Consider the following 137,789-nt stretch of genomic DNA (forward strand, 5'->3'; position numbering starts at 1 on the left):
GGACCTCTGCCGAGGCAGCTTTGCTCCTTAGAAAGGGAGCGATGGAGGTAGGGGGGAAAAGAGGGGCTATTCCTGAGGTGGGAATTCACTCTAAAAAGGCAGGAGAAATGACACCTACAGCCAGTTTTCACACCACCAGTTAATTCCTCGTTCCCATCTCCTGGGTTAAGGTAAGCAGGGACACAGTAGGGATGCACACTGTTGGGTAAAGCGCATTTCCCACCATGACCCAACCCAGGTGTCACTCCATTAAGATGCCTGTGCCCATGCTGTCACTCTCAGTTTCACCAGTGTTCATGAAATTATTGCAAATCTTGTAATTGCACTTTTTTCTTAATAATCCCGACCTTCACTGTCCAGACCCTGGCTGGGGTCTTGTGTCTGGCTCTGGCCCCCAACATAAGCAGGACATGGACCTGCAGGAGTGAGTCCTGAGGAGGCACAAAGGGCTGAAGCATCTCTCCTTTGGAGGGGCGGAGAGAATTTGGCTTGTTCAGCCTGGAGAAGGGAAGGTGTTGGGGAGAACTTGGAGCCCCTTCCAGTGCCTAAAGGGTGATGAAGCACTGGCACAGGTTGCCCCAAGAAGCTGTGGATGCCCCATCCCTGGAAATGTTCAAGGCCAGGCTGGATGGGGCTCTGAGCAACCTGGTCTAGTGGAAGGTGCCCCTGCCCATGGCAGGGGGGGTTGGAACTCAATGATCTGTAAGGTCCCTTCCGACCCAAAACCATTCTGTGATTCTCTGTGAAAACCTTAGTACATGTTTCAGGTAATTTCCAGTGCTTGTGGCTTCACCTTTTAGAGTCCATAAGCATGATTAAGCATAAAAAGACTTCAAAAGGTGAGGGGAGGGAATTATTGTTGGTCCCTCACAGCCCTGTTAGTCAGTACTATGATTTCCTGGTAATGGCATCCTAATTTATGCCTTCTGAAGTTAGAAGTCATCTAATATATCATCACAGCCCACTAAGAGATATTAAGTTTGTTTTATTTGGTACTTACAAACAAAATAAAAATATTTCTGCAGTATAATAAAAAGTGCAATTCTACCTTTTCCATCAAGTCAAAATCCTCTGTAAAGAGAGCAGTATCATTCTATCACAGAGAACAGATGGTGAATAGCAGGTATGCAAAATGTTCATACTACTCTTCTTTATTTCACCTTCCACTGTAATTATATTTCATGCCAGACTCCAAATGAAGTATTGAATTCATACATCAGAATTTGGTAGAGATTAATTTTGCAAAGCTTTAAACATTAGTTCAATTTTTTGACATTTTGAGTGTAATTCATACACATTTCAAAGCATGCCAGGTACTTAGAGGTACATCAAAAAATGCAAAGGTCTTATCACAGCTTATAATCACAAATGAAACTCTCAAATAAACAATGAAATACAAGTAAAAAAGCAGTGAGGTTTGCTTGCATCTGGCTAATGCCTCCATTAATCTTCATTAGTAATTTCTAATATTAAGAGCAGGCAAGGTAGGATTTATAGCTCTTTCCAAAGAAGAGCCAGTAAAAATTAGTTGGATTGGGCCAGTGGATCAGTACCAAGAACAGAGAAAGAAAAGACAGGACAGAGTCTTTAAAAGTGGCAAATGAAGGGTTTCTGCAGATGAAGTGTACTAGAAGGAGATACAGAAAGACATAAAGATGTGCATGTCCATGAAGGTAAGAGGGAAAAAAATTAAATTTAATAGGAAGGTCAGCGAAAGAACTTGAAGAAGAATGGGATTTGATCCAAGTGAAAGGTAAGATAGAAATCAGCTTAGGAAAAATATCAGGAGCCAAAAGAGAATGTATTGCTTATGTATAACTTTTGAAGTGCTGGTATATTTGTTTGTTGGAGATTGTAGAGAAAATACAATTGTGCGAATTTTAAGACTGATAGTGGAAAAAGCTGGATAAGAAACAGTAAGTCAGAAAAAGGATATACTTACAAGCTTAACAAGCATCAAGGAAGAGAAGGAACTTTAATTAAAGTTCTTGTGTTTCACAGTTTGTTGGCATGTGGTTTTCCTTGTGCAGAGGGATATTGAGGAAGTTCAGCTGGCGAGGGAAAGGCAAGCTGTGAGCAAAGCAGAGTGGAAATGAAGAAGTTAAATCCCTGAGTTTGTAACGGGTGGTTGAAGATGTGGAAATGTGTCATGACATGGGAATGGAGGGAAACAAGAAGCGTATGGTGTTTCTGAAAGCTGGAGAACAGGTGGTTTTCAGGAAGGGAGGGTGTGCAGTCACCCTACAGCGGAAGGGAGGATGAGCTTGCTGGTGACTTTCCTGGCAATGCTGTAAGCCATTTCTGTGGACGAGGGGGAAAAGAAAGCAGATTTTACAGGGGGAGAGAGAATTGACTGAGTAGGGTCACAACACTTGAGATTGTGGTTTTCTCTAATTTTTTTTTTTTTTTTAACATGTTTAAGACATATGGAGGCGAAGAAAGGAAGCATATGGAGAGGCACTTGAAAATAGGGCTGGGGTCAAGAGAGATGGTAGGGGAAACAATAACATGTTTCAGAAGCAGAGAAGGGTGGTTGAAGATGTCTCATTGTTTCTTCATGCTCCTCCATCTGCCAATATCCATCTGTTGGGTTTTTGTTGTATGCTCAAATGTCAACTCCAGTAACTGTTTAATGTCAAATGGATAATCATGTCTGTCTCCCTTTCTCACTGATTTTTGGAGGAATATAAAAACCATATCTTCCACACAGCACTGGAAGGGTGGGAAAGATCCATCCACTTCTTCTGTGCAGCCCAGAGGCTGTTGATTAAAAGATGCTGTTCTGGGAAGCAGAAAAGGTCAGATGTGAATCCATAAACCTGAGAAGGCCCCTGAACTTGTGAAGGGGGCACACTGAAGCCCATTGAAGTGCTTAACCCCGTTCTATAAAAGGCACCAATATCATAACCAAATCCTAAAGGAAAAGCGTAACAGGAGAATGAGCACTGGAGAAGATATTCCCTAACTCCCTGCAGCCTGGTGCTTGGTGCCAAGCTCATCCAGGAGGTGAGATGCTGAAGACACCTGGTCTTGGTGTCTCTCCACATCTGCTCTCTCCTGGGTGCCCTGACTGCTTCTGAAGGCCTCCAAGCGATCTTGTGGATGGCGGTTTATGAACCCAGGTGGAGAAACAGCATCGCCACTGGCTGTCCATCTCCTGCCTTGGCTGTGGGTCACCTCTTGCACTGCAGAGGTGGATTGTGAAGGTGTGTGCTGGCTACTTGAGGGGAAGGGACACCTTTTTGTGAGAGACAGGTAGGGGAGCAGAGCATGTGGAGGATGGTGATGTGCAGCATAAGCCCAGCTTGATCCACTGGAACCACTTGTCTCTGCCACAAGTCGCAGGAGCAAGGAAGGCAAGAAAGGCCTTGGCTTTTCTCTGTGAGGAAGGCACTTGCCCACCTTCAGGGGTCACTACACTGTGGAAGGTAAGAGATGAGCCTCTGCATCACCCTCTTCTGGCAATGACCCACTGGGAATACCCACCCCACCAGTCATTTTCCCTCCTGGCAAAACACAGCGGTCACAGCAGCACAGAGCTGAGTCAGTCTTTCCCAGGTCACCAGGAATCAGTCCCTGCCTGCTGCATCCCCAATCTGCAGTGACATATCTGTAATTATGCTTTTCACTGTTATGCTCATGATATTAGTATTTTTCTTGCTCTAGCCAAGACTCCTACTCTTCGTTCATGCATGAGCCTGTCATGCTATACAATTACACTGGAGTCAGGGCCTGATCTGTACTATAATTATAACTGAGTCAGTTACACCAGGCTTGTCTCCTGACCTGCTTCCAAAATAACCTCATATTTTTTAAAGCAAATGGGATTTTAGGTGTATTCTTCAACCACGTTAATGCACTACTCTCATCTTGGATTTAAACCGGGCTCATTTCTGATAAAGCAACCCTTTTTTTAGCATAAGCAGGAAATGGTCCAAACTGGCTGTTCATTTGCATTCACTGTCAGCTTCAAGCACCCTCTCTGAATGTCAGATATTTCCCGTTTGCATTCCCTCCCCACTTTGTGTGTTTGCTACTTCCTGGCATCCTTATCATATAGTAATGAATCATGCTGGAGTGAAGATGTCGAATTGAGATACAGAGTGGGACTAGTTTGGCCAGTCCTTGGTAATCAGGCCTCTTAACAGGGAAATGCATTTAAATAGGTCAATGAATCTTGCATGTCTGTGCATCAGGAATTATCAGCAACGCAGACCTTGCAGTCAGGGGAGAAATTCTCTTTCAAGCAAAAGTTCATTGAGCAGCAAACATTTCATTTACATTTACATTTAAAATGATGGTTTGCCTTCGTGGGTTGTTGGGGGTCTTTGTCTTTCAAACTGTAATAAAAGATTCTTTATTTTTACTTCTTTTTTCTTAATATACAAAATATTTCAAATTAACTATGCAATCCTGTTAGAGCTAGAAAAATGCTTATGTAATCTCCCATCTTCCAAAATGCAGTTGTAATTCCTAGTCTTTATTTTTCCCTCGTGCCTTTTTTGGTGATGGCAATACTGTGAAATCATGCATTACAAAGGTAATGAAATTACTAATGGAGGAAAGCTTGTCCCTTGCTCCATTCTTTTAGGGTTTCTATAGGTAATATCTGCTAAGGCTCTTTCTGGAAGCCCCTCCAAAAAATGGGGGTGGTGGCAGCTACAAGGATCTATTCCTGACTTCAAGCCCAGTTCCCCAGCTGTTAGTCCAGGATGGCAGTATATGAAAGTATTTAAAACCTTATGGTCTGTTTTGGATTTTTAGGCATTTAATGATGAATGCACAAGTGTGGTGCACTTACATCAGTTAAAGTTTTTGTCAACTCCACTTCATCTTCTACATTTCATTTTGGGCAAGAGCTCCGAAATTACTGACATTTGAAGGATAAAGTCAGGCTTTTTGTTGACAATCTTTATTTTGCATTCAGTTCAATACAACTCCTGCAGAAGAGATTCAGGATAAGTCTTCAGAATGAGTTTACTGAAAGCCCAATCCTGTATTCAGATTCTAAAGGTTGAGTTTGCTGTAAAGCATGTGCCACTTAAGATACCTCTCTGACATTACTTAAATTTACCTGTCTTGCATAACATTTGTCTGAGGCTGTGTACACCTTAAAAAAAAAAAAAAAAAAAAAAAAAAAAAGTCTTTTCCAGGAATAAGTGCTTAAAAGCTGGACTAAGATAAGACTATTTTTATGAGTTCACCAGTAAAAGCAGAAGAGCTGTAATCTACCCATGAAATTAGGTATGCATATGTTCAAATGTTTATAATATACAAGTTATTAGAATTCAGCTCTATATTCCATGGTGGTATGAGCCATTCTTCACCATGCAGAATGTACAAACCAGTAGTTTTTAACTTGTGCTCCATTAGCTGCTCTTAAATGGCGTGTGAAAATGAACTCAAAAAGCAAACCTGTTGTCATTACGCTCAAATCTGTTATATGTTGTTTGCCCTTCTCTCAGAAAATGTTTGAACTAAAAACTAGAAAGGACCAAAAGCAGACAGAACAGTACTAATGCTGAACCAGAAAGGAGGCAATGGACACTGATCGTAGCAAGATTCTTGCTGTCTGCTGGCCAGTCCTACCATCCTTAATTTGCAGGATGCTCAGCTTCCAAATAAGTGAGGTACAGGTTTGCACTATCCCTCAGAGCTGATGCCCCAGGATGCAGCTGCAACTCTCTCCTCGAATCCAGCTCCAGGGAAAGCTGGCAGTGGGTACACAGGGGAGTCTGCTCCCGCTCCTGATCTGTGCTGTTGTTTTCTTGTAGTCCCCGCTCTACCTGCTCAGGCTTCTCATGTCTTTGCTGGATAATTGGATAGCACTCGCTTGTCCTTCCTGTGTATACATTTTGCATAATGGGATCCTGGTCCATAAAAGGAACTGCAGTAAAGCAAACAACATCACCACCAGAAAAGATACAATCCTTTAATGGTGAGTACGCTTGTTGAAGTCGATATATGAGGGAAACACGTGTTGGTGTCCACAGAGCTCTTGGCATAGTGTGGAGCTATATGAGGCCATGGGGGTACTCCAGGAGCTTTTTCATCTCCACAAAGGAGATTTCTTCCTGTGTAGTTTTGATCCAGTGTATTTTGAAACAACGCAGCCCCAAAACTAAGCTGGATAAATACTTTACCCTCCCTGAGTGCTGTGGTTCACACATAGGAGCTTCCTGCAGCAAGCCCTGTTGTTGCTGCTGATGTGGTTGCTCCCCCCAGCCAGTCATGTCAGGACCACAGTAATGTTTCTTAGGCTTGCCCAGGGTACCTATTTAAATTATAGATCTGGACTACCACTGGCTCCCCTCCAAATCTCTGATCTAGTAGCTGTTTTTAATGATAAATTACATATGTTTAATAGCTCAGCTATTTTGTTTGGTTCCTTCAGAACTTTGAGATGAATAGGCTCCAGTCTCAGTGATTTATTGCAATTTAATTTGTCAAGTTGTTTCAGCACTTTTTCTTATGCTCCTCTGACAGCAGTTCACCTTCACAAACCAAAGATAGGTATTTCCCTTTTCTCCTCAGAGTGAAGACCCACACAGAAACTATTTGGCAGCCTCTGAGAGTTCTTTCTCCTCTTTGACCTCTTTTTCTCTGGCTCAGCTGATTAAATTTAGGGATTTTCCTGTGAGCATCCAATGTTCAAATCCTATATCACCGCAACTGTGTCGTCCCATCCTTTTCATAAGCTGATTGATCACCAGTTTAATAGTAGGTACAATTTTTGCCTGGATTTTTCTGGAGATTCTCTGTTCTACATTTTCTTTTGATCTCACATTTACTTGTGACTTTTCTCTTTCCTCAATCATTGCCCATATCTCTTTCATCTGAAATAACCTTTCCTGGGCATGGATGGTCAGATGCCCAGAATTCCAAGTGAGGCTGCCGAGTCCCGTCTAGGATTGGTTGCATTTCTCTCTTTCATGATTGTGTTATGCAAGGGCTTTGTATTTATGCAGAAAGAAGAGCTGTAACAAAGTCTATAGGGTACTCAGCTGGTTTCCACTTGAAAGTTCCCAATTTATAAGAGATTTCTGCTACTTGTCCCTGAAGCATGTCACCTTGCAGTTAGTATAATTGAATTTAATCCAATTTATATTGCTCCATTTGTCATTTATTTCTTTCCATGTGATATCTTAATAGTCCTCTGTATTAACAGAACCTCAACATTAACATTGTGATCAGCAAATTTCATTTGTGCATTCCTACCTGTGTGCCAAGAACATTAGAGAATGATTGGTAGGTTTCAAGACCTTTCCTTGCACCATTCTCCTGCATCCTCATACTTTCTATTTTGACACTCTTTAGAAAGGTCTTTAACTATATCTACAACATGGCTACTAGCATGGGCTTTCTTTAGTTTACTGTCTGGGGAAACATGTGGAACTCCTTGTTAAAATCTAGATACTTAAATTCTGCTGTATTCTCCCTTATAGATGTATATTTTTACTCTTTTGCCCCTTTACTACCTGACAAAACCCCCCTTAAAAATTGTTACGGTAACATTAATGCATCTATTTCTTCAGTAACATCAGCAACTCCTTAGATTTATTTTTAAGAAGTCTTAAGTGATGGGTTGCTCCCTGTGCTTGATTTTTCTTCAGCGTGTGGGGTTTTTCAGAACTGTATGTGGTGTTAAGGTAGTGTCTCAGTCTTTGCTGAGTTGTGATCACTGTGAGTGAGAGCTTTGTGTTGGTGTGCAAAGAGAAAATACGTCCCTGTTGGTTCAGGCTGTAGCTGTTTTCTCCTCCATTTCCTAATTCTTCTGTTTTATTGGTCTGGCATAAGCTGACTTTGATGTGACCGTAACGGAGTTTTCTTAAGAATCCTCCAGGTTTAATTCCGTTGCATATTGATTCCTACATTTGCATGAAGAAAAAGCTAATGGTTTAATCCCCATCAAGTGTATCATAATTTTGGGGGAGACTTTCTCCAGAAGGACATCAGGGTTGCAGACCACTGTCACGGGGAAGTCTCTGAGGCCTGGCAGGAGAACTTGCACCTACATCATAAACAAGAAACACTCCCAACCCTCTGCAAGGCTGGCAGACTTTTAATTGCAACATAGAGGAGATGAATCAGTTGTGTGTCAATTGCCTTGGGAACCTTCTGGGTGACTAAACCTCTGTCAGATGAGGTGACAACAGGGAATAGGTGAGAAATGCCCTGACAGTTGGGAGACATTCCCTAAAGGAGAAGATGAACAGCTAAATGGGTCACTGAAGGAAAGGTGGTGGGCTGAAGGGGAAACAGAGAGTGAGAGATGGTCTGCAAACCTTTTCCTGAGAGTGAGAGATGACCCATGACAACTTCACTGGTGCCTTGAAGTGTGGTGCTGACTTCCTGAATAAGCTTCCTGTATAACTTGTTTGCTTTTAACTGGACACTGTGGAGATTTCTTAGTAAATGGTCTTCAAAGAATTCTCTCGGGAAGCCACCCCCATCTCTTTCCTATTAAAGATTCTATTCTTTGCAACCTGTTTGGAAATATGTCTCTAAATCTCATTGTACGTTCAAAATTGTGGATTGGTTTGTGCTTTTATTTTTTATTTTATTGAATAGAACCACAAGTTGGGTAATAGGAATTGGGAAACTTGAGGAGAAAAGCAAAGATTTGATCAGTTGTTAAAAAGCATTAATTGAAACAGTATAGAAAACTAGCAACTGGGTCAACTTTGAACACTAAGTTGTGCAAATAACTCTCTGAGGTCAAGGTATTTTGCAAAATCATTCCCCTCCCTTCATATAATGATCATGGTTACAGTGCAAATGCCTGTCTTAGGTCTAGAAAACCATCACTCTTTGAGACAAGAATCACTGCATGTCCTGCCTGTGTGATGTGGGACTGGAAGTATGTTTTAATATTCATACGCCTGAAGCCTTCAAGGGAAACTCCAGAAGGTTACAAAGGTACCTTCTGAGGAGAGGAGGTGCACACTGTGTTTTTCTCTTCCATCAGGAAGCAGGAGCCATTGCAGAATATCAAACCTGAGATCTGTGGCAAGGCAGGAGGTCCTTGTCCTTTCTTTTCCAGTTTTCTCCTGTTTCTGACACCTGAGACCTGTCAATGTCCAGACTCCTTTATTTCCTTCCCATGCTATGGCCCTGCCCTGGCCTGAGATGTGGATTTTTCCTACTGCCATCCTTGATGTTGAACTGAAACAGCACTGTGTGAGAAACTAGTGAGAAAACATTTTGTTTGTCTGCCCATAATAGGTAGATCTACCACAATATAGCAGAGATGCCATAGAATGTCACCTTTCTGGTCACTTCATAACCTCTGTCTACTCCCAGCTTGTAAACACATATGGTCAGAAACTCCAGAAATCTGAAGAACAGCCCCTGGCTCAGGAGGAGCTGAAGCAATAAAGGTGCTGTGGTGATGTGCCATGAGAATGCATCAAATACCCCTGACTCACAAGAGGCTGTAGGCAGCTAAATGAGTCCTGTTTAAAGCCCAGGATAGGGAGAAGGTGTTCTGCTCCAGGGCCTGCTGTGCAGGTAGCTTGTGATGGCTGCAGTGGCTGCTCTGGAATGGGCAGAGGGGATCACTGCTCCTCATTTTATGTCCTCAGGGCATGCAGCTGTCCAGGAAAGGCACAGGCAGAGTGTTGTGTGTGCTTTGCAGTGTGGGAGCCTTCCCTGACTCCTGCTAGGGAATGTGTCTTTATTTTGTGTATTGCAGCGTGTGTGCTCTCTCTGACCTCCCAACAGGGGATGTCTTACTTCAAACGGAGAGCTGCTGTTCCTTGCATCCAGGCAGAATTTGGGAAGGGAAAAGCTCTTTATCATGTAAGTTGTTATCCAAACACCACAGGTAAGCTCTTCTAACTGGGAAAAAGGAGACAGAATAAATGAGCCACCACCAGCACCACTGTATGGACACCCACGGCCACCTCTCACATAAACCTCTCCAAGACGAACCCTTCCTTATGACTTTGTCAGCCAGTGTTTATATTACAGCCTTGGCAAATAAATCTTGTGTCATTAAATAGGAAATAGTTTAACACTTTACCAATGCTATCATAATGAATTAATTTGATATTCATGGGAATACCACATGTGCTTTCCTAGGTGTCCTACTACCATTTCACTTTCACTAATGGGCACTTGAGTCATACTGATTTTTCCCCAAAGCCACATAATGATCTATAATATTCCTGAATAATTGCGCTTTAAGTGGAAGCTAACAGGGTTGACTACTCCCAGAAATATGTCAAAATATTTTTACTATTATAAGTAGGAATGTGAATATTAACCGGACCTGCCAGTACATTTAAATATGTGGAAAAGTTTTACAAAAGAAAGTTCTGGAATGTTTTTTGAAGGTTAAAAAGTCCTCAAATTATTTCTTTTCCTGAATAATTTTTATGGCCATCTGCAGAATAGCAGAATTGCTAAATTGTGCTAAGGATTAAAAAAAGAAAAAGAAAAGCAAGCATAAACTCATGTGATACCAAAATATAATTATTTAATAGTAGCTAAAATAACTTCACAGCCTCATTTATGCCATTGCTTGAAAATAAATGTTAGTTGCAGGTATTCTAATACCAGGCTGGTATATGCAATTTGTGGGGAAAAAAAAGCCTTAAAAAAGAGTCTCCTTTTTGAATGAATAAACTTTGCTGCCTTTCTCATGAATAGGTATTCTGGGGAGCTTTGCATCTACAGGGTAGCTCTGTTTCGAGTCTGAGTTTGCCCTGTGTTTGCCCTGCAGAGCCTGTGGGAAGGTTCTGGGCTCCCTGGGCAGTTGGGGCTGGACCCCAGAGCAGTGGGGGTCAGAGCCCCTCCCAGAGCAGTCAGCGGGGGCTTCAGCCTCACCTCAGGACCACCGTGAAGCGCCAGCTGTGCAAACATCTATTTCATCAACTCTGCTCAGGATGTCATTACAACCCCTGTCTGTTTGTGCCCTTGGCTTGGCCACACGAGAAAGTGAATACCTGGCGTACACAAGGTGTGCTCCGCAGAGAATGTCTGCTGTGTTCCACCTGCTTCTGGGTGCAGCAAAAGCCAGGGATGGAGGAGAGAGGCGGATGGAAATTATTTGCTGTGAGGCAAATCACAGCAGGCACAAGGAACCCTCAGGGGTGGGAGCTCTGCCTCATCTGTGCGGCTTTTGCATCCTGGCCACCATGGAGTCACCAGGGAGAGCACAGAGAAGCTGCTGCAGCTGTGTCCTTGAGTGACCCCCAATTGTCAGGTCAGACCTTGAATGTGAATGAGCCAAGAGCCACCCTGTCATGCTCACGTTAATGAAAAGGAGGAGGTCCAGGAATAGGACTGGGTAGGAGAAGTGGAGCAGGACATCTGTGTCCTCAGGAGGATCCTGTGGTTCCAGAAGGAGCCACTGAAATACGTAAGGCTTCTTTAATTAAAGGATTTACCTGTAGTCTCAGAATGGAAATGACGTGCTTTGTTGTGCCTAACTGGGAGGCTGCTCTCCAGAGTCACGGCACCAACTCCCGAGCGCACAGAGAAATTTCTACGTGCAAAGCTCATCACAAACCAAACTGTCGTGGCAGCCCCTTACACAGCAGTAGCTAAGAAACATCTAATTTTTATCTGATTAGGAACTGTAAAAAATGAGGGCAGGAGCCTTACTCATGCATTATTGAAATGTCTGCAGTGACGCTGGCGGGATGGCAGAGCGTGCCTGCCGATGCTGGAGCAATGGAGGCTCCATCTGGCGGGATGCAGGGAGCCCTGGAGAGTGGTGGGTGCCTCGGCTGTGGGGTCTGAGGAGGCTCTGAGTGCCCCTGAGCTCTCTGCGGATGGAGGATATGGGGCAAACAGCATCAATGTGCTGCATCCCAGGAGGTTTGGCCTGATCCAAAGGGAAATGCTGCAGGAGACGGCTATTGGTGTGTTTTCCTCTGCTTTGGGTTAGTGTTGGATTTGGGCTGGCAGCAGCTCTCCTCTGCTACAAGACTTGTCACCATATAAAATATTGCCTCCCTTTTGAATCACAGCAATTAAAAATGTGGGCATCCAATCCACTCCATTTGACAAATTCACATCTCCTTCCTCTCCTCCAGCCCTCTCCACCTCAAAATACTTTTACTCTTCAGAAGGCTAATTAACCCTTTCCTGCTTAGTTCTCTTTTTTGGAGCAATCCCCAGATTTGAGGCATCAGTAGGTATCAGTAAAAAACATCTTCAGCCAGAATTTCCCTACCAGCTCTAATTGGAAGTGAAGGCTGGTGACAAACCTTCGCAGGTGCATTTAGACAGAATCCCATAAATGATATGTGTAATGGTGCAGTGTAACATACATGGCTCTGAAAAATCAGAAATATAAGACTCTGAGTTGGAATCCATGTTGGACTTTGCCGGGGTCTTTGCCGTGTGTCCTCTTCTCCCAGACAAGGCCGTGGGGTGGGCTGGATGCACCAGGGTTCATGCTGTGCAAATTAAAGTCTGGCAAATTAAAGTGACAGAAGAGGCAATTTAAGTTAATATGCTGGGTTATGAACTCTGCTGGCAGAGGTACAGACAGGATGCCTGTTCTCCTGTGCTGACTTGTGATGGTGACTTGGAGTGGCCTTTGGGACAGGGACAGGGCAGGCAACTGGCAGTGATAACCTCTTCAGCCATCCCTGCTCTGTCTGATGGGAACTGAGAGTCCCAATCTGTTTTGCATCACTTGGTGAGATAAAGCAAAATTGTTAATAAAACAACTGCCCTTTTGCAGTATGTCTACAAAACATCCTTGAGTGATGGAGGACCTTGAAGGGAAGTTTTGTTAAACCAAACAAGTGAAATTTAGCTTGGGGCAACTAAGTAATCTGTTCTTGCATTTATAAGGTTTCAGGAGGTTTGTCAATGGTTTAGACTGCACCTAGGCTGGTAAATTCTGTTCTTCCCCATACTCCTTACACCTCTGAACTAAAGTGTCACTGAAGGCTCCATCTCTGAAATAAAGGCACAAGATAAATTTTGTCTTTCCAGACTTACTCTATGAACTACTGCTGTATTTATGCAGCTTTTTGAAGCCCTGTTTTTTGCCTCATTTACCTTTGGCACTACAGGACTGCAGTTCTATGCCTGGGCAAACTAGTTTTTGACTGTATGTTGGGGCCTTTTCATTTTTTGGAGTAGTGTTCAGTCCTTGGTGAAGCTATTTTGGTGAGGAGTTACTCCTCTTTTCCCATCTTGTGTTCTGCTGTTGTAACATAATCATAGTGATTTGGAGTAGAGGACCAATCCTGAATGGTTAGCAGCTGAACTGAGGAGCCTGGCAGCAATTCCCAGTGTATCCAGTTGCACATTCAGCTTAGGTTTGGGAACCCACTCCTTGGTTTCCGTGGAAAGGAAATCGAGTTTCAGGGGCTGCACGGGAGCTGCTGTGCCACGCAGTCTGGGCAGCTGGGGGATGGGAGTCCTGTATGGAAATCAGAATGTCCCTGTGACCTGGTGTCTTCCATCTCAAATCTGGTTTTTCATTTTAAATTCCCCAAAATGGCCTGAACTCAGTAGACCCAAGCAAAATACTACAGATCTATGTTCCCCTATTCCTGCATGCATCAGTTTAAATACAGAGTTTAAGCTGGAGGCATTAATGCTGTATAATCAGGATTCTTAAAACCAAAAGAACTCAAGACACATTGCAAATTTCAATTTTCCACCTAATCAGAGCACTTCTTTCAATTTCACAAACAAGCATATTTCAACTCTACTACTTTAAATGACCCCCCTGATATTATTCGTTTATCAGTCAACTCTGATAGGCCAAAATGCATTAAATTATATATAGAGAATATTAAGCAAATTTAAATGCAAGTCCAAGTAGAATATATGTAATTTCTATTTTAAATTAATAATAATGTTAGACATTTTCCCATTAAGCTACATTTGCAAAGTTAGCCTGAAGAAATAGTTTTAAGTATCTCACCAGAGCAATTCAGTGCTCAGTTGACAAAACAGACAAATGTAACACTTCCCATATAACAGCATCCATAAAAGAAATTACTAAATTCTTTGCTACTATGAATCAACAGCTTTATTGAATGGAAACATTCCAGTTGACACCAGTGCCTTGATGATAATATTTAAGGTAAAGAGAATCAATCCCCTAAAGCATGTCAACAATCAGAATTCACTGTTGGGGTGGAAATGAGGGGTTGTATTTGCTTGTGGTTTTTTCAAGTCAGTAACTGAGAGATACTCGATGTGAGTTTGGAAAGAGGCGCAGATGTCAGTGTGAGCTCTGAAACACAGCTTTTCTGGTCTCTGATCCAGTTCCTGGCCCTGGTCAAAAAAATCCAAGGAGCTGCTTTACGTTATGTTCTCTTTAAATCAAGGAAACACACCTCGGTTGCAAGCCTTTTTTCTGAATCATTCCTCCCTCCTTGCCTGCAGATGTCTGAGCGGCAGCTGGGAATCCCCAAAGACAGGAGCGTTCATGGGAGTCTGCTTCTTTGACATTTAGGGTAGACAAACAGCTCCAAGTATCTGGGACAAAGAGATCCAAAAGCTGGGTCTGGGCGTAACACTGAAAAATTGCTGCACAATGGGTTATTCTGCCTATTTTTGTGTGTAGCATGGGAGTGAGAACTGGATTAGGAGGCCTGGGGGGTTGAATGGATTACAAACAAAAAGCATTAAGCTAATCACAGGAGTGATGTTCCTTAAGGGCAAGGGTGAACTAATGGCTGGATTTCCTTCGTCCCTGTATTACAACCATGGAAGAGTAAAACAGCCAAACCAGTGGCTGTTTCCAAGCCAGGTCTGATACATTATGCATTTCTATAAGTTTTATAAATATAGGTGTTGCTTAACATGAATTGCTTGCACGATCTTGGATGTACTCATAGAAAGGGAATTCAAGGTCAGCAGTCCCCGAAGGCTGTCAAACTATTTACAAGTTTGCTATTTATAAGGACTAGTCTGGGAGTCCTAGAAGCAATAAGTTCTTAGGCAAGCAGTTTAATTTCTTCATGACACAGAAGAGCTGCTCTTTCTGTATCAGTGCCTAGATGCCATTACAGTTCTCTTAAACTATCTTAAAAATCACTTCTACTTTGTTATCTAGATTCTAGTGGTGTCAGGCTCACCCCTAACCGCTCCATATAACCTGAAAAACAAAGACAGCAAGAAATATCAGTACAGCCACTGTTCTGTGCAAGTTCCATAAGGGTTCAGGGATGGCAAGAGTTAATCAGAAGTGTAATGATTAATACAGAATATTAATCGATTGACCTTGGGTGTACAGCATGTTATAAAGTAGCAGGCTGGAGGATTCATTGCGTTTCTACAGAACACTCTCTGAAGAAAAAAATTTTCTTTTCTAAGGAAAGTGAAAAGTAGGGCATACTGGTTTCTGCAGACCAGAAAAAGCACACTGCTTGCTCTCGTATTAGGCTTTGGAACACTCAAGTGAGGTGGAAAATGTAGAGAAAAATTTGTGACTGAACTGCAAACATCGCAGACTCAGAAGAACTGGTGTACTGAATTCAGATAAGCCTCTCATGAAGAGAGAGACTAGTTGTTCCTTCCTCAGCAGTGTTACCCATGAATATGTACATACTGTGCCTTTTGTTCTTTTTGGGTAAGTGGATGGTACATCCTAGAAGGGCATCACTCATTCTAGGAAGTGAAAGTTTGGAAGTCATCTCTTCTGGCTGTAGTACCTGAATGAAAGCAGTGTTGAGTGCTCTTGATCTAACACCATACATTGTCTAGACTCAGAGCATTCTCCCCATATTTGCAAAACAAAAACAAAACCTTAAGCCCTGCAATCCCTCCCTCACCTTCAAAATGTGAAAACCCTTGAAGAGGCATCTGGACTTGCACATTACTTTATCTGCTCAAAGTTTCACAAAGGAATATTTTTTAAACGCTCTGTGCTTCTTTCAAGATGACAGTTTGCATCATGCTAAAGCAGCAGGGAGATGGTAAACAGAAAAGGGAATGCAATACAAATGCTGGCAAAAATCAAGGAAAGCAAGGTGGGAGCAATATCGCTCAAGCTGTCGGCTCTGTGAGCAAGCCTTGTGAACCAGCTGAGTTGTGGCAAACTCCTGCTATGAGGGAATTGCAGTAACTGAGCCTTGCACTCAAACATTTATAAGGGTGTCCTGGGATAAATAAAGGTGCAGCCTCTGTAAACTCTGCCATGAAAACAAACACCTTTGAAGCAAACCGGTTACAAGGCTCTATAAAGAATGGGCATTGCTGATGTTAATTGTAAGATTTGTGTCTTGGTTTTCTATCTGGAGAACAACAGCTTGAGTTTTCTTGGCTGGCAAGGAGTTAAATGCATGGCCCTGGCCCGAGCTGCTGCAGAAGGCAGGGCTGGTGCTACTGCAGTATCCCTGTTGGCATAGGAGTGTGCTCAGTTCAGGGTCTCCACTGGAATATACAACAAAATAGTAAAACCTCTTTGATTCCTAGGCAAAGCCTCTGCCTTCCGGGGCCAGACCTTCCTAAAACGGTGGTTATATTTTGTCAGGTAGAAGACACTCAGCTTATTTTAAGATCATACCTCATGCACTCAGACACTGCTGTGTGTCACATTGAGCTCTGTTTAGAAGCCTGGTCTGGATTACAGAGGCATTTCGGAAATCATGCGCTTATCAAAAGTTTGAATCAGACTTGCTGTCTATAACCAAACTCAATAATCAGACTCTTGAACCATGTAATAGGTTAGCAAAAGAGCAGGGGACATGCAGGGAGACAATGATTTAGCAGAATTTCACTCGGCATTCAAGCATGCTAGCATGTCTGAAAATAAGGGATACATTATTAATTAGTTAATGTTTGCAAAGTATTTTGACTCTGGAACGCGCCAAGTGTTCTTCTTCATTAATTTTCAGTAAATATATGACTAAGCAGTATATGTAATAAGGACACAAAATGTGGTAAGTAGACGAAAGACCTGAAAACACACAAAACATTTTAAAAAGAGAGATGCTATCAACTGGGGGGAAAAAAGTGTTCAGACCAGTAGAGTAAATATTGTGATGATGCAGCTACCAGTTATTTATTAACTCAGCACTAATGTAGGGGTATGCCTGACAGCAGTGACGAACAGTGGAGACAGCCAACGTCCTACAAGACCTGTGAAGCTGACCTCTATCACCTTTTCTCCTCAAGTGCTAAATTTGGCACAGCCAGTACTCAGCAGACCTTCTCTTACCTTCTGGGGCTGCCTAACGCCTGCTTTAGGAGCTGCGTGTGCTTCTGCAGCTTTAATAATGTCTGGAAAACCACTTCTCGGTGGCGGTCACAACCCCTGAGCGGCTGCGGGGAGGTGTGCTCACACCAGGGCCCGGCAGCACAAGCTGCTGCACGCTCTTCCCCTCCCTGGTCGTTCTCACATCCCCATCTGTTCCTTTCCAGTCTCTCAAATGGGAAATAAACTGAGTTAGAGTCAAACTGTCAAACTCATAATATTCAAGTGGGTTGAATGTCACACCAGCAGAATTCATGCAATCCATATTTCATTCAGCGCAATAAATATGCAGTCTTGCACAGATCTTAGAAATCAATTATCCTTTTTTCAGGAAGGTTTGAAGAAACAGTAGGGGCACTTCAGCAAAATGATTTCTTGCCTTCTTTCCCAGTGAAGTAACTTTTTAGTGTTATGATTGCAAGGTCTCGATTCCTGAAAACAAGCTCATAAGTGCGTGCCTCGGCCATCTGCTCCTGCCCTTAAGTCAAAGTCATGGTCCTCAGTTTACAACATCATACTTGGAAGTTTATGACGTTACAAATACAGGATTGACACTTTTGTTGACAGCTAGCCAATAGGATCAAATGAATTAAGCAACAAGCCATGTCCTTGAAAACTTTGGCTGTAAAGATGAAGACCAAGTGGAAGCCCTTCTCACTGGAAGGAGCTAGCACTGCCCTCACAGGTGGTTAGTGTATCAGAAATTTGTCATGAGCACTCTAAAAATAGCTAGGAATGATCTTGTAGCTTTCTGAAATACTTTTAATTATTTTTTTTAAACATATTTTCTCTTTCCATGTCAGCTGTTCTGCACATTCAGTTAGATACATGCGTGATAGTTTTGACCTCGGCTAAGGGATCGAACGATAAATCAAATTCTAAGGCCAGACACACAGCTAGTGTAAGTGGACTTTACATTTATGCAGTCAAGGGAGCTAAGCCAAATTTCTCCCAGCTATGGCCACCACGATATGCTTCTCATGCAGCAGGATTCTCCGTGGCTCCAACTTTTATCACATGTGAAATATTCCAGTTAGTGGCAAAACACCGACCAATCCCACGATGCAGAGCATAACCTGTGTCTATCAATGTGACAAGTATTTAGTAAGAGTAGTTTGAGCCCCTCCAAAAATCTACAGAAAGTCCCTCAGCTGCAAGAAATCAGCAAAATATTGCTCTTTTTTTACTGTTTAAAAGTCTAGATATGGGCCAGGGTCCCAGTGGTTTTACTCTGTCCAAGAGAAATCATGCCCCTGCAGCTGCCCCCATTGACTTTTTGAAAGTATAGAATTTTTCACTGTGTTTTAATGAACCAGCAGATAATTTTGAAAAACATAACATGCAGCAGCTCAGGGGTGTTTTACTGGTGCCAGGAATCTCCCTGGACAGCATCACCTACAGAACAGGGGGCACAGTCCAGCAGTGAAGACCAGGGCAAACCCAACATCAGCTGGGCATGGAGACCAGCCTTGGGAGCAGACCTTGGAAGGTTACAGTCCTGGAAGTTAGAGATTTCTGTGAGGGATTTTAAGCAAGGATGTTGGATCATTCATTGTTTGAAACTGTTTTGAAGCTACTGTCAACATGTTTCCCCTTACAGAGCTGTTTCTATTAACAAGAAACATTATCCTATTTTGACCTACAGGTCAAAACAAAAGAAGTGTAAGGCAGAGAACAATTTTATTTATCTTTCTAGAATGAATTACTCCACTCTGTTACTATTATTTTGAGGGACACAATTATTAGTTTTCTAGGAGAAAAAAAAAACCGTTTCCAAATATATTTAATTGCCCAAATAACTTCATAGAAAAAAAGAAATAACAGCCTTTAGCTATGATCCCCACTCTAAAAGATAGAAAGTCTGCTTTGTTTTTGGGAAGAGCTTGAGAGCTTGAATAGATTTTTTTTTTTTGGGGGGGGGGGGGGTGGGGTATAACTTAGAAATAACATTTTATTTCAATCATTCAAACATTAATTCAATCATTCAAACAAAAATTTAATGAGTCAAATGCCTGTAGCTATTTCTAGCAGAAGCAGGTTTGCTTTTATGGAAAAGTGCAAGCTGATGCTAAATAGTCATTGGTCCTATGCTATTTTGAAGTTTTATTTGATGGCTTCAATGTAAAGTCAAGCTACAGTGAAAGAGATAGGGACCAAAGGAGGGTAGGATTTTGGTTTTAATTTGGCTGCAGTAAAATGTACTTGTGATTCACTTACTGACAAAGGAAGAAAGGTCCTGTTGCAGGACCATAACAGGGATTTTTCTTGTCTGGCTGTTGTTAGTGGGCAGGTACTGTGCTGGTCTAATCAGCAGAGAGTTATTGCTGTTTTCTGTCTGTTCTGGAGTGTCAGGGATGGGTCTGTATGTGGGAGGGTATTTTTTAAACAGAAGGAGTAATATTTTGAAAAGTGAAATGGGAGCCTATCCCTCCTTGCAAAAATGTCCTAAGTTCTTTGTTCCTAGAAATTAAATTCCAATTTCACTTCTGAAATTGAGGCTCTGAGTTCCTACATGACTGGAGGACTTTTAAATATTTGACCTACCAAGTCCTGCTCCAGTCCCATGTTCCTCCAAAGCTGAATTTGCATGGCAAACTCCAGGTTTAAGCTTTTTTTAAAAAGTGGCTCAATTTGAATGATGTATTTAGCAACCAATAGGCATTGCTGCAAACCCCCCAGCATCTCAGGCAATGTCACTGTCTCCACGATCTGCATGTGTGGCAGATGTGTTGAATGCATCAGCATTTACAATGTGAGTCTCCTGTGGCCATGGGAGGTGCAGTGTGAGATGGGCTCTCCTCAGAGCCAGGGCTGACTTTGTTCTGTCTGCACGATGTCTAACTCAGAGGGGGTCCTGAGCTGTGACTGGGCTCTAAAATGCTGTGAAACAGTACAGTATTAAAATAACATCAGTTTCATGTACATGCTACAAAGAGGCATCTATTGCAAGCCTTAGAAAGAAAAAAAAGAAAGACCAGGAAGGAGGTAAGGGAAGCAGCAGAAGGCTCTTTTTTCTACATCACAAGCCACCCAGAGAATATGTCTGTGTGTTTCACTTGGTTATTTATTTTGCATTATGATATCTGACATATCAGAAAACATGAAAGGCATTTGCAAGCCTAAGACAAAAAGTAAAATGGCGCTTGAAAATGATTCTTTGTGAAGGCTTATTTTTGTTTTGTTGCACATGAGACTAGTCAAACAGACAGGTTTATTTTAACTCTCTAACAAAATTTAGCAACTGGAGACAAACAATTGTCTGCTATTATCATTCCCGCCGCCAAAATTCATTAGGTTCAGGAACATCAACTAAATCGTGTGCTAGAAGGGAGCCCACAGCCACCTACACTATTGCTGGAGACACGACCCCTGGAGCCAGTGTGGTGTCCACATACATCCAGGAGACTCCCACCCTATGCTATTAAGAAGTAAAATATCTCAAACCATGGCCTTCCTGCAATTCATTGTGAGCAGGCTCTTTTTGCAGCTGCACTTTTCTGTCTGCAAAAGCCCTTGCTGTCTGTCATGAACTTTGTATCCAGCTTAGCTTTTTAAGGTCTGTACTTCATCAAAAAGTAAATGCATTCTCCAACATGCTGGTATTTGGTTGCCAGCCTGAGAGAGGCAGGAGGCTGATGGGGCTGGGTACATAGAGTTAAAAGGTGCCCTTTTAACATGAGTTACACTGATTTTTATTTCTTCTGAGATCTCAGCTGTGGAGAAAGGAAGCTAGCTGGAAAAGTCAGCCTGGCCTCAGCAAATTTAGAAATGTAGGCCCAGATCCTTGGGATGTATCTGACTCATGAAATGAATTTGAGTAAAAGAAAATTGTTTAACAACTTTTCTGCTTTTTGTTCTCCAAAGTAGTCAGGGCCTAGTTTGGCTAATGACAACTGTAAAAATCAGATAGCTCTGAGTGGTATTGATTCATTATGTGGCTGGGGGTTTTTTTCAGTTATTCTGTTACAGCAGTTTTCCATCATCTTGGCATCAGAGAGATGTGAAGCAACAGCAGCATAATTTGGAACCCAGTATTTTAAAAACCATGGAGAGTAGGGGTATATTCATGTTTGTTGTATCTGCAACCTCTGGGAAGCTGGTGGAGTTGCTGAGCTGGAATCTATTGGAGTGAACTATTTGGAAATCCATGGAACTTTTTAAAATCCATGTAAAGTGAATATATGAAAGTAATCACTTAAAAGGAGTTCTGTTTGGGGAGTGGCTGAAGAAGATAAAGGAGAAAGGTAATCTGGCATTAGAGTTTGGTGCTTCTGGAGAAGAGATTAAGAGCTGGGTGATGTCAGCTCCTGTAAGCCCAGAGAGGAATCAAGAAGGTGTGTCCAAAGGGTGATTCAGACTCCTTACAAATGGAGCCAAGTTGGGGATGGCACCATCTGCCCACAGAGATGTTCTGGAAATGCCCAGCTTGCCAGTAAGAGTGACAATAATGCCTGCTGGAACAAGCAATGAGCTGACATCACACGTCATGGTGGTGATGCTGGGGGACTGTGGGACAATATCCAACTGGAGACACTCCTCAAGCTGTCCCTGACACCCATCCCTGTGCAAGATAACCTCCTGCTTGTATCGAAGCAGCTGCATGGATGTCAACTGTGTGGAAACACAGAAAGGGAGGCAGCAACTGGGGCAAAAAGAGAGGTGGAACATGCTAAAGCCATCCATATGGGTGCTGGGTTAGCCTCTGAAACTGGGAACCTAAAGTGTAATAAAAATGAAGAAATCAAAGGTCAACTTGTACATCAGGAGATGTTGGCCAAAAATTTGTTTCCCCTAACAAAGCTAAATATACTATCCCCAATAACAATATCATGGCAGGGGTGGATTGTTTCCTTCAAGAAGCCTTCAGTTTTAATTAATTTTATATATACATGCACACATGTAAATATTTGTGTTTGAGTTGCACATGGACCAAAGAGACATTAAAATAATCAATCAATCAACAAAAAATTAAAAAGGGCTTTCAGAGTCTCACCAATAGTCGTAGAGAACCAGAAAATATACAGGACACCAGGCTTTATGAACAGCCCCTAGGAGTACATCTACACTGTGTGACTGATGCTTTATACTTAGGGCCAAGAATAGTTTAAAAAAAAACCAAAACAGTGCAAAAATTACACAGGTATTTCCATCACTCTGTAGATTACAACAAATATTCTGTGTTTGCCGAGGCTGTGGAACAGCTATTAGCAGATGCTGACTGTATGATGATGACCACTGTAAGTGGATGCTTATTTAAGGGACGTTTTCAGGAAACAGCCTGCTCTTAGGAGCAGTCTATAAGTGAAAATGCACTTTGCAAGATTTTTACATCTTGCTGGCTTGCCTTTTGCCATTTTACAGCAAAGGAAATGTTAATGTGTAATAGAATTAGCATTTAGGAGAGGCCTAGAATACTGTTCTTTATAAAATAGCCTGGTATTATTATTCAAGACAGGTCTTCTCGTCGGCAATTTAAGCCCCCCAAAATTACCCATCATTACACAGACAGTCCATTTAACATTCTGAAGCTAATCATACAACAACCTACCCTTTCAGAGGAGATACAAAACCTTGCTTGGGTTTTAAGTTCTGATTACAAGATGAGGTTCCAATTGAGAATTTCAGCTATAAACCAAATGACCTTCAATGACCGTAGACTGGAAAACCTGGTGACTAATCTAAATAGATTTCCAGGCAGGAGGAAAAAAACACCACCCAGCTCTTGTTTCTAGTCCTCTGCATTATTAGGAGAATGACAAAGACAAGCAGAATGTGAAAAAAGTCATGACTCCAGTGACATTCATCTCTTTGTCCCAGAGAGGTCAGGAGTAATCTGCAAAACTTTAACTAGAGTTCAAATTCAGTTTTGCTGTCCTTAGAGGCTGGTAAAATTAAATATTCTGTTCTTGTGCTCTGAAAACAGCCACAGTAATTGGTGATGTTTCCCAGCATTGGCTATGAAGATGTATTGGCATGAGCTGAAATTCAGAGAGAGACAGTATTTTACATGGTATATATGGCAGATATAACCAAATCCTGATTTCAGCTTGTAATGCTAGAAATCACAATCACATTCCTGAAAATGAGATCATACCAGGATATGAGAGCATGCCAGAACATGTAGGACATGACTTTACAGTTTGTCAAGCTTGTCATCCAAGGCAAAACACCTATTGTCAATATCTGGAAAAAATCCCATGAAACAGAAAGGCATCAGGCAAGTCGAAGTCTGGAGGAGAAAGCCATGCAAAAATAGAAAATACGGTGAGTAATCTAGAATAGAGCTCATAGGGACTTTCTGACCTTGACCTGGAATGCTTTGTCCCTTTCCTCCTTTTGCATGTCACAAGAAGACTCGTTTATTTATTGAATATCCATCCTGATTAGATCTATAGGAATCACCATGTTGGATCAGACCGCAGGAGTCGATGATTTCCAGCAACCTACCTTTAGTAAGCAGAAGTTTAGAGAAAGTATAAAGGAACTAAGGAAGGAATAAACATATATTCTTGGGGAAAAATCTCCTCCTTGCCCTTGATCAGGAATTGCCTTATGCCTTACCATTTAGGAAGATATAACTTCTCCAGTAGGACTTTTAGAAACCCTGGGTTAATACCTTGGGAGTTTCCTGTTGCCTACATGAATATTTTGTCAGATTTTGAATCCTGGTGAACATCTGACACAAATTATGGCCTCAGGAAACAATGCAATAGACTAATTTTGAGTGCAGTGAATACACCCATATTATTTTGTTTATCATTTGTGTAGTTACCCACCTGTTCTGATTCAAAGGTTTCTATGCAGCACCTTGTGTTTTGGATTCTTCTCTTCAGTCAATCTTCACAATAAGGATCCAAGTGCCTGGCAGTTCTTCATTTCCCATTTGTGAACCTCCTTACTGTGGGCTTTTGGGGGATGGGAAGCCAGCACATGTAAGTATAAAAGTCTGTAATTGATTTTTTATATACCAGCATGTACTGGTGTCAACAGGTTTCTTGAATCCTGTAGGAAACATTAAAAATGAAAAGCAAGTTTCAAAATTAAGTAAAGGATCCATTAAATGCTCTCTCCTCCTCCAGAAACTTAAAAAATAATGCACTTACCTTGAACTCTAAAAGGCTCCTTCCTTCTTATGCATTCAGATATTGAGTTGCATTTCCTGCGTCTTGAAACGTAATGAGAGTGGACACCCTGTGCTGCACAGTAAAATTGCAGCTGTCAGTGTGAGACACCTGCAATATCCAGTTTTAGAGATGTTAAAATAGTGACCAGCATTTCTGAAAAATGTAGAATTTGGGAAGAGTGAGAGATTCTGTTCCAGGATTCTAAATCAATATCTGCATACTCTGCTTTGAGCCCTGCTGATTTCAGTGAGTGCACATGAAGTAAAATGTCATTTATCATAAATAAAGGTGACAAAGCCAATCTTCTGGGCATGCTCTACTACTGTTAGTATCTGCACATTCTGAAGACACATTTGGTAACCAGGACTTCCCCAGCAAAAATGTTTTGTGTGTTGGACAATAGGAAAAGTGTTTCAGCTTTTCCTTGCGTGTATCTCTCTTGAGGGAAACAGGGTGAGAACATCTGAAATACAGCAGGGTAAAAGTGTGAAGAGACATCAAGGGACAGGGACAAAATATCTCCCTTTAGCCTTCCAGCTGTCACTCTACCTCTGCTCTCTGTAGGTGATGAAGGCAATATTGGATCAAAGTATATATACATTATATATACATATGTATATACACACACAATCTAGATATAAAAAAAATATATATTATATTTATATTGACCCTATTGGTTCAGAGGTAGCCACTGTGATATAAATACCTGTTCGACACATTTCCCAAAAATTATTTTAGGAAAGTGATTGGGTATTAACTAATACATCCAGTAATATAAAGATAATAAGTTCTGCACAGTGTCATTACAGTTATAAATATCAATATAGTATAAACTGTAAAAAAAAAAAAAATACTGTTTCATTAACATTTCTTACAGTGCCACATGTAAATAAATCTCAAGATCTGTAATAAAGAAAATAACAATAACAGTAAGGAAATGAATAAAATTAGTTATTACTTAAAATGGCATTTCCTTTAAAATGCCAGAGTGAAATTGTTAAGATCTTACTAAGGAGAGACAGACAGGAATGTTCCTAGGAATGACATCACAAACTTTATCTGTCCTCTTTAGCTTCCTCAATTTAGGAAGAAATTTAATATTGTTTTGCATCTACTACTGCATGCAGTCTTTGCCCAATGCATTATCCTATGCTGAAAGTAGGTTTTTGATGAAGTTCAGATATTCACAGAGAAATAAAAGATGCTCATATCCTAATGGTGGCTTTAATTCTCAGGAAGCTAACCATGCTCTTCTTATAGTTGAGAGCTATCAATGCTAAATAATTTTGTAATCATTGAAAATCGCACTCCAGTACTGTCTAGAAAAACAATGTAGTCTCACCAGATTTAAATATTTAGCAAAAAATCAGGATTTAATTACATTACATGATTAAATGATTATGAAACCACTTTAGGACAGGAACTTCAGTTCTGGATAATGGCTAGATCCTAGAGTTTTAGCCTTCTTTTATCTCCAGGCACCACAGAAACAAGAAACCATTACAACAGGACAAAAGATCACCATTACAGTGTTATTAGAAGGGGCAGGAACATCAGGAACATGCTGGTGTTCTGTTTTTAAAAACAAATGACCCATTAATTCACAAAAACAACCCCATTACTGCAGTAACAAACTTAGTTTACGCAAATGTCCCTATCAACATTATTCAAGCCCAAACTTGATTTAATTTGGAAAAGGAATGAAAAAAGCTTAGGGTAATGGCAACCTCTTAGACCATGCAGACCTTAATAATACATTTAACAAAGTGTGCTGAGAGAGTGACACGAACATCAGAAGAGAAACCAAGAGAATGAACTGCAGAATAAAGGAGAATTTCTATCTGAAATCGTACCAGAGAAGGCAGAAGGAGCAACACAGGCAGAAGGAGCACGTGCCTAACTATGAGTGAGGGAGAATAATCGCATTGATGACTGTTTCCCTACATAGTTTCCGTTTGTTTCTTTATTCTATTTTTACTGAATCTGATTTCTATTCAGGTTCAATTAATAATAATGAGCCTAAAATTAATTTGCATTATCATTTACAATGGATGCTTTGATCATGTATGTAGTTGGAACTATAATGCATACATTACCATATTATGCAAATTGCATTTTCAGCATCAGCTACATCTGTAGATCATTCCTTCACGCCACAGTTCTGTGCCTTGTTTCTTTGTGTGCAGCCCTGTAGAGGGAGAATCTCAGGAGGTACGACCAGGGGAAATACTGCTACAGGTGTGCCCTTCTATTATGTTCTCTCTCTAAACACCCAGCATTGGCATCAAACAGGGGAGAACTTTAACACCGATGGCTTGTTTGTGTCCTTTATGAAATTACTCTCCTGCATTGAGCCCACACAGGCAACCAAGCACGTACAAAAAGCCCAAGTACTACCTTTTTTTTGATCTTAACACAAGTGTCTCTCAAGCAGAACTTGTAACTGCTTGCAGCATAAATCTGATGAGAATCTGACTTGAAAAAGAAAGCTGAGCCAGTACCACAACGTACATAAAGATCTGATTTTTAGGTCAAACTTAGGCATTCATGACACTAAACATGCTGGGAGAAATGTTGCACATCAATGGTTAATGGAGCCACTCAACTCTCTCTCGGCTGACTACTTTTTGCCACTGGCCAAATTTTGTATTGCAGTGAGCAGGCCCAAAAGTATTAGTAGTTTACATTTTCATATTGCCTTTCATCTTCTGAAATACTCCCTTGCTTTACAAGTTGATACAGAAACCATATAATGATTGTTTAATCTATTACAGTGCTGAAACTTTGTGGTGAAACACAGGAAGGATTTAGCAGCTTAGAAAAAGAGAGCTGTTTCAGAGAGGAAATGAAGACTATAGTATCCACTTGAAACAAAGATGGGAGAACATAATTTTTAAGCTTGGCATCTGGCCAGGCTACCAGAGTTAACACACTTTACAGATATAATTACTGCAGTGGGCTCTTTAATGAACAAGGTGGTCAGAGCTTTGCTTTAACATGTCACCCAAAAATGCACTTGGGTCACACCTTGCATCTTCTCATCATGCTGACTCATGGGCTGACAAGCAGATGAGATCCTCTTCATTCATTTCTCTCTATGAGTTAGAGCCCTAGGTAACTCTCAAAAATGAATCAAACAGCCAAACACTGTCAAAAGAAAATTTTATGCTGCTTTCAATTTCATGAAAATTTTGCATGAAAACCTGTCCCTCCAGCCAAGCTGAGGATCATATAAGTTTAGATTCTTCCTCCCACAGATAAATTACTTCGGAGTTGCCCTACAGGCTTGATCCTGCCTTCCAAAGAGATGATGGTGAAATTCCTCCTGTGAGGTCACTAGGCCCCCAGAAGATGATTCACTTGGCCATTTTACTGTGCTTAGTCTGTTTGACAGGAGATAAGAGCAGTGCCCGAGGAAAGGGAAGGGGATGAGTGGGACTGCCCTTTTTTCTTGCCAGCATGTTTTTTGCTTGCATCATCCTGTCTTTTGAAACTTCTTAGCTAAGCACTGGGTCTATTTGCACTGCTACTTTCCTTCCCAGGATACACTGGGATGTGATGCATACAGTATCTTCCAGGTGAAGGAATTTAGCTTGGTGTTATCTGGTGAATGACAAACGTTTAGTATTGTCAGAATGACATATTCCTGGGAGTCCTCAGCAAAGTGTTAATCTGATTAAACTCCTAAAAATTGATAGACATTAAACAGAAGAGCATATTAATACTGTCAACAAAATTCAGGTCTTAGTCACTCAAACGCAAATGTCAGATAGTTGTTGCTCAGTATGCAATTAAAAATGATCTGATCACCCTCCAAGCAGAGAACTGACAAAAACATGGGGTGAGGAAACATTTTTGGTTTGTCCTCTGCATACAGGAAGATGCAGATAAGAGGGGAGAATCATTTTAATTCTGCATAGATAAAAAGATCACTCTTGGCAGAGCAGATTAATGTACCTGTCTATACAAGCATAGAGGAAGAATGAAGAAGGGAAATAGATTAGTACTGTGCTGCACATGGGACAATCAAATATGATCTTTGGATTGGCAACTGGACTAATAATAATCACTGTAATAAACCAGGGCCTTTATACCTGTGATGTGCAGTATTAGCTAAAAGAGATCTGCTTCTTAGCAATAATGAGCTGGAGTCTTCATCACTCATCACCTTGTGTAATTATTGTTATGAGTTCAAAATAAATCCATTGTGCTATCAATCAGATTTTTTTTTCCTTTCGTGTTGTGCTTTTCTTGCATGGGCATAATGACTACTCAGAGTGTAGACAATGAAGAACCAGCCTAAATATATTTCTTTTCTATATAAGAATAAGGAAAATGTAAGAGATCTAATGGACAAGTGCAATGGCTTGGGCAAGATCTGTTATTTAAAGTTTAGGTACTTCAGTGTTGCCAGAGCCAACCCTGTGGTTAAAGAACTCCAAAGAAGATAGAGAAATTGATAAAAAAAGCAGCCTGGCTTAATACCAAATAATACTTTTTCTTCTCCTCTCATAATGATTTATTAGCAGTTGTGTTAGTAAAAGCATGCACAGCAGTATTGAATAATATTAAGACAAGTAAACTGCAACCAACTTAGTAAATTAAAACTCAAAACATCGGATCAAGAAGCATCTTAAATCAGATGGTTTTTTTATTGGCCGATTTGGTTTTAGTTGAATTTTTTTCTAAAGTACTTCATAGCTGAAGTGAGGATAATCAAGGTAAATTATGAAAATAACGTAGCTATATGGTAAAGGTCAACAGAAAGCCTTGTTAAGGTCTGTTTTTATGAAGACATCCTGTCTGTATTGTCAAAATGGATTAACATTATAACAAAACAGAGCCTGTCAATTGGAAGAAAAAGAAGTATTAGCACAAAGATACTTGTCACAATTAAAATTAGGTTTTGGTTTGGACTATGAAAGCAAGAAAATATCACCACCTCATTAGCTCATCTCTCCATTTATACTTTTCTAGCACAGGTCACAAGAAGGTGCAGAGATGTTCACTTTTTGTTGTTGTTAGCTTGTGGACAGGAACTTTAGCCTTGAGCACAGCAACTGCTAGATTTGTAACTATTTCTGCAAGGGGAATTTTCCTGTCTAATTCTTACCACATGAACTACACTAAGCTTTAGAGTTAATGTGGCTTTCATGCACTGGCACTGAACTGGGAGTGGAGGATGAAGGAGTTGCCCACATGTTTCTGTAACCATCTATTTTCTGGGGTTACTGACTATGTAAATAAAAGTTGCTCTGTGAACGTGAACAGTCTTGGACTCATTTGTTTGTCTTCCAGCCCAAAACTACAAAGGGACCTTCCTCTCAGGGAAGTAAAAACAAAGATTTAGTTATTTTCCCACAATATTGTGTATGCTGAGCACGCCAATATATGAAAAATGTATTAGTTAGAGCTGAATATTTTGAGGGAGCTTCACTGTTATTGTGTCAGTGGCAGTAAAGCCAAGGCAGAGACCTCAGTCTTAAGAATCCTTCTAAATGTTCTTGCATGGTCAAGTCCCACTGGCAATTATGCCAAGAGTTACCAATGATGTTCCAAAGAAACTTGATCCAGGAATAAAAAAACCCACTTGCATTTCAAAACACTCACAGGCCTTGAATTGAACAAAACAAAAGCTGGGAAAGAATGCTCATTTACCCTATGGCCATGCTGTGAAGGACTTTGGTGTCTTCATGTCTGTGAGGGCTTTTACCTTCAGTGATGATTTGAAACCCTGGAAAGACATACCTGTGACTGAAGTGATCTGAGACATAAATCTGACAGGACAAAATATGGCATGCAGTATAACCCTCAATACCCTCTACATAAATTAGAATCTGTCTGAGCCCATTGAGTTTAAAGCACTTCCCACACATTTTCAGCTCTTGCTACTTATAAACCACAGCAAATACCAAGTATGGAAGTTTTCTGTACTCACCAGCTGCTTCGCCCTGAGTGGCCACCTGAAATTGTAACAGCATCGAAAGCATCCTAAATGCATCACCACACTCTGCCCGAAGGCTAACCAAAAAGTCAGCTTTTCATCCTGCCTCAATCTGGGAAGAGGACAGTGCAAACTGTAAAGAGGGTCCCCAAATTAGTGAGAGGTCTGATCAGCATGTCAAGCAGGGTTTAACGTTACTGAGAACAGTTTCTACAAAAACACAGCCTCACTTTTCTGGCCATTTAACCAAAAAAACTGCACAAACACGTAGGTGCCTGATCTGCAAGAGCTAGCACCTTCTGTAATTTTCCAGTGACATAAAACCAGTTAGTAGCAGCTGAAATACATTAGCAGCTTCAGTAATTAGTAGGCATAGCCATATCTTGTCAGTTCTACGGGCCATATCCTCAGCTGGCGTAAATCAATGACACTCCGGGCGCTGGAACTGTATTACTTTACTCACCTTGAAATAGTTATGCATACTAATTACTGCCTTACCCATTACTGCTCTTGTCAATTCAGACACCTGATTTACACCAGGTGAGTTTGTTCCATATATTTAAAAGTTTCTGCACATTCCTTCAAGAATCTGTAGTGTCAAATAAACTTTCCAAATAAGCCAGGCACATGCTTTCCATTATCTATCAAATCAATGTTCAATGAAGTGACACCCTTGCACATAAATCATGACTGCAATTATTAAATCAAGCTGAGTTTGTATTGTGTTTCTTCCACTGTTGGGTAGAATTAACCACGGGAGAACAGGAGAATGGGCATGTCAGGATTGCTGGGATGGAAGAAGGAGTTAAAAGCCCCACCCAAGCTCTCACAACCTAACCTTTGGAGCGTGCAGCTGATAATGTGAAACAGAACATAATGCCCCGGAGGAGATACATCTGGAGGTCAGCTCAGTCAGATACTGTGGAGCTGTTCCAACAAAGCAATCAAATATCTAGCAAAACCTATAAAAAACAAAATCACATCTTTGGTATATAGGCATCCAACCTGAGCTGGACGAGGGTAGAGAAGCCTGATTTCATTTTCATACCCCTGTCAGGCAACCTTAGAGCTGAGTTTTCTCTCCACAAACACAAAGTGAGGTTTTTAACTGCAGCTTATTAAGGCTCAGTTTGTCTAACCTAAGCATAATAAATTTATGTGTCAAGATCGAAACTGATTGTTCATCAGAGAAAAATGAGACAAGATAATCCACTTTGCTGCAAACGTAATGCTTTAGGAATGTTACAAACTACTGCAAATGTTTAACTCTGTGCCTCATGGGTGGTTATATAACAAAACACCCATTCAGGGGCTGATTCTTATCTCTCGCTTGCATAAGGCCGTGTCTAGACAAGGATTTGAAGGTGTGTTGTTTGAAAGTGTTCACAGAGTGGTCTAGTTGGCAGATCAGGAAGCCTCCCCCTTCCTCCCCCCCACTTCCTGATCTTTCATGCATGTAGAATGGGTGAAGTGTGGGTCCCTCTCCCTCAATTTTTGGCTCAATTAATTTAGCAGCCGAGGGTGGCGATCTGTCCACCCTGGAGTCAGAATGTGATTTCAGAGGGTTGTGGGAGCCAAGGGTCATCTCTCTGCCCACATCTAAACTAGAGCTTTCAAAAGGTCTAAGGATTTGCATGTCTTCAGCAGTACTTCCATATATCCACCTGCATGTCACACAGATGACATACATAGGTATCCCACATAAGTTTGGATGGTACTTTGCCTTTGTGAAGCAGTACTAGAGAGAAAGGATGATTTTCCAGTGATGGTCAACCCTTTGACAGCCTCCCCTTTACAGGAAAATGCTTCCAGTGCTGATTTCATTTTCCATTGTACCTACCCAGGTATAATATTTTTGTTTCTTTATTACCCCATTTCCAATGAACTTGACTCAGCCCTCCACTCCTATTCCACATATACCTCATGTTGTTGGGAGAAGTATTCAGTGGAAAAGCAAGAAAATTTACACAAAGGTCTCTATAACGTGAACTAGGCTGCTAAGAATGCATCTCACTCAATTTCTTTTAAAACATTACATTTAATATACAGTCTGTGGTTCCTCCATCTCTGATTTGCCCCCTTTTATATCAGCAGCAGCAGCAGCATTTGACAATGGTGAGAATCCTTACAGAGACATGCCCACCACGTGCCCATCTGTGGCTTGCTCCGTGCAATGTTATTATTCTCACAAGCAAGTTCTAAGAGCAGCAACATTTTTAACACTCACTTTTTGCAGATTTTCCCTTCTCTTTTTGTTCTTTTTTTTTTTTCTTTCTACCTAAGTATTTCAAATTTACTTTTGTAGATTATTTTATTTTTACTTTAAGTTTCAAGTGTACCTAAGAGGATTCATGAAAAATAGCTATTTTATTTATGGCTAATACTCTACTCTAGTTTTAAAATTTATAAAGACACATTTCCAGTAGATGAAGGTAAAAAACTGTGGCTGTGTAAATGTAGAGTTTTTCTTTTTAGAATCACAGTTAATTAATTATGTTTTCACATTTATAAAACAAGAAGTAGGGGGGAAAAAAGAACTGGGTAAAGTTTAAACCACATTCAGAGGGAAATCAGGTAAGAGATCAAACTGCTGATGAGAAATATGAGAAAACCTGCCCTCCTGAAATACATGGGAAGGTAATTATTTTCCAAGTGCCAGGAATTTACCCCTTGTTTCTTATAAATGAAATGCATACAGATATGTAGATACACATGTGTGTATGTTTGGTTTTCTTCTGTAATAAAGTAAGAATGGCCAGGCCAATTGTGACAATTCTCTTTGTAATGGAGTTTTCTATATGCACACAATTTAAATCTGGTTTGATAACCAATGGTTTACAGTATAAATAGGAAGACTGAGACTGTGAGGAAACTTTTAAGAAATGTGGTCTGCAGCCATGTCTGGAACATACCAACTCTCGGTAGAAATATATTTTTAATAAAGAGAAGTGCTTTAGAGGTTTCTCTCCTGATCTAGGCCTAAGTTCAGCAAGCTAAGTTCAATCACACAGCTGACTTCTAGCCTTCCAGTACACAATAGGGTTTTAATGTTTAAAGTTAGGTGCGTGTTTCAGAATGGTACTGAAAAGGAGTCAGAGTGAAAACATCTTTCATTTAAGATGAAAATTCCTGCTTTAAATTTTCTTCCTTGAACTCTGGCTCCAATTTGTGAATGCAGTGATGATGTTCAGGTTTCTGTGTGGAGCCCAGCAGGAACGTCAGCAGTTCTGCTTCACTGCCGAGTATCAATAGTGCTCAGAGATCAGAGCTCAGAGCCAGCACTTAGGAGGGGCAACCTTGTCAGTCAGTACTTGACTGCTTTGCTCTGTTCTTGACCAGCCCATGCAATTCACATCGCCCTCAAGGTAAGATGAGTGGGTGGATCATGGAAGTGTACAAACAGCCTTCAGGATGATAATTCAACTCCTCTCCTTTTACCTTGAAGCAGTATATTTCCGCACACAATCAAGGTGCATAAGACAATATTCAATTTAAAGAGGTGCTCAGACTAGGACGGGTTGTATTTAAAAGGCAGAGAGCAGTATGCTTTTATAAATAATGCAACGGCTTGTGGTTGTAAGACAAGCCCTGGATTTACAGACAAATGATGTAGAATTCCTGGCCTGTCCGCAGGCTGCTGTGAGTGAAAGCTCATGAACTGACTGAGCAGATGAAGAGATAGGTACCTCTGCTGAGCCTGTACTCTCCCTGAGTACAAGAGCTGCTTCTGGTCTTGCCAGAGTGGTGGAAGATTGGGAATGGGCTGCAGCAGAGTCTCTTTTGCACTTGGGTTAACGGATGGAAAGAGTTGGGCTCTTGTGTGGCAGAAATGGGGCAGGAACCCTGCCTCCCCGGTGAGGAATCTGTCTTCAGGGCACGATACAGCCCTTCCTCTGAATTGGAATTTCAAACTTTCTGACCTTCAGCACAAGGAAAAGTCAGCAGATGACCAATATATACTAGGAGACCTCTACATTAAAGATTTCTCAACTCCCTCTCTCTAACTTATGGAAATACTTAAAGGAAAAATATCACCACTTGTCACAACTTTTGTGTTCCCCTTTCAGTTGCAGTAGCTGACAAACATTTAGAAGTTGCTCACTAAAAGTGAGTAACTGCTTCAATGTAGTGTAACACTCTACAAAAAGATCACCTCAAATCTGATTCTGCCTGTCACAGTCACCAGTTATGCTGCTCATCTCATACTGGCCATGTGTCTTCAACATCCATGTCCCTGAGCTGTCTATTAACACATCAACAGGTAGGACAGAAGGAAAATATGAAGAAAAAAAGTCCTGCAGCAAATAACAACTGCTAAAATATTTATGAGAGGTTTAATGTGTGCTTTTTAAAAATAATAATATTAAATAACTCATGTGTAATTAAATGTGATATGGAAATCATGCTGTTTGCTAGAGCTATTGACTTCACTGTTCTCATTCTCCCAAACTTAATAAAAAATTAATCATTAATTTTCAAGCCAGTAACTTTTTCACCAATTCAAACGCTGGTTGTTTAGGTCTGAGTCAGTGAGATATTAACACCACAATGACAATAGATTTATATTGTCATAAAGTCATTAAACTCAAAATGTGACTCCTTTTTAATAAAATTGCCTGTATTTTTGAGCTCCATCACAGCCAAAGCTCAATGCTCAAAAGCTTTTTACCAGTCTCACAGTCAATATAAATTGTCTGTTCTCATTACACTTACTTGTCTTGGCAAACTGTGGGCCCAAACCCTCAGCAGGCACAACCAGAGCCCTCAGAGCTGATCAGCTTGGATCTGTGGTAGATGTAGCCCCTTCCTATGGATTTCCTGCTTGAATAAACTGTTGTGTGTTGAGAATACTAGGCATAATCCAAGTTACTCTGGGGACTAGAACTCACACGAGGTTTATCTAGTATTAACAGTTATTTGACCTTTCTTGGCAGAGCGAGAAGAAAATGCTCTTTTACATACTCTTATGCAAACCTCTTAAATATTAAATGAGCTGTGCACAGAACTTTTCTTGTGTGCGGGACCAATAATGCTTTGGACCTCACTTGAAATCTGGGTCACTTTGACCTTGTGTAAATGAAATCTTGCATTTCACCAATTTTTCACATGCTTGTTCCGTCTTGAGCAAAAGCTCAGAATCAAATAAGCACCAGCTTCAATATAGAGGATGATTAACTTAAGGAGTTCTTGGCTTCTTCTTCAAGAAGGTTAACATGACCTTGGATGGCAGGAGAATGTTATGGATTTGTATTGTTGAATCTTATGAGGGCTGTTGTTATAAGAAGTTCACATACAAACTTTATTTTTAAGTCCTAACAAAGAGACATTTCTCTCCCACTGCTTTCTTGAGATTATTAGTCCATCTACAGACTGAAAAGAATCAGTCAGTTGGCTCTTTTCTACCCTGCTGATATTCAGCCAAATTCATGCACGTATTTCCCATGTGCTTCAGCAAGAGTTTTGTCAATGGCAGTGCTATAAATTCTACCTCCACCTTCTCTCTAATTGGCACCAACATCAAATGCTAAAGGATGTCCTTGGAAAATCAAGAAACCAGGAAGTGAAAATACACAGCTAAATCCAGTTATCCACTGTACATATAGCTGTCTATTAATTTCTTTGAGCCTATTCCAGATCAGGCTCTGTTCTTTCCTTTAATTTAAAGTCATCAGTAGAAATCATGTTAACATGAATGGGGCAAAATTGGGCATACAAGTGAAAGTGAAGTCAAAGCTTATCTGACAAATTCCCATTTAGGACTTACAGCTTGACACAGTGGTCACTGAAGCATTTCTAAAGGTCATTGTCTGATATCTTTTCGTAATTGTTAGTGAAATGAAGGCATCTTTATTCTGCTCTGCTTACTAGCAATGCTTATATAAAACGTGGATTATTCACAGCTCCTTTCCTTCTGAAAATGGGCATTTTTATTTTTTTCTTTTAGGGAGAAGTAAGGCACGCCCAGTGTGAATCAAACTGAAAACAATTGGTTGAGCTTTACATGCCAGCCAAACAGTGCCACCTGTACTTTCCAGTTGTAAGTTGTATAGAAGGTCTATTTTGAGCAGCAGCGCCATCAGTTTAGGGAGAAAAAAAATCCCAGAAGTTAAATCCTATTGATAATGGAAGAATAGAAATGATTCCAAATCATGGTAATGCCCTTAATTCTGTGTCAATAGCCATTCTAGTCATAGGTGCATCCTCGTAGCTCTTCCTTGAGGAAAAACATTCTGCTGTTGTGGCACTGGGAAAAGATACTTCTTGATATAGCTGCATGTAAGTGCAATGTCCTTTCAGTTGAAAAGTGGAAAAACAGATTTTTTTCAATCCACACCTATTTAACTTCTGATAAGAGCCTTCTTCACATTTTTTTCTAACCTTATTTGTGCGCTGCTGAATTCCTCATTAGAGGGAAAATGAAAATACACTTTATTAAGCTGACTTTAAGAAAACAACCTTCTTGACCTGGAAATTTCAGAATGTTTAACACACTTAATAGTCTGCCAAAATTGTCATGGATGTTGTTGAATGTATTTATGTAATAATAGTATTGATGAGCACTGGCTATAGCTGAAACCCCCACTATGCACTAAAAATCTATCTAAAGTGGTCAAAGTCCTCTGTTAGAATCTGTTATGGAGTGTAAAAACTTCTCCTAAGAAGGCAAGTACTTATCCTAAGGAGAAAAACAAGAGGTGCAAAAGAGAAAAATTAAATAAAGTATTAGAAGGAAAAGAAGACAATGAATCCATCTGGTCTATGGGAAAGCTGAGAAGATAAATAAAAACTCTGCCGTTTGTTTACTCGGACTAAGTCTCAAGCCAGTGAGTAGATTCAGTGAAGTCAACAACACACCTCACACCCTCACAGTAATTCATTTACATAAGTCCACTGCAGGACTGATTAATCTTGCATGTTTGAGGACGTATTCTAGAGCTCTCAAGACAAATCATCTGAAACTAAAACAGATGGGTTGATAAATCAGAGGTAGAGATCTAGGTGCAATTTTGTGTGTCTCATGATAATTTGCATGTAATCAAACTGACTTTTCAAGTTACAGTTATTCAAATATTCATACAAATATTCCATGTAAAAAATGCATTTACAGTTTCTGTGTGGGGATTACCTGATAAGAAGGTATTTGATTAAAATGGGCCTGCTGACAGGGAGGAGTCTACCAGAGTCACTGTCTGAAAGTTGATTGTTTATTTCCACTTACAGATGTGATTTATCAGGCCAGTTCTCAGGAGAAAAGTAACAGTTTTCAGAAGCAGATTCATCGTTTTCAACAATTAAAAAAAAAATTCTTAAGAGAATAAACGTGTTGGATCTGAAAGCATGTTAGCGTGACTGCAAGTTTGAACAGCTTTAGGAAATTTTGCCCATGTTAGCACTCTCATCTCAATACTGCAAGCCTAGTTCCTTCTTGGCCAAAAATGAAAGGACTTTGGACACTTTGATTTGAAACCTGCAATAGTGTGTGTTAGACAAAGTAGGTCATGATTTCTACATGCAACTGGAAGGGCTAACTTTTCTGTAACCAATATTCATTTCATTTGCCTGCAAACAGTATAAAGATTAAAAACCATTTATGAGCATTCCTTCATTGAAACAATTGCTATCAGCTTTCAGATTTGAAAACACAGGAGCTTTGTTGATTTTTTTTTCTTTTTTAAGAAAGTGTGTGTTCTGGTAGGATTCTGGACCAATAAAGATCCTCTGGATCTTTTAGGAGGGTAATTCACATAGTTAAGCCAGTTAGCAGCTGTTTGGCTTTTGTGATTTTTTTTCACAGCCAGTAGCTGAGGCAGCAAAACTGTCTCCATCTTTTTTTGTCTTCTACCAAATTGATGGAGTAAGGCACTGTACATGCATGTGCTCACAGGTGGCTGCCTGGAGATGCTTCTGTTGGCTTTCTTGGAGTGAAGTATGAGTGGATGTGGGATTGGGGCCTAAAGGACTCTGGGAGCTCTGATTTGAATGAAAAGTAATATGTCTTATACAGCTCTTTTCTCAGAAGTACCTCATTTTTTTTTCTAGCTCTAACATGTTGCCTCCAGCTGCTTTAACAGCCTCACTTTTGGTTATTAGAAAGGCTGTAATCCAGAATTACACAGCTGAGCACAGAACTTTTTTCCAGAAGTAGGAAGGGGTTTGTTTAAGAGGAACAGAAGAAGAAGCAAAGAGATGGGGCATTAACGAAAGGCACAATGGGCCACTGATATGGCCCTGCAGAAACAAAGGGCTCTCTGCAAGAATTCCCTCCTTTGGCATGTGATAGACCTTCTGACCTGGGATCACAATGGCTCACAGACAGAAACGAGAGGAAGCAAGAAATCTCATAATTTCTTTTCCCCGTGGAATAAACAACATTTTATTCTACCTTTAACCCTGGCGGGAGACACCGCCACTTAGCAAGCAAATCTATATTAAGTGCACTTGCTGGAATTATTTACAGCATCATTTGTTCCAGAAAATGACACTAATAATATATTGCTGAATTCAGAAAATGGAATTTGACATGAATATAGCCTTCTGAGTAGTAAAAAGCATCTTTCCTTAATCATCATCCCTTATTAAGGAATTCCCTGTTTTCCTGTCCCCAAAGAGAAGGAAAATACCATTGTTCTCCTACAATAGCCTTTTTTGACTCAAAGACAAGCTACTTTTGGCACTCTGGCTTTAACAATACATGACTCTACAAAAAGCAAGAACAATTCTCCTGCACCTTCATAATATATTTCTGAGAAAAGCAAAAGCTCCACTCCATGTTTCAGAGATCACTTTGTCTGCTGACAGAAGGGTTCATATGCACAGCTTTCACCAATGGAGAACACTGTGCAGGAGTTTACCTCTCATATCAAATAATATTACGTGTTAACCAGTGAAAATGGAGACTGTCACATCAAAAATTGAGCAAAAATGTGGGGGTCTTTTTCAGAGTATCCCCAGAATTAATGTCTTTTCATTGCTTCTTCTTCCAGTTTCCAGATCTGCCTGTATAACTTAACTTTCATGTAGTCTGTCAGGAGTTTATTCAGGAAATAGAGATGTCCTGCTGGCCAAATCTGTTTTTGTAATGGTAACCCTGCAGGTTGTAAGCTACTAGCACAGTTTTTATGCCAAGAAGTTCCTGCATTAAATGGGGGAGGTTAAAAGTCAGTCCTGCCTTGCAGCTGCTTTTAGTGAGCTTTGGCAAAGGTTCACCAGTCTGTCCATAAATGTACGGTGTCATTGCTATATGGGAACATTAATCAATGTTATCTGCCGCAGACCTGTCTTGCATTGTGATTTTGACAGGAACTGCAGACGGGATCACATGTTCCCATTATTTCTCATATTTTTAGTAAAGCAGCTGTAAACATTACTTTAGGCTTATTTCAAGAGTTAATTTCAACAGGGAGCATTCTTTCAGCAGAGCTTAAGAAAATGACCCTGGTTTTACTTCCTCTCCAGAAACTCCTTTTATGAATAGTACAAGGTGATACCAATTATCTCTCTCTGTTTTAGAAGGTTTAGATTTTTTTGTTATTTAAATAATGTCCAGCTGCAGTAAGGGTTTCTTAAAATATACAGTTACAAGGAGATAAAATATACAACAGAGTATGCTTTTTGTGTATGATAGTTTTATAGAAGACTGTGCTTTCCCACTGCAAAATGGAGGCAACACAAGATAAACATTAGATTTTTTTACAAAGAAAGAAAGCCACTGGTGATTTTCAGGTCTACACTTTTAACATATGACAAATATTCTTTCTATCTACTGTCTCAGTTAATGTTGGGATCTACTTCAGGAAAACTCCATTTATCCTCATGGATATATAGGAACCCAGGGATCTTGATATAGATAGCTTGAGCAGCACCTCACTGATACCTAAAGCAGCCAAGTGAAGTCACTGACCCAGCTGTCACTTTTTTGAGAGTGAGAGGAAGAGGAAAGGTTTCATCAGAAGCTGTATTCACCTCATATTTCTAAGAAAGCTATAGTAGAATGCCATGTTCAGCAGGTGGCAGTGATATAGCATGAGTATAAATGGACAGAGTTTTCAGAAGATGGGGAGCCGAAGTCCTGTGTCCATTGGAGGACATATGGTTGTTGAGCTGCAAGAATGATAAAGGACATAGTCATATGTAGATGGACAAATTACACAATCTGCTTATGTCTTTAAAGCAGAGACATAATTTTTGCCATGATCTGAACACCCAGGTTCCAGAAAAAGCCATTTTTCTCCTTTTGTGGTCTAAGTTGATCAAATATAATATTGTTTTGCATCTTAGTGTGTATCATAGCACTTGTGTGCTTGACATACTTATGTAGAATTTATGTATTTCTTTCCAAGCATTAAAAAAACCCCAACACTTTCAATTCTTCTATTCTATTCTATTCTCCTTATTCTTGTTTTTGTTATTGTTATTGATTTAATCTTGTAATCTTATAAACCAGTACTTCAGTAATGTTGGTCATGTACAAACTGATAGTCCCTGACATGAGTGACTTACATTTTAATTGGATGGTTCCTGTCTTGTGAAAAAAATTATATTTATGCTCCAACATCACCATCTTTCTTTTAGTTCACCAGTAACATCCTACTAAGACATGCCAAAATGATTTTCAAATAGTGCTGAATCAGCCATTCCTCTTCCATAGCCATTCTTGCAGCTGAACCCAACCTGCACAATGCCAGCAGCCTGCCTTTCTTCCCCCAGGATTTGAAAGAAGGTCACACAGGTTAGGGCAAGCCCTGCTGCCCCTTTACACAAGGTGGAAACAACCAAATCCACATTCAACAGCAAAGTGGGAGCAGAGAAATCCAAACAAGGTGGAGTTAAGTGATGGGAGACCTGACTGCAGCTGGTGCTCACTCAAACTTCTGCTTGAAGAGGGAAAAATTCTGTGTTAGGTTCAGCTTGTACCTTTATCCAATGAAAGCAGTATTTAGCCTGTATGGATGCAGAAAGGAGAGGTTCTTGTGTTCTGGAAACCTTTCATAAAGAAACTTACGCCCTTGAAAATAAAAGGGAGCTTGAGTCTGTGTCCTTCAATATCAACCTCTTTCCATTGCAAATGACAGTGAGCCCTCCTTGTTTTGTGTTCTGTAACAGAACTCAATTACATGTAAGGAAAATAGATCTGTTTTCAAAATTAAATGTATTACCTGTAATAAGAAGCTTTCTGTTCTTTGACTAGAGAAAGATAATAGATTCTTCTAATGTCCTGTACTTTGTTGAGGCCACAGTCTAGCAGTGCTGTCTGGTTGGGGCAGAACAAAAGGTTAAGCCTTCTTCAGCATCTCTCTGTTCTTGTGTAGAGACCAGAAACTGGTGCTTCTTTCAGATGAAAATGTTGCAAATGAGGTTTTGCCAGAGAACAGATCTTGACTTAAACCTCATCTCTAGAACGGAGGACCTGCTGCTCTGTTTTGCCTCCTCATAACCTGTTTTACAATCTTCTTATAACAAGAATTTGATTTTGAAAGGTTTTCCTGGCTACATTGTCATATTCTTTGTTCCTAATTCATTGTACTATTTATTCCTAATTCGCTTCATCAGTCTTGCCATGAATCAGGAATTACCATTGCATCAATCTGTGTGGTCCTAATGATACAGACAGGACTATGATTCAGTATTTGTCCCTGTGATATGTATAATGCTGTATTAAGCATCTCAGAGAAATATATTAATCTTAAATGCTTGAAACAATGGTTCAGCCAGCTTGTCTGTCAATGCCACTTTGCCGCATTTTTAAATTAAAAAAAAATAGCTGGTCTTAGCAGTGTTTTTGTTAGCCATACAATCATGATGCTAATTTGAAACTTTTATTGCCTTAACAAACCTGAAATTTGCTGACCAAAAAAGGGTGTGGTTTTACCTGTAGAGCTGACCTGGTCAAGAAAAGAAATTAATGGAAAGATGGACCTGGTGCAAACATTTATCATGTCCTCAGATGACGCCTTGACTCTCCTATACCAAAAGTTTCCTAACCTTCATATATACCAGTATTTAGCAAATTAAATATTTAATCTTTCAATTGTGGCAGAACATGGGGCATAGCAAGTACAACTCATTCCACTCATACTTGCTGAAAGTTATCTGCTGCAAAGGATTAGCTGCTGTATTCAACAATAACGAAGCTCTTGTTTTCAAATAAAGAGGTTAATTGGCTTTGTACAAAATATGCTTATACAGCGCGTATGACTAATATTGGTTTTGTGAAGGCTCATTGCAAAGGAATCTAAAATTGTCTTTTATTACCATTTTTTACAATAATCTGTCCTTGGCCAAAAATTATACTTAGACAGCCCATGTTAGCTTGTCATTACAACTGCTTAACTAGTCACTGGCAACCTCAGTGGTTCTGTTGTTACACTCCAATTGTGTTTCCAGGTGTAGGCCTTTGAGTTGCTTCTTCCTTTTCTGTTTGGTTTTTTTTTGTCATTAGTGTCATGGCAGCATTGATGATCTTCCACTTGCTTAGATTGTGAGCACAACAGGCTATGAACAGGGTTCTAAAAAATTCTCATTGATATTAAAATCTTTTGCATCAGTTTAAGAAAGATGTGTGTGTCTCATTGTATACTCATGTAAAATCTAAATAAAGACACACACTATACATCTGCTTGCCAACTGAGAAACACGCACTTGCAACTTCTATTTAATATTTCATGGGTACACATACATGCCTTTTGGCAAAGATTTTAACAGTTTTGGCACTGAGATGGTGGTGTCTGCTGATATGTGTTGTTGTTTTACCATAGCTCTCTGCAGGCACATAAAAGCTTGGCTTGGCACAGAATTGGCTGGAACTATTCTATATTTGTCTGAAAATCTTCCTAGAATTTGTCCATGGCAATAAAATTAACTATGTTTACAAAAATACATGTCGCTTATGCAAATTTTATCAGTGATCATGGATCTTTGTGATTCTAAGTACTCAATTCCCACTGTTGGTAACTCAAGAGTTTTGAGAAATTCTACTCTAGAGAAATTTTTTTAGATTCTCTAGCTCCTCTATTTTTGTCCCTAATTTTCATCTTAATTGTGATGGGTTTTAGGTTTCCCTAATTAATGTACTATTATGTCTCATCCAACTACTTTGCTAGATTATGTCTTGGATTAATTCGTATCAAGTAGCTTAGTGATACTTTTTTATTTTATTGTTTTTAGCTCATTTCAAATAATGTTAGGTTGCTGATCGTAAATAATGTATATTTTCTCAAGTTTGTCTCCAGTGCAGTATGATGAATAGTAATGAAGTGTTAATTTTATTTTCTCTATACATAACTGTATTACTGGAAAAATCTCAAAAAAAAAAAAAATAAAACCTCATTTAAAGAGTTGAAGAATGAGCAACATCAGAGTTCTCCAAGCATTAGATTTGTCACTGGTGAAAACTATCCCTTTCTTTCACAGTCTATGAAACTTTCAGGGCAACCTCTACCCATGTCATATAAAAGCCACAGGCGTCGTGAAATTTTATTATCAGCAAAAAATGGGCCAAATCCTCAGGATATTGAGATTTGTCGCAGCTCCATCTATGCTAATGAAGCTTTACAGCTCACAGCAGCCACAGGTCTGGCCCATTGCTTTCAGGATGATGATATTTCACAGTTATTAGATTTTATAGAATTAGCTATTCTAATTTTAGCTTCTTGTGTACCTAGATTCATCCCTGCAACAAATAAAAAGAGGAAGGAAAGAAGAGATTAAAAATGTTTAAGTAGTGAGTGCTGCAGGGTAGGCAATAATGTTGAATAGTCACTATTCCTGCTGGTTCCACCCCAGGTTAGTAGGGAAGTGTGGATAAGTGCTGGAAACATCTGTATGACCAGCTTGCTCTCTGACTTTCTGTGTGGTTGTGGCTAAAGGGCAACTCAGACTGTACAAACTGAGAGGGCAGCCAAAACCATTTTCTTCAGCCAGTCACAGTGTGGATATGGTTTAAGGATGTGTGTGTGGATATGGTTTAAGCACTCTAGTTCTTCCTTCTGACAAAACTCTAGTCAGGTAGGTGTCTCTTCTCTGTTTACCTAAGTCAGGATCTGTGTTGGCTGATTGAAGTCCAAGATTTCTCTTTCATGTAAGGCCAGAATTATTTTTATAGCATGAATTTCCTTTTAAAACCATCTTAGAAAAAAGTGAGAACTAGATCCAAGTTTTTCCTCTAAGTGTATCCTGTCGACAAGACCCTGGAGTTCAATGGTATAAGGATTGAGAGAGGTCAGTAAAAAATAGCAAGCAACTTAACCAGCTTAGTTGATCCTTTAAAAAAATTCTTTGCACTTAGAAAGAAGCACATTATTTCTAAATAAATTAGAACCAGAACACAAAGGGATATTTACTGCCACATGAAAGGAGAAAATGAACTGAAAGGGCAATACGCTGTACTAAGACTATTTGAATATATGCATTTTTAATGACAGTTCTAAACCGGCAACTGTTCAATTAAATACAATCTGTCATGGTGGAGAGACAAGGAGGCAATGATGCTAAAGAAAGACATTTTATGACGAATGGTAACTTATCACTGACTTAAAACGTGTGTGTGTGGTGTTTAAATAACATTAGACAATTACAGAAATTTAAAAATTATGAGCTTGTAAGTGGATTTTCTTTCTATTATTCATTCCTTTTTAGGCTGTTTCTGCAGTGCAGAACACACATTTTCCTTTATTTGCCCTTTCAATTCTTGGAGAATATTTGTCTTTGTGGAAGTTAAGCAATAAAGTTATATTTGCTTACAGTTCACCAATAATTACAGCTGAGAGAAACTCCTATCCTATTCAGATATTCAGGGCTTAACGGTTTTTTACCTGTTCTGCTCTGCATGTTTGTGCAGCATTATACAGTATAGTGCTCTACATTTTCTTCATACCTTGGGGTCAGTTAGTATTCACTGTATAAAGAGTGTTTTTCACATGAAGAAGTCATAGGCGTTCCATAAAGGCATTGCAATCTAAAAAGCACCAAGTATAGTTTAAAGAAGAAAAGATAGCAAGGAGTGTAGGGGTAGAAATAAAAGACCATGATGTTCCTAAGAGCTAAGGGAATCACGTATCTCAAGGAGGATTATATTATAGGTGCCAGAAGTTAAAAATAATTGGCATTCAATAGAAAATGGAAGCAGGGAATAGAAACCTTTTTTGGGGGCTTATTCTTATAAGTACACAACAGTAAAACCCCATTATACCTACTTACCATTTTTGTGCAATTTGGAATGTGTCTACCATTAGCAAAACCAGCCAGCTTAATCACATTAGACCAAAGCTTTTGGGGGACATTTAAGTCTTCATATCTCTCAAGTGTCCTGATTTAATTGGGACATCCTGAACTTTCATAGTAAATCAGAATTCCAGCTGTCCTTGAACCAGCAGGCAAATTCTCACTTTACCTTATTCTCCCCCTATGCTGGCACTTTCCAGAGCGTAAACAGAGGTCTGGTAAGACATGGACATAGAAATGTCAGATGTCACTCTATTTAAATACAAAGACGTTTTAAGGTTGGTTACTTTGGGCAGAACTGCTTGTGCATATAAATTGACAGTTCCAGTGGATTAAAAGCAAGAAAAATACTGTTTGGATTAATATATATGCAATTCAATTACACTTTCACTTTAAAACCACTCTAGGAGCTTCTGTTTTCCATGCTTTGTGCTTGGAAACAATGCTGATTCAACATGCCAAGTCCATTTACTTCTTGTCTAATTTCAATGATTATTTATATGAAACTTACTGAGAATTTTTGATTGACTTTTTTTCATTAGAAAGTGCCTAGTCATAGAAAGTTGTGCCAAGAAGTATCTGTTTCAATGACAGCTTATTCAGGAAACATTTCTCAGTTTATGGCGGGGAAGAACATTTGGTCAAGAGTAGAAATAGAGCTTAGAGTAACCAAAAGCACACCAGAATTCGAAACCTTACCACTCCAAGCATTCCATGCTAAGGTTTCTTATATTTGAAAGAGGACCTTCATTTTACTGGCAGTTTTGAGGCGTTCCTGTAATTTTTCTATGGAATATCATTGGAATATGGTCTTAAAATACACACACACATATAAAAAAATATTTTTAGGAAGAGGAATCCATTTTACATGCAGCTTCTGAAGATTTTTAGCTGTGGGATTGACTTTTGTGTTCAGTGGAAGCCCCTGTGGTTGAGTACTATCACTTTTTAACCATGTGCCTCTTGGCAAAAAGCACTTGCAAACCTGGAGCATGGAAATTCGACTTCAGTACAACACAAGCAGTAGAGGATGTGAAGTACAAAGTGGAGGAGCAACAAATAGTAATACATAAATATAGATATTTAGTGTGGAAACCTATCCAAGGGGGTTCATCCACTGTTAATACAATGAAGATTCTTCCTCCGTGAATGTTTCTTGTGACTGATCATATTTCTCTTAAGTTACACTACATATGGTTGTTTTTCAACTGCACCAAGGATCACAGCAGCTTTACTTCTTGCTCTGTGTAAGGAGGAAGAGCTAGAGAAGCTCTGAGATAGGTGAATCATGTCCCAGAGGATTGGGAAGTGCCCACCCAGCTGGGTTTCACTGCAGTATTCGTGCAGCCGCTTAGAGCCTGGCGTTGTTTCCAGGCTGCAGAGCTGTCACCCAGGAGCAGTTGCTTCTTTCCCTCCAACTGCTGCACTATAAACATGCACATGTCCAGGAGAGCTGGAGTTGCTGCCTACAGGGGGTTGTGCCTCTTGGCAGCCACCTGCAGAGCAGGATGAGGTGCCAGCATGGTCACTAACCCTGCAGGAGGGAGCCTGCCCTACCCTGTCACAACTTCCAGCCGTAAGGTCCAGTGCACTCCAAAGATGGGACAGGTGAAATGGGGCAGGGAGGAAAGGGGCCACGTATTTGTGGTCAAACCCATTAGTGCAGTAGTTTTAGATGTACTACAGAATCCTTGAAAGCAGATCTTGGACAGCCCAAACTGAGTATTTACTGCATTTTTAGGGGTGATTCTGCTGCTGAGAATGCTGATCTGATACTGAAAGCAGTGGTCGGGACTATAAATTCCCACCCTTTACATGCTGGTCTTGTTTGTAAGGTTCTAGAACTCAGTTTAAAATAGACAGTTTCTGCCTCTCAGGAAATAAATGTTCAGTGGATAAATTATTAAAGCGTCTCAGTTTAAGTGAGAATTTAAGAGGCCTTCTCTAGGCAATGAAGATTCTCCTCTTGATCTGTCTGTAGCTCCATCTGTGGAATTGCATTCTCCTGTTTTCTCAAGTGTACTCTTCTTCTGCCACTTTTACTCTATGGTTAAATGCTTGGCTATTTAACTTTCCTCATAAAACACTTTAAATTTTTTAGTTCAAGATGTAAGGTTATATAATTGTTTGTGATTTTCTTTTATCTTCAGTGTTCAGCCAGGCAAGTGTAATATTTGTTGTAGATTATATTGCATTTTCTTTTGCTTATCATTCTTTTTATATTAAATATTCAATGTAATGATGCATTTTAGTAATTAGCTTAAAGGTACCACAGGCTCTAACTATATTACATCCATTATTGATGTCTCATTGCATGATCTAAAAGCAGAAATGTGCATCTTTCCTGATGCCCTTCACTGCTTTTTGTATTGCTCCAAAGTTTGAGCCGAAACCAGTCATCCTTTTGTTAACTGAAATAATAGTATTTATTTGTCTTGTCTATTAGGATCTAGATAAGTTGATTCTTTCTGCCTTTTGCCCTTTTAGCTTTCCCACTTTATTTTTCAGAGTTTTTAAGATAAGAAATACAAGTAATCCTAGTAGAAAAAGTGGTAATTTATATATTTGATCATGTTCTCCTTAGCTTTAGGAAAGCATTGAATATAAGGTTGCATTTTCACTGGGAAGTAAAAAAACCCCACAGAACCACCACAAGATAAAAAGCTTAGTTTTTCATTGGAATCACATTTTCTTAGATTTTGGTAGCTGGCCATGGTATTTCTGAACTGTTCAAGATAACATGGCACATCCTTGACCATATCGGTAATGCTGTATTGGTCCACCTGGGGACATAAGATTGTGCCACCTGTCTCTCAACTGTACAAACTATGGTCTATATTCACTGAAAGTGAAAAGAACAGAAGTTGAGGATGTCTAATTTGTGTATAAACATTAAACTTACTGTTGAATTAAGATTTTTGATTCAATGAGGATCATTATAGGAAGCGACATCATCACCCATTGAATCTTACCAGGAAAGCAGAACTAGGTCCTGATGATCCTACAGATCAGTGACTCTCCTTTCAACCCAGTGGATATTAAGAGGCACTTGTCTGTCTTTAAAGAATATGCCTTTGGTAAATTTGCTGGCTAGATTCCTGGGGAAGTATTAAAGAAAAAGTTTGTGTGATTGTGGCAGTTCTTCATTCTCTGAGCATGATGGTACCAGCTCCATGTGTGCAGTGAATCCTGCCTTTCCTCAGAGAGGAATACTCACTTTCAGCAGCTTAAAGAGCTTCACTTGATCTTAGTAAATGAAATGTCTTGCAGGATGCAATAGCATGAGTCCTCTTAAGGGCAGGACAGGGTAGGGAGTATGAAGGGTGTCAGCAAGAAATCTGTGATGTTGATAGAGGGGTTCTTCTTCTTTGTTGGGCTTGAACTGTACCTCCAAACCATAGCTGGAATGGATTAATCCTGACCTTTCTTAAAAGCTTGATTGATTTTCTTTATATCAGGAATATGTGTATAGCAAGGAATGGTTATTACTACAATCTAGTTCCAAAATTGTGGTTTGGGATCAATTAGTAGGTCATGAAGAGTTTCTGGAAGGATATGGCTCAGCACAGCTTCCTAGTAAAGCATACTGTCTGTATTCCAAAGGTGCGAGTGCCCTCCTGCTCCCTGGCAATAAAATACCCACTTCACATGGCCTATGTCAAATAGCTGTTTATTACAGTGGCACTTTCCTCTACTAAACCTGATACAATCAATCTTTTGGGTTTTAAAAGCCTTCATTTTTTAGTTAACATTAGTGCCAATCTACCTGGAAGAAATGTGGAATTTTTCTTGCCATTTAATCTTATGCAATGTTCGCAGTGTAAAAACCAAACAGCGAGTATTCTGCAAGTTGTTAGAGCACAGGACTTGTCCCTGACCAATACAGTAAGATCAGACTTTGAAAATGAATGGGAAGGGATATTACATTCTAAATTTTCTTTTTCCTTTGAAAGAAAAAATAAACCCAAACCAAAAGTCTGTGTGGTTGTTTTTTCCCCTCCAAACCAAGATTATTTGCACAACTGTGCTGAAAGATATAATTCAGGCAAGTCACATTATTCACAAGCCAGAAATGACACTTTTCCTGAGCACTGTAGGAAGAGCAGGCTTTCATCTGCAGCCTGCTATTTATTTCTATAATCCACACAAGAAACAGCTATCACCCAGCTCTGTGAAAAGTGCCTTAGCATTGCATACAAGACACACTGAAAAAGAAGCAATTGCTGCTGCCTTCCCAGGGAATATGACACCCTTTACAGGACACAATCATATGATATGATAATGATGCAGATTATCTGAGACAGTCAGTTTAATGTATTCTATTCATCTCTTTGAGGTGTCAGTCTTGAAATCTAATGGTGACAGTCAAGTTTAGGCATGTTCTACAGCAAGACCTTATTCAGAGTCATCCTACCTGAAAAATACAAGATGGAAAGATGCATTATGGACTTGGCACAGCTTCTCACCATCTCTGTCCTTTCCCCAGCTTGGTTTCACCCTTTTGCTGCAAAGTCCTGAGCAAGAAGGAATGCCCTTTGGCCAGACAGTAAAATAGCAATGAGGAAGCACAGCCCTTGTGAAAGGATTTTAAGAATTTGAAATTTGCTGTCAAATCTTGTTTTGAATCTATCTGCTTTAATACGTCATGCTTTGAGAAGCAGAATGGTGATCCAAATGTGACCATGCACATGGGTGCAGGTTGCTATTACTGCCATTAGTGGTATGAGTAAGGATACTCTACTGGTTTGCTTTTCTCTCCTTGATATCCTTTGAGCCATACCTGCTGGCAGTGTAATTTCATACAACATCATCAGTGCAAATATATCTAAATTGAGTGGCACTGAGAATCATGTTTTATTTCAGTAGCTTCTAGAGACAAAGAAAGGGATTATCTTGATCTTTTGAGCAAGAATTTGTTAGAAACTTGTGACGAAAATCCTTTTAGTAAATGTTGTTTGTCTCTAGGATACAATGATTGCACATCTCACAGTGCTTCTTTGTCTCACAATGTTTCTGTGTTAAATTAACCTGGATTAGCTGAAGTTTTAATTGCTTCTGATACGTTACCATTGCTATCATTCAACCTTATTTTTCCTGCCTTGCTTGTGTGGTTTGTTAGCCCAAGATAAAAAAGTGCAGTGATTTGAAGGGCCATGCTGAGCATTCTGTATCACATCTGGAAAGCCATGCCACTGAACATCCCTGACCTTTAAAAAAAAAAAAATCTGAAAACAAACCAACAAACAAACAAGCCCATCACATCTATACCAGACTTGGGTCTTGCTTACTTTCTGCATTCTTCAAAGAGAAGTGTAGTGATTGGGTAAACTGGATGCAAAACAAACAAACTATATTTTTGCTTTGGTCTCACCTTAATTGCCTCTGCCTGTGTGAAACATGACACAGGTTTGAGTCATTCAGAACTGTCACTTCTATAATTAAAAAGAACTGTTACCAAAAGAGTAGATTCACTGCTGGGATTGAATTGCAGAGCGTGTTTAATTATCATCCCTTCTTTCTAGTTATTATAATATTAATTCAGTTTCTCAAAATATCGTTTTCATTTACAGCCATTGATGGAATAAAATGTGACACAATTTGTTTTCTTTTCTGCTAAGTAGATGATGTACTCTAACAAGAGCAGGTCGACATGACCTTAGCTGTAGTTATACCACATGATAACTACAATAGGGCCTTATCAGAATCTCCTACTCTTTTATGTGCTTGAAAATTCCAAAAAAGAAATGAATGTGTTTGAGTAGACCCTCTCCCCTGAGAACAAAACAATAAAAATACGAATGTAGTTATGAATTGTTGGATAATATCTGTCTGAGATTCTTCCTAGGTGAAGTTACAAGTAGAAGAAAAAGAAATTTAGTAAAAGGAACATGAGAAATAAATGCAAGAAGCTGTTTGAGTAATCATATAACTTTCAAACTACGTAGACAATAGTATTTGTTTATGTTTTTGCCATTCAACATTTTTATTTTCTGTGTGTTTTGTTTGTTTTGTTTTGTTTTCCTTCTTTCTTTCTTTATCTTTTTTTTTTTTTAATGGTAATGTGCTTTATACAGCCTTTTGAACTGTGACCAATTTTCTGTTCTTTTGAACTTTATAATATAGAACAGTCATAGGCAATCCTAGCTTATAACTAACTTAACTAAACTCTCATCTGGTATAAATCAGTAGGATTGTGCTACCATTAAACCAAATTTTTGTACCATCCAAAGAGTCTGAGAAGAGAGGTGGATAGACCTAATTTGGCAATGGTCTCCTGGCACCAGGCACACAGGTAAAATTACTATCTTTACATCCAGACTACTTTTTATTCCCTTTGATGCAATGGAAAGCTCCACCTTATGGAGATGTCAACTCCCAGGAACAACACCAGCTCTGAGTGCAGCATTTGAGGAATTATTCACTGTTAGTTAAGCACTGACAATCTTTTCTGTGCAGTTGATAAAGGTATAGTAAAATAGTCTGTGTCCCAAAGATTTTCCACTCAGATGGGTGGATAATTCAAATGTCCTTGAACACCTGGGGACTGATCTCAGCCAGGGATCTCAGCTGACTCCCGGTCCCACTCCAGTGACTGATGTTGATGACTGATGTTGATATTAGCCATCCCACTGAAAAAGAGAAATAAACACTCGGTGCACCTCCATTCCTTCCTTCCTTCCTTCCTTCCTCCCTTCCTTCCTTCCTTCCTTCCTTCCTTCCACCCCCTCTCCCTCCCTCCCTCCCTCCCCCCCTTTTTTTCTGGGCTGATAGCTGGAAGCTGAGAAGGATAACACCAAGCAACCGTAGGAAATGCTGGAGAGCAATGGATTCTAATTTTCTTTTGAGTTCACAATTTCTTATTGATCTTGTCTTTGACTCTACACATTTCCTAATACAGAGTTTAAGAATATTTGTTTTATGATCTCAAGTTTGGTCTTGAAAAACTTTAAGTATGGTGCTCATGACATAGAAAAGGAGGAGCTAAAAAAATAGTGTTATTCTGGGAATTAGTGAGGATTTCCCTCTTTCTTTTACTACCTGAAGAATATACTCACAAAAGTGCCCTTTTCCAACTGATTACCTGAAACATAGGCTTTCAGATTTATGGAGGTACAATGGAACATGAGAAAGAATGAGAGAGAATTATTTAAATAGAAAGTATCAGTGAGGACCAAAGCCTACAGGGATTGTCCAGTGAAGCCTCACAGTTCTGGGAACCCCATGTCCAGAAAGATCAGTTCTACCCTGTTTTTTTGGCACTGACACCACCTAGCACAGAATCTGCCTGTCTATATTATAATTCTCTCATGGTCTTCAGAACAGGATGGCTGCATTTTGTTCAGTGAGATACGGCAGTCAGTAATACACTGAGGATCCACCCTCAGGATCTGCTTGGGAATTCTCTGGGACAGTGCAAGGTGGCCCAGAACAAAATCAAGCCACATACAAACTAACTTTATAAGCAATTGAATATTAGTGTCCAGACAATACTTAAATTACTAATGTAGATACAGTCAAAGAGAATCAGTGAATCAAATTACACGTAGGAGAGGGTTTTGCCTGTGTTTTTAAAAAAAAATCGAGCACTTTAAATCCACAACACAGTACTGGTATAACTTCTCAATAGAATAAAAAGCAAGCTGGTCATGCTTTGTGATGTTCATGCACAGAAATCTTTTCTTGCTGTAGCAATATAAAGGAAGAAAAAAGAATCCCAGTAAAAATGGCTGTATTTCAGCAAGTGCATATGCTTTACACATAAATCTATCAAGAAAAGCTGTCATTTCCTAATGTAAAATCTCGTTATTTTTTCATTATGCACCACTGAGTCCTCATTCATTGTGGAGCAAGTAAAGATCAGCCTTAAGCCCAGGACAGGAAGCTATTTGATATCTGAGACATCTTACAGATGGTGTTGAAGACTCAGATGCTTCCTTCTTATCTGTTAGAATTGAGAAATGCTGTGCATTGCTGGTTATTGTTGAGTTGAGCTGATGTTAGTGATTTACACTGTTCCTGACACCATGCAAGTTATTAAACCACTGAAATAACAACAAAAATAAAGGAAAAGAAGCAATGCCTTAATGTTTAAATAATTTTTTGCATTGAATCAACATTTCAGTTAGGAAGGGCCAAAAAAGAATAAGAGGGAAAAAATAACTCTTGTAAAGTCCAGGAAAGTTTGAATTAGAGATTCTCTTTGGGAATAAAATCTGGTGTGAATGTTTAAAAGCAAAGAGCTGTGTCCTTTTAAACATTCAGTTTTGCTTTTGGTCTTAATGAACTGATGTAATCAGACATACCACTGTAGCCACTGAGTTCATCCAGGAAACAATTCTTGCTTCCTTCCTGTGTGTCTGACTCTGCCTGTTCTCATGCTGCCATTGAGCTGTCTTTTCTTCATCCACCCTACTTAATTGAAGATTGTTGATATTTTAAATAAACATTTTATATAATTGTTAGTTTATATTAAGCCCAGACAAGGTCCAGAGACAACACCCCCTGCCACACCCCAGGCCATGCACCCATAAGGCTTGGGGAAAAGTACAGGAGGACTGTTTGGAGATGCTGATGAATGTTATGGACTGGAAATTCAGTCATAAGAACTAATGACTGTCTCACTGACAGTAAAATTCTGAAATTTAAGAGCATTATTTCAAGTTTATTACAGAAGATCCAAACAATAAATTATTACCCCCAGTTTTTAGAATGAGCATCTCTCTTCCTGATAAATGAATAGCCCTTTGAGGTTTATGCACCTTTTCATACTCATCATTATAGCAGGGGTCATAAAAAGGGATTGTGATGGCAGTGTGCTTTAGATGTTAAATATTTATAAAAAAATGCATTGTATAATTTCGTGTGCACTCACCTTTTAGGGGAAAAAAATGGCATCCTTATATACAGCTTCACTGCCTGTGTAAACTATGGATCACCTACTTTTCCAGTTCATGTGAGCCTGGTTTTCTTCACGTGAAATAAAAAAATGCTATCCTACAACTACTGAGGATCAGGCCTGGTCCATTTGATCCATGAAGTAATGAATTTCTTATTGTTCAGGGGCTGTATTTGTTTCTGTGTTTGCATCACACTCTTTGGAACCCTTCATGTTTACCTCTGGCCTCTCTTTTGTCTTCCCTTTAGTCCCAGCCCTTTCAATTCTGCTTCCTGTACTAATACAAGCCTTTGTGTCATTGAAAATTAACAATACCAAAGTGGTGCCCTGCCAGAGCAGAGCAGATCAATGACCCAGGAGCAGCATGTTCCAGCTCAATGGTGCACAAGTCATTTTAACTTCCACTCTCCAGTGCTCAGCTTCCAAAGGAGCAACCCTGTTGCCCGGTATATTAACTTCTGGAAACTCCTTGTTAGTCACTCTATATGCAGTTCCTACTCTGTATTTTCTGCTAAGACCTGAGTGCAGCTTTTCATCAGGCTAGACCACTTTTCTTCTGCCTTTCTTTCCATCTCGTCATGTGCTGTGAGACAGATCAGCAGTACTGCTGTGGTGTTCTGCACAGCCGTGCTGGGATACAGCACTGACAGTCATGTTTGCCTTATGGAAACCAAGATAACTCTTGGAAAATAAGAATTCTAACAGTGTGTCACAGCACAGCCCTTAACTAACAGGACCAATCTTACATTTAAAGAGAAAAAAAAATAAGAGCCATATATTCAATGTTCTCCAAAATATGAAGAAAAATAGTGTAATCAGTGATAATAGTATTGCCAAACTTCTTCTTTGTTGGCCTTTTTAGAAAGAATACGGTATTCTAATCTAATATTAGAAGGATGAAATATCTAAAGGCAGTAATTAAAATTTTGCATGTAGTCTTTCACTAAGGTTTACTGAAGGGATTAAAGTCAGAATGATTCCTAGACTTAAAGGGTGCAGGGTCTTCCCATGGCTTTGGAATTATCACATAATAGTCTGGCACATGGGTTCAGGAGACTCTTGGTTTGGAATTATGCCTTTCTTTGCTGTTATTCCTGAAGTCTGCCTCCTTTCATCAGGTAATTCACTGAGATGGGGGGGAGGGGAGGGTTGATGTGAATGCAGAAGCAGTTTAACCACTGAGGCAGGAACTTTTCGTCTCTAGTATTTCAAACTATAATTTCTTTCCTACAAAAAAGGAAGTTATGGATTTAGTCTGGGGAAATGTCCCAACCTTTTTCTCAAGAAAAAAATTCCTTTTTATGGTACAAGTGGGATTTATCATTGCAAGAAGGAACAACTGGGACTCTAGAGAAAGATGTAATGCTGTTTCATGGAGGATTTGGATATTTTGAAATTTGATCTTGCTCCAAGTCAGAAGGAAAACAAAAGTGTTTAAGTTTTCATGAAAGAAAAGCAAAAGCTGCTGCCAGGAAAGTCTGTTAAAGCTCTGACATTCTCCTTCTGAAGCTGACCGACAAGAAATGGGACGGATTTCCGCCACGCCTTTGCTGAGCTGGACTATTCGTCTCAAGCATTAACAAAATAACAAGATAGGAGAATTCCAAGGAGGAAGAATTGTCTATGGAAATTTATTGACCACAGTGCGAACACAGCTTTTCACTGAAATCACAAGATACTCTTTTCCTCGGGGGAAATTAGAGCTTTTCACACATTCTTTAGTGGGGTGCTGAAAGAGGCAGGAGAAACAGAGGTCTGTCACATTTATAAATAGCTGAACTGAAAAAAACAAACCCATCACACAACAACACATAGTTTAGAGACATGTCATCTTCCTTCCACTACAGTGGCCTCATTTCCAGCCAGGGATGGTTGGTGGGAATGTCCAGGCAGCACAGGCGAGTCACAGTATGTGGCACCAGGCTGTAGTCGTCATCCCAATCCCTGGCAGCCTCCCTGCCCTGGGAAAACCTTTTTTGGTCATATTTATTGCCACAGTTTAAAGCAGCCACATTGTTTTGCCAGGATGTGGATTTTTTCCAACAGATTTCTGTCAGTATTTCTCTCTGGCTAGAGCAGAGGCCCAGAGTGGAGGGAGCTGTGGGGTCACAGGTGGTGTGGTGCCCTTCCTCCACTAACGGTCCCATCCCACAGCTCCCAGATGGGCTTGACAAGAGCCCCTGACCAGGGATGGCACCAGCCTGGCCATCTCCCTGCCTGAGGGAAGCCTTCCAATGCCCCTGGAAACACCATGGCCGTTGGTGGATCCTGTGGAGAAACCACAAACCCAACGGAGGACAAAGAAATCCATCATTAGCTTCGGATCAAGAATAAATAATATTAATAATACATAAAGAGCATCAACTGGATGTGGAGAGGAACTGCCACTTCACTATGAAGGATGGTCTTGGATATGCAAAAGCATAATTCACAACAATATCCTTAGAAAGATAGAAAGAATTTAAATGCATGTGTATGCTTGGGTATTTAATGCACTATGCAGGCATCGTATTTCTCTCATATTTTAAACACAAATCATAGCATCTTCTTTAATGGGCAGAGATCCGTGGCAATGATGGATTTTTATGGCAAATAGCACTACTGTGCCATGCTTCTTCATTAAAGCCCTGATTCAGCAAAGCAATTAAACATATGCTTAAATTTAAACATCTGAGTAATCCCCAAACTTTCTGGTGCTGTGCATGTGCTTAATATTCTGTAGATCCATAAGGAATTTGCTTGAAGTGGGTCATTCACACCAAATATAATAGCTCAGTATATACAGGATATCTTGCCTAAAAGAACTGGTTAAAACATTAGATGCTTTATTAGGTCTGCATTAGTAATTCAAATTTTCAGTGCCTCTTTGATTGTGAAGAATGAATGTGTGTGCACATATGAAGTCAAGACCTGAGAAAATGATGAAGGTAAAAAAAAAAAAAAAAATAAAGGGACATTGTGGGTTCAGGACATCTATAATAAACTCAAGCTTCATCAGCATTTCTAAGTTTTTAAACCAAGAAATATTGATTCATGTTTATTATATTTTATGGCACTTTACAACAATTTATAACACTTACATTAAAGAATAGATGGGCCGGGATAAAAGCCAATGTGAGTATGAAAAAGATGAAGTGCTGTCAGGAATAACAACTTTCAAGTATCAGGTACAGCCCTTGTTTTTACATTTTATCTCACCTATTTAATATAGGATGGAATCCTTTAATGATAAATTTTAAACTACAAATTCTAGAAAAAGACTTGCTGTAGAATGGCCACCTAAAGAGCACCTTAACAACAGTACTGCTTCAATAGAAAGCCATGTGTAAAATATGCTCAAGGTATCTGTAACTAATGAATGTAGCTGTAATAAATATTGTGCTGAACCCAGTTGAAAATGTTCAAGAAATGGTGAGCTTGGGTTACAAAGACAGACTAACCACTTAAATTTGTTTTTCCACCAGAGCTGATCATCTTAGAAATCAAGATAAATTAGTTAGAAAACCAGTTTTGTGGACAAAATCCCTTGTTGCTATGTTACCATAGGTACTTATACAAAAGAAAGTCTCCCACTGTGAGTCAGAATCTGTTCATTGAAATATTCATAAGCCAAGTAAAACAAAGAAGCAAATAAGAATCTATAGAGTCTCCACCAGGTGTTTCCTTTACTCTGTGCAGTTGCCTAGTGCAGCTGCTCTAGGACCAGCAGCCAGACCCATTCATTTCTGAGCTAAATGTTGAGGATTTCTTCTTCTGCCATCCCAGCTCATGGGCATGGTTCAGGCTCCCAGCAGTTCTGGAAGTGCTGAAGGATCATGTGAAGCTGAAATACAGACTGAGGCTTCTTTGTGAGCCTATCCATGGAACAATGAAGAACTCCCAAGTTATGGGCAACACTTTAAAAACAGATGCAGTACATCACTGTCTAATTTTGTGTGCTACTGCTGTTCCCCATTATTCAGTTGAGAATTCTCTCTCTGTGAGAGAGGCACTGTGATAATCCCAAGGTGATTAAGCAGGAAAGAAACATATCTGCTGTTATGGTTTGAAGGAGTGGATTGGTAACTGCAGGTATTAGAAAAAGCTTGTAAAAGTTGAAAGCCCCAATCTGTAGCATATGTTGTCCCTCATTTTCCAAGATTGCTGATTTAATTCTTTAACATTCCTTGATATGCTTTCTGTAGGGACACTGGATTTTTCCTTTGAGTTTTGCCAATCTATTTGTCCCTTTTCTGTGGACATCTTTTGTTAATTCTTCACCCTTGCACATCTTTCTGGAGGCTTATAGGGAAAAAGATATGAATGTTGGGCATTTTCCAATGTGGAAAATGCTAAACAAACCGGACCCTTATAGGCTTGTTGCCCTCTGGAGAGACTATGCTTTATGCATGCAAACATATAACAAAATGATGAAGAAATGGTCATGTGATCACATGGCTCATGATTCATCAGTTTGAAGGCATATATTCTGGGATAATGATAAGTTTTGATAAGGCATGAAACAACAGTGAGCTGATGTTTTAGATTGTTACAGTGATAAAAAATCAGCTGAAGACAACAAATGTAAAAAAAGGGAAGACATGAGATCCACTCACAGCCATCTGACACAGGCAGCCATGTGGGTTGTCCTTTGACAGTGTCCTTTGTGTTGCTACGATGTCCACCTCTCCATTTCCTCACCTTCCTGTCACTCCTCTACTCATCACTGCAATAATTTTATCTAGGGAGGGTATTTCATATCTTCTTAGTTGTGATGATGGCTGGTGCCGACTCTTCAGCAGGGTGTGTGAGCAAGCATCTATCACACAATCTATAACAGCACCAAGTGCATCTTAATCAGAGACACCTCACCCATTTGACACAATCAATCAGCAGCATACAAATTATAAATTATTTGCCTGAATGTATTGCCAAAAGCTGTCTTTAAAATTATTACAGCAGTGCAAGTTTGGGTCCTAGTCCTGCAGCCTGATCAGCGCACTCAGGAGTCTTGCATCTGTTCACGGTTGTATTATTTTTTCTCAGTCACAGCAGTTCAGTGGTCCACCTACACGGAGCAGAATGTAAGACCGGGGCCCAAATTTATGTACCATCTGCCCTTGGTCATGCATGCCAACTTTTATAAAAATCAATCACTTTGTCTCTCTGAAGAGCTCCCACATGGAAAATTCCCCCATGTAAGTTTGGAACTTAGAATTATACTTTTTTTTTTTAATTATATGTTTTTACTGGGGTTTTGTGTGTTTGTGTGTGTGTGTGCTAATACTCAATATGACATTATTTTAGTGGAAGATGGCAACTCAGCCTGAGGCATGACAAAATAGTCAGAAACACACCACCTGCTGTGCCCCATTGCTTTAGTATTGTACTGTTTAATAAGAAAATGACCCCAAGTGTTTGGATGACAAGTCTAAAATGGACCATAAATATTCTGTACATAAGGAAAAGCTGAAAGCTAAAGTACACTGCCTAATATCGCTATGGTGCAAAAGGGAATAGGAATACATTCAATTTGCCTAAGTATCTAGTAGTGACAGCCACTAACATTTGTTTAGGACTAACACCAAGTGGATGTCTGTTTGTTAATAAATGAAGGAAAAGAAATATGGGTTACTGTGCAAATGGACATCAGAGGAGCACAGATTTTGGTTTGATGTATAAGACACATAAAGAACCCAATTCTGGGCACTGCTAAGTGGTTCTTGCAAAATGCTGAGCCCCTGCTCATTTCAGTAGGAGTTGAGCAAGCTCAGCACCTGGCAAGGATGGGTCTATCTATATTTAAATACGGAACGAACACTCATCCAAGTGGATTCACTTATGATAAGCTGATGCAGCCTGGAAATTACATGTTTGGTTAAATTGGGGTAATCACAAAGAGGGAGAAGCTCAAATAGGCAGTGATAATTGGTACAACAATGTCTGTTTCCTCCTTCTGATCTTGTGTCCTCCCTGAGGGTTTTCTCCTGGCCTGCATTAATTAAGAGAAGGCATGTGGCTTTTCTTACAGCCTTTGACACCAAGATGACCTTTCCCTAGGTTGCTCATGAACCCCTGCTGGCATCAAACATGCTTTTTACTGTACAGGACCCTTTATCCACCAGACATTCATAAAAAGTATTGAATAATATCCCTGAACAATTAAGATGCACAGAAAAAAGTTATGCTGTTATAACAAATGACTGAATAGTTCATAGGGAATAATTTGTTTGACTAACAGGAGCTTTTATTTCAGTGATCCAAGGACTTTTTAAAAAATTTATTCCCCACTTGAAATCATGAATTTTCTTGCTGCAAATAAGTATTGGCATTAGAGTTTTCTCCAGACATCTGTCATGAGTGTGTGGCATTTAAACCTTCTGGACAGAAGGCCCATGGACCTGGGTTTTGCTTCCTGAGTGGCTACTGCAACTCTTTTGAATCTAGCTCAGCATGAGAAAGTTGGTTCACTTTGCTGTTCTTTCATGCTTTATCAGATTCTTTTGCAAAAAAATTTGAAAATATCAATGTCAGGTCTTGCAAAGCCTTTTCTTAGAACATTCATGGAAATTAAAACCAGAAAGAGCACAGATGTAGTCAAGACAGATGGAACACTTATCTTTTTTCCCAAACACCTACAGAGAAGTTTCTGACGTATCTACCTCTGTTTAATCAGTCACGTTCTCAACACTTTATTACTCTGAGAGTTTGAAATGGCATGGTGTTGCACATTGGGAGAAACGCCCCAAACTTTCAACTCCCACTGAAATTACAAGTCCAAGTTCCATTATTTCACACACATAATCAAAAAACAAAAAGGAAAAAAGTCCCACAAAAAACCCAACAGCTGAGGAAAAGCAAATATGTATGTAGCTGCATACCTAAGTACTCCCTCAGAGTATCTGTGTAGCCAGCAAACACAAGGCACTGGCATCTGCTGTGGGAACACGAGGCCTGAGCGTAGGCAAACTGGAAGGGGCCATGTGAGGCCAGAGCTCATGTTGCTGGTGCTGGTGAATCTTTGCAGGATGCCTAGACTCCGGGTTACCTCAGAACAGTACACACACTGCTTGGTACATGTTCCCAGTATGCCAGAGAGTACAAAAAACATAGTGTGGTGAGAGGCATGAGAGAGGCAGTATTAAGCTACCCTGAAGTATATTCTCTTTGCAGATATAAGTCTTTTGTCTCTGTGTGCCTAGTGATGGGTGGCATCACAGAGGGAAGCAATATAAAGTACCTGTTGATAAAACAAGAATAAAAGCAGACAGTTAAGACATTGCTGCTTCTTCTTGAATTTACTTTTAATTCTGTAGATGCTGGCCCCTGCAACATACAGCTTTGCATAGACTGTAGCTGGTTATCCTCATTAAACTCCTCCCTGCAGTGATTTGCGGGGCATTTACACTGCAATTTTTCCTCCTTGTCATTCTTGTTTGTGTTATCTGAGGGTCAAGCCAGCTTTATGTAAAGCCAGAGAGGAACATTGGTAAGGCTGGGGTCAGTTCCAGTTCCCAGGGGTCTTTCCTGGTCCCTGAACTTCTGAGCTCTGCCTTGGAGCCGTGCTCAGCATAGTCCCTGCAGCGCTGTGGTGCAGAGCCCCAGTGTAAGAGAGCTTCATGCCATGCCATTGGAGGGAGGAGTGGGTGCATTCCACCTCTGCACAGGCATACAAGGACAGGGACATCCCAGTGCCAAAGGACAGAGGTCTCCACTGAAACCTGAGATAGCCTTGGGTCACAGGCTGGACTCTTGCCCTCACAAATGTTGGTGCTGAGGGAGGAACATGAGTCCATGCAGCTGAAAGGCCCCAGTTAGACCAACAGCATCCAAAACTTGCCCAGAAAGTATCCCCTGTGACCATTTCTATGCGTTTTTCCATTCCAGTCTTCTCTTAAATCATTTCCCTGTTAGATTCTCTGATATTCAGTTGCACATTACTGTACTGTAAACACTTTCTGGCACATAAGTCAGGTTAGGGAGAGTCAGTGTAACAAAATGGCTCAATGACAGGGGACTGATATCCCTCTTGCATTGTGCTGCTATTCCAGTGAATACACCAGCAAAGAAATTTGTGTGGGTGGGATTTGCATTGCCCTTTTACCTCTGTTTTCTCCTCTGTGGGCTCCACTCCTGATCCACAGCATTCCTGCTGTGGGCATCATCCCTCCTTATTGCAGGCCTGCTTGCTTGAATGTAGCTGCTTTATTTTAGCATCTTTTCTAGAGATTCTCACTTGCTCCCCATTCTGCTTGCCTTTGACAACTCCAGTATATGCCGACTCTTCTGTGCCAGTGCCTTTTATCCCAAACCACTCCACCTTTTCACTTGTTGGTTTGTTTCCTTCTTTTTGGCTTGTTTCTTTTATTCCCTCCAGTACCCCATGGCAGGTCACTTGCATTAGAGAAGAACTCCTCTACTTCCATCACTACATGGCACAAAGCCAGTTCAACAAGGCCTTTCTAGATTTGAGCATAGATAGCTGGTATCTCCATCTTTGCTGGAAATAACTGGCACAAACAAATTCTCAAAGGAAGTTCTTAATGAGATTTGAGCCGAAAGGCTCCTCTTTGTGCCTATGCACATTTTGTCAGTACATATTGTCACAAAAGCTGTATGGTCACAAAGAGCCATTGATGCGCCTCACACGGCCACTTGATCACTTATTTTACTATTATCTTCATTCTCAAGAAGAAAAAAAAATAAAAATGACATGGCTATTTTAAAATTGCACAAGTACAGAAAGGTACATTCTGAGTGGTTTAAAACCATTCTTTTAAAATCATATATAAATTAAAAGCTGCTTAATTTAAGAATGCATCCTTGGCTGAGGTACTTCATGTTGAAAAGTAGTTACTCAGCATATAAAGTACCATAAGTACTTTTCATGAAAATTTTTATGACCTAACAAATTTTTAAAAATGGTTATTTACACAATATTTCTGATGGCCATTATAGTTTATCAGATCAATAGCCAATGTTCCTAAAAGTCACTTAATTCAGATTTATGTAATCCACATTATAGAAAAGATCAGTCAATGTATATTTACATCAGATAGCTTAATAACTCCCTTAAAACTGTTAAGGTGCTCTTCTCGCAGTGCTGTGCATTTCTATGAAGGCTTTTGCTTTATCTAAATCCCTTAAAACTCAAAGAAATTCATGCCAAACGTCACTGAGCTGCTGACAAGTCATCTGTGATGATAAGCACTTTTGACAAGTTCTTGAATAGTGAGGGGGACAGGGTGAGACACAGATTTACCTTTAAGAATTTGTCAGACTGAAAGATGTGGCTTTATAGCTTTTTTGTTTTCCCCTGATTCCACTGTGCTGCAGTGCTAGGTCACAACTGCTGGGTTTTCAGTTGTATGGTTTCACGGACTGTGCTTTGTTCATCAACTGAATTTTAATTAATGGCAAGAATGCCTACTGCCCAACTAGGTACTCTTTGAAGTTTTAAATTAAAATACCTTAGATATTTGGCTTAATAACAATTTAGTGCCTTAAAATTACAGACTTCATGTTTATACTACAAGCTCTGTCATGCTACAGTTGAATATACCTATTAGCATGAGTGGAGCAGTGTGTTACTTCAAGAAAGATCTTTTTCACAGTAAGAATTTGATCCTAAACTCTGCAGTCATGAGAGAGCAGTTCCATTTGGTTTTAGTGGGTTTGAGTAGGTGACTAGTGATACTTGTGGGGACACTGCAGGGTCAGGTCTTGTTTTGGTTGCTGTTTAAACGTCAGCTTTTGTCAACAGTTACAGCAGCAGTATTAGGGACCTGTACTTTTTCCTTAAAATAAGGATACTTCTACTCTATCTTAGCCTTTGAAATGTTTATTGAGGTCTGAGACTGCAGGCACCTGAGTGTTTCTTTTAGATGTGCAGCAGTCATGTTTGCTAACATCATGCTGTTGAAATTTTGAATGTACAAAAATGGAGAGGAAAAAACAGAAGAAAAAAAGCTTTGGTTTGGGGTGCTGGTTTTTTTCCGTTGTTTTTTTGTTTGTCTGACTGTGTTTTTTTCCCAATAGCAACTGTAATTGCCACTGTGGATGAGTCTATAGCAAAGATGTGCAGGCACATAGTGGGAAGCAGAATCTCACACAGCCTTGGCGGGGGTTTCGGTTCAATTCAGGCTGAAGTGAGCCATGCAGAAAGAGGAAGCGCTGGCTTGTCTCAGCCCAGGCCCTCACAGTTCACGTGGCTCTAGGAATGCTTTGGCCTCAAAATGAGTTTGGTCAGCTGACTTGACTGCAAACTGATTAGGGAAAGGGATGTGTGCAAATGGGGAGAGAGGTAAAATTGGGTAATGGTTCTGTGACTGAGACGCCCTTCTGGGGACTGCTGAGAAAATGGAAGCAAGCTGTAAATGCACAGACTCTAGAAGAGAAAGCCAAGGGAACAGGGGTTGTTTGACCTGCAGGGGAAGGCATGTGTAAGAGAAAGACCTTAACTTGCTGTTGGTTCAAATTCAGGGATTACTTCAGAAGGGTTAGGAAATGTAATCGATAAAGTGCACAAGTGCCATATTTTTATGTGTTTGGATGTTTCTTGAGGCAAGCTGATGTAAGATACAATTGGAGTTTAGAACCCTTCAAAGGTCATATTTCTGTTTGTTTCTGTTGCCACATGTCCCAAAAGAATGGACTGTAATCCTGGTTTATCCTGGGTAAACACAGTTGTGGAGCCTAAAACTATCTAAACCCTGTAGTCCAGTCCTTCTGCAGGTGTTACAGACCCATACTCAGAATGCCACCAATGAAGTGATGATGCAAAGAGTGAGGTGAAACAGTGATGCCACCAAAGCAGGTTCAGACTAGACAGCATCTGAGATCCCTTCCTCTGAGTACAGGCAGGGCGTGCCCCACAGCGGAAATCTCCCCGGGGAAGTGACTGGAGCTTTAAGAGACAAAAAAAGTTGAAAAAAAAGAACAAATCTGTGGCTTCAGGAAACCTGTCTCCAAGTAGTGTTTGACACTGCTTGGATCCCACACTATACAGAGCAACTGTTTCCCCCATAGTCATTTATATAATTATAACCTTGCTTCATCCTTTCACCTTCAGAGTGGGAGGTTTTGTAATTCTTGCTAATTTCAGACAGATCTCCCACCGTTTCATGAGGAACACTTTATATAACACAAGTATTGCTGTGTGGCTAATGTTTTTAAAGCTGTGTTTGAATATTTCATGGATGGTAGGTTATTTTCTTTCCTTCAGCAGTTGAAAGTAAACCAAAGATTTTGTACTGCTCACAGTTAAAATTTGGCCATTACAGGAAGCAGATGTGACAGGGGCTGGGCCTAATGGGCACTTTACTGGTGGCTGGGTGGTCAGTGCTTGAGTCAGTGAATTATTAAACAGACATCAATTGCAACAAAGATAGTGGGACCTGATGGTCACATAAACTCATCCTCAGGTTCGAACATTACTTGCTCAGCAAAGTCAGGCTACATGTATGTATACATGTTTTCACTTCAAAAACAAGGTTTAAGTGCTGATAGTTTTCCAGATTTATTTCTTCTTTAAAACCAGGCTGTGGTTTCTTGTCTAGTTTTTGACTTCTCCAGCAATTCATTAAATATTTTGTTTGTCTTCCCTGCTTTGGCAGCACTTTATCAGTGCTTGAATGAAGATGACATCCAGGAAAACCTTATTTTTGCTACTAGTTTGCCAGGAGCTGAAACCAGCTTTCTGGTATGATATCAATAAAACCTGTAATTGGAGAAAAGGTACCCAAAAGGACATTTTTTCACTTTGTGAACAAATAAGAGATGTGAAGAGGTAGGCAGAAAACAGTCAAGTGCACTATGAATCACTGCAGGGGTGCCAACAAAATTCCTTAATGACAGAGTTCTCACTGACAAATTCTGTTTGTTTTTGCCTCTAGAGCTGTCTGTGCTAATGACAAGCAACTCTGCTTGGAACTTATTTGCATGAAGTATTGTACAGTGCACACTGTGCATGAGTGGATGAAAGAAAGGAGTCAAGGCTACCCAGGGATTGTATCCCCATGACAACCCCACTTAATGAATTACTAAGAACCAGGAGAATATTGAGCAAAATGTCCCTTCCAGTACAGCTAGAGGAGTACCAGTGTGGACATTGTCACACAGCACGGCTGGGAAGAAAGATTTGAGGAAAGACCTATGGATGGGGTTAGTCTGATTAAATGTAGGTTTCAACCTCTGAGTTAGTCAACTTTGGCTCCATTTAGTAGTGCGAAACACATGAGTTCATTTTGCCAGATAAATTTCCTATTGAAGAAAATCATAAAGGGAGTTTTTTCAGATTGGTTCAGATTCAAACATTTCAACTGAAGATACCTAAAGTAAGGTGTCATAAATACTTAATCCCCATTGTATATTCTCTGCTATGCTGGAATATAACTACACAAAAATTCAGAGACAATAAAGCTCTTTTGAACAAAGGAAAAGTCATATCATGTCAGTGGGATTGTTATACTCAATTTGAGCCTCCTTTCCCTCAGACTGCTGATAACCTGAGAAAAGTTCCCTCACTGTAAAACAATGCACATGAACACCCAGAAAATGAAACGTCCATTTCATTTTGAATAATTGGTGTGTCAGTGATTCACAGCCCACTATGAATTGAGATGTATTTATTTAATGGCTTAATCATTTTAATGATTCATTTTACTTTAGATTAGAAATTCAATTCAATGTCTGTGTGACACTTCAGACTCAGAAGTAACTGGTTGCAATGTTTTGTTCTCACACTTGACAGGTCAGAGCCCCAAGATGTTTCGACAAGTAGCTCTGCTGCGACAGGCGGGACTGCTGAAAATAGGAGAAGCAAAGCTGGGCTTTGTACAGTTATTTAAATGACAGTCAGGTGCTTAATGGATTGATAGGCTATGTCTAAACTGTGGGATGTGGAGCTGGTGTCTAACTCTGCCTGGACTCCACATCAGAATGAAATCCAGATGTGCAAGTTTCTGCCTCAGTCTGAACAGCACCCTGGTGCCTGTTGGAAGAGGGGAAGTTGGAAACTGGGGTGCTTTCTCACCGGTCCCCGCCATAAAGCACTCAGGATGTGGGCAGAAAAATGCATCATCTTGCAGGTTTTGTTGTGTTGTAGACTGAACTTTTGTGTTCATGATCATGTGGTAATAAGTAGCTTTCATTTGAAGTCTGGATGTGTAAAAGCAATTAGATTTAAAATTAATTTTCTCTCAGATGGGCTGGTGTCTGTAGCACATTCATACACAAACAAATCACTGCAGCAGCAGTGACTAAGAAGACAAGCAAGCATTTAATGAATCACAAGTATTAATTTTTCCCATAGACATGCTGTGTTTGGTCTGGAGAAGGCTTGGAGTGCGGGAGGGGAGAAACTAAAGAAAAGTTTGGGTTGTATGGTAAAAGGAAACATCTTTGTATTCAGAACTCTTGGGCTGCCAGCCTCCTTAAACACTAAGTGAAAAAAAAAAATTTAACTCAGCTTTTTTTTTAAAGAAAAATGAAAGCCAGTAAATTGCAGGGCAAGAACTGATCCATAATCAGCAGGATTTTTCAGTTGTACTAAATCTCACTGGCATAAGTCAAAACAAGTAATCATAGTTGTAATGTGAAGATTCCCCAACCTGGAGTTCATCCAGCACCTGCAAGTGGAGTTCTGCATTTCCAGATTCCCTCTTCCTTTAGTATCCATCCAGTATCCCATCTTACAAAAGAGCTTCTTCTCTAGGCACCCATGTTGAGGCAGAGGAAAATGAAACTGATATTAAACCCTCATATTCAGGGGATTGGGCAGTTCATTCCTGTGCAACTAGCCTGGAAGCTATCATGCTGAACTACTGTTTATGAACTCTAAAGGAACTTATTTCAGTTAGATAATGGTTAATTTACAGCCAGAGCTTAAAAGGGCAGAAAAAGATAGCAGCACAATTGGGTTCAGTGCATGATGGGGAAAAATAAATATCTCACAGAAAGAGATTTCTGAAATTCAGATCACATTGAGATGCAAAGAAAGCTGTGAAAAGCAGTAGGAGGGTGATTGTATTCCAATTAGATTTCTTCTGCTCATATAAAACAGGCTTGGACTGAAAGTTAATCATCTGATTTATGGATCTTGGGAGGAGTGAAACCCTACGAACTCCTGAACAATGAGAGGCAAATGAGACAGAGGGGAAGAAAAATTGCATATTTCTGAGACTGTGCTTCTGGGGAAAAACAAAGACAAAAGGCCAAACATGCTCTTGGTTTACAAATTTACCTTGGTACTGTCCTCTTACACTCATGTTCATGTTATACAAAAACGCTGCCTTTTTGAGCAAAGCAGTCAAAAGCAACTCATGATTTCGCATGTCACAATCTTTTGGGCACATGATAAATATATTTCTACAAGGTTCCTGCAAGACCTTCCAGAGTTATGTTGCTGTGGCAGATTGGTTCATTTATATGATTGGTCATGAGCAATCTGACATCTGATCTGAGCTTGTGTCACATGTAAAAGTGTGTCCATTCCTTAGCGGAATCCTTTAAAAGCATTCCATGTGTGAGTTGTATGAAAATTACTGCCAGCCAAAGGGGAACAGCAGGATTCATGTTACAGCCATGCTCGGTGACAGGGTTTGGAGCACTATCAGGTCAGTGACAGGAGTACTGCCTGCCACCAGCTAGTATCCACTTATGTGCTCTTGTTTTTCCTTCAATTAATCCATCAGTAACTGGCTCTCAGAAATATAATACCAGGGCATTTGTGAAAGGACCGAAAGAAGAGATGTGATGATGTATCACAGATGCCATTTCTTTCTGCCATTCTTGAGTTTCGGGCTTCTGCCCAGACCTGCTGCTGGGACTGATGCAGCAAAGCTCAGCCCAAGCAGGACAAAGATGGTAATGGTAAACAGGACATTACTCTCAAAACGTTTCAGCTTTTTTTCCTTCATATGAAGACATATGGTAAGTCACATCCATGGTTAGGTCACTTGTGTAGCATTTTCCACCAAGACAGATAAAATACTTTTCTTCATCAGCCTGTGCTAATGCTTCTAGTTCAACACAAAGCCAGGCTATCTCTAATCTAGAGTCCCCTTTATACTACACTTCAGTCCTCCAAGCGTCAGCCTGAACTCTCAATGGGTTTTTTTAGCTGAATTATAGTGCAGAATGAATGTCTGGCCCAGACACCCAGTTAGAACCTCAAATTTTGCAAGCTGACATCTGGGCATCAGTTATTAGTACCTTTTATACCTTTAGTGGACATGTTCCAACATGAAGTTCTTTACAGCCTCCAGGTGGTGGGGAATGCTGTCTGTTTACCAATAAAGGCCCTTTCCCCTGGTTTCTGTGTTAGTTTGCACAGAGTGCTGAGACAAGGTCATAATCTGGATCCTGGTTTTCATTTCCTGGTCTGCATACCAAATACATAAACCTTTTCCAAAGAGCTGTTGATAATCTTCTATCTTAACCTACAGACCCAGTGCAGCTTCCCACCTTTCAGTGGGAAAGGACTGATATCTCTTTCCCAGCCAGCAACAAACACTGACATATATGTTAACATTTTTCTGCTGCTGCTCTGCTCCTGTGAAACAGGAAGCAGAGTCTATTCCCTAATTGATTATTTCTATATTCTTAATAGGGACTATTTATGGTCTGAAATTGTCTTTAGCTGCCATCTGTTCCTTATGCTGCTCCATACATGCCCTCATCCCTGACCTGAAGTAACCATCCTTTCTTCAAGCAAAGGAGATTTAAATATTCATGCTGGCTAGGTCTTGAAGAAACACTTAATTGGTATCACAATCTCCCACACAGAAGTGGTTTATTCCTCCTTTAGACTCTCAGCATTTGAAATATTTACTATAGTCAATGAGGACACGTCTCACAGGAGATAAAATCTACTTCTTGAAAAAATTTCATGTGTTCAGGCTTGCATTTCTGAAGAACACTGAAACTTCCACTACTTGAAATGCAAAATGAGACATACCCAAGACAGCACTGTTGGCATGTTAGGCTCATTTGGTATTTCTTGCAAACGTGACCGTGTTGCCATTGGGGTCACCAGGGAAGGTGTAGAAATCCTGGTGATGGGAAAGCTACATTCACTCCTGTTTTGAACTCCTGAGTTTACTCATCCATTCTTTCTGGTGGCTGAGAACTGAGGACTGGACCCAGGACCTTGTGCACTGGTATCCTGCACTATTTGAGATGCCCTAAGGTTGGTATCCAGCCTGGGATTCAAGTGCCACTCCATAAGACCCCCAGTCCTCAGCCAGATCTTCCAGCTTTGCAGGATGTTCCCAACAACCCACACTGAACTGAACAGTAAACCCTGAACCCTCTTCCCCCAGCTGCACTACCTCATCTCCTGCTCTTCAAATGGAACAACAGACACAAAGAGCTAAAATGTTGGTGCAATTCATGAGCTTCCTTCTTCAAAAGAAATAGTACACCCCACCACCTAGTCATAGCAATCTGCTGAACAAGCACTTAGTGTAGACCAATAAACGAAAGGAAACTCAGGGGTCAGTACAGGTCATTATTTTCACATACCTTTGAATAATGAGGGCATCACATGTCAGCCAGAGGAGAACAAAATGTCACATTCTCTAGCTAAAGGTCATCATCGGTCATAGGTCATGGAAGGGAGGCCAGGAAATAACCTATGAGGTTAGGATGAGTGCACAAAGAAAGGGCAACAAATGTCAATGAAAGCATGCAGCTGTTGTGAGATGAAACAACTGAGGCACCCTTTTGTGCTGACACAGGCTTAAAAAATGTCTTTGCTGACATTTTTTTTTTAGCTGGCACTTTTATAGGACATTGACATTAATGTACCCAGCCCTGAATTAGCCTTTTCTGAAAGCAACAGTTTGGAAGTTAAGTGCAGCATTTTCCAAAGAATCGTAAGCATGACATTTTTATTTCAAGTGATTGATGTTACAGTGGACTTCTAGCACCAAATTCTAGTTTGATTCTCAATCATTGCATCTGTGTAGTGTGATAGCAATCAGAAACAAATGGAGATGGCAGTCTGCATTGCAGGAAAGGTCTTCTGGAAATTCTTTCTGCCTTTACCAACAGCCAGATGTGTCATTTCATGTTTAATATATTGCATTGCATTTATCTGATTGTTTTAATTTATGGATTTTAAAAAAGGTTGATTTCAGGTTTGCCCCTGCAGTGGTGACAAGCACTTGCAGGGCAATCATACAGGAAAATAATAATGAACAGTTCAGGAATGTGTGGAAATACATTCAAACTCAGAGACAATTTCTGATGAGTGAGCTGCACACTTGACTCATCTGTCTTTTGCTTTCTCTTTTGCTGAACAGGAGCACAATACCATTTTCTCTTGTCATTGTGGGTATAAACCTGACAGTCTGCATGGAATAACATGATGATGCCAGGAATGCATGTCAGATGAAGGATTTCTGCATCTCCCATGCCTATCTTCCCAGAAAACTCATGCAAAGAGACTGTCAAAAAAACCTCACCAAATCAGGAACACTTTGCATTGATATCTTCACTGTGGCTGGGCAACTTTGCAGGGTGAAAGCCTTCAGAAATGGCTTAACTCATGAGGAGATGCCCATTATGAAATATTGTATATTTACATTAAATTACAGAAAAGTAAGTGAGTGTGATCCAGAGAAAGGAGAATGGTAAACTGGAATATAAAATTACTGCCTTTTAAAAAAAAATTCTTCCAGTTGGTTATTTTATGACATAAGAGTGAGATAAAGACCCTCTCTCTGCTTCAGTACTGCTTCCTGATCAAAGAACACTGACATCTGGTATAGTCTCTTTGGAAATTCTCAGGTGATACTAACTTTCAAATTATTCCTGTTGCTGACTTGGCAGTCAAGTTTTTGTTCAGAGATTCAATAGGTGAGGTGAATAGTTGGTTTCTTGGTTCACTTTATATTTATGAAATTGTTTAAAAATAAAACAAGAAAGCATCCCAACTCAAGGGTTCCAATTTTGTTCTTTACACTCATCATTGACTGCAGTTTCTAATCTGAATCACACCACTCACACCCCTTTTTTTTTTTTTGATAAATTTCCAAACCCTGTTTGTTTATTTGTAGGTTTGTAGGGATTTTTAATGAGGTCAGACTTAGCTCTGCAAAGATGCAAACGCCTGCTCAGGTTTGTACACCACTAATAGCCCTAGGGAAGCCACAGATATAACTAAATGCAAGCCCTCCAAAATCTGGACGTCGATGCTTTGGTCTCTGTAAAAGGAAATTTAAGGTATTTTTCCCTGGAAATTTCAGCAGAAGCAGAGTGCATAAGAATGAGGCATCTATGCAAATTGTAACAGACTGAATAATCATTTCATCAGACTATATTCTGACTGGGCTTATTTACAAGGGGCATTTATTTTAATTATGTTTTCTACCTATTCACTCTTCCTTATTTTGGGTGTGTAATTGGCCACCTAAGAAACATGCCATTTTTTCAGCTGCCAGGTTGACTGAGCTAGAGAAACCACTTCTCAGGCAGGTTTGAATGAAGTGTGTTTGCAAGAGTATTTGAGTTTGGAATACACTTTCTCCAACATTCCTTTAAACAAAAGCCACTCTGATTAATGTTAACAGAGAAGATGCTGAAACATGTTCAAATGTGGCTGAATTGGAGTTTCAGAGTTTACAAACACTCCCACAAAGCATTTACCCATTACTCCTTGCATCTATGTGTAATTCTACTCTCAGTAAGCTTAAAGGTTCTAGGGCTTTTTTATTCTGAGTATGTGCAAAGCAGTATCCAAGAAATCTCCTTTCCTATCACAGTTCTGTGTTTTCCCTACTCTGTTTAAACAGATCAGTTAAATCACAAGCAAAATGAATTGGCTTTAGGGTGTCTGAAGTTAATAGCCCATGCATCAGAGATTTACTTTTCTTTTTATTACTTAAGACAAAAATAAGTTAATTTTGGTTAGAAATATTTTAGAAAAATACTCTCCAAATCCCAGAGGGTTATTAATTTACCTTTTTTATTTTTTTGAGAATAAGCTTTGCCAAGCTTGAATTCTGATTCAGCAGAATCAATAAATAAAGAAGATTGTCTTTAGGTTGCAGAAAACTGCAATCAGTGTGCTGCTGTGACCCATCGAACAAGCAAAGGGCACCGGCCAATGCAGTCCATTTCATTGTCATTACTGGTATTATGGTGACTCTGGGCAACACCCAAGGAAGGTGAGTCAGAACTCTACAATAAATATTGTAGATCGAATGCTGAAAGAGGCTTTGCCCTTACAAGTACATTATATAATACTAAATATATATACGCAAGTGCTGAGTTAAAAAGAAGTCAGGGACTTTAACATGTCATATCTATATAGAGGTCATTGAACCTTCTTTGAAAAGTCTTTTTTTTCTAATGTCATCTGCTTTTCTCATGATTTTTGCCCGCCTCAACCCACATAAAATGGATGTGTATTCAATCTTGAACTAAGCATGCTTGCAATGATTGAGAAATATCTAAGGTCAGAGCTTACAAAAAATTCATAAGGGAAGCAGCAGGCAAAAAAGAGATGGGTTTTTTTAAAGAGTTCAGGAGCCTCTCTATGAATTGGGCATGACATATTCATGTTACTGACTTCATTTATTTAATGTGGCTCCAAATAATTGATACCAGTACAGTGATAAAAGTACAGAGACTTCCCTGCCAGAATTGTGATAATGAAGAGCCTCCCTGCTGATTTCATTCATGGGGCTGTTAGTCTGCTGGGAAGGACCTCTGATGAAAACTGGGCTGCAGCAAATGCCATAAAATAACCAAAGACACAGAGCCCTTTACCTGAGGGCAGCTCGGTCAGGGAGTGATTCAGGACAGCAGAGGGAAAAGAGGGAAAATTGCATTCGCTGACAAACCAGGCACAAGTTTTAAAAATCTGATCCAAAATGTGAGCACTGCATTATGTACAGAAATCTACAACATCTTTGGAACAGATCCAATTACGTGGCTCCAACAGTTAGTTAACTGGTATATCAACAGTGCTTCTTACCTTACTGAATGCAGTCCAAACTTTATCCTCATCTACCACCCATTTGTTCCCTCTGCCTCAGACTGTGAGCTCTCAGAAGCATCGGCTGTCTTTTGTTATGTGCTTAGCACAATGGGCTCCCTGTTTGGGCTATAGAAAACAAGCCTGTAGGCTCAAGACAGCCATACAGTGCTGAAACACAGTTAATGTCAAGAATCCTAGAAAGGAACTGAATATTAATATGAATCTAAAATCCTTTCTAAGCAAAGACCTCATTTGTTAACTCTGCTCAATTGTTTCACTTCATGTAAGTGTGTCAATGGTTGATTAAAATTCATAAATGTGCAGCAGAGTTACTGGATAAATGTTGAGTTATTGTTTACTTATCAGAGTGCAGTGAAGGCAGAAGCCTGGATGTGGAAAACTGTGTCAGGAGGAAAGGGCCATGGTATGAGTCACTGCCAGGACAGACTCACCAAACAATCCACAATGTCCCTGTGTAAATTCTGCTAGAGATTAATTATCTGTTACAACACCAAAAAAAAAAAAAAAAAAAAAAGTCTCTTACTTATAGCCCATGTTTACTTGAGCTTCAGCTTCCAGTGACTGCATGTCTTGATGATTTTTTCCTACTAGATTAAAGCTTCTGCCATCAGAAATCTCTTGCTTGTGTGGGTTATCGAGAATTATCAAGTTGCCTAAATTCCCCTTGCTCTGCTTTCTCTTTATTACATCTATGTTACCCAGCTGTCTTTATGTCTTCAGATGCAAAATCTGGGTCACAGCACTCTGTGTCTTCCAATCTTGAAGTTATTTTGCAGTGTAAAAGGATAGCTCCATCCCTTGTCTTCAGCTACTCGTCCAAAACTGCTACATCAGCAGCTCTAGTAAAAACTTGTCATGAATAATCCCTTACTAATCTTAAAACAACAGGCACTTCAGGTGAGCTCACAGGCACCTACAACTCCTTCTGCGAAAGGGATGTGCCCGTAGAAGCCAAAGTCACAGCTGTTGAGTGCAGTCATGGGTCACACACACTGAAGTGGATGCAGAATTAGAAAAGGCTTCCTGCTCCTGGAGTTTAACTTGATTTTTTAATCATGTACCTTGGTTTGCAGCGTTCTTTTGATTGGACAGATGGACAACTGCGGAATAGTGCCATATCTATGCTTGCAACAGAGTCTGAAAATGGTGTGAACAGAAGTAGCCTCTGGGATGAAAAGGACGGAGCTATTGCAAATGTGGATCAGAAATGCCATTTGCACCTGTTCTTTGGGAAAGAGATTCAGAGAGAGCTGTTTACAGAGCTGAATCTCAGTATGGGACAGAACTGCAGCTAACATCGAGACACCTTCCCACGGCTGAGTGAAAACAAAAACATCAACACAAATAGGCAACAGTGAACACTGTGTGCCACCCAAGTATTGCCACTAACACTGTGCTGGCTGTACTTCTGTTGTCAGAGCTTTCTAATACAGGAGGGAGCAAATTTGGACAACAAAGGCACAGTGAGATGTGCATGTAATGATACTGTTCTTCTCATCTCTGTTCTTTAAAAGGAAGAAACTTAGACATTTTTTCCCACTAGTTAAGTTGTTGCACTTCCTACGACCTGGGCCTTGCACAGAGTGAAGATTTATATTGCTGAGTAGAAGAGGGCCAGAGAGCAGCTAAGCACAGGCTCCAGACTGGGGATGCTGCTGAACTGCTCGTTCACATCTGTCTCTGTCTGGGACCTCTCCAACGAGCTCTGCCCAGGGACAGTTTGGATTCTCTTTGGGAGGTTGCTCACCCCAGTGCTCTTGGCTAACAATGACCTCACTGCACTGAGTCTGACTTCCTCCAGCCTACACAGTCCTCTGCTGTACCTTTACACACTCCAGTACCACAACTCTGTACCAAATCAGCCCTTGGGTGGTCTGTGGCACTCCTGCACATGCTTTGAACCAGTGTCTCTGTCCCAAACAGCACAAGAGGCACCCCACAGGGCTGGGGACAGAGCACCAAGCACTATGTAGTGATGGAACAGCCAGTCTGCTGTGGTGGGCCTATAGCCCTAATGAGTTTAGGAGCGAGCCAGTCAGTGCCACTCAACCTTTGGTAGTCCCCTGGCTCTCTTTTGCTTGGGTGTGCAGAATGATCCAAACTGTCCGAAGGCCAAACTCAAAACTCCATGGCTATCCAGCAAGAAGGTCTGTGTTCAATGAGTACATCTGGGGTGAGGCATTCACCTGATAGCAAGAACATTCTCAAAGAGAACTTAATTATTATGTTATGATACTGTGCCTATTCCTAGTCCAGCCAGGAGAATTGTAATGGTTAATTTACAGTGATGTGGGCTGAAAGTTTTCATTAAAGCCATTTCTCCCTGGCAAATCTAATTATGACAAATTATTTGAATAGATAATGAGAAATAAATTATGTTATTTGAATAAATAACAATAATGTAATGGTAACAATTGCAATTGAAAAGCAAAAGAACACCATAGCAAAACAATGCCTTGCTTTTGATATATTATGCACAAAATGTTTTGCTTTATTTAAAAAACCAGCCGGTATTAGAAAATAAAAGGATCCAAGGAAGAACCAAATGTCAATATATTTGGATTTAAACATTTCGGGCAAAGTAATTATCTTCAGTACTTAATTTTTCCCAGTGTTTGGATTATATTTTGGGTTTGTCCCCACTTAATTTAATGTGGATACTTAATATGATCTTTTATATGTCGAAATTTTTCAATCCTGACATTTTTAATGGAATGGAAAATCCATTTGACAATCGACTTTAATTTGTACACTTTTGAATTGTTGTATCAGCTTTTGGCTTCTCACTCATAATGTCACTTAGCGGTGGCACTCTTCGTTCTTGAAAGAGCAACTATTACAAATACACAATACTTTTAAAACACCAAAGGGTAGATGAGCACCGTCTGTGTTCCCTAGCATAAACTGTCTGCAGAAACAGGGCACAGGGAAAAACAAAAACACCAGCTAGAAGGCTTCTCCAGGGCAAGCTCCTGTCCATTTGCACTTGCTGTGCTCACTCCTTGAGCAGGAGCAGTCAACAGAAGTCAGCTCCAAGGAAATCACTGCCACTATCAGGCTGGCTAACATCTAACTGGTACCCTACAGATTAAGAGCCTGATTCAATTTCATCTTGAAAATGACTAAGTCAGGACTTGGAGTGATTGCTCTGGAAAGCAGAGGTTCAGCTAAAACTAGCTCCAGTTGCCAGTAATGTATTGATTTAGTATGCCAGCTATAGCATCGATTATCTTCTGCCTGATTCAGCCCTCAGATTTCTATCTACTGGAAGAGCAGAAAACCCTCTCTAGTGTAAATTATTTCCGCATCCTCCCACCAAATAAGCCCCCTCCAAATTTAAGGAATGCTTCACTCTGACTATAGTCAGAATCACTTCAAATGACCAGAGCTTCATGTTTCTCAAGTAAGGTTTCCAGCAAGGGTTGCACATATTAATAGGGTCAACTGAGGGCACACCTGCAAATGCAAGGGTATTGACTACAGGCAAGTTAACCTCTCTGGGCATGGTCTAACCCATCTAATCCACTGCCCTTTTCCCCCTTAGTAATAAGGCAGCTGGACTCCTAAAGGCATTTGTTTTAATTTCTTTTACATTATGGACATTTACCTCCTGATGTTACTATATGTTAGGTTTGCTAAACATGAGTGCAGTAGTTAGATCATTTTTAAAAGCTAATTGTATTTCTCATGCTAATGAATTATTCATAAATAATCATATAAATCCACTCTCCACATTGATGTTTTATTTTGCATACTAATCTGAACATTTTGCATTTTCCAGGTTTTGATCTACAGATGATCTTTCATATTGACCTATTCATGAATATAGGGGTTCAGTTGCCCTTAGTGTTCTGGTTTTTTAATGCAGCCAAATAGTGAATAAATTTCATTATTATATGACACAGGCTTTGTCTCAGGACTTCTTGTCTGACAAACTCTCTGGCTGTTACTTAGCAAGGGCCTTCGAGAGATTTGCTAAGGACTGGTGTAGGTATCTCTGCAGGTGACACACAATACCTGCGTACCAGATTTCACACCCATACTTTTAGTCTGCAGTTTTTTCTACTAATTTAATGGATTCAGAAGCCCTGGAAAGTAATAGAAAGGAAAAGATGCTACCTTGATCTAGGGAACAAAGCACTGGCAGTTGTATAATGCTAGGGGCAGACTGAACATCACCATACAGTTGAGGCAATGCATGTAGTCATTATGTCCAATACCTGGTCTCTCCTGTGCTAGAAATAGTTTATGTTTTCAAGGTTCTCAGCAGCTTCAATCAATACAATGGCTTAAAATTCAAATAGTGAACAAGCTCTGTTGTCTAATTATAATTTTCTAGGATTCTTCATTGGATGACAGTGAGTTAAAGTTGTGTCAAGGGAAGCAATTTTGTAGGAATGTGACCAGTAAGCCTGCTTTTGCAGCAGTTTTGTTATTTGCAAACCTCAGTCACAGCAAGCTTTGTCCATGAGGATTCCTACTGGAACTACTTAATATTACCAAGCTGGTGGTTAAAAGATATGCTGAAAATTACACCATAATTTTGAAAATTTGCACCATGACTTCAAGCCGTGTTGAAAGCAGACTATTTCTTATGAATACGGGGATAAGTTCATTTTAATAAGAATAATTAATCTTGAAGAATAGTGAGACCATTGTCCAACAAGGCCTCACTGAAGTAAGGAGATTTCCTAGAGGAAATCTGCTGTCAGCCTGAGGAGCTGAGGTGTATACAGTCCATGAGGTGAAGAAATAGAAAGTGAGCTTTCCTTGAAGCAAGCTGTGAAATCCTGACCTGGTGTCGTTGCTAGAAGGCTGCTCCTGACTTCTGAAAATGAAAACATGACTCTGTATAGGACAATTGCTTTGCTTACTAAAAAAGTATAATTATCTCAGAGGGACAAATTTTTAGGGGAATCGAAAGATTTGATGGTCTTTCAGACCAGTCACTTGTAATTTTCAGCACTGAAGTCTTGCACCCCATAGAAATATCAGGAGAGATTTTGCAGAGTTGGAAAATCACTGCTACACAGCTGGCTAGGTGAACAATATCTGATGCAACTTCTGCTAACATGCACAGATTTTATGATCATGCCTATAACCAGGGGGCTGAGGGGAAAATGTTAATTAATCTGAAGGAAAAAAGTATTGCCAGAGGCCAGCTGCTGTCTGAATTGATAGAGTAGCTACAGCACTGTAATTTGCAAACTGGAGATCCAGCAAGACTTGTCTCCGCAGTTTTATCTCCCAGGCGCCCCAGGAGTGCTTTAACTGATATCAGGGAAAAGCTCAATTCCAACAATAACTTTTTTGGTTTAGAGACTGGCCAGAGTAAGTCTCTGTCTGCAATGTGGCTGTAAACTGGCTGGGGATGTAGGCTTTGTCTCACTATGAACTGTGTGCTATTGTTAGCAAATATCCTGTGAACTTGTATCAGGGTTTGGAATTCAGTCCTAAGACCTTCCCCTCATTCACCAGGCCCAGAAAAACAGGAGGTATGGGAAAAAAGAGGGGATGCAGTAATGATGATGAGGCTGCACCTCTGTCATGCAGAGATCTGTTTTGCTTAAAGAACTTCCTCTGCAGAATGTGGTGTCTGAGAGCAAAGTGCCTCAGACACCAAGGTCTCTCAGGAGCACTGCTAAAGAGATATATCTTGTCAGTGAAGTTTGGCATCGTTCAGACTAAATATAGATGTTTGATTGCAGGTTTAAGCGTTTTCTTTTCAGACTTCAGTTCTAATTCTTAGACTTTTTATCCTTAATTCTGCCCTTTGTGCAGTTGTGTCAAGCACAGCACTAAACAATTCACTAGCTATTTTAATAATATGGTTTCTCTAATTACTGAAACAAATGAGCTGAAGTAACTTTCAATTTAACTTTGATCCTTATCTTTCAGCTTGCTTAAACTTCCTAATCCTGAGCCTTTCCAACATCAAGAACTCTATGCCTAAAGGAGCTACAATTCAAAGACACATCTGGATCAGAGAAGCTTATCTCCTTAACACAATACCTGCCATATTGGTAAGCCAAAAGTTACATATATTTTGATAAGTATACATCCTATAAACAAATTTTAAAACATTTGAAATTTAACCGTTCCAAGCATTTGAATTTTTTTCTGATAATTTATCACCTAATCTTATATGATGAACTGTTGGAAGGATCGAAATATGTAGTAATTAGTCTAATATCTAATCTAATATTGCATCATTATTTTAATATATGACAAGGGTTGTGTGTTAAAGTTTTTTCTGTCTTCTCAGAGGGGCTTGTTTATAGGATTTACAGAAGGAGAAGGAAGGGCCATGCAATCAATGGCTTTGAAGCTGAGAAAGAGTCACCATGAGGTCACTCTTCGACAGATAAATGATGAATTTTTAAGGGTGATGCTTTATTCTGCAACCTTTTGACTTTCAGAACTGCCCTGGTAGCAGAGAGCCACGAGCTTCAGCAAATAAGTGAAATGTGAAAAACAGAAAACAAGGCTTATTATTTTGTTAGGAAAAGCTTTTTGTGTGCGAACTATGTAAATCCTTGGGTTGGGGCTGTTGCTTTCTTACTAGCATCAGAAAATAAAGCTCGCATTGTGTCAAACTCATCCTAATGACTAGGACTCCTCATGTCCGTGTAAAAGCCACACAGTTTGACTAGGACCATGAGGTAATGTACAGTAAATAGAGGATGATGTTAGAGAAGAGATCTTGCTGACAGGAATAATGTGATTCAGCTGCTAATGACTCAGGGCTTTAAGAAGTGTTTTGGAGTCGACTTCAATTTACAATTCTCCTTTGAATTGCACTTGCTTATCATTAAACCCTCCCAGCTGAAAGCCTCTCTCGTACACCTCAGGACAGGATAGCATCTTGCCAGGAAGAGATGTGGATAATGTTTCACTCAGAGTGATAAATATTCCCACACGTATCATAAAGCCCCAGTTGCCATGGATGGACTCTCCCCTGGGCCACCCAAGGTGATGGCCAGCCCCTCCTCCCACAGTCCTGCCAGGGACTGTGTGCCTGGAACCAGGGTACATCTGGCTGCTCCCCTTGGCATTTCTAAACTTTGGTCATCTTCAAAAACAGTCCCTGGTGTGTGTCCATTTTTCCTGTCCAAATCTGAGGATTATTACTCCATCTTGAGTCTCTCTTCTGGAAACTGGGAAGGCTACTGGCTGCTAGGGAGGCTAATGGGGCTTTCGTGCTTTTCCCTTCAGTTCTCCCAGTCTCAGCACTTTTATTTCCAGCGCAGCCCTGGATACTCTCTGGTCTCTCAGCCTTGCCTCTCACACTGGTGTCATGCACATGTCTGAGAGGTGAAATAGGCACTCCTAGTGATTTTGGTTGGTGTTTTTTGTATCCAGCATTTTCAGTGTCCTGTATTTTCCAAAGTTGGTTATTGCATACCAAAAAAAAAGGGAACCAAAGCCTCCCTAAAGGCTGAGCAGGAACAGAAGAAGACTGAAATGAAATATTTCTGTCCTGCAGAGCAATTCCAGTATTTCAGATTTTTTTGTCCATTCCTGATACAAGAACTGCACATACTGAAGTTCCCTGCAGAATATGTGTTTCCAACCCCGACAAACAATTGAGAGAAACTAAAATATGTACTTCCTGATTACCTAACTAAATAATTTCTAACACTTCTTTTTATTGCATCTTACCGAGCTGCTCCTACAAGACCAAAAGCCTTTCAAGTTTAAGCTGAGACCTTTCATTCTTCTTAATTTTAGTGAGACTTCTCTCAGGTCCTGCAAAAATGGAGACTAGAGATATTGAAAAACTTCTGCTACAGCCTGGGTTTCCGGGCTCCCAACCATTCTGCAAAACCCTCAAAATTTTGTGGTCTCCTAAGTCTGTGGCAGTCCATATGGAAGGACCATCCTGGAAATCTTGACCATAGAAATCTGGATTCCTTAGTAGCCTGTAGGCAGGAAGAAAAGCAGTTTCCAGTGGCCACCTTTTCTAGCAGAGCTTCAGCTAAACTCATATATTTCTGAAAAATATCCTGCTATGGGCAATTTTACATATTTAATAGAAAAGGAAACTAGACCTGATTATATGGAAATTCCCAGACATCTCTATGCATTTCCTGGCTCAGGATGGAAAAGAACTATGAAAGTCTGCAAAATCAGAGACCAACTTTTGAAATCTTCCTCACAATAACAATGCTTCAGTTTGCCTATCTATAAATTGTGAACAATTTAGATGAACATTGCACCTCTCAACCTCATTAATATCTGAAGAGCAGTTGAGAGTCACTGGATGTGCAAAGAATGTCTCTTCTCATGCCTGCAGTGGGAGATGCCTTGTTTGTGATGTTCTATGAACCTCCAGGCTTCATTCGTCTGACTTAAAACTGTAGTTGGGTGGTTTTGATGTCTTAGGGAGATAACTCAAACTCCCCAAAGTAGAAAATCAAGTTGAAACTTATTTCTTTCATGTGGTGTCTTATGAATACGTGCTGTGGGTGTTACGTTTAAGTACAGGAGACTGGTACTTTTGGAAAATACTTTTAGCACACACTGTGTGGGTGAGAATGATTTCCCTGCAATCTTTGATTCTCTTATTTTTCTCAACCAATTATGGTCTTCTAAGATGAGACCATGCCAATGGGCATTCTTGAAAGTTGGGAAAGTTCCTGTTCTGTGCTCAAGAGAGATGTGTTTCCTTCCTTTCTTTCTTTCTTTAAGGGCTAAGCAGTTACTTGGATAACACAGAAGTCCTCAATTATAATCAATTTTCTCTCCATCAAGAAGTAAAATTTGTGAATCTCATCTGCATTGAGTCAAAGATCATATGTGATTCACTCCTGAACAGGAGACAAAGGGGAAAAGCAGCATTCCTGTAGTAGTTACAGTTACCAAATTCCCTGAAAATTCTCCAACTCTAATTTCTTTAAATTTGTTAGGAACAAGCTCTACCTTTCTGCCTGTATGTATCTTCAGGTTGTAAAGGCAAAAGAAGGATTGCACTTCCTTCTTTTCTGCAAACTCAGCTTCCTCTCAGTCCCTTCTGATGGAGGTCTTTGGGCAACACAATATATAAATATTTATTGCTCTGCCATAGAAAAGAGTTTATTTGTCTTCCCAGGGGCACTGGCCCCATGAAACATTATGAGTTTCGAATATTTTACTGCACAGTTACTCAACTACACATTCCAGCTCTCTTCATTATACAGCAGCTGAACATTACATTCCTCCTCAGGGATGCTGAAGTGTTCTCATGCTTCTCTAGAGCATGTTTTTCAGGAGTCACACAAATTTATTTTTTTACTAACTAGAGGTTATAAACATCAGTGTGCCAACAGACTTCAAGGCCAGGTGTCTAAATTTGACCAAAGCAAGCAAACCATCTTCAGAACCTATTGCAATGAAGTTTGTAGTTATGCAGAGCTCTTGTTTCACTGTACAGTCAGCCAAGTCTTACACAGAGAGACTTTTGCTTCAAAAAACCAAGGGCTGCCTACTCACTCAAGAAGAACTTCCATATTGCTGTTGGAGTCTTTGAGACTGTTCTTCTGGGCAGGAGTCAGTGGTGCTACAGTCACCTTCGCCAGTCTGCAACAGTTTTACTGCAAGAAGGACAAGGACTGCTCCAGTCCTTGCTGCAGACTTGCTCAGAATGTATGGCTTTAAATAAACTCGGCAGGCCACTGTTTTCTGGCACGCCTCATAAATCTGCCTATATAAGTCTCAGTACATTCTGCCATCTATTACTCATGTCCATATTAGAGATAAAGTAATTCTCTTTGAAATTCCACCGCTGCCAAAAAAAGAGTACATCATAATGCAGAATAAATACTTGTTCATGTTACACATCCTTTATTTTTGTGTTTGACCCTTGCGTGGGAAAAGGTAGGAAAAGGTGGGAAAAAGTTGACAACTTCTCGTGCTTTTTGGGATGGCTCCTGCAAACTTTGTGAGCCCAGGTGGAAAGGGAGGAAACTGATTTTGCAACACCTTGTGAAGTGAGTTATATCTTTAGCACAATATTTTGGAATAATTCTTGCTCCTTTGCTACACACCCTGGCATAAACCTGTGCCAAATTAAAATAAATTAGCAACATTTGTGGGTGAATTATAAAAATATCAGTTGCTTACACAAGCTTTAAGTAAGGCTTTGCATCTTTGATACAAAAACTGCACTTGTCTAGAGACTTTGGGATAACCTTTGATGGAAGTTCTCATTTGGAAATTTTCTTACTTAATTTCAGGTTTCTTTCATCCCTCACAGTTTGAGGACACCTCGCCTTTTCTCTGAGTCCAGTAGCCTGCAGACAGAGGCTGCAGATGGACATCAGGAAAGCAGGCAGTGCTGTACAGGTACTGAAAAATTAATCTAATCACTTTTGGGATCCATTTTAGACGACTAGACAAAGCTTCAGCCATTTCCCTTGCTTGGGCCAGTGTGCTTTCTCTAATTAGAGAGGTAGGTTAAGTTATCTTCTCATTGCAGCAATTAACACTTGCAGTAACTGCCAGACAATTTTGTAATGATTCAGGAAAAGCATCCAGCTTCAGAGAGTGTTCCTGTAGTTCTTTGTCAGAGATGAAAGTTCACATTTCAGTGAGGAACAAGCCACTCCAGAGTGCCATTAGACCATCCTTGCTCATAGTGCACATCATGCTGTATATTAATGTTCTTGCTATAAATATAGCATTCAGTTTATCCCATACATCTGATTTTCACATCTAAGCAAACAGCCTTGGGTTAGAGTTGGGCATGTAGACAAAAAGCGTCACAGCAAAGGTAGACAATAGAGTACTCCACTTAATTCAGTGCATATTAATCTTTCCTGTAGCTGTTTGCTGCAGTGAAATTCACCCATTTGGCTGCCCTATAAACACTGAGACTGCATGTAGCAATGCTAATGAATAGTTTCAGGCACTTATTTACAGAACCTAAATAAAAGAAAAACCAAATAAAATGTCTGCACACTTGCCATTTTTGTTGTATTTGAATGCTAGACAGCTTCCTGTCTCCTGCAGCCTCAGCAGTGATTCTGAATGTCAAGCAATAGAAGCAGGGGTGCATTGCTTCCTCACCATGGCATACATGTTTGATAAGCCACTTGTGTTCCACGTTACTCTTCTTTTCAAGAGATTTTAAGGGGAATCATTTCAGATACATGCAGCTGCTGTCCTGCTTCTTCATGGATTACCTTTTCTAGCTTTAGTCTTTATTCACTGTGTGTCAGAGCATACTTCTCCTCACATGCTTCTCTTTCTAGGAGAGGTATGAACCACAATTAGGTGTATGTGGCAATAGCCCGCTGTTAAGATATGTTTACACATTAACTTTTCAAAAATACAAACATATAGCATGATTTTATACCAGGAAAATAGGCTGCATCACTTTTTATTTTCATTTGTTTCAGTGTGACTTAACATTACCTGCAATCAGCCCAATTAAATAAAGCTGAACAAATTTTAAACTTAACTAAGTGTTTACATACGTACTTGTATGGGTTTATCTGGATTGTTTAAAACTCTGCATCCCGGTCAAGGCTTCTGTTAATCCTGTACAATCCCAATGAACTCTGTAGACACAAGTGAGAGAAGAATGTGGCCTGTGACATTGTATTGGCAAAAAGAAAAGGATTGTTGGAAATAAATTCTGAATAAAAATGCAAATAAAAACTGAAACCAGTCATCTTTTAGTAGACACTGGTCTGGAAATCCTTAACCCCCAAAGTAACAAGCAAGTAAAGGCAGGATTGTAATGGAATCATAACCAAAGCTTCTGCAATTTGCCAAATAGATAACACTTAATAACATGAAGTGACAGCAATCTTGAAATTCTAATCATTTAAAGCCATCCACATTCAGAAGCAGGTTAAAAAATAGCAGCATAAATTGATATGATTCATGTAAAATTCTCCTGGTCTGTCTGTAAAGAGTATCCTGTTAAATGAAATATCATTAAAAGCCCCTGCTAAGAAGCAGCCATGTGATACACAGGGTCTAGCCATATTTTAAAAATACATCCTCTACTTAGAATGGAATTCAATGAACATGGTTAATTCACTGTATATTCCTAAATAGCTAGACTGTGTCCCTAATGCAAACAGTGGAGGGCACATGGAAAAGCTGCAGTAGTCAAGTCAGACAAAAAAAATATGGATTAAAGTTTTAGCAAGTGGGCTAGAAAGAGCATAGGTCTCAGCCCAGCTAGATTCCAAAGACAGTAGTAAGACACTTTAATTACATGATTGATGTGGGCTTCAAAAGCAGGTACCAAATCCACAATGACCCCAAGGTCACAAGCATTATCTGAAGGATAAAAGAAATACCACAAATGGAAACTACCACAGATGACACCTAAGACCTCTGCGCCAGTGAACTAATCAATAGCAACTCAGTTTTGTCTGTGTTAAGTTTAACAAAATTTGAAGTTACCCATGATTAAATATCACAGAGGCAATTACACAAAACATCAAACTTCTTTGTAGGCTCTGAAGGGACTCAGAGGATATCCGAATATCGTCTGCATACAAATGACACAGAAAACAGGGCAGCTGAATACTGTTAAGTAAGAGAAGTATATAAATAGAAATCAAAATTGAAACCATAGGAGAATCACAGCCTTCCTAAAGAATGGATTCCCTCCAGCAGAAGTGAATTTTGTCAATACGTATAAAACAGCGAAGACAAACTAGTCCAAGCTCCCAAATGGAATTAAAGAAAGGCCTGATAAATAGTCACTGGAAAGTCAACATCTAGTAAAATATATGAGCTGCTAAGTAATTTAAATATTTTATTCACCTTCATTAATACTTCTGGAAGCAAGAGCTCCCAGTGAAAGAAGTGGTTGTATTCCATTTAAAAGGAAAAGCTTAATCCATGTAGATGAATCAGTGATGTGCTTGGCCTCTCTCCGTAGGCATCTGAAAAATTGTTGAATTTCAAGAACCCACTAATATGGGACGACAATCTCCGATCAATGATTTTGTCTCTGAAAGGCAGGGCAGCAATGGCTTCCAGCATCTCATCTACCTCTGGAATTAGAAAAAGGCCAGACACTGACAGAAAGTGGAGTTAGGTCACGGTTGAAGGAGTGAGAGTAACTTTGTGCACACATTCAGGCCAGATGGAAGCTCCACTTGACAGGGAAAACATCAGGACAAGAGTAAGACGAACAAGCAAAGGTCTGGAAGTGGGAAAAGTTCCAGACAAACGGTGGCAATGGCCAAAAAAATCTAGGCCATTTCCAAAATTTAACGTGGGAATTAATAATGATTTATGGCTGTAAAACTGACGTTAATTAAAGCAATTTTAGCAGTATCCTTATCGCTTCAATTTGATGCTATTACAGCTAGCTGGGAAGAGCATACAAATTACCCAGAGAAGGACTTTTAGCTCACCTATGGGGTTTTTTTTCTCATCTTGTTTGCATTTCTTGACCATGTTAGTGCAGGATCTGAGCCAAAAGCGGTCACAATGGAATATGAATAGAGGATGAAAACTTACTAAAACACAGAGGGATTGCAAGCAAGGACTGTAACAGAGTTCAACAGAAGGCAATATCAGGGACGAGAGCTTAAAATGATCTCTGAAGCAAAAAAATTCAGAATATCAGGTACCTAAATTGAAACCTGTGTATAAAGGTATACTGGGGATTTTATGTGTGCTTTTGTTTGGGCTTAGTTTTGGGCGGGTTTGTTTGTTTGTTTGTTTGTTTTTAGACAGATCTAACTGATCCCAAATACCAAATACAGAGAAAATAGATGCAAAGACAGCTGTTCATAAAAATCAATTCTTGGTTTCTAATAAATCAGGACAGGGAGGAGGAATCAAACATGGACCATATGTTTCTTCTGCCACCTTGATTTAGTGGCAAAAAAAATGACCTTTGCCCTTGGGTTCAAAAGTCCAGGCCTTCTGTGAGCTTCCATAATGAGATGTCAGCTGTAAGGCAATAACATAATGAAACTCAGGTGTGGATTTAGCAGGACAGCCAAGGGGGATGTGACCTTCTCCTCTTCCTGCCATTACCCGTCTCCCCTGCTCCTACTTCATGCATTCTGCCTGCCCACCCCCATGCCAACACTGGGAATGGGGTTGCCTGCCTCTGGGTCCTTCTGTGAGTCCAGCAAGGAGGCAGGAGTGGCCTAGACCCTGCAGGAGAAGATCCAGGGCTCAGTTCTCCTGTGTAGTTCAGGTAGTGCCTGCCCTTGGAATGGTGCTATCAGCCTCTACTGTCTACAGGATTAGGTGCAGGAATGGGCTTTGGGAGCCTGCTGGAAATACTTCCCATGCTACAAATATTGACTGCAGAATGTGAAGTTTTGCTTCCCATCCCTGCCTCCATGGCCTGATGCCCATAGGAAGGAAACTCCAGAAGGTGCATGGAGGGTTCGACTTGCTCAGGTCAGGTCCCAGGTCTGGACAATCGGTGCTTGTGGAGATGCAGCCACGGTGTGTGAAAACGTCTGTGTGAGATCCCATATGAGTAACATAAAAAACAAGTGAAAGAATTAGTAACTTGATAAAAATTGTCTACATTTTGCATGTGAAATAGAAGGTTTTGGACAGTAAAGACTGAGACAAACCCACTCTATGTCCTCAGGAACTCCTGTACAGAACAAGATCCTAGTTATACTACCTGATTGCAAAAAAATCCAAACCTGCATCATCGCTAGACCAGGGAACAACCTTAACTGCACGTGTACATGGTTTGAAATATATCCTTATTTTAACTGTTGTGAGTAGTTACAATGATCACCACTTCTTCCTCTATTTTTTTATGGAATTTTCCCTTTGTTTTCAGTTTTATGTTTGGATTTTTTCTTATTTGGTTTGTTTTGAAAGGTTTGGGCGGTTTTTTTCTGCGACATCATCAGAAATACAACTCTAGTATTTGCATTTGAATCCCTTCTTGAAGTTCCCTCCTGGCTATGTGGCATATAAAAACAGCTCTTAACTCTTTCTAAAAGCTTTGCCAGGTCACTAATTCTTTCATAACATTCTGGTCTTTCTATAAGACATAAAATATAATGCAGACGTGAGTGTTTCACATTGTCTCCTCACCACCAGTATTACATGGACAAAATACATGGCCCCAGAATGACCTTCTGGTTAGTCCTTATTGGTGTTGCCATACTTTCTGGTTAAATATTATTTAGATCAGAAATAAGACATGCAAACACTGGTATTCATGAAACGCTTCTAAATTTTTTACACACCACTTTCACATCTCTGATTTTGGAATTTTGAGACACTTAGGCTTCAGAAAGTTGAGAATTAGGCTGTCCTGTTTTGTAAATCTGGGAGAAATAGTTTCTGCTAGTTTTCAGCAATATCTATATGCTTATGCTGCTACGAATTTTTTACATGTGTATCTTTGATCCTATGGTTGGGACTGATGAGCTGATTACTCTTCAGTGGGAGAAGTGGATTTGGAGCAGTTCTTATTTCTCTTCTTTACCATGTTTTCATATTTTTGGGAAGAAATACACTAAGAGATTCCTTTAAAAGCTGTATTGTTTGAGTAGGATCATACAGGTGACCTCTGCCAGGTGTAGCTACCGTGGCCTGAGACAGCAGCCCAGCTGCAAACAGCTTATTACTTGCAGCAGAGGTTGCAAGAGCAAATATTTGCAGGTTCTCCACTGGCAGCAGTTCACAGTCCAACATGCAGGAGGCAAGAGGCATTGAGCATTGACAGCTCAGGGGCAGCTAGGTAGGGTTTAGAAAGTCAGAAAGTCAGTTTTCTGTTTTCCGTATCAAAAATGCCATAAAAGAAAGGACTTTTCTAGTTCAAATCCATCCTGACAGGACTGGTGTGCTGGAAAGAGATACTCTACCTTTCTCTATCAGCATGGCCACAAGGTTGCAAACTTTTTCACCCCTCTATTTTGTCCATTTTCACCAAAAATTCTTGCCTACCCTTCAGTGCAAGCTCCAGAGCTTCTGTAGCATCTCTTTCTCTTTGGACACTGACACCAGACCCTGGCCATTATGTCTACAGGCAGCAGTTACAGCAGATGCCATTGCAGTCGAGACAGAACCAAGCCCCAGGCCAAACCCAGCTGTATGGGGCACCCATACACATCAGCTCTGCTGGGGAAAGCTTAACGTTTCCCTTCCTTGCCTTGGAGCTCTTGCAGAACACACCTGTGTGTGCTGGTCCCTTCTTGCCTTCTCCATGTGGCCCCCAGTGGGCAGGGAGCCAATGCCAAGCCTCAGTGCAGCCGTATCCTTTCCCGGCCCTGCCAGGCACAGACACATGCTGCTGCTGCTATTTCTGTTGCTCAAGAGAGAGGCAAAAATAGCACATGGTACTTGTAATGCCAAGATTCCCGGGGCATTTTGGCCTGCCCGTGGCATGGCACTTTTTATGAAGCTATTTCCTGGGTCACCAGTTGACCTTGGAAAAGGAAAGCTGGCCCTGTCTAAGCGAACTGCCCCAAAATATTTCTGCCATGAGGCAGGGCTGGTGGCCTGGTATGCACAGGGCAGACAAGCAGGGAGCTGTCTAGAATACCAGTGACACGTGCTGGCAGAAAATCACCACTGCATGCTTTTGCTAATTTGGCTATGCCTCCTTGTGCTCATTTCTGAACTGGCTTAGACCTGCCTTGCCTGGTGATCCAGCCAGTCATGACTCTGATACCTGGATCATGGAGCCATGGCTGGTAAGGGCTGCTGCAAGAGCTTCCAGTGGCTTCTCTTCCCAGCAGAACTTGCACCATGACTTTTCAAAGCTGTCACTAATTTTTCGTTCCTGTAATGCATGCATGAGGCTGCTATTCTTTCTTCTAGTGACACAGGTAACTTTCACAGGTAATATAGAGAAATTTTATCCTTCCTGGTAGTCAGGTTAGTTAATGCACTCCATGGTAAAAGACTTGTGATTTTTTTCATTTTTTTGAATCTTTCACAGCTCCACTGTTTGCTGTAAGGCTTTGATATCTAGCAAAAAGAAATACCTTCGAGTATCAGAAGTCTTTTTTTCTCTAAAACTCTCTTCTGCTACAGCTGAGCTACAGGTATTAAAGAAGTTAACACATTTCCTTCTCTTGAACATGTACATCATAAATACAAATTATAATTTTAACCTCACTTGAAATATTCCTGATTATGTAATTTCACTATTGTGCTGGTTTTGTCTGGGTTAGAGTTAATTTTCTTCACCGTGGCTGGTGTGGGGCTGTGTTTTGGATCTGTGCTGAACACAGGGTTGATAATATAGACATGTTCCTGTTATTGCTGAGCACAGCTTGCACAGAGCCAAAGCCTTTTCTGCTTTTTGTACTGCCACACTGGAGAAGAAACTGTGGCTAAATGGGAAGTTGGGAGGAGACACGGCTGGGACAGGTGACCCAAACTGACTAAAGGGATGTTCCAGACCACATGGCATCACTCAGCATATAAGTGGGGGGACAAAAGGGAGAAGCAGGGATGTTTGGATTGATGGCATTTTGTCTTCCCGAGTAACTGTTGCTTTGCTTACATGCATGCCTTTAGTTTTCCCTATTAAATTGTTTTTGTTTCAACCTACAAGTTTCCTGGCTTTTACTCTTCTGATTCTCTCCCTGATCTCATGGTGGGGGAATGAGTGAGTGGCTGCTGGGGCCTGGATGGGTTAAACCACAACAGCTATAATTAAAATTGAAGCTGCAAAATAAAGTACTAAAAAGTTGGAGAATGATGCAATCAAGGTTGGCTGTGCAATCATAGGCGGTCTCTAGTCAATAGGAATTCTGGTACTATTTGAAATAATCTGTTTGAAATTGCTGATCTTTCTTCTGACAGCAGGATCCCCTGCACCACAGAGCTCACAGATCAAAACAGAATTTGCTTGAGAAATAGTGACTCCCTCATCTCATGGTCTTCAAGTCTGGTTCTTTAGGACTGAAGAGGGGTCAGATTAAGAGAAGTAGACTGAATTTTTGCTTGCTTGTTTTATACATGATATTAATTTCTCTGCTGGGGGATAGAATAATATTGCTTTCAAACATGTCAGTGCTGTGGACCAACAGGCTCCAATCTCAGTCATACTGACTTGTCTGCCCACAGATCATAAGCCCTGTCTTGACAGCTGCATATCCACCCTTAAGGCAACATTGTAAACCAAAAAAGCCCCTCAAATTCTAACCCCTGTGAGCGTTGGCCAAAGCATATCACCTTTATTCCCTGCTTTTCCACTATGGACTACAAGTATTGGTTATTTTCATTTAAAAGATTTGTATGCACCTACCATCATAGTATTTGGATGCATGACAGTACCATTCTCAGCTAGAAAAGAATCCAAATAGGACCAAAGAGAATATGATGGAGCAGCCAAGAAAAATTTCAACCTCTTAAATTTGTTACTTTTGTAGATTTTTTTGTTAGGGTGAAGACCTTTTAAGCCAGGCTTGCTGGCAAAACGCATGATAGCCATACAAATTGTAAAGCCTGGCAAAAGTGCTTCCAAATTAAAGAGTTTGAAATCAAGACATGATGAATATAGATCACACTCAGATCCTTCAAACATTTGCAGTTTCAGAAGCTAACCTGGGCATACCCTAAAGCATAAGTCTTTAATTTCTCATTAGACACTAAGGACTATAGGTGATTATTAGAGAATAATGCTGTACTGAATGCATTCTGAATGGCTTGGATGCATTGCATCCACCAAACCAATGTGAGAAGGAAATGAAGGCCTTGTCCTGTTTTCAGAATACCAAAGCCAGGTACCTTTGTGTTGATAGTTTCAGGAGTATGAAAATTACCACACAAATGACAGTTCTTTAAAAAAACCCCATATAATAATAATAATTATAATAATAATAACAGAAATAATAACGAATGTCTGTGGCAGCTAACCTGGGACCCAACAGCAACATGTGCTTTTTTCTCACTGTGAAACATTTGTACTTTCTGCACTCAGCTGGATATGCTTGTGCCACAAATTTGAGGCACCCGAGGCTCTGATTCCCATGACCTATTAAGAATCATGCAAAGCAAAGTACTTGTATAGCACAACAAATTCCTGTCTTTGTATTTCCCTCCTGACAGGCAGGGCCAGAGAGTTAGAGCTCTTGTGCTGCTTACAGGGCTTTTCATGCAGGAGTTATTCTCAAGAGGCTCTTTGCATAATGTTTAAGATCCTTTTAGATAGAAGAGTGGCTAAAAAAAAAAAATTCTTAACATAATTGAAGGTAAGGTTTGTCGTATAGCTTGGAAAACACTAAGACACCAAAGTATTTAAGAATTAAGGGCAGCAATAAATTTGTACATTAAATTTTGAGCATGGCTATATTCCAGCACTGAAAAATAAATATTGTCAGTGACAATACAATTATGACCATTGAATAAAAAAGATCAGGATGTCACAGGTATTACTGACCAAATGCAATGTAATAAGGATATCTTCATTTTGAAACATGATATGCAAGAATGGTAAGAAAATCCACTCATTACTCCAAATAAGAAAATCTTTGGTTTTTATAATTGATAACAATGTTACTTAGAACTTGAACTTCTTCCCTTGAGATTCCAACAGACACCAAGTCAGTTTCACATTACCCACATCAATTGGTTTCAGCCACAGCTTTATAACCAAACCCCAGAACTGGTGCTGATGTAATCAAAGCTGCTATTTCTATGAGTATGAAAAAGGATTCTCCCAGGTTTATATGCCAAAAAAGCAGGCAAGACTTTAATCAGTGATGCAAACGGTTTATGGCAAGCATCTGACAACAGACAATTTATATAGGTAAGAGAGAAATTACACCAAAGAAAATCATAATAATTAATGGTCATAGCATGTTAATAATCTAATTATCAACATCGATGGCAAGAGAGAGAGCTTTGATATAAACATGGAGTACACCAGTGGATATTAAATAGACAAGTATTACAGAAAGAGTGTGGCTGGATTTAGGCATGTATTGGCTGCAATACTTACAAATTCTTAACAAAGTATCTCATGTCGGCATGAAGCATGACTATATGCTGAGATAAATCTGTCAGAAGAAACTTTAAGTGGTACATAACTATAATCCTAAGGATTCTGAGAGGAGGAGCTGCCAGTTTTGATCAGCTAGAACCACCTGGTTTACTGGTAATGAAGTAAAAGTCAGAAGCACAACCCTCAGCTCATGCAAGATCACTCTTAAGAAAGAGTTTGGCTTTCCATCCTATACACACACACCACTGAGGGGGTCTGACACCAGTTGTAAAGTCAGAAATGCCCGTCTACAAAATATCAGCAGGAAAACAGGCTTTTGTGGTTGGAGATTCTTAGAAAGCAACTCTCTGAGAGAGATCTGGGAAGAACAGTGTGGGACAAATTCATTAACATGTCTCTCAACAGGCTTAAAGGTTTTAATGGTTGCTACTTAGAAGCTCATTCAAGATGCTAGATGAGCCCATTTGTACACTACTGACTGACCTGTAGGTCCTGGGCTGGTTTTTGTTGCCTATTTTCTGCCTGTATTGGGGCCAGCAGAGTGCATCTGAATGGATCTCAGGTTCTCTGAACTTCCACTGAGCTTCACTCTGGGCTCCAATGAGCAGGAGTGGAGCAAAGCAGTTCAATTATAGGATCATCCACGTGCAGTCTCCAAATGTAGACACACATGAGATCCACCCAAGGAAAAGGTGAATAAGCAACTAATTTCTTAAGCTGCACAAGGCCAGTTATGGAAGGGCAGAAAGAAAAAAGGAGAGGCCGTGTAGCCAGGTGTCAGTTGTTTAGTTATACATGTTGAACTGATGCACTCCAAAGCTGTCTTTGATTTGGGTGAAGTCTAGCCCACTCTTTCCTTGCCTTCCCCACTGTGCAGCTTCTTGGAACAGGTACCCTACGGGAGTAGAGCCTTGCGAAGTAGTTCCAAACCTAGGACTTCCTCTTTCCAAACCTCAGCCACATGAGCAATTTGAGTCTGCTTTAGGCTGTCCATGGCTAGGTAGCACTTACAGCTTATAACACAAAGGCCTTTCAAAAGAGATTCTGGACTGATTGTTCTTTCTTTTGCTACCATAACAGACAATAAATCCTGAGAAAATAGTGCAGGTCCTCTATGCATCCCCATGCTTTCACTTCCTCAATTTCTGGAGGAAATGAAAAGGCTGAGGCAGAAATTTTCCAGGTTCTTTCCTTTCTTCTCTCCCTCTTACATGTGCCTCTCTGCTGGTCTCTGGAATCTGCTCTCTTTTGGGAAACCAGCCTATTATTTCTGCTTCAGCTCTCTAAAACAGCTTCCTAGGCTTTGGTGGCTGCCAGTCTCTTTCTTGTATCGGTAGGTTCTCATCAGCTTTTGCTCCCTGGAAACTGATCCACCAACAAGGAGCAAACTCCCCTGAGTTAGTTTTAAGGGCCAATGATTTTTTAATGGTAGTATTTCACACAAAATGGGCATCTTTGAGCAAGATGGTGAGAAATCATAAGAGGAAAGAGACAAAAACCTACAGAAAATAAATGCTGCTTTCCACTTATTGCATTGTATTTATTTACAGTTTATATTCTTACATTTTCATTATGGAGAAGAACAGAGCTATGTGTTGTGATTAAGAGCACATTGAGCTGAAGATTCAGCAGCATCTTTGTGAGGGCATAAACATGCTGATGTCACCCTGCCACAGCCTGGGGCTCCTTGAGAGCTCCTGGGGCCAGGACAAGCTCTGTCAGAGCACGAGGGGCTGCCAGCAGCAGGCTGTGACACCCTTGGTGCAAGGGGTTGATGTCATGAGTAACTTTTGGTGGCAGAATGGACATGGCTCTGAGCAGCCAGTGAAGATGTGGATTCAGAGAAATGCTTGTGGAAAGAGGGCAGAGGAGACTTAGGAAAGAGACTGCATTAATCAGTATTTCTGTTTGCACTGAGGGAGATCCAGACTGGAAAGCCTCTGCACTGCCTTCTTTGAGGCTGCTTATTCCTTTTAATTACTAATTACTCACACTAATGAAGAGAAGGAAGATACGCTTCCAAGTATGATTAGAAAGTGCTTGGGAGCTAACTCAATGGACCTGCAATGACTTTCCTGATTTCTTAGTAAGAAATTGGATACCTCTGGTCACCTTTTTATGGTGTGCTTCTGAAGAATTTATGGGAGCTAAAATGAAATAAAATATTAACCTTACTGAGAAAAAAATATTAGGCTGAAACAATCATATGAAAGATATCCACAAACTGTCTGGTTCTCTGTGGAAGCTTACTTCAAGAACATATATTTATCTAGAGGTTTTAAATGCAATGCTTATATTTGATATATGAATCCTAAATAGCATTTACTTGTTTTTCCTCTAAATGCAAGGAAGTAACAGAGAAGACAAGAAAATTTAGCAGAAAATGCATAATTCCAGGAAGGGTAGCTGCAACTTATACCATGTTTACTGGTTTTACCATATCCAACTATTACAGTCATCTGGCAGTCAGTTGCTGCCAGAGAAGAGGGGAATGAGGATATGTGAGAGGTTCTACTCTGCAGACACACAGGAGACCCATGAGCCTCCCACTATATTTTGCTCTCCCCTGTCCAGTTGACGAGGTGAGTGACAGAGTGACTTTGGCCACTGGCACCTGGTGTCCACCCAGGGACAACCCACCACACCGTCCTAGCTGCATTTCCAAAGCAACAGAAGAAAATACACATTGAGTTTAGCTTCTAAATTTCTTCTGGAATGTTTGGAATATTAAATGAAAGATTTTGATGTCTGGTCTTTGAAAGTGACTGCAGCAGAAGTCATTGACAGGAAAAAAAACCAACCCTACAATGAAATTTGCTGTTTGGCAAGTACCAAGCACTCTCAGCTTTCAGTCACCTGTGCAGCCAAGTGGAGAGAAGGGCATAGCCTTCCTCAGGCAGGTAGTGCCTGGTGCAGTTCTGGCCAGAGACAGGGAGCAGAGTGACACCTTGCTCATCATGTTGCTTGATCTGGTGCCCATGTGGAGAGGACAACATCAGAAGTGGTGAGATACTTGCTTTTAACGCTTGGCTATGAACCACACTTTAGTTGTTGGGATATTTTTGTCACCCTTTTCTCCCTTGTGCTGCTTTTTTTTCTGTTAAGGCTCTTAGATCATAGCTCTGAGACACAAACAATCAGTTATGGTATATCTTTACAATGTCTAATACAATGATATTCTGAATATAGCCTAATATTTCATTTACTACAGTATAAATTATACTACTCTAACAAATTTTGGGACTATGAAGGAAGATCCATTATTTCTGTGTTATCTCAGCTAAAATTCTTGTGCTGCATTAAACTCCATTTCTCATCCCTGTTATTTAAAGTAATTTACAACAAATGTGATGTGAAACTTCAGAGAAATCCCAAGCAATGCATTTTATGTTCTCTGACAGCAAAGAAAACTGCATTAATTTGAAAATCCAAATAACATAATCTGCTCCTAGTGCATATAAAGTTCAAATAAATGCTCCTCTTTGTACAGTGAAAAACCCCAAAGTGGCTAGATCTTCTTATTTACCATGAAGAAGGGCCTACTGACCTAAAAGCCTTCTATCTCAGCATGTCCATACTGACCATTTGCCCATCCTCTGGAAGTAGTTGAGCTGCAAAGGGACAAGCAAAGGGACAAGCTGTCAGTATCTCGGTACCCTCTGCACCTGCACAGCTCCCAGCACGGACTAGGAGGTGAGACAAGTGTGATTAGTGAATAGGAACATTCTCCCACCTCAGTAAAGGTCTTAGAGGCCTGCACTGCCTCTCTGTCCCTCTACTAGATGTGTACATTGTTTGAAGAATTCAAGCTCACTCTCTGCCCATTCAATTATTAAAGGAAATGAGGAAATCCTCTGTGTGGACCATCTTTTTCATTTTTATAGTACTTACAAATAGACACAGTTGAGTAATCCTGACAAAGCTAGGTATCACCAATGCAGGAAGAACAAATAAGGAAAGCTATGGAAGAGTTAAGAGTGTTTGTTCCTGTGCTTTGATGGAGTAGAGGAAGTGTGGGTCTCTTGTAAAGTATGCTCGTGTACTTGGATTCTTGCTCACTCCTCTGCAATCTGCTTACCATTACAAAAGTCACCAGAGACGCAAAGTGCTGTGATAATGAGAGAGCTGTAGGTAACTTCCAATCAGTCCCCTGTGGCATATTTGGAGTTTACTAGCCATAGGATATAGTGATTGCTCCATGCAATTGCCGCTGACTCCACACTTCTCCTTCAGTAAATACATGCAACCATTGAAAAATGAAATTCAGGTTTACCTTAAAAGAGTGCTGAGCACATCCCTCTTTGTGTTTCTCATATTTATCCATCTTGCAATCTTGGGAAATCAGAGTATTGGCTTTTGTTATAATAATCTCACTGCTGGAAGCAAGCATCATTTGGCTATTGGAAATTTTATGTAATTAGTAATTTATTGCTCCTAATTTTCTAAGATACCTTTTGCAAGTGAAGCTGCAAATAGCATCATACTAAATATCAAAACTCTGGATGCAGCGTATGCAACCTTTCTCAGACCAAAATTATACCTCTTTAGGAGTTTTACTCCCCTAACAATTGTTTCTTAAGAATGATTTCTCTGTATGCAAAGTGCTGGCATAAATTGTAATATAGTAAATTTTATAATTAATGATACATTTTAATTACATGGTTTTATCACAATTACATTTTTATCAATTAGTGAATGTATTACTGCATTAATAGTTTTATTCCTCCTAAGACACACACTTGAAATTACTTCATGGGATGAAGTTTTAGAAGCTATGTTACATGTTTCTTTTTTTCAGCTGTTCTTTGCAAGCTGCCCAGGTTACCTCTGGTAACACTCTATGCAAGATAGAGAGATGTGAAACCCTTTCAGCCATCTCGTGACATTACCCTTAAATTATCATTCCCGTTTTCAAGAGAAAGAGGAATGTGTTTAACATTTCCTTTCATTTTGTTCTGCTTTTAAGTATCCCTAACACTGTGCCAGAATTAAAGTCAAAAGTTAACACCATACTAATGGGGTTAATGTGTGGTCAAAGTCTGCATTTTTTTCTGCCAGAAAAGCATTTGACATTATTCTTGTTGAATAAAGACAGTCAGCAGTGATATGTTACAAGCCTGCAGCTCTGAAAAGGAAAACCAGGCTGTTTGCACACACTGATTGCTGTATTTCTTTGTTCCAGGCAGGGCAGGCTGTGCCAAGAGGTGGATTTTCCGTACTTCCAAGTGCCATGCTGCTGCTTTGCAGTGCAAGGAGCACTTTGGAGGCACAAGAGCCTCAGGTATAAATATAATGATGTGACTGTTTATTCTCTGTGTTGATCCACTGTAGCTCTATTCCAACTTTATCCCAGCTGATTTCCATGGTGTTATATTGCCATCGGCCTGGCAGCAGCATGGTGATGGATCAGGAATTCTTTTCACCGCTTTGTAGTGCACAACAGTGAATTTTCTAGGTAGCCTGTTCGGAGACCTCTGCATTCCCTTATGCTGTAAGACAGATGAGGATGAACAGGAGCCAAAATGAAAGGCAAAACCTAGAGAGAAGCCATCTGCCCTCTTTTCACCTCCTCACGGAAGTATCCTGGTAGTGATACTGTGAGCTCTGGACCTGGCTAGAAAGGGTCAGCTGAGCTTAAGAAGGAAACATTTTGCAATGCATGGTTCCCCATTAGGAACTCAGTAGAAAAGGGAGACAACAGTGATGATGTTCCTCTAGTTTGCTTTCTCTCCTGGCTCCTGCCCAGAGGGAGAATTGGGAGAGATGAAGGTGCAGCCATGGCACTGGGAATCAAGGGGAGGGCCGATGTCTGTGGCCTCAAGGACATGAGGGTGGGGAGTCAGGGTATCTGTACAGCTGTTAGGAAATTCCCATGGCTCCAGGAGGTCCTACAGCCAAATGCTTTAAATTATTTTTGCCTTTCAAGGACTGGCAAGTGTCACCTACAGTACTGACACCTGCTCTCTCTTTTCAGCATGAGATTCACAGGTCCTGGAGTCAGACTCTTTCAGCTCTGTGCCCAATTATTTTAGAGAAAACATCAGCCACAGGCCATATTAGCTGTACATAGAAGGGGTTTTGAGAAGCTAATGTGTGTGCTTCTCAGATCTTCATCTTGCCCTTAAAGCAGAATTGATTATTTAATCAAATCAGACATCCGCAGGTTCTCTCCATGGAGGGCTTTGCTGTGGGAGTGTGGATTTGGACCAGAAGGGAGCACCAGGCCACCTCTTTGACCAACCCTGTCCTGCAGACCCCAGCAAGATGGGCCAGGCTGGGCTTGGGATGGTGACCAAGGTCAGCCAGAGCCCAGCCATCCATAGGCACCCTGGGGCTCAGCCAGGAAAGGATCCCCTGGTATGGAATGGGATGGGGACAGCATTAGGGCAGTGCTGGCTCAGGGGGGCCCAGGGCCAGGCGGGGTCAGGGCTGCAGCACCCAGTCTGCATATCAAAGAAGTTCTCATTACTAAATGAAACAGAATGTTTTGGTTAATCCAGTAGAGAAGGGGTACTTAATTAATTTCTACTGAGGTCTGCTGGGAAATTCTTCTAAGGTCTGTTAATTCTTACTGAGATTTGATCAGCAGGAAGCAATGCACTGGTTCTGCTCTGCCTTCATGATTTGCAGCCACTATCTGAGGGAGCAGGGTAATGGAAGGAACTCCCTGGCTGCCTGCAGGTAAGGTGAGGTTTGGGTAAAATGTGCTCACAAGCTGGATGAGAAGCTGCTATTTGAGTACCAGAACAGCACTATGTCTTCAGAGATGTAAATGGAAGTTACAGGTGAGAGCACAAATAAAAATGAATGGTTGGTTCCACATTATAACTTTTTCCAGCAGAAAATCCTGCTTAGCAGGTTCCTGATCTCTCCCTTGTCTCATGTCCATCAAGGCAATGACCACCACAATTTCCCAGCCCTTCAGTCAAGCTGCTGCATCTCTTTGTGGAGACACTCCTTGAACCCAGTCAGTCAAATCATTCATTTTTTGAAACAAATTAGGAAAAGAAAAAGGAACTATTTCAAGTGTAGGCACATATGGAGCACGCTGAGCACTTACAGAACCGTGGTTCAGGGGAAGTGGAACAGGGCAAACAGTTGTAAAAGGCTTCTATGAGCCTCAGAGCAACCTGGCACAGAAACACCCAAGTGACCACAGCTCCCAACAGAAATTTCTCCAGATCATTGTATCACCATGGCTGCGACATGCTTTCCATTATAAAACCCAATATCCTGTTGTTTTTCAAAATCACTGGACTTCCTCCAAGCAGACCAGAACTGCAGATGCTGGAAGGATGAATCTGCTGAAAATTATTCATCTACAATAACTCAGGTGTTTCCAAACACAACGGATGCTTGGGTTTAACCCTATGAAACTGTTCTAGCAGCTTTTTATTTGGGGAAGGTTTCAAATTCAAAATTCCCCTGTCTTACAGAATCCTGATTCACACCCCACACAGGTACCAGGGGCCAAGGAATTGAGGCACATATAGAGACAGCCCTATTAAGGTTACATGGGCAGCATTAATTCTGTTATTTCCTAGCTTTTGCATTTTTACCTGAACGAGCATGATCTATTGCCCTGTGGGCTGCTGGAGGGAACCAGAACTCAGTCACCCAGTCTTTCTGTCTTCACATAACTTCATTAGCTCTGCATGCCTGTTATAGAAATGTCTAAATCCAGGTTGTTCATGTGAAGAGAAAGCAACTGCTTTAACTGAAAGCAAACTTTCTCTGATCACATACAAGGTTATCTACATGTAAGTTAAACACAACTGCAGTTATCAATATATCTAGTGACAACTCATTACACTGTCCAATTGGTTTGGTTGCTTTGTTACAAGAGCCAGCCAGGAGCTAAATTAATCCAGGTAACATTGCTTGTACTTTTAATCTGATGCAAAAGCTGAATTTCAGACTTTTAAAGGTGAAAGGCAAGCATCTATCCATCAGTAGTACTACCTAACTGCCCATACTGGGTAACTGTGGAAATAATAGCAGACAATACATTTAATTTCTAAGGCTGAACAATCAGGAACCATTACAGGAATATGGAAGACACGAGTAAAGCAATTAAGATAAGTGGAATGTCTTTCATTACTTGTATCAAACAAGTGAAGTATTCAGAAGGATGGGCCAAGTTGGCGAACTTGCTCAAAATAAATGACCGATGCAACTTTCCATGTGTGCTTACTGAAACTCAGACATTGCTAGCCGGGATGGCTCCTTGTCAGCCTGCTCCCGTGGCACTCAGCTCCTGTTTAAATAAGAACATTGCTTGTTTTGAGTGAAATGAAAGTTAAACTGACAGTCACAAATGTAAAGTAAATGACTAAATTTTGTTTGTAGAGAAAGCTGAGAACTTATTCGCAAACACATAAGGAAGAAGTGGCTTCTGTTCAGTGGGACTGTTCCAATGTAGGTAGTTACTCATTTGCTGAAGTGTTCACAAGATCAGATCACAACATCCAGAAACTCAGCTGCTACACCCAAACATTTTTCCCACAGCACCCAGTTCTTAGTCATCGCTCTCCAGGGAGAGCAGACGGTGTAGAGCAGAAGTCATTGTGGTCAGTGTGTGGCTTATTTAGTAAAAGAACTTATCTTGCTCATTTTCCATGATTCATATTTCAAGACTGCATTATTAATTTCTGTCAGACTAGATTTATACTAAACCAAGAGCTGCAGAAAGGCTTTTCATTTGTTCTAAAGCCTAGTGTGAGAACACTGACCTCACATATATACAGGGTAACACTTAATTTGGGATCAATCGTTTTAAGTTTATCAATGATCAGTATTTTCAAAAGGTACAAATGATTTGGGATAGCTGCATCACAGAGATTCCTTCAGTGTAATACTCAAAAAGAAGGTCCTTCACCCTTCTGAAATGCCAGTGGCTCCCTGAGACGTGTCAGAAGGTTCAGACCCTGTGCCGCTTTGGAATATCTTTGCCAGTTATTTTAGTTTTCCTGGAGAGAAAGTGCCCTGTCTAATTTGCTGCTGTTTGCTACCACCACCATGGAGCCTGCAGTGCTTTTGGAGGTGGGAAAATAATGACATTATTCCCTGCCATAATGTTTATTTAGCAGTAGTTAACCGACTGGTAGTGCGCAGTCTTAAGACCAATGTTCATTCAATTCAAGAGCCTTTCTGCCTTCTCATTGCTGCCCGGAGAACCTCCCTGACCCCCAGGGCTCTTGGTAAGAACTGAGGGGAGAAGCAGTTCCAGCAGCTTACAGGAGCCACTGGCTCTGCAGAAAGCAGTGAGATGCCTTCATTAAACAATGCAAAATTTACACTACAAAACAACTAGGAGAGCTGTGGAAAAAAAAGCAGTAACATTTTTTAAATACCTCGGTCAATTCATTCAAAAAATATACATTGGCAGGAGGAGGGGAAGTAGTTTAATAATTTTAATGGCCAATACTTAAGAAAAGATTAAAGGTCTAATACATTAAAAAGGAAACTCTGCTGATGGTAATCAGTTTTGCTGCTTTTATGCAACATTTTGTTCCGTGTTTGTGTATGAAATGAGGTGGGGAGGCGGGGTGGGAGAAATTTGAAGATTTAGGGAGATTACTGCTTTCATGGGAGTGTTTTATTGCACTTTGGCAGTTCTGGGTTTAACCAGAAAATCCAATTGTGGAAAAAGGATGAAACAATCTGTTTTTCCTCTAATCAATCACAAGGTTGCAGGACACATTAAAATAAATTTGCGACCACCATTCTTCTTCCTTCCCACTGCTGTCATAGCAAATGATGATTCAAAAGCTAACTGACAATTCCCACATCAGCCCTGATGCCTGCTGCCCTCCTCCTTTTACCAATTCTTATGATTACAAACAAATAACTTCAGAGCTGTTGCAAGAACATGGAGAAAAGTCTTCTGGCAGATAAAGCATTTTAATACTAATAAAAATTTAACCCAAAAATATCAGCAAAATTACAATCAGTCACATGAAGCAGTATGAACAGAGTAACAAATACTGCGCAGTATTCCTCCTAGCTTTTGCCAGCAGCTGCCTGTTATTCCTAAGCTGGTTGTTACCTCAGATAAAGCAACCAGCAATGAAAATCAAAAGCACTATGCTCAGATCAATTCTGATTGCAGAATCATTCCCTACCATTGCAACAAACAGGAGCAGTGCAAGCCACCGTGCTCTTGTGCAAAGTCTCAAATCCAAGGTAAGTAAAATTTAACGTCCCAATTCAGGACACCAGAAATGGGCATCACGTGTAGACCACTGGCAGACTGCTTGTGGTACCAAATCAAGCTGGTTTCTGTGACTGCCATGGAAATACCAGTGCTGAGGTACAACTCATCATCTAGAGGAATCATCTACAGGAATCTAGACTGGAATCATCTAGGCTATAAAGGGAGTGTTACAGGCACTACAGCCAATCCTTGCTGAAGAAGCTTTCTTTTCTGCTGAGCCCAGGTATAGAATAGACAATTGGATTTTAGGAAGTTAAATTTAGATTAATTCCATCCAACATTGACTTTTAGGAGAAGCAGTTATTTAGTAACTACTGTGTCAGTGATCCAAATTGAGACCTTTGCAAGTACGGAAGATTACAGACTCAATTTTAGTTGATTGAGGTAATTAACACCATCTTTGGACAGCAATTTAGAGTACCTTGCTAATTACTATGAACAATTTCCCCCTGTCCACCAGAGACAGATCCCTGAACCCGTTCACAAGAGAAAGGTCCTCCCACACTTTTTTTTTTTCTGCGAACTGATTCTGTCAAAGTTTGTGGACTTGAACTCACTGCAGCATCCAGAGCCCAATTGCAACATCTGCACCTGGGCTGGACACCTGTGACATGAATGAAACAAAATCCCTTGGAGCACTCCAGGAATAAAGAAACCCATCTAGGCATACATACAGCACCCATAGTCAAAGGCTCCATTCTATGTCCTGACAAGAAGTCATTAGGATTTGTGAGGCCTCATATCCATGCCTGTGAGCATTGATATTAGATGGTACCGAGCAATTTTGGTTTTGTAACATAATTAGATAACAATTAATTGGGAGAGTGAAACCATTGGTTGGTATGGAAAAAAGTGCTGCGTTAGATTCTGTGTGGTGTTTGCTTTGTGCCATGTTTTCTAGAGCCTTCTCATTTATCTTTTCTCCAGTGCCTTTTATGAGCCCACTATAAAAGTGGTGTACAAAGGTTAAAAATATACAGTCTCTCATGCTTCAATGAAAATGTTCAGGTGTAATACTGAAAAAAGTGGTTGAAAAAAATCTTTGCTTTCCAGCATGGAAATGAATGCTGTATAAGAAGATAGTTAAGCAAAATACTATGGCCTGTTGCTCATCAAAAGTAAAGAAGCAGCGGTTAGGAAGGTTTTGCTGAGTAACATTTTAGTGAAGGAGAGGAAGGCAAACTGAAAAAGAAGCAGCAGACCATACAGAGACAGCTTAAAGAGGCACTGGAAATGTGGCCTTGAGAGAAGTCTTCAGACAAGATTCTGGGCTGAGAGCTGAGTAGCAGAGGGCTGAGAACACACAAAAAAAAATCACCTGATTGAATTCTCCCATCTGCAAATGAATGGCTGTGGTACGTGTTTTGTGTAAAATTCACACACAAAAAAAATTATCAGCAAAGATAACAACTCTGAGGATCATGTCTAGTTCTAATTCAGTCACATCCTTGAAAATTAAGTAAACTTTCAGGCAAAAGGGGTAAGACCAAACTGTTATCATAAATATGGCTTTATATGGGACAAAATTTTTCTACTGTTCATTCACTACAATCTTATGCTTGTTTGTATCTTTAATAAAAACAATAAAGATGCCCCAAGTTTTCATCATATGGATATATGGTGAATATATGTTACTTCTAAAGTGCTGACCACATAAATATTTATCATACACATTTTTTTTTCTGTGCAAGAATTGCATTTAACTTCATCAATTCAATTTCATTTAAAAAAGACTAAGCCAGCATATTGAGCTGATTTCTGGCACAATGGTAAGATTTTTTTTCTTTACTGTCATTTTAATTCATTATATTACTGTGCTATTTTTAAAAGGTCCCATTTATATTGTACATTGCAGTTCCATAGATTAACAGTTGGAAACTAAAGATTAATTTACAGGAAATGCAAGGAAGATAGCAAAGTGTAGTGATACAAGTTATCTTTACAGTTATTTTGGATAACATACCACAAGATCTTTACCATGGCACATTCTGTGCAGTTTTGATTTTAAACTTCTAAAGGCAGGCGCTAACTATTCTTCATACTTCTGTGAAATAACATAAGTGTACTGTGCCTTATGCTAAATTACAGCTTCATTCTATTTTATCAAATACATCGCATGGTAAATTCTGGTTACAATTTAAAAAGGGGAAATGAATTGCTCTAAAGTACCAATAAAAAAGCTCAGAGTAGAACATTACAATATTTCAGTTACAATTACAAAAGCGAACCCAGTGCAGGTGAACAGCAGCTGAAATTTATCACCACCTGATGGCTGTTCAGTGGACCATGTGAAGGGAATTAACTTGTCTGTCCAGTTTGGAGCTGAAAACTCTCTGTATTCTAGAACCTGCCACCAAACCTGGCATACTCATTGGCAGAGATCAAGGGTTAGGTGGGTGTTGGCGACACAAGTATTGCTGTGCTTTTACCTGCTGACAGACTAAGTGCAGAACTTGATTTGCCAGAACGATGGCAAAAACATTCAGAAGTTTTTAAAGAGCCCAAGAAACAAACAAACAAATTCACAAACAACTAGCAGACAGTTACAGAATTTGCACAAATTTTCCCAATTCTTTTTTACTTGGAGTCTTGGGCCTGGGCACTGAAAAAATATCTGTCTCTAAAAGAATTATATTCACACAAGCACAGGTTATGGTCTTGGGGCAGAAATTAATGGGTGAGATTCTCTGGCCTCTGTGATACAAGAGGTTAGACAAAGCGATCACGATGGTCCCTCTGGCCTTTTAAATCTAGGAATCTGTGATCAGTAGATGGAAATCAAACTGTTTGCAAAACCAGGCAATATCGCTTTTTGTTTGGTCTACACAGTGCCATCTGCATTTGACATTTTATGCTGTAAAATAATACAGAGGTGAATATGCTATTCTGCATGTGTGTGGCCATTATCCATTCCCATAGAAAGCTTTTTGCATCACAGACTGTATCACACGACCTGGTTTAGGTCCCCTTCTGCTGTCAGTATGGCAGACAGCACTTTATCACTTGAGTAATGAAACTGCAAGAGGAAGCAAAATAGATCCGTCAGTGCTCTGTGGATTTTAGGCGTGCACTTGAGGAGTACATGAGCAAAGGCAAGGTTATTCTCTCTCCCTCCCTCTTCTTAGTCTCTCTTCTCTCACTCTGATGTATGATCAGGCTCCTTGCATCACCAAAATAAACAAGAAGCAATATCCCCACCAGGATTAGGAAAGGCTGGATGGGGCTCTGATCACCCTGGTCTGGTGGAAGTTGTTCCAGCCCACGGCACAGGGGTGGGGACTAGATGATCTTTAAGGCCCCTTCCAACCCAGGCCATTCTATGGTTCTATGATTCTGTGACTATACATGTGTACAGAACAACCAATTTTCCAACCATCATCAAAAAAAATTTAAGTTTACCAGTCCTCCTGACTGTTCTGTTGGTCATGATGGAGTGGCATCAAAAACTGACAGATGTAGTTTGGAGAAGCTGGATTTTCTTTTACTAAGGCTTTGATTTTCTTCAAATGAGAAAAATTCCATAAAAAATAAAAAAAAAGCCATAATACTGTCAGTTGGATAGAAGATAGCACTGCAAACACAAATTGATAGACTACCTATCCAAGTGAAGCATACAATTAGTTCTGAATACCTTTCTTTCAAAATTATACTGATAATTGGCAATCTTATTCACCTGAGTTTGCATTTGGCTAAATGACAGAGAATTCTATTAACTGATGCATTTTTTTAAAGTTCATTTGCAAATAGCAGGATTTACTATTTGTGAGAGGCCAGATTTCTTTCTATTAAAAAAAGAGAAAATTATTAAAACAGTTCTTAAGGCATGATTCCCACTCCTAGCACAGTGTTTATCACAAGATTTAGGATTGTGGAATAGGCTTAGGAGTTGCTACTCAAGCTATGTGAACAGCAATACCTCCCTGTATTTTCTTAACCACCTTTTTTTTTCTCTTAGTTCCTGCTTATTTCTTTTCCTCCTCCCTGTGTGCTGGCAACTCTCTGCATCTGGTCACGTTGGGAAACAGCCTTAGAGAACGGACAGGGCTTAAAAACCCAACCTAAATGAACAATAAAACCCCAACAGTAAAAGGGAAAAAAAAGAAAGCTCTTTTCAAAACTTATTTTCCAGGATCAGAGCCCTTGTGGGGCAATGGATAGAGACATTCTGGCAGAGCAGAGGAAGGTGACACACAGGGCAGGACTCCTGTGATCTGCTCCAGTCACCACCTCTGCCTGGAAAGAAGGTGTCTGGACTGTCTTCAGGCTCAGTGAGTGACTTATGTAAGGAGATAATTTCAGCCTCTCTAGTTTTGCATGACAGGTATTCACTCTCTCTGCACTTGGGTAACTGGGCCATTTTCTGCTTACCCTCACTATCCCATGACAGTTTGCCACAAGTAGGTTCAGAATTTGATGGTAAAGTTATTCTTTGTAATTACTTTATTGCCACCAATGAAAACCCCAAAAAGTAGGAAAGATCTGCACTGCGTACTAGATGTGGTGAAGTAGAGAATAAACCCCCCAGGACAGGATAGAACTAGCTATTACCTCTCCAAACTCTTCTCAATGTCTTCTGTTAGTCTGGAAGAGAACAAGATAATGCAAAGTTTTGGGTTTAGCAAAATAACATCTCTGAGGAACAGTTTTTCATATCAGAAGCTTGGCTTCTGTTTCCCCTCTTAGAACACATGGCCATATGATGACCTATGCCAGGTACTTCCTGGGAAGGTGTGAGGGGGAAAGTTTTAAAGTCTATTTTAGTCTTTCCCCTTGGTGACACTTCATTGTTTTAGACTTGTAGTGATAAATGTGATAATGAGTAATGACATCTATTCATGGAACATCTGAAAGCAGGTCTGAAATGTCAGGATTTAGCGTGAGGAAAATGTGTCTCCAGCAAGGTCAGCTGCATTGACTTACTTCAGCCCATCCCTCATTAAAACACAGCCTGGATTTCTCGTAAGTCTGGGCAGAGCACATTCTCAGTCTCTCTGTCTCCTTCCCCCTGTGCCTGCAGTTTTTTTAGATGGTACTCAAAGGCCAAATTATGGGAATTTTCAAACTCATTGTTCCCCATTAAAATGCTAATTCTGCCTGTGATTCCTATTGTTTAATCCCTTGAGTGCTCTAGGACACGCAAGACAGAGTGCACATTCAGTGAAAGAGTGCTCACCCCGTGTGTTTCCCCGTCCCACTGCCAACAGCTAGCCAGGACAAATGGTGTGGCTTGGCGAGGGGACAAGAGGCTTCAGCAAGGTGCAGCAAACGAGCTGAACCCACTTGTCACACTGACTGTGCTTCTTGTATTACATGGATGCACCTCTTCTGCTCCAAGCTGACTTGCAGTGCCCATCACGAGAGTGCCCGAGTGCTTTCTGATAGTGCAGCAACCAGAGCAGCCAACATCTGTCACATCCTTCTCCTCTCACCCTGCCCCCAGGAAGAGAGCCTGTGTAGCGAAAAACCTTTGGTAAAGAGAATTCTTTTTTATGAGAGCAAGATAGGGAAGCAGGATTGCTTTTAAAGTCTTTATTAGTGCATATGTCGTTGTAAATTTATATGCGGCAGGGGCGGTGGTCCAAAAATGTACTTGGAGAAGAAGGTTATGAAGGGATATGATGGTTCACAGCCTCTGGAGCATTTGACTCTACAAGGTTGGTGGACTCTTGTGGAAAGCCTTGATCTGAACATCGCTGTGCCACAGACTTAAAAGTGCCAACCACAGTCCTGGTGTACTGGAGTAAGACCAAGATTTTAAATCTGACACCCAAAATATTACCAGACATCAGCACCAACAGCAGCAAGCTGACCCTGTGTGGGTAACTACTGCCAGATGACATTATTGTGCTTCTCCATTGGTTTTGGTTTAGCTTTTGTAGACCTTAAGGCAGGTGAAACTAGACACTGACCTTTGCTTCCAAAGGAAAAGGAAGATTTGACATTTCCAGCTAGAAAACAGGATCTTTCCACTTACCATGACCAGGAAAGGACTTCATTTGCCACCTATGCATGTGTCTGGCAGAAAGAAAGATGCCTTCATTGCAAGAAGAGGAAGGGAACCACAGATAATGAATTAAAAGCTCCATGACTGAACTACTTTCTGCAAGACTGTGTATTCTCATTTTCATTCTGATACCTTTCACTGTAGAAGACATCTTTGTTCTACTGTACAATATTTTGCCAAAATAGGACTAGTGTTGTTTGCAACCATGATCTAATGATACAAGTGAGTAAAGGGAGAGAATGTAACATTTATTAAGTCAAATAATGTTCTGGGAATTATGCTTTTGGATTTTGGCCTTGAGATATGACAAGTCCAAAAGCATGTCCATTTTATGCAATTCTATCAGTTTGTCTAGGAAAATATGTACTTTCTTCCAAAATACTGCCATTAAGGTCTACTTATATTTTTTGTGACTGTATCTAGTTTTTTAGGTCCCTGTTAAACACTGACAGTTCTTCCTGCTCCTCTGACTTCAGTAATTTCTTTATACTTCCTGAATCATTTGGTTTTTATTCCACGATAAAATTACCATCCATGCTTGGCAGACATTGCCTGAGAAGACTGCAATACTGCATACATGCTCACTAGCTAGTTTAAAACCGTATTTTGACCACACTGAATGGTTTATTGTGTATTTTTTATTTGCTTTATATTAATTCATTCTGATTATTGCTGCCTTAAATTAACATTCAGGAACTTTGGCTATATACAGCTAAAATTATATTTGTTCATATGCAAGTAGGCAGATAACAGAATTTAGTTCTTAAGTTTGAACCTCACTCAAGGAGCCTTGCAATTGGATTGTGTTGCTCTCTGGAAGTGTGCACTCTTTTATTCTGTGACTTCCTTGAATTTATCCATAGGACCATCCCTTTCTAAGCTGTGCCCATTGTACAGACCATCCAGTCATCCAGCATCAGTAATTAACACTAAGGTGATCAGCCTGACTTTTAACAATGAAAGATATCCTCTTCTTAAGTTCATCAAGAAGAAAGACAAATTACTTAATTAGTATTGTAAGGTAGGGGTAATTATTTGCTTTCTCTAAGCTTAGGTCTGCCTTTTGAAGATCTTTTTGGTTTTTATCAGTATTTTTCAAAAGCAATTACAAGAAAAAAGGCAGAAAATCACATTTAGCAGTAAATATTTTACATATTTTATTATGCTGCTGAAGGCATAAACATCTGTAAAATTGTTGTATACAAATATATCACCCTTGAAAGACAAAAAATATACAGAATGTTAAACCATTGTTTTTGTTGTTGTATTTCACATGTTTTATTGCATTAATTATCATTCCTTTCTTGTTAACTGCAGTTAGGACATGGTAACAAATCTGTTAGACACCGGAAAAACATCCAGCCATCACTGTGTTTGTGACTTGGCTATATCCATAGCCCATATTAGTGAAACAGGGTCTGGCTTTAACATAAATGTACCAGAGGTGTACGTAAGAAGTTATAACTTGAATATATACAGCAGACATTGCTCAATCAAGTGTCTGTGCTATTCAGTTTGTACAAACTGATGGATTCACAATATATTGGCTTCCTAATATTCAATGACTGCACTCCTTGAGTACTATAGTTTGTAGTGTCATAGGGAACAGCCACCTGACTAATGTTCATGGGGAGGAATAAAAAAAAAAAGGCAAACCCAAGTTTGTCAACACATCTTTTATTGGTCTAATTCTCTCAGGCCACCTGTTCTGTAGCTGCATAAAACCAAACAGCTGTGAACCCAGCGAACTCCAGGAAAGTGCATGAATCCAACATTGCAGATCAGGAGCCTTGATGTGACCTAACTCCACTTTCAGAAACAAAACAAATAAAAACCAAAGTGGTGTTTGCATGACATTTTTAGTGGCCTGAAAATCTGCCATATCATTTTGCACCTAATCTGCAGCTGACAGCATGTCCTGATCCTGCCCTGCCCTCCCAGCCAGCCCCACGGTACCCCCAGCTCCCTGGCAGAGAACCCAGTGCTCTAGCACCAGTTTCAGCGGGTTTTGTTCGGGTTGAGCCAGGTGATTAATTCAGCTCACCTTGCAGCCACACAATCATTATATCTGCTGGAGGAAAGGCAGAGGGAACACACAGCCAGGTACAAGCAGATTGATGGGGGACATTAGCCCTTTCATTAGCATTTCCCCATTAAATGGGGCAGGTTAACATGAAAATGGATGCTGAGAAAAAGCAACACTTCATTTCCCTGGTGGTTCAATAATCTGTATAAAGCACTAACAAATTCCCACACTCACTAAAGTCAAAATGAAACAATGTGGTCACAGGTGAGAATCATGTTTGGTAAACTTTTGAGTGTGAATGTGTCAAAACCACGGCAGAATGATAGAAAAAGGTGAAGATATGTTCTAGAGTGCAACAGTATGTATAAAATATTACGCATGTGTCAAAACAGAGTGAGATTTTCCATGCACTTCAGTTCAATCTCACAGCTTGCTTAATTGATTTGGATGCTGCTTTAAAAATCTGCTTCCCATTTAAAGTTAAAGACGGAAATTTGAGACTTCACACGAGTCCCTCAGCATTGACCTCATTCACACGTTTTATAAAGTAACCACTCCGCCAGCAAGGACCGAAGGACAGGGTCCCAAAGTCTTTATGTGAGAGCTGAGCGTGTCATTTGAAAGAAAAGAGAGTCCTCTAGCGGAGAATTCCGAGTTTTACTCTCCACGTAGCATTTGAGGGATTTCACTTTTAACTGGGTTTGTGATACAAAAAATACCCCATCTTACAAGCCCGTACTGAAAGTACAGCCAACATTTTAAATCCTACAAGTTCATGCTCATTGTCAGCTTCTTCGACAAAGTTTCTGACTCTTTTTACTCGGGCTTTTTTTTTTCTTTGCTTGTTTATTTGTTTTGATTTGGTTTTAAGGAGATTACAGTTGTATTAGGAATCAAAAAATGCATACACTTTAGTAATCTTACTTTTTTTTGCGATTAAAAAAGAAGTGTCATCTGATAAAAAAGGGGAAGGAATCACTTGTTTTATGTGACTCTCTCAACAACATGAACGATCAAATGGAGTGTCGGGAAATTGCTCAAACACTCTTGCAAACAGCAAATGTGCTTCCAGGAACAAGAATCAGTTCACAAGTAATGTACCAGTAGCAGAAAGTTAAATTAGCAATGAATATCAATCACAACGAAGCACTCAACCAGCTCTCGATGTGACACAACCTGAAGGGACACAATGTACTTTGAAAGGGCACTGATGTAATAGGATGAGACACGGTGACCTTTGTATGGTTGCCTTATTTGCTACACGGGCAGCAATCAAGCAACTATAAACAGCCTTGAGATTTTGTTCCTGACCTCTCCTGAACATTTTTCATTTAATAACGTGTCAGTGGCTTTTACATTGTCCCTTCCTGTTTGGACTGCACAGAGGTGGGGAAAAAAGAGACCAAGACAGATGGCAAAAGCCTGATCTCATGGAGACAGGCTTTCGCCTGTGAAAGACCTCTGTGAGTTACCAGGGTTTAGGAGACAGAACCTGTGCTCGTGTCAAGAAGAGGAGCCAAAGCAGTTCAGTTCATATTCTCTTAGTTTCCTCTGACATATTTTATCTTAGTCTGATATTCCTGTTACCAGTCTTCTATCTATCTTACACCAGACATGGAATTTCCTGCGCAGGGTGCAGCCTTTATTGTACCTAATGTACTGACAACGCTTGCAAATATATCCCAAGACTTGCAATTTCTGGAAGTATTTCCAGAGACCAGCTTCCAGACCATAAAATTTCAAAAGAATGCCAGCTTTTATTTAAGGAAAAAAGGGGAAAGAAAAAAAAGAAAAAAAAAAAAAAAAAAAAACACCAAAAAAACCACCAAAAAAACCAAAACCAAACCCCAAGAAAAAAACCAAGTTAAAACAAGTGGAAGTCTCCAAATCTAGAGCATAAATGCAAAAATACAGAATATATTACTCTAAGTATGTTTCATACTTTTTAAAGCCCTGTGGCACTGCTCTGAGGCTCGAGCTGTGATTTCTGAATGTCTGGAGCTGCCAGTTATGTGCCTGTGATAATTTCTCATGTAGAGACTTTATTCTCTGCCACACAGCTCTGGCCACTTCTGAGTTGCAGGGCACAAAGTGAATTTGGCAGACAGCAAGATCTGTCTGTGTTTGTCAATCACACTTACTAAAATGTCTCTCCTTATTCATTACATCCAAATGCTTTGTGAGTAAACTAAGAGTGAATCGCAGAGCAGAGGATGTTCTAGTGTTCTAGTGGTTGGAGGGCACAGTTTGGAGTAGGAACAGCTAATTCTCACAGTATTTTTTTTCCTCCTGGCCTCAAATGCTGAAGCACTGGGAAACATAATCTTCAGCAGTATTCCTGCACATTTCCTTTCTAGTATTGTACCTGTGCTATCTCTCCTTTCATTTTCTGCCAGGGTAGCAATATGCAATTGCTCATCTGGGCAGAAGTATTAGAAAATCTGAAAATGCAAAGACAAAATAAGTGTAAAACAGAATTTTTCTTCTAAGTTCAATGATGATTAAATAAGATAAAAAACCCCCCATTATAAATACTGTTTTTATATGATGTTTCTTCAACTGTATTCCGAATATTTTGCATCCTTTTCTTCTTTCTTATATTCTAGCAGATGGCATCTCTGGGTGGATGTGCAGAGACACAGGACTCTGGCAGTAACCTGTGTTCAGTCTCATTTATTGTCCTGAAAATTCTCATTAGGGTTAATTTCATCCAATAAGAAAATTGAAACTACCTTAAATTACATGAGATTTCTCAAGTAAATTTTAGTTGGCAACAAAGTACACTGCCATTCCCATGGCTTCTCACTGGGTTTTCAGCTCATGAGTTTTCTGGGTCTCAAGCATTTCCAAAAGTACTAACTTCACCCTAGCAGGCCTCATCTGCCCATTCAAAGCAGGAATAGCAGCAATTCTTCATTAACCCATCATTACCTTAATATGCTAAGCTTATGCCCTGCTTAATACTTCATTAGGAATGGAAGGCACACCTAACCTATGGGGGCAGAGAAGAAGAAAAAGGATCTAAAATGCTTTGAATAAATTGCAGAAAATGTACTTTGAGTTTTTTGAAGCCTAGTGAAGAATAATTGTGCTGTGCTTCTAAGAGACTTGGAGGGCTTTTCCCACGGATCCTCTGAAGACTTGATCACTAAAAAGAAGGTAAATTAGACTATAGCATAAAGTGAAGTCTGCATTTAGTGCTTTGGGACTGCTTGTTACACGGTGCCAGAGGTTTCCACAAGAGTGAGCAAGCCGTGAATGCAGCATTATCACAGAAAGCAATATAAGCACAGCAGACAGAGTTGTTAAGAGACAGCAAAGCTGATTTCAGGTCTTTTTCTCAATTTCTTAATATGGTTTTCTTCAGAGAAAGATAACCACTTTTCTCCAGTGAAAGATAAACCCCAGCTTTTACTGCTAGTGCCCTAAAAGCACCAGAAACTACTCCCTTGCACTCTGTTTTAATCCACTGGAATGCTCTCACCATCACCTCCTGGTGATGACAGCTTTTCTACAAGCACTCCTAGACTGAGGCATAGAAAGGGGAAAAATCAATTTTCAGTATGAAAGAGGGTTGTAAGCCTAAGTTTCAGTGGTGGACTGGTGTTGGGGGTTAGTGGTTTTTTTTCTTTTTCTCAGAGAATTTTCTTCCTATTTGTTGTCAGGGAGATGGTGAATGGACAACAACCAAGAGACGAGACATGGCCAAGCTGGAATGGTTCCGGGGAGGAAGTGGGGTGGTTTTAGCAGTTTCTTGGCTGGGTGGTGGGTAGTTTTTGCCTGGTTGGGAGCAGGGATGGTTGTGTGGTGCTTCTTCACGTTGGACCTCTCCTGTGCAGCAGTTTTCAACACTGCCATGGAGCTCTGCCTGCCACTGGCTTGAGAGCCTGCTGCTTGCAAGAGAGGACGAGAGTTCTGGCTGCTCCATTGTCTGAGACTTCGCTGGCTGCCAGCGCTGAGAAACCAGCCCAGTCCATGTGGATGCCTGGGGAAGTTGTCCCCCTCCCCAAGAGCTGCAGCATGAAAGGCTGCCTGGAGCCAGAGCAGCACCTCTGCCAGACCTCTTCTCTGAGATGAGGGAGAGGCTCTATCAAGGACTATCCCAGGGGAGGAGAAGGAAGATGATGATGATGACGACACTGAGAACAGTTATGTGTGAAGAACCAATTTAATTTTTACTTATCCCTCAACATTTTCCAGGCTTAATATTATAAATCCATTTTCTGACATGGGGTGGAAAGTTACTATTCCTGTACACATGCAGGGAGCCTTAACAGGTGCCACGTACAGGAGGCAGCTCGGACATGTGAGGGGGGAGGAGACCACTGACATTAGGGGCCTCTAAGCAGACAACCCTTTTAGAGAATGGAGGGAAGCTCTGTCTCTGGGGGGACTTCGCCTGACAGCCGATCAGGGGAGAGAAAACTTCCACCACTGGGCTGCAAGCGACTCCCCGTAGAGGCGAGGAAACTCTGTTGCCTGGGAAGTTTCCTATAGAAGCAGTTCACTGTGCCACACCGGGGTTCCCGCCGTTTTGGCTTCTTGAAGGGAGCGGGGGCTCACCTGGAGGTTCAGCTCATTCAGCCCCGCCACAGCTCGCCTTTTCTCCCTGCGGTCCTGCTTCTTCCCTGCCTGTCTTTCCCGTCCACACCTGTCCGTGTGCCCTGCTTTGCTGCTTCCCCGAGACAGCCCATCGCTGCTACACCCTGCTCCGCCGTTTCCCCGCCACCGCCGGGCCGCGGCCGCAGCCACCGGCTTCGGCACCGACTGCCGCCCCGCCGCTCACGGCCGCTTCTCCTGCGCTGCCCAGCACCAGCCCACAGCAGCCAGCCCGCAGCCGTCGCCCGCCGACAGGGCAGACACGCAGCCGGCTGCTGCTGCTGCTGCTGCTCGGAAGTCGCGCCCAGCCGGTCACAAGAACCGCGCAGGCTCGCAGCACACGCTCCACCTGCCGAGCAGCCGCCGACGGGGCGAACCGCGGTTGCGGCGGCGGCGTCCTGTCCCTGTCTCGTTTCTCTCTCCGTCTCTTTTTTCCCCTCTCTGTTCTCTTTTCTGTCCCACTTCGGTAGGAACACTCACTTTTCTTTATCAATAAACAGCTCTCAGGTATAATATTTGCTGCATTTGCGCTTTATTTCGTCTGAGAAATCTGTTAAAGAGAATCCCTTGCGATTCCCTTACAGTGGAACGTGACAACATGACACCCTCCATACGGCCTTAAAAACGATTATAACACCCCCTAGGTGTGGGTGCAGAGCGGTGCAGTGGAAGAGCAAATAGGTTGTAAAAACCCCTGCTGCCTGCCTCACTCACGGGCCTCCCACAAGTTTGAACACGGCGCCAGAAAAAAGAGGTCCAGATCCAGAAGGGCAAAGGAAATGTTTAGAAGCGTTAGCTGACTTACCTTGCAAAGCAGGTGTTAGAAATGCACTGCAGCACCGTCCTGTTGGTGTTCCTGTTGGAAGTGTAAGGTTTCTGATAAGGAACTTTCAGGCAGGTAAAAAGCTGCTTCTGATAATTGTGAATTTCAGCGAGGTCTATGAACAGAAGGTGACAATTTGCATCTGTGCAATATGCAGTGCTACAATATCTACAGAATGAACTTGGTTACTACTATTACTTAATATGCTTTTTCAACTGGAACACCTTTTTTCAATAAAGAGAAAGCACAAATGTGGGGAAAATCACATTAGATACTTTCACCTGTTAATTCAACTGACTTCTAATCCACTAAAAAGTACCTGAAGTGACTGATGTGAGTTCCTGATTCTACAAGCAGTGTGCATAGGCTCAACTGGTATCAAAGAGACTAATTATACATATGTATTTTAAGTCTTTGCATAGATGTTTTCAGAATGGTGGCTTATATGTATTGCTTCAGTTTCAAATTCAATAAAAAAGAAAGTAAGATACAGTTAGTTAAGACATATCATATTTTACCAGTACCATTGTAGCTATCAAAATTAGCCTGGCTAGAAATGTCAAAGCTTCATTTCCTAATGCGTGAATGCACAACATGAAATATTGCTCAGCTCTGAGCCACAGTTTCTTTTTGGAAGTTATTGTAGTTAGACTGAAGAGTTCAATAAATTTTTATACAGTATTTCAGAACCTGTTTTTTTTCTTTTTGGCCATATAGCATGTGTGGGACTAGTTGCTGATGGAGTCTTTTTCTGCTTCTGAGCCTTACTAGTTTAGAATATGGAATACTTGCTTCACAGAGTTGTACGTTTTGATACGTAACTGAAATAAATTTTAAAAACACTGGTTTATATCCTTTATGGACCTCAGTTTGGCATCAAAATGCTGCTGCTGAATTAGTTCTTGTGTGTTTTCAGTCATCAAATTTAATCCAGTAATTCAACTCTTAAACAAAGATGCTTTTTAGGGACTTGACAGCACAGGGTCATAAGCAGAACATGTAAACTTTGGCAATAACAAAATTTAAACCTCTTCTCTGTACAGTAGTGTGACATTGCGATAAAGCCCTGTCCTTTTTTGTTGTTGTTGTTTGTCTGTCTTGTTATTTATATAGAGATACATATTCTAGTAAAGAACTGTTACGCCTTTTCCTGTATCTTTGCCTGGAAGCCCCATCATTTCAAAGTTATAATAATTTGGAGGAAGGGGGTCATCTTTCCATTCCAGGAAGGTTCCCACCTTCCTTGGCAGACATCTGTCTTTTAAACCAGGACAACTGGCTAATGGGGATGCCTGTGTGCCTCTTATCATTCCTACTGCAGTCTACTTTATCCCCAAAAGCAGGACAGGCTGTTGCTATGACCTTCTTCATTTCAACTTTTGCAGATCCTTTAGGTATCTGATCTAGTATGCAAGAGGGAAAAAAAGCTTTTTTTATCCCAGTAGACCTATGCACTCAGAAAAATACATAAAGCACACAAAATTTCACATGTACTAACGTATCTCTTAAAACTATGTAGCGCTTTACATCACCACATTTGCAAAAATTGTACAGTGATACAGGTTAGTTTATTAGTAAAGCAGACCCCCTAAGTAACATGTATCACCTTTTTATTTGGATTGCCCCTTTGACCACACTAAATATTGTCTTCCCTTGATACTGGCAGCCTATAATTAGATCTGTACACAAGTCATTTTTTTGGTCATTTTAGGTTTAGGGTGTATTGGTCTTTTTTTGTAAGACAGTTCTAGGTCAGTTGCTAGAGTGAAGTGCAGAAAACATTGAATGGTTTGAACACATGTTTTTACACTTTGTGCTGGGAGTACTTGCTTTTCTGGGGTGACCTATCCATATTTCACGTGCTTCTAAAACAGAGCTGGATTATTCCCAACCCTTATAGGCAAAACCAGGAGCAATATGGAAGATTCTCCCATGCTGGGTCTTACATTTTTGATTTGAAGCCCCTGCTGAGAGGACCTATAAAGGTTATGGTTACTGGAAATTTTCCTCTGGTTTTTCAGAGGTAGAAAGCATGAGCTTTGTGCATCTGTAGACAGTCAAATCTGTTTGGGCTGAATCATCAGATCATTGGTAATCATGCTGACCAGCTTCATGCTCACTCTTTCCTCTTGCTAGTCTGACCGTTCCTAAACATTTATCCTTTTTGTTTAATACTGAGACAGGGGAAGGAAGCGCTTTTTTACTTTTGGGTCTTTTTCCATTGAATTGCATTCCAGTCTTCACATACAACAGGGTCCTAACACAGTACAATAGTATTATTAACAAATAGTGCAGTTTGGCCAAGATGAAGTACATGCAACGAGAAAAAAATCACGTATCAGGCAATTCTGACAGATTATTAGCTCCTAATGTACATCAACTGCTTGAAATATGTAAAGAAAATGAGTGCCTTATGAATGGTTTTCTAAAGACATACCATCAATCGTTCATTTCCTCAAATATATTATAAAGAAACCAGAATCACGATGTTTTAAGATAACTTGCTGACAAAGGAAGCAACCCCAAAGTTCAGTCTCTGGCAACAAACAAGGAAATGTGTCCTGTCCCATCCATCCATCCATCCATCCATCCATCCATCCATCCACCCATTCTTCCCCCTCCTTGTCTCCACCAGCTGATGAAAATCAAACTTCTGTAGCAGGAAAGCTAAATTTAATTGCCTTATTTTCTGTCCTCTTTTTTTTTCTCCTTAGTTACAGGGATGCGGAAAACTTCTATGGTATGAATGCTTTGGGCAAAATACAAATGCTTTGTGATAAAAAAGAAATGCATAGGTAAGGAATCTGGGCTGAAAAAGTGTCCCTGCAAAAAGTTATCAGTCTTAAAGCTTATGAGATACAAACTAGAGGAAGTGATGGGTTTACAAGAGATTATCTCAGACAACCCCTTATGCAGGCAGTGTACAGGGGGACTTTTAATCAGTTCAAAGGTGGCTCAGTATTTTTATATAAACAACTTGTTTCCATTTCCAGCTAGCTGAGTGCTCCTGCTGCTGGGCACTAAAGGAAGCTCAGCAAGGGCACAGATGTTGAGAACTGTGGTAAGGTAGCCTCAAATGATTTAATATCTGTACTGTAAGAGAAGTTAATTTATCATGTGAGAATGAATTCAGAAAAGAACTTATTTCTGCTAATAAAATATCTTCTTACTAGAAACCTAGTTTAGGTTTTTCATGCAGGCAGCAATTTTTATTAATCTCTACCATTTGACTGACACATATTTCAATTTTCAGATGATTTTTCTGCAGTGCTGGAACAGTATATTAGCTGAAAAATACACTCTGGAATGTGAGTGTAAAGTATGCATCCATTATGCAGCAGCATCAAGGCAGAATTAGACTGCACTTTGAGACAAGATATAGTATCTGTCGCTCCTGTGAATGAGCCTTGATTAAATTAAATTCCCTACAGGGACAAAGGTTCAAAAGTTCCTGGTTTAATAAAACATACGGCAGAAAATGTGGGAAATAGTCAAGTATGTGAAGTGTTAGCACTGTAAATGGATCTGTTTCCCAAGTATGTGCATTTTCTCTGTACACAGCTACAAATACTTTGTTCTTAAATAACTCAGTGTTTGCACTACTGACAGAACGTGTGTGAAATACCCCACAGTGGGCATAGGTACAGCTTTGTGTACACTTTGAATGAGGAATGGAAATTTCAAGATACCACTGCAATCTGGAAATTCTGGGATCTTTTATTTAACTGAAATATATTTGAAAATATAAAAGCCATATATTACTCATTTTGCTATTCAGTTCAACATAACTGTACCCAGATTTTCAGCCTTTAGAGAGCCGTGTTATCTTCTCTGAAATCTTTAATAGAAAATGCCTGAAAGTAGAGCTGAACTATTTGTAGCTTGGGAAGGTGATGGGAGGTAATTATCAGAGTTCAGGGTATGGTTTTCACATGAGCATTTGATAGTGTTGAGCAAATATAAAACCATTATATAAACCAAATTATATAAATTATATAATTGTATAAACCAAAATACAAACCCATTCCAGGTCCTGGAATGGAGGATGACCTGCTCAGAGACAGTACTGAGAATCCCCATGCTACAATAGTTGGATGCATAAATGGAAGGAGATGACAGAGGTTTATGGTTTTAACCATTTGAACTGAAAGTGTGGCCAATTGTAGTGCATGTTGCTGCACTTTTCCTGATTTTTCCATCCTAAGGACTCAAATTGTTTGGTAGTGTCTTCTGGGAAAAAACCGAATTGTTTTGATAAAGGAAATAGCACTTCAAACTACTCATAATTTTCATGGACTGCTTTTCAAACTTGTTCATATATCTGAATTTTGAGTCAAGTGGTTCAAGGAAAAAAAAAGTTTATTTCTCATTTTTGCTAAGAGACAAAAATCCCACCCAGAACAACAACCACCACATAGAAACAAAATCCTTCCACAGGCTTGTATTGAGACACAACACCACCAAACACAAGAACTGAGTGAATAATTTTATACACCTTTTAAATGTACATTTCCACAATTCTTTTTCCTTTCAATGAGCATAGGAGCATGATTTCAGAAGGAAGGATAAAACCAGCAGATTCATCTTCCACAGAAGAGCATAACTGATCACCACATCCCCTGTGAATTCTGTCAGGACACTGTCAGCACTAACAGGTCTTAATTGTCCTGACCAGCTTAGCTTCCCTGGGACACCCCCACAGACCGCCCCTGCCCCTGTTCCCTAACAGGGCTTCCCTGGTGGATCTCAGGTTCATGTCGTCACCTTGTCTCCAATCCTGCCTTCAGCCTCGGCTCCTGTCTCATTCCTGCTGCCCCTGGATGGCCCTGGCCCTGGTTCATGCCCTCTCCTGTGTCTGGGCTCCTGACAGATGCTGTCACAAGCCTCTGGCTCTGCTGACCCCATCCGGTGAGGGCATTGCCTGTGCTAGAGCTACCCTTGGCCCCTGGCTCATCCTCCCTTGGGAGTAGCCCCACTGTCACTGTTCCCTGACAAACAGGACAAAAGTTTACTGAACTTACAGCAAGGTAAGTTCTGGATAACCATTAAGAAAATTTCCCAACTGTGACCTGTTTTTAAGGCTCCTTCTAGTCCTCATTTCCCTGAACCTGTGAGGTGCTTGCAACAGCCACAATTGAATCTAAATTCACTGGTTATAAAGCTAAGGGGTTTTGTTTTAGTTTGGGTTGTTTGTTTTTTTTTTTTTTTCCTCCTGAGTAGCTCCAGGAGAAAAACAATACTCCAGGGTGTATTTGCATGGTTCTTCACAATTACAGCTGACACCTCCTCTTCAAAACTCTGCAGAATTGCTGCTCTGTAGCAGACCTGTAACTGATCTTATAATAAAATTTCAGTCAGCTGTCAGCTTTGGCACCAGTGGTGGTCCCACTAACCCAGCAACTCCTCTTTAGATTTTCTCACACAGAAATACAAGTGCATCTACAGACAATCTGCTCTTGATGCCAGTAAGTGCATCTTGAGACTTTTCTATCAGCCACTAAGGTATATTCTGGCCGTTTTCAGAAAAAAATGTAGACTAGAAAAGCCCATATGGAATTCTTAAAATATCTGTAACATTCCAGAGTAACAGATTTTGCTATTTTGCAAAATACCACTGCAAGCTTTCCTGTACAATGCATTTTGTATGAGGCATGAAAAAATTCCTGATACTGAGATGCCCAGCTGGGGTGTCTCAGGCCACAGCTTGTGTGACACAGCACCATGGCATTAACATGATGGCTGCCTCCGGACAAACATGTTAAATTAAAATAATCATGAGCACAAACTGGAAAATAAATGAGTTAGCTCTGTATTTGCAATGGAAATCAACCAGGGCACACGAGAGCTTTCACTTTGATGTTCTCCCAGATTTGTATAATAGCTGTTTTGATGTTTGCCTGAGACGTGCCTCCATATTTTTCCAGCCCTGTATCAGGAAGGTGAATACAAATGTAACAGCTGACTCTCTCTTCTCCTTCACTTAAGACTTCCATTGTGTATTAACACAAGGAAAGTGACCCAAAAGCTGTATTACTTCAATTAAAGAAGTCATGTACAGGCAATATAATGGAGTAGGAGATAAGAACTATGTGTATGGTCAGAGGAACTATTCCGGTTACAGCTGAGCTCAATTGATATTTTATTGACACCACCCACACACAAACACCCCCTCACCTCCACAGAGCTGCTTGTTCTCACCTTTAACTTCTGCCTTGGCCAGAGATCCCTGTCATTGGGTTTGGGTTTGGGTTTCATTTGTTCTGCTTTGAATAGGTTGACGTTTGCAGGCTCTAAATCAGTTCTGAGAAATGACCCAACTGAAAACCCTCTTCATAAGAAAAGGGTTGTTTCAAGCCAACTCAATCTATAGGCTAGAGATCAACTAGGCAAATGCTTAAATGAATAGTACTGAGAGGTGAAATCTCTGTTGGCCTTGAGGTGCGGAAGGAGCAAGGGGTCGGGGAGATAAAACACTTCCCTGAATCTGCTGCCTGCAGCACAGCTCTGGTCCCCATTCCATAAGGTAAAAAGCATTAGCTAAAATAGAGAAATCAGAAGGAGATTCCCTCCTTTACAGCACCCTCACTAGCTGTCTTATTCTCAAATGACTGAAAGGACTGATTAAATCCTGATTAAATCAGTTTCAAGACACCATTAAAAAAGTCAGCTCTACTAGTGGGTCAGCTCTATCAGCGTGGGGTTTTTCTGTAACTAAGAAGTTGAATCCAAGTGTTGCTAAATGAAGATTTTTATGAAGTTGCTTTAGATTATGTTTATTATCAGGAATTTGGTATCTCCTGGTTTAGCCTCTCCTTTTTGAAGTGACATGCTTTTAAACTTGTCAAGAAAAATCCTTATAATTTAAAAAAATCTCTAAGAACTAACCCACCTGTAATTACTAGAGTTCTGTGTTCTGCATCTTACTGCCTGCCTTCCATGTCTTGTTTGATGGAGTTTTCTCTAACATTCATAAAAAATTGAAACTCTTGATGATTTTTCTTAAAGTATGACATCTATCAAAGACCTTAAGATAATGGCAAAGATAAAATAGCATAGTATAGTTTCTTAGCCAGAGGAGAAACAAAAAATTCCAATTCCTGAAGATGCATACTGGCTAGGGTAGATTTTTCATTAGTATTATTAACTTCCTCTTTTGTCTGTCTTCCTTTCTGTTTTTTCTTTGGTTGGTTGGTTTTGGGTTGTTGATTTTTTTTTAACAGTATGCAGGTTTGATCACTCCTGTTTATAAGCAAGGCAACACTTGAACCCTCCAGCACATTTGGGGTTCTGGCTTGTGTAGAAATATGAAGTAAATTCTTCCTGGAAAGAATTCTTCTCAGGAAGAATTTCTTCATGGAAGGGGTTGTCAAGCATCGGAACAGATTGCCCACAAGTGGAGTCACCATCCCTGGAGGTGTTCAAGAAATGACTGGACATGGCACTCAGTGCCATGGTCTAGTTTTCAGGCTGGAGATCTATCAAAGGCTGGACTCAATGATCTTGGATGTCTTTTCCAGCATAAATGATTCTGTGATCCTGCATGGAAAGGTTAAATTTTTTGCCACTAAACTGAAAGGAAGAAGGGCCTGATCTAGCCTATTTTCCTGTCAAAGTAGAAAGCTCACTCTTGTAAGCTATGACTTTGGGCTTCATAAAAATGGGCCTGACTGTTTTCCTAAGGTGAACAGTTCCTTAATCACTGGCCTGGGACCAACACATAGGCTCACTTTCCACTGCATCATGTGAACACCCTGGTACTGCCCACTTGCTTGGGTATGAGTGGGTCTCTTCTTTTTCAGAGCAGTGTATTAATATTTCTAGCTTGGCCTTTGAAGACAATCTAGGTATTAAGAAGTGTCACTTGTTTCCTCTGCTGTTTATCCTGAACTAGATCCTTTTCATGACTGACCCTGTGCCTGAAAGTGAAGGGCTAACCTGTATCGGTTCCAGCAAGAGATACACTGGCTGCCAAGTTTCATCACACAGTTGCAGGCGCTGCACACTAAGGAAGGAGGACAAAAGTTACAAGATTCATACACTCCACAAACTCACTGAAGTCTTAGATTAGCTATGAAAATTTAATCTGGCCATCAAAAAAATGTGCAGCTTCTTGAGGAGATCACTGACTTAATTGGTTCATCTACAACCTACACTGTAGTTTAATTTACCAAAAAAAAAAAGCACTGTCGAATTGAGGGTAGCCTCTGGTAGTTGCTACCACCTCAGCGGAGAAAAGGATTACGAAGCAATTCAAGAAGATTGGGTGCACCTGCAAGGTGTCTGTAATACTGTAAGTCAGGGATAAAAACCTGAAATCAGGTGCAGGGCAGTATTTGCAGGCCTACGTCCAAAAAAGGACACAGACTTTGTATGCTAAAATTGTGAGTAAGGCTTTAGAAGAGCCCTCTTCTGGAACCAAACAGGTCTAGCATTATGAAAGGCAATCTTTTTTTTTTTTTTTTCTGATTAGAAAGTGCTATATTGACAGACAGTATAATTGTCCTAAGATAAGACAGCCCCAGTGCTCCACTGTATGAGGAAGGAGATATTACTCAGGAGGTGGTGTGGGGTTTTCATTTGGCTGATTTGTTTTGTTTTCTCTGCCCCAGTCGTGAGATCACTGTCAAATGCTGTGTCCAATTCTGATATTAGTGCCTCAGAAAAGATGCTGAAAAATTCAGAATGGCCTCAGAGAAGGGCTCTGAGAGTGACTGGATCTGGAAAGGTCCAAGAAAGAAAAAAAAAAAGAAAACGAAAAACTGTAGTATCAGTAAGTATATGCTGAGCTTGCACTTCAGTAGAGAAGACTACTGAAGTTGCATACAGATAAATGAAACCAAAGGTTTGTTTTGTTTGTCTTTACAGGAAAAAAAGCCAACTTACCCAGGATTTCCCATACCAAGCAAAAATTCAGTTGTTTTCAGTCCCTGATGTTACCTCAAATGGGAACTGTGGCTTTGTGAAGAAACAGCTGGGGTGGGACCCAGAGGATCAAAGGCCAGGGCTGCACCGCAGTGCAGGCGAGAGGCTCGGGGCAGCTCCTGCAGGTCACTGGCCGGGCATGGCAGGACACCGGGGCCTGCCTGTAGCGATCCTGAACGCAGGACAACTGCTCCCAACACCTGGTGTGGGGCCACACCTGGGCACGAGGGTAGCGGATGGCTGCTCCAGACGTAAGGAAAGGGTTCAGCTGTGTCTTTGTTGCCTTTTCCTCAGCCTTCCTTGCCCAGCTACTGCCATGGCTTGTCTCCAGGTGCTGGGCTGGGAAGAAACAGCGGCACGGGAGGGCTTTGTCAGGGCAGCCCCGTGACAGGGCAGAAGGGCTGAACCACGGCTCTCTTCCTCCCTGCGTTCAGTCACCCCAAACAAACTGATCAGGGATCCTGTTCACCCTTACAACCCGCAAGGCTGGCTGTAAATCAGTGAGCCTGAGCTGACTTACGAAAGCTTTAAATGTGTAGTAGGCAAGTATTTCCTTGGTGGATTGACTTAGCGGAATTAACCCCAAACACAGCTGCCCCTGAAGCGCCTTAGCAAACACTGCGGAGGGTGACAGGCAGCTGTACGCTCCGCGGAAATTACCAGCCACGCGTTCGGCGGAATCAGCAGCGAATCCCAAATCGTGCTGGCCCGACCGGGATCGTGAGGGTACCATCACACCCCGCCACTGCCGCAGCTGTCTCGGAGCTCGCCCAAAACTGGTGTCAGGCGGCTGCCCCGGCTTTCCTCTGGGTGTGCTTTCCCAAAAGCGGCGGCTTCCCGCGGCCGGCGGCTGCTCCACCACGAGGCGGCGGCCCAGGCCGGGGCTGTGGGGCGGGGACCGCCCTCCCTGACCGCCCTTTTCCCGCCGGGACCGCCCTTCGCCCTCCGGGACTGGTTGGGCCCTGCCCCTGTTCCTGTCCCTGTCCCTGTCCCTGTCCCTGTCCCTGCTCCTACTCCTACCCCTGTCCCTGCCCGTGCCCTCAGCACGGAACCGCCCGTGGGAGGAGGAGCCGGGCCCGCCTCGCTGCGAGCCCCGCGCGGAGCGCGGAGCGCAGAGCGGGAGCGCCCTGTGGGCTCGGTAACTGCGCGGGGCGTGCGTTTCAAATCGCAGAGTCACGGCACGGTTCGGGTTGGAAAGCACCTCTGAGATCTCCCGCTCCAAACGCCCTGCCCAGGCAGGGTCACCTGGAGCAGGTGACACAGGAAGCTGTCCAAGTGGGTTTGGAGTGTCTCCAGAGAGGGAGACTCTGCGCCCTCCCTGAGTAGCTGTTCCAGTGCCCTGCCACCCTCAGTGCAAAGTTCTTCCTCATGATGAGGTGGAGTTTCTTGTGTTTTAGTTACGGCCATTGCTCCTTGTCCTGTCACTGGGCACCACTGAAAAGAGTCTGGCACCATCCTCTTGGCACCCACCTTGGAGAAACTTACATGCATTAAATGAGGTCCTCTCTCAACCTTCTCTAGACTGAATGTTGTCCTCATAAGAGAGATGCTTCAGACCCATCATCAGATTTAGTCAGATAGTTACTGACCTATAATTATTTTATTGTAAACTATTTAGAGGATTGAAGATGTCAGATTTTTGAGGCAATAATACTCTTTTACTATGATGCCATTAGAATACTGCCTCGGGGAGATGCAAATGTAGAGAGCTAGCTTGTGTAAATTCCTCATGGTAGTGTATTTAGCTGGATTAGTTCCTTTAAACAAATCTCCTTAGGCTTCAGTTTTAAATTAAGGTAGCAAGCAGCCCTGCTGAAGTTGGGGAAATAGACAATTTGGTATGGAAATTTATTGAATCAGGACTAGCCTATATATTCAGCCTCTTTGGAACATCTTTGAAATGTGGGTGGAAAACGCCTATACCTGTTTTACCTTTGGATTTTCCCAGTGTGCCTGTACCCACAGCACAACTCGTCAGCCTGCCAAAATGTGTGAAGAAAAGTAAAGATGTTGCCATGAGATGTGGTTCTGCCTCAGTGTGACCTTAGACATTTGTTGGCTTTAGCAAAGTTCTGCTCAATACAAATGAAGATCTGAAAGGGATAGAGGTATTAATAATTTATTATAAATCTGTTATCAATGGCAAGAAAAGCAAGCTGTCTAAAAATCAAGGCAAGCCATGGTGTTTGTCTAAAAGATTTTATGACTCAAGCTAAGATAGCAACAAAGCACTTTGAAGGTTAATTATGGACCATATGATCGCAGCAACAGGTGAGATGTGGTAATCATGTCATCACCACAGATGCTTTAGAGACTTACGTTTCCAAAGGTCTATATTTAAAAGATGAAGGGAGATGCTGCAAAAGCTAGGAAGTGGTGAGAGAGAAAGCATGAAGAAAAACTCACCGAGTGAGCAGTTAGAAGTGACTCTTGAGTCAGTGAAATACCATTCTGCTTGTGTAGCATTGGACATTCCATTTTAGCATTGGACATTCCATTTTAGCATATAAAGGAATTCAGGTGTCAGAATGAGTCTACAAAAAAGAGATTAAACAACTAAACTTCATTCACACTTTCTGTTGCTAAGGAGAATATATGCTGATTTATAGTGACTATTAAAAATTGCCATATTATTTTGAAGGCTTATATATGGTTCTAGCCCTTTATTGCTGACCACAAATCTCAATTCCTAAGATAATTTTAAAGTCAGTTTCCCATGAGGAAGGAAGTCTTGTCAGATGTTAGATGGAGCCTGACTAATTAAGAAACTGCTTTCAGGCTCTGCTAGAAGATCAGAGATTGTTCTTGATTTGCATCTTAATAAGAAATCATTGATGGTGTAAAGAGTTCCTTTGGTTATTAAAATATGACCTGAGTATTGCAACCTGTTACAGATAAGCACATGTTGATATGCAAGTGGCACAGAGAGGAAAAATTCATTACACTTTTCTATTTTTTTAGTTGTTTCCAGTTCATACCATCTCTGCAAATCAAATTAAAGGACTTTAGCATTCTTATTAAATTTACTGGTCAGGAGCTGAGGAACATTATTAAGTGCTTGCATTTGCTGCTTGAAATATGGCAAGAAGCAAAGATGTGTAAAACACCAGTAAAGAGCAATTTTATGCCTGGTGCTTTCAAGCTCACCTCTTTAAATACTATTTGCATGTCATCACTAGTCCCTCTTCATGTTCTTGTTGTCACCTGCAGAAGAGAAGACACATACAGCACAGGCAGAGGGGAATAAATCATAAAAGGGATGAAATTCAAGTGGAGGAGGAGGCAGAGTAATAATGAGATTTTATATAATGCTCTTTATCTTGAGTACTTCTTAAAGCTGAAGTGAACACTAACTGTAAACGAGGTGTTGCTTCCTTCCCTAGCTTAGAAATCCCTAAACTGTAGCACTATTAGGTGTCAGTCAGACTGTGGCATGAATCCCTAATCTGTCTCTGAAGCCCTGTGCATGTGTTACGCACTGAGGGTAATGTTACTAAGAGGTTACTCATATTCTTCTTTCACATGATGTAATTAATACAGAGAAGTGACTTCAAAACCTAACAGCAGCCAGAGTGGAGTAATTGTGGATCATCCCAAATCTCAAAGAATGTGTGAGTGGATGGTGTTAATAGCCTGATTGTGTAGCAGCAAGGGTTTAAACATTGATTAGGAGGCACATAATTTTATTCATTAAGGGGCAGCTAGTTTGACAGTGAGAACCTTGTGGGGGAAGATGGCCTTCTAGAGGAGCTGTGGGACTGAGCAGCTTTTATTTCAGGGAGCACATGAGTCCTGTTGGATGCTACAAGTATTCATGCCTGTTCTGTAGTGCTCTGAGAGCATTTCCAGGCACCCTGACTCACCAGGGTGTCTCCTGCTCTTACTCTTTTTTAGGGCTTAGTGTTTTAGGAAAAAAAAGTTCTGCATTGTTTATACCACTACTGTATCTGTAGCAATATTTGTATCAGATGTCACAGGCTCACTCCTTAGAAATCTCGCATAGCAGACATTTATGTTTCAGAGGAATGGCACTTGGAAAAACCAGCTCCAAAAACTTCGTTGACCTTCTGTGAATTATGTTAAATGACCTGTATTAGAACAGAAAACCAACAGTAATTGTGTGCTCAGTTTTAGCTGTACAAGAAAAGGTGTGATCATACAGGTACACAGAAGGAGTCTGAGAAGACTATTCCTATAAAGTTTTAAGTTTCTTAAAATTTTCCTTTCCAGTTATTGATGATATCTGCTTTGGAAGGTTGTAATTGTTTATAACATAATTTCTGTTCAATAACATTGCCTCAATTCCCTCACTGTCAGAGATTCCTAAAGCACAGTTGTGTTTAATACTATAGAAACACAACCATGTGACAATTACTCTTTCAGAGAAAGTTCAGCTTTATTTGGGCTGAATAGCTGGAAAAAATTTAGATACTGTATGATTTGCAAAACATTTCTAGGTTTTCCTCTTTTTTTTTTTTTTTTTTTTTAATTCATCTGATAGCTGCACAATAAACTAAATTATTATAACACCAGGAATCAATCAGAAATCATTTCAAGATACAAGGAGACTGTATATATGCAAATATCTCACAAGATATTTCGTAACAACCCTTTCAAAATTGTAATTTGCAACTTGAAAGACTAAATAATCTGATTTTCTTAGAAGTGTATTTCAAATGCTTCTTGATTTGGAGAAACTGATACCTCCTAATTTGAGGGACCTTTTCAAGTCTGGACTAATCCCCATTTCCTTTTTAAAACCAGAGAGAATGCGTAGGAGTTGTTGCTGTGAAGATGCATTACCATCTTAAAAGCTACTGTTAAGACATTATTTAGAAATAATAAACTGGAGTTATCAATACTTGAACTAGCTTTAATTTAGCCATTGAAGTATTGGAAGTGGCAATACAAGAATTTGATAGGAGTAATTGGCTCTCAGCAGGTAAACTGGCTAAAACTCTGTTCCTTCTTGCCATGGATGGCCTTTAATATAAACTTCTCACACTTGACCAGTTTCAAATTAACTTGGCTATCTCTACAGTGCTGCCCTAGCTAAGTTCTCTTTGTGTGATAACTGCTGTAAGTTTCTGGCCTAAAAGGGTTTCTGAATCCTCTTTTCTTTCTTTCTCCTTCATTCCAAAATAATAGTAATACATGCTCATTAACACAGCAAGACATATTTTTCTTTTAGGAGCATGGTATTTAGTTTCTGTAGTCCAAGCCTATCTTGTATAAAAGTTCAATTCCCACAGATTAAAACCTTGCCTTTCTTTCAGCTGACTGGAGGGATTCAAATCTTCCATCCTTGAGATCACCACCTCGAGACTCAACACTGGAGATATCTAGAAACAGCAGATGGATTTCTTACTGTTCCAGAAGAAGCAGAATGAGTTATGTATGGTGCCAAGGTAGATAACCTGTTTTAAGACATGTATTTTATGTCAAATGACCCCTAGCATTATACTCAAGTAATAGTCAATTACTGCTATCAAGAGTGTTTACCACACTGCAGTATGTAGTGGTTTCTATTCCATATGCTTAGAAAATAGGTCCAAAGACAGACATTCTCATGAAAAATGTCCAGATTTTTATTGCTGTGCCATCTGTGCTGGATAATTCTCTAGTTTCTGGTTTACATTAATGGTATTGTGAAAACTGATGACAAAGAGCAGGGAAATAAGCACAGGTTATTCAAAATAATTCCTGCAATAGCTGAAGTCTGTGGATTTGTCAGATGGTATTTGAACATTTGTCTCAAGGACAGTTAACATTTTGAGCAATGGTTTATATGGAAGAGCAAGCCACAGATGTGGCTGAGAAGTGAATGGACCAATCTGAGCTGTGCTGTTCAGGTATTGTGGTACCCATCATATTCCCTCAGAGCCTGTCCCTGCTGATTTTAAATTCTTCAGATGTCATTTTCCTTTTCTCCCCTGTGAGACTGAGGAAAAAACTGTATGTAGGTATATGGTGTGTGTGTCTAGAACAGCTTAGTGGAAATCTTAATTAAAGAAATGAGATTTTAGTGAGAAATTTCACTGGTATGAGATGAGATTTAGTCATCCACTTTTGCAGAAAAGGCTTCCGAAGTATGAATCCAGTTATTGGAAAAGTTCTTTTCCTTGCCATGATCCTTTCTGTAAGAAGGATGCCATGATATATTTGTAGCTTTCTTTAAATTCAGAAAAAAATTTGCAGATACAGAATTGCAGTTATTTAGAAAGATCCAAAATATTGTTGTATGGGCTTGGGAAGGCATGGCTAGGTCTCAAAGTTATGATGATATCATCATTGCTTTTAGTTTCAGCAAAGTAGAAAAAAGGGGTTGTGTAACCCTTAATTATACCTATTAATTTCATTTATCTTTCTCTTTCATTTCTACTTAAATAAGTAACAAAAGTTAAGTAGAGTTTTAGAAATTCTTGTGGAAGTTTGAAATGTTTGCCATAGTCTCTGCAATGCTTTTTCTACAGGTGGGGTAGTGGAGAAATTTCTTTTTAAAAAGGAATGCTTTACGAAGATCAGTGCTTTGTAACCAGGGGTAGGACAGAGCCCAGCACAGTGAGAGAAGATTCTCCCACAGGAACTACCTGATGTTGTTTAACAACCTGGAGAATAATCTTGCTTGGTTGTGGGTCTTTTGCACTCAGAGTTTGGAATTTGGATTTCTAGCTTGTTAATGATAATGCTAATTACACAAAGAGGATATGTAACAAGTAGAATCATAGGTTTCAAGGGGTTTCGATATGATTTTTTCCATAAATTCATAATGGCTATGGTGTTATGTTGCTGAAAAAGCTCAGAGTATTTGGGCCATAAATTACTCTCTGTACACTGCCTTAAAGAGTGTAGAGAGTGTACAGTGAGCTACAAGCTGCTGGCAGAGTGGCTGGAAAGCTGCCCAGCAGAAAAGGACCTGGGGGTGCTGGTCAGCAGCAGCTGAACATGAGCCAGCAGTGCCCAGGTGGCCAGGAGGGCCAATGGCACCTGGCCTGTATCAGCAATAGTGTGGCAGCAGGACCAGGGCAGCGACCGTCCCCCTGTGCTGGGCACTGCTGAGGCCACACCACCAATCCTGTGCTCATTCAGTTTTGGGCCTCTCACTACAAGAAGGACATTGAAGGGCTGGAGAGTGTCCAGAGAAGGGCAGTGGAGCTGGGGAAGGGTCTGGAGCACAAGTCCTGTGAGGAGCAGCCGAGGGAGCTGGGGGGGCTCAGCCTGGGGAAAAGGAGATTCAGGGGGAACCTTATCACTCTCTACAACTCCCTGACAGGAGGGTGGAGCCAGGTGGGAGTTGGCCTATTCTCCCAATGATTAAGCAATAGGAAAAGAAGAAAGGGCCTCAAGTTGCACCAGGGAAGGTTTCGATTAGGTATGAGGAAACATTTCTTCACAGAAAGGGTTGTCAAGCATTGGAATAGGCTGCCCAGGGAAGGGGTGGAATCACCATCCCTGGAGGTATTTAAAAGATGTGCAGATGTGGCACTGAGGGACGTGGTTTAATGGCAGCCTCAGCAGTGCTGGGTTAATGGTTGGACTCAAAAATCTTAAAGGTCTTTTCTAACCTTAACAATACCATGGTTCTATCTGGGGAAGAATTGACCAGACGGAAGTATGTGAAGCCAGAACCTGTAATATCAGTTTTTATCCTGAAGTCAGGTACTTACTCCAGACAGTTCTAGACACCTCATTTCAGTGCTGAAAACTAGACAGGTAATCTCTCACACTGGCTAATGAAGAGCTCAGTGTTCTGGACTAAAAAGATTAGAGCTCCTGCAGGAGTCTCTCTCTTGTCACTCTGTAGCAGGATCTAGCTGACTAGATACCATTTATTGATCACAAATGAGGTACAACTATCTTGTAAACCTTGAAATAACTCCACAATCAAAAAAAACCCAAGGAGAATGCATTTATAAATAATGTCAAAGGTACTGCATTTGATATATTTTATTCTACACTAAGCTGTATCTTTAAACAAAAAGGTTACAGAGGTAAACACTATCTCAATTTTAACATTGTAGTTACAGAGAAACCTGTCAACTGATGTTTTACAAATGCCATCATTTTAGGAGAGGGAGGGGACAGAGGCAATAATGAGAAAAGAGAGATGTATCTGCAGTGTCTGACTGCTGGGAAATAAATATATCCCATTGATTCCTCCTTATACCATATTTCAGCAAGGTGACTGCCTTTTTCGCTGCGTGTTAATTAAAGAGTTGTCGTAGAGGCAGTGAAGGCCCAGCCTTGCCACCACACTGTCTCATGGGGTTTATGCAGAGGGCAGGATTAGACGTGGCTGATCTCACATCTTGTCCTGCTCTGAGTTGTAACATCGTCACAGCTTCAGAGCACATAATATGTGGGACTAGTGAGTGTCATTGCCAGACTTTGCCCATGAGAAACCTGGAGATATCAGCACGTCCAGTTCTGTTCTTCCTTGTTCGGGCTTTCTCCGCAGTCTTCTATCCCAACCTTGAATGTTGCTGTAGTGTTTCAGAAAGCTGCTTCACGTGAATATGGCCTGGCCTCTCCTAATTACAATAGCTCCTTGTTCTGCTGCCAAGAAAATAGCATCATCAACTACTTGGATTATCCAGAATATTACAGAGTAAAGACAACAACAGAAATACACTGTTATTTTTCCTTTCTTATATCCTGCCTTGTGACAGGAATCCCTCCCCCTGCTAAGTTCATTGGTTAACAATAAACAAAGATGCTTTTAACAGCCGTCTCGCTATAGCCTCTGTCCTCTGTGGAGAGTAATACACTAGAGCCATGATAGTATTTAAAAACTGGCTTACCATCATAGTTTGGATTTTTTAGTAAATTTCATTTGATTTATAACCTCTCCTAAACAGAGATGATAAACAATGGAACATCTACAGATCAAATATTTAAGAATAGCTTAAATAATTTTTAAACCATTTTATTAGCATCGGCAGAGATAATTGTTCACTGAAGAGATACAGTGTCACCACAAAACTCCAGAAGTGATCAGAACTTGTAGTTTAACTTGGAGATTCGGGCTTGCTTCTGCCTTTCATTCCTATTAATAGAAGGTATTGTTTCCTCAATGTTTTTGGAAATTATGTAAATGTATTTGGCTGAATATCAAATACTGATTTATTAGAAACACTTTTTTAAAAAAAAAACTTAAAAAATTGTCTACTTTGCCCAAGGGAAATGCTTTGAGGAAAGGATAAGGACTTCACTTTCCCTAGCTGTAGGTCACTTTTAGTGGGGGGAGGGGGGGTGGGTCCTGAGTGCTGAAGAGCTGGCCAGATAAACGACACAGACACCGATACGATTTGAGCATCGTTCTCCCCTTTATCGTTTACCTATACAAGCTTATATCTACTTTGCAAAGATTCACGCCCTAGTCCCTCTAGACAGCCCCGAATCCGTGGGGGAGCGGACCAGTGTATAATTTTGCCAAGGACTTTCAAGGCTGTCTGCAGCCAGGTGTTATCCAGGCTTGCCTGCAGCCAGGGGCCAGTTCAGGGGTTTTTCCTCAGCAACCCTCATATGCCCCTGTTCCACATAGAATCCCTCTACAGTCACTAATTTTGGTGAACAAAATTCAGATTTTAATTTCCAAGGACACCCTCTACAGTCCACAGAGAGGAAGTGGATCTCACAGGGAATTCCTGATCAGAAGTGTATCTCAGATATTCTGTGCCACCCTTCACAGGGGGCTTGTGGGAGAGAGGAGAGGAAGTGGAGAGGGAAAACTGTCTCAGACATGCTCTGCAGTATGTAAGGGGTGGATGTGCCTTGGTGGTCCCAGATTTTCAGTGCTGGAGGCCTGCTGGGGGCTTTCCTGACAGGCTGGCATGCACAGATGCAGAGGGAGGTGCCAATTTCACCCGCTGTTGTGCCCTGTCTCCTCCAGAGCTGCTGCAGAAAGGATGGTGAGCTGGAACATCTTGTGAGCCCAGTATCTGAATTTTGGGCCACCAGTTCAGCCACCTTTTGTTTGGAATATCAGTCCATCCTTTCTCTTCTCTTTACAGTTTCTTGTTACACCTGTCTTTTGTTTTTCAAAAATATTGTAGATGAAGTATCTGACATTTTGGGGCAAGGTCTTCTTGCTACAGCAAGCAAATTACGTGGCATTAAGTTCTGACTAATGCTTTGTTCCGATTGTGGTTGTCAGCTGTGGGTGATAATGCCTGCATTTGGAAAGCACTTACTGTGCCTTTGCACATGAACAGTGGTCTCAGGAACATGCTCCAGCACTGCAGCCCCTCTGCCATGCCACGTGCTGTCCCCACAGCTGTCTCAGGCTGCCCATGAGGAGCCTGGTCACCTGGATTTATGAGAATGGAGTTGCTCAGTTGTTTAAAGTTGTGGGTGCATATTCACCCATATCCTGGGTTCAGATATTCAAAACTTCACAGTTTTGGATGAACCAAAAACTGGACTTCAGGGGAGTCACCAAGAGACTTCAAGGTGCACTGACTGATTTAGACAATTCTCTAGGTGGGCATTGACCTCCTGCATCTCTGTGATGAAAGTCCTGCAATTTGATGTTCTTTTGCACTGCGCTGCTCCATTTTCTTACTTTTTATTAAACTTTTACTCAGAATGTTTTAAGCATCTGGATCTTGAAATTCATTGCTGGATTGTTTAGTATTCATCATTCTCACCTGATAAAATTGCTCAGCTCGTCTACAGCAATTGAGACATATAAAACTTCCTTGATTCTGAAACTTTGGTGGGTACAGAAGTCGGAAGGTTACTCTCTCTTCTGACTGTAATGGCTGTGCAGTTGCTTTTGCTGTCACCAGTGTTTATTTTTATTAATAGATACTACGGGTCTTTTTTTCCTCATTTAGCCTGGTAGCCTAATGTTTAAAGTAGTTGAGAATCAGATTTTACTTAAAGAACATTTCATTTATTGAAGGCTATTTGAAATTACTGGTTTAATGAATGTATTGCAACTTA

The 137,789-nt window shown here is 40.5% G+C and overlaps 1 long non-coding RNA gene across 1 annotated transcript; it reads right to left on the reverse strand.

The window, feature by feature from the left end:
- Positions 1-19,220: 19,220 nt before the first annotated feature.
- LOC125336118 lies at positions 19,221-74,415 on the reverse strand. Its single transcript, XR_007207651.1, has 5 exons — positions 74,329-74,415; positions 70,869-70,978; positions 24,286-24,414; positions 23,959-24,184; positions 19,221-23,160 (listed from the first exon to the last, which is right to left on the reverse strand). It is a non-coding gene; the product is annotated as an uncharacterized LOC125336118 (long non-coding RNA).
- Positions 74,416-137,789: the final 63,374 nt, after the last annotated feature.

This window comes from Corvus hawaiiensis, chromosome 2 (genome assembly GCF_020740725.1).
Source record: "Corvus hawaiiensis isolate bCorHaw1 chromosome 2, bCorHaw1.pri.cur, whole genome shotgun sequence".
In the NCBI taxonomy this organism is placed as follows: Eukaryota; Metazoa; Chordata; class Aves; order Passeriformes; family Corvidae; genus Corvus; species Corvus hawaiiensis.